Source organism: Arachis ipaensis, chromosome B6, assembly GCF_059453495.1.
Source record: "Arachis ipaensis isolate K30076 ecotype BB chromosome B6, ASM5945349v1, whole genome shotgun sequence".
Taxonomy (NCBI): domain Eukaryota; kingdom Viridiplantae; phylum Streptophyta; class Magnoliopsida; order Fabales; family Fabaceae; genus Arachis; species Arachis ipaensis.
In genome coordinates, this window is record NC_142441.1 from 151,558,377 (window position 1) to 151,702,555 (window position 144,179).

At 30.4% G+C, this 144,179-nt stretch overlaps 12 protein-coding genes across 15 annotated transcripts; 8 read left to right on the forward strand and 4 right to left on the reverse strand.

Annotated features, from left to right (window-relative positions):
* Window positions 1–8,315: 8,315 nt before the first annotated feature.
* Window positions 8,316–9,725, forward strand: LOC107605663 (heat stress transcription factor B-4). Its single transcript, XM_016307617.3, has 2 exons — window positions 8,316–8,635; window positions 8,750–9,725. The coding sequence occupies exons 1-2, from the start codon at window positions 8,384–8,386 to the stop codon at window positions 9,584–9,586; spliced, it is 1,089 nt and encodes a 362-aa protein (XP_016163103.1). The 5' UTR covers window positions 8,316–8,383; the 3' UTR covers window positions 9,587–9,725.
* Window positions 9,726–15,428: 5,703 nt separating this feature from the next.
* LOC107605664 (ABC transporter I family member 17) lies at window positions 15,429–16,846 on the forward strand. Of its 2 annotated transcripts, none has more exons than XM_016307618.3 (2): window positions 15,429–15,764; window positions 15,841–16,846. In XM_016307618.3, exons 1-2 carry the CDS (start codon window positions 15,749–15,751, stop codon window positions 16,599–16,601), a joined length of 777 nt encoding a protein of 258 aa, XP_016163104.1. In that variant the 5' UTR covers window positions 15,429–15,748; the 3' UTR covers window positions 16,602–16,846. The 2 variants fall into 2 exon arrangements, with proteins under 2 accessions (XP_016163104.1, XP_016163106.1); XM_016307620.3 differs by having other exon boundaries at window positions 15,630–15,746.
* Window positions 16,847–25,580: 8,734 nt separating this feature from the next.
* Window positions 25,581–27,429, reverse strand: LOC148563149 (uncharacterized). The gene is made up of 2 exons (XM_088489959.1): window positions 26,631–27,429; window positions 25,581–26,539 (listed from the first exon to the last, which is right to left on the reverse strand). Exons 1-2 carry the CDS (start codon window positions 27,427–27,429, stop codon window positions 25,581–25,583), a joined length of 1,758 nt encoding a protein of 585 aa, XP_088346085.1.
* An 8,831-nt stretch (window positions 27,430–36,260) lies between these two features.
* On the forward strand, window positions 36,261–44,176 carry LOC107605665 (triacylglycerol lipase OBL1-like). The gene is made up of 5 exons (XM_016307622.3): window positions 36,261–36,681; window positions 40,497–40,696; window positions 41,120–41,153; window positions 42,616–43,232; window positions 43,543–44,176. The coding sequence occupies exons 1-5, from the start codon at window positions 36,375–36,377 to the stop codon at window positions 43,819–43,821; spliced, it is 1,437 nt and encodes a 478-aa protein (XP_016163108.1). The 5' UTR covers window positions 36,261–36,374; the 3' UTR covers window positions 43,822–44,176.
* A 112-nt stretch (window positions 44,177–44,288) lies between these two features.
* On the reverse strand, window positions 44,289–49,398 carry LOC107605666 (Remorin family protein). Its single transcript, XM_016307623.3, has 8 exons — window positions 48,830–49,398; window positions 48,094–48,244; window positions 47,849–47,941; window positions 47,079–47,750; window positions 46,189–46,549; window positions 45,858–45,939; window positions 45,141–45,385; window positions 44,289–44,643 (listed from the first exon to the last, which is right to left on the reverse strand). The coding sequence occupies exons 1-7, from the start codon at window positions 49,130–49,132 to the stop codon at window positions 45,179–45,181; spliced, it is 1,869 nt and encodes a 622-aa protein (XP_016163109.1). The 5' UTR covers window positions 49,133–49,398; the 3' UTR covers window positions 44,289–44,643; window positions 45,141–45,178.
* Window positions 49,399–56,421: 7,023 nt separating this feature from the next.
* On the reverse strand, window positions 56,422–61,234 carry LOC107605667 (S-adenosyl-L-methionine-dependent methyltransferases superfamily protein). Of its 2 annotated transcripts, none has more exons than XM_088491784.1 (11): window positions 60,964–61,234; window positions 60,716–60,755; window positions 60,483–60,558; window positions 60,184–60,275; window positions 58,784–59,784; window positions 58,470–58,639; window positions 57,879–58,107; window positions 57,494–57,629; window positions 57,234–57,328; window positions 57,003–57,126; window positions 56,422–56,782 (listed from the first exon to the last, which is right to left on the reverse strand). In XM_088491784.1, exons 1-11 carry the CDS (start codon window positions 61,029–61,031, stop codon window positions 56,642–56,644), a joined length of 2,172 nt encoding a protein of 723 aa, XP_088347910.1. In that variant the 5' UTR covers window positions 61,032–61,234; the 3' UTR covers window positions 56,422–56,641. The 2 variants fall into 2 exon arrangements, with proteins under 2 accessions (XP_088347910.1, XP_088347911.1); XM_088491785.1 differs by having other exon boundaries at window positions 56,422–56,834.
* A 3,146-nt stretch (window positions 61,235–64,380) lies between these two features.
* On the reverse strand, window positions 64,381–67,582 carry LOC107605668 (purple acid phosphatase 23-like). 2 transcript variants are annotated; one of them, XM_088489338.1, is made up of 5 exons: window positions 67,096–67,560; window positions 66,165–66,224; window positions 65,883–65,943; window positions 65,725–65,809; window positions 64,381–64,950 (listed from the first exon to the last, which is right to left on the reverse strand). In XM_088489338.1, the coding sequence occupies exons 2-5, from the start codon at window positions 66,184–66,186 to the stop codon at window positions 64,858–64,860; spliced, it is 261 nt and encodes an 86-aa protein (XP_088345464.1). In that variant the 5' UTR covers window positions 66,187–66,224; window positions 67,096–67,560; the 3' UTR covers window positions 64,381–64,857. The 2 variants fall into 2 exon arrangements, 1 of the variants encoding a protein (XP_088345464.1); XR_002349549.2 differs by lacking the exon at window positions 66,165–66,224 and having other exon boundaries at window positions 67,096–67,582.
* A 1,443-nt stretch (window positions 67,583–69,025) lies between these two features.
* Window positions 69,026–72,309, forward strand: LOC107605669 (THO complex, subunit 5). Its single transcript, XM_088491552.1, has 5 exons — window positions 69,026–69,348; window positions 69,974–70,264; window positions 70,700–71,036; window positions 71,397–71,719; window positions 71,834–72,309. The coding sequence occupies exons 1-5, from the start codon at window positions 69,070–69,072 to the stop codon at window positions 72,101–72,103; spliced, it is 1,500 nt and encodes a 499-aa protein (XP_088347678.1). The 5' UTR covers window positions 69,026–69,069; the 3' UTR covers window positions 72,104–72,309.
* Window positions 72,310–72,959: 650 nt separating this feature from the next.
* LOC107647766 (glutamate receptor 2.9-like) lies at window positions 72,960–78,560 on the forward strand. The gene is made up of 5 exons (XM_016351814.3): window positions 72,960–73,420; window positions 74,021–75,327; window positions 76,032–76,329; window positions 76,461–76,858; window positions 77,981–78,560. The coding sequence occupies exons 1-5, from the start codon at window positions 73,135–73,137 to the stop codon at window positions 78,443–78,445; spliced, it is 2,754 nt and encodes a 917-aa protein (XP_016207300.1). The 5' UTR covers window positions 72,960–73,134; the 3' UTR covers window positions 78,446–78,560.
* Window positions 78,561–86,282: 7,722 nt separating this feature from the next.
* LOC107605670 (Protein kinase family protein) lies at window positions 86,283–92,103 on the forward strand. Its single transcript, XM_016307627.3, has 12 exons — window positions 86,283–86,692; window positions 87,437–87,611; window positions 87,896–87,979; window positions 88,286–88,527; window positions 88,615–88,834; window positions 89,064–89,228; window positions 89,310–89,441; window positions 89,661–89,774; window positions 90,405–90,452; window positions 90,560–90,638; window positions 90,983–91,039; window positions 91,673–92,103. Exons 1-12 carry the CDS (start codon window positions 86,487–86,489, stop codon window positions 91,723–91,725), a joined length of 1,575 nt encoding a protein of 524 aa, XP_016163113.1. The 5' UTR covers window positions 86,283–86,486; the 3' UTR covers window positions 91,726–92,103.
* A 3,087-nt stretch (window positions 92,104–95,190) lies between these two features.
* LOC107605672 (uncharacterized) lies at window positions 95,191–99,210 on the forward strand. Its single transcript, XM_016307628.3, has 5 exons — window positions 95,191–95,589; window positions 96,466–96,648; window positions 97,230–97,548; window positions 98,268–98,380; window positions 98,852–99,210. The coding sequence occupies exons 1-5, from the start codon at window positions 95,293–95,295 to the stop codon at window positions 98,912–98,914; spliced, it is 975 nt and encodes a 324-aa protein (XP_016163114.2). The 5' UTR covers window positions 95,191–95,292; the 3' UTR covers window positions 98,915–99,210.
* Window positions 99,211–132,228: 33,018 nt separating this feature from the next.
* LOC107605673 (abscisic acid 8'-hydroxylase CYP707A1) lies at window positions 132,229–138,394 on the forward strand. Its single transcript, XM_016307629.3, has 9 exons — window positions 132,229–132,638; window positions 133,055–133,391; window positions 133,947–134,096; window positions 134,630–134,878; window positions 135,377–135,466; window positions 135,597–135,675; window positions 135,898–136,004; window positions 136,467–136,585; window positions 137,811–138,394. The coding sequence occupies exons 1-9, from the start codon at window positions 132,412–132,414 to the stop codon at window positions 137,914–137,916; spliced, it is 1,464 nt and encodes a 487-aa protein (XP_016163115.1). The 5' UTR covers window positions 132,229–132,411; the 3' UTR covers window positions 137,917–138,394.
* Window positions 138,395–144,179: the final 5,785 nt, after the last annotated feature.

Below are 144,179 nucleotides of genomic sequence, written 5' to 3' on the forward strand. Positions count from 1 at the left end.
AAAAAAATAATTATTTACTTTTAATTGATGGATAATTTACATTAAAAAAGTGTATTTATAAATTGAGCTTTCTTACTTTAATTTAATTCAATTCATCTAATAAAAATAATAGTAATATTGAATAATATAGAAAAATTTTGTTTTGAGAAACTTTTTCTTATATTTAAAGAGACGTACATTCTTATTTTGTCAAAAAAAAAAAAGTGGTATTATAATTTTTTTATGGTAGAGAAAAATTATAATTTTAAAAAAGTTATTTATATAAATTTTTTATTTTTAATTTTTATATTCTACTGTATCATCTGTTTGATATCTAACAAAATTTATAATTTATTGCTTAATAATTTTTTTTATTGCTTCCACTACTTTTGTATTTGATTCGGGTTTTTTTTTCCTCAAATATTTTGTAGGAATATTTTAATTTTTTAAAAGTAAAAAAAAAAAAAAAAGACGCAAGAGAAATAGGGTGTATATATTTGTGTTGGGTGAATTTGGAGAGTTAAACTCCAAAATGGTCCATGAGATTGACGTCGTGCACTAAAATCGTTTCTGAGATTCTAATTGCATCAATTACATCTATGAGATTGAGAAAAGTGCACCATATTAATCCCTGACCCATTTTTTCTTAAATTATAATATATTTTTTTTATTATTTTTTTAATTTTTAACTTCAATAAAATTATTCAAAATAATATTTGTCAATAAAATCATCTTTATTTTAAAAAATAAGTCACATAATTTGAGCATATATACGAAATTGTAAAATAAAATAAATAAAGTTAATAACTAAAAGAAGAATAAAAACAAAAAATGAAAAAAAAAGTGTTTAAAAATTCTATAATTAATTAATTATTAATTTTATAATAGTAATAACTCTTTTATTTAATTAAAAAAAAAAATTTCGACCCGGCAGACCGGCCCGCCCCGCCAAAATCCACCAATTTGGCGGTGCAGGTTTAGCGATTTTTTTTAATTTGACGGGTTTTAAATTCTAGCCCAACCCACCTTTTTTAATGGGTTTAGCGAATCGGTCCGACGGAATCGATCCATTTTACCACCCTTAATAATTCATATTATGATGATCATTTATATAATTTTTTTTTCGACTGTTGCTAATACTTTCGACCCCCAAAACTGTAGGCGATAAATTCAGATGAATTATATTATAAAATTTACTCAAAATACTACAAATATTTAAATATATCTAAATCAGTCATTTTCTTTTGGTATTGTTATTAAGGAGTCACTAATTTAGACGCATACATTTATCACATCCTTATCAATTTATCAATATTATACTCAAATAACTTTATTATAATATTTCCTATTAATTATATTTCTCTAATTGCTGATGTATGTGAACTTCTTCATAGAAGTATATTGGATTATCATCTTACCACATTGTTATATAAAATTCTTAAATATTTCTTTTAAAATTTTAACTTTCAGTAACTATTACCACCACAATATGTCCAGTTAACCAAGCATTATTCATTTATGTTAAAGATTATTTATTCTAACCATACATTGTACTCTTCTAACATAAATTATACAACCACCTCAAAATCTTTCACGAAAAACACTTGTATTAGATCTTGCATAATCAACTCATATAATAATACAACTAGATTATTTTTAACATTATTTAACATTTATACATAAATCTCTTTTGATCCATAATTATTTTAGGAGATTCTTTATTTTTTTTTTCTAACTATCATTTATTTGTCTTTTTTTTATCTGATCATCCAATTAATATGATATTTTGCTGATCTTCTCTTCATATTCCAAACCATCTAAAATGATATACATTTAAAATTATGAAACACGGACATTTTGCTGAATTGTCATGTCTGCGTGTCAGACAATCACGGATACTCATCCGACACGATGTCTGCTGTATCCAACTATATTTAAAATAATAAATTCTTCTCCAAACACTTTTGAACACACCTAAATACCATCATGTGTTAGTATGTTCAGTTTTATTCTTAACATATATTCTTAAAATAAATTTAGATATAGTATATATTATTATTTATTAAAACAAAAAAATTTTAAATACTTGATATAATTAAAATAAGATATTAAAATTAATTAAAAAATTAATTCATATTTTAATATCAATAAAATATCAAAATATCATTACAATTTATCTAAAAATACTTTATATTTTATATATATGTGTATTCCTGTATCTTATAAAATTTTAAAATTTACATATTAGCCTATTCTATATCATATCGTATCCCATATCTGTATCAATATCCGTGCATCATAGATTCAGAATTATAAATCTTAAATTTAAAACTACATACACAAGCATAACTGAAAGTTAAAACTTCACTTAAGATGAAGAAGGTGATATAATAATGATAAATAAGAAGATTAAGCTATGAATGTGAGCGTATAGAAACAAAAGAGTAAGGAATCACGAGATTGGGAAGAGAGACACATGAAAATATATAAAAAAAAGGACTACTGTCTCCCATGTCAGCCGCTGATGAATTGGTGCAGTCTCTGCAAACAGTAAATGATGCTAATTAATAATTAATTACAAATGGTTATGAATGAAGAAGCTGACGATGAAAAAGAACTGAATCAAGAACCAACAACATCAAACAAGACCATCCTTGTTTCGAAGGTACCATGGCAGACCAACTATTATTCTGCCAATTCATTCTTCTTTCTCTAACAATACTTTTAGTATAATTTGAGAGACTTGTTTTCTTCAATTGTTTAAATAAAATATATATTATATATTAATTAGTAATTAATCTGGCCAATGAATTATAACTCAAATGACATAGTTTCTCTATATTTATTTAAGGGGTTGTGGGTTCGAATCTCTATATTTTCGGTAAAAAAAATAAAAACCTGATAAAGAAAAAAATAAACTACTCTTTTGATCTCTATAATTTTACCGAATTCATAATTAAATCTTTATAATTTAAAATTTTTTGATTAAGTCTTTATATTATATTAAATTTTATAATTAGGTCTTTATAAAATTAAAAACGTTAGAATTAACATAATATTTTAAAAATAAAAAAATTTAATTTTAATGATTTAATTTTTAAGTATGAATATCTTTAATTTTAAAAAAATATTTTATTAATTTTAATGTCTTTTATATGACAAAACTTTAATTATAAAATTTAAAATAGTATAAAGATCTAATTAAAAATTTTTATTCTATATAAAAAACTTAATTAAAGAAAATAATACAAAATTTATCTTTGTCTTGTAAGCTTAAAGTAGGTTTTGAAATATTATTCTTCTCTAAAACAACTACTTATATTCACACTGAATACATGAGGAAAACTAAGAGAATTACATATAGTATAATTATAAATTAGTTTCTGAAAAAAAAAAGGAAGAAAAAACTCTGGTGGTGGGGAAGTGTGACAGTTTAACCTTGTTTTTCCAATAATGAGAAATCATGGAATAACCAATCAACCATATATATGGTATGTAGCTGAAATAATTATTAGTCATCATTTTCAAATATATTGTTTTGCTAAGGCCCTATGCTTTCACTTTCACTTATTATTATCACACAATGAATGCTTCTCTCTTTTCTATCTGGAATCTGGATCCTCATCACTGCCCACTTATTATTATTGCTCAAATGGATTTCAAGCAATTTTTTTTTTTTACGAAAATGTTTGGTAACCAAAGAAAATCAGCCATAACTTACCTTATTTAGCATTTATTAATTATTGTGACAATTAATTAATGCTAAATAAGATAAGTTCTGACTATTTTTTTTTTGTCTACCTAATATTACCCTTTTTTTAATTTAGTCTACGTCTTAGTATTTTCTTTAAAACTAGAATTTGAAATGAACATTATTATATTACTTATATAAAATCATTTTCGTTTTATTATACGCAAAATCATTTCATTTGGAAACTTATTATTAAGCATATAATGTATGCTGTATATTAATTAGTTTGATTTCATGCATGCATGGAGAGAAGGATGTGCTACAAAATCAAGAGTGAGTGAGTGGTGTTATTACTTAAATCAATTTTATAGGTTTATATACAGGTAAACCAACAAAAATCCACCAGGATAATTTTAACGCCGATAAAAAATTTTAAATTTTGTTATTAATAAAAATATCTTTAAATAATTTAAAAATATGTAAAAAATACATAATAAAAAACCTGTTCTATCAACAAAAAATATATATTGACTCATTTATTAATGTCAGACTCACTTACTATATAAGAAATTTTATTTGCCGCATCACTCTTTTTTATTAATGTAAAATATTTCAGTTTGCAAATGATATTTTTGTCATACTTTTAAATAATTTAAAAATATTTTATTTAAGTTTAAAATATTTTTATTAACGACAAAATAATTTGAGTGTAATTTTTTATGACTTACCCTTATATATTTTTTGTGTATATTATTATTACATACTAACAAAATATTATTTGGGTGTCATCACTAAAGGTGTTTATGCTTACAGCGTATCCGATCCGCATATCCGCAATGTTTATCCGAATTTGATCCGAAAAGTGCGGATATGAATCCGATCCATAAGGTTTTCGAATTGGATCAGATCGGATCCGCATACTAATCGGATCAGATTATGGATTTTGTGTTGATATTCGTATATCCGCGTATCCACAAAAATAAAGAAATAAATAAATAAATATTCTTTTTATATTTTATTTTAACTAATAATTATCGTATATATTGTATTATTTTAATTTATTATTTAAGAAAATTATGTTTAATATTATTTTAAGAGTAAACATATTTAAAAGAATAGGAAAAAGTAAATTTTATTGATATTATTTTAATAAAAATAAATTTTTAAAAATATTTTTATATTTTACAAATATATCCAATATCTAATCCGATCCAATCTACAAATGTACGAATCAGATTGAATCGGATTCAACCTTAAAAACTGCTGATATTAAATCTGATCCAATAATTTTAATACAGATCAAATCAAAATTTTGGACATATCCAATCGGATCCTATCCGCGTTCACCCATTCATCGCTCATCATTCAAAGAGAGGTGAAAAAGGCTGGAAATTTCTTCTTCCCTGTTATTGATGCAACCTTTTGGGGTCAATAATTCAAACACCTGGACACGTCAGCATGAGGAGGCCTAGTTGTGATATGGATCCAAAGGTGGAATCTCAATGAAAAAGTAAAAGAAAGCAAAACAGTACGGCAGCATCAGCTATTATATATACAGCTCTTAGCTAGGTATATATGTACAGAGTTACATTTATTCTCAAACCTATAGTGTTTTTTTTTTTTAATTTTATAAAAGAATATTTTATATCAATTGAAATACACCTAAATATTAGTTGTGTTATCAATTTGAAAAAATTTGAGTCACCAAAAAAATTTAAAAAAATTTGGTATTTCAATGATTCTATTTTTTAGCATTTTGTTGGTTTTTTGTCGATGACAATTTTTTATTAGTAATCTTTTTGCGGTCAAAAATATTATTTATATACTAAAATCAATATAAATATATATATTTTATACTAATAACTAATTTTAATGTACATATAATATAGTTGATTTTCGGTTGATTTACGCTTGAAAAATATAGATATAATGAATTATAAGACTTCAGAAAAATTATTAGACAAAAATTAATTATTACATTTAGAATATTAATTTCTCAATGTGATATTTTTTAAATATTACTAATAACATACTTAGAGTTTACGAATTCAAGTCTCACTTCTAATTAAAAAAAAAAAGCATACTAGCACACATGAATATACTGAAGTTTGAATTATTGGCGGTTTAATTATCTATTCGAATAAGAAGAAGAAGAAAAAAGACGCAAGAAAAAGGTCGATATAGAGAAAGGTATTGGAAAGATAGAAAGCAAATATAGAAGAAGAGAAAGATGTAGAAGGAAGGAAGAAATGTCGTTACACTAACACACAAACCAAAATACACTTTAGCCTAAGCTATAATATAGCACATACTTCGATGTATCGTTTACTAGTACCTTATATTATACATATAAACTAAACTATATGATGGGGATTCGAAATTGGACTATGCTTTGGTTGGTGACAATAAAACAACAAAAGAAAAGTTACAAAAAAGAAGCAGCTCGTTTGACGTGAATTGAAACCACAACACCCTTATAAATTTTAATATTAAATTATTGATTGAAGGAAAAAAAAAATTTGTAGTCTCAAACATTATTCAATACCCAATAAAAGTGGAAAAAGAAAAAAGAACAACTGTTCTTTTGCTGGATTACCATTGAAGTTTATAAATCATTTGTTTATATCTTTGGAATTTGGGATATCCTTCATGGGTTAATTATTATTCATGACATAGGTTTACTCACTCATAGGAGATCATCCAAAGAATTATTGCAATTATTGTGTCAATACCCAAAAGCTAAAATTTTGAATCTATCAACAAATTAAAGTTCCAATGCTTAAAAATTAAAAACAAAAACTCCTATGGAAAAAAGGTTGTACTATATATAGTAGCTAGTGTAGGAAACGTTTGACCAATTATTTCTAATATAAAAGCAGCAACAACTTTATCTGTACATACATATACATTTCTATTAGAAGCCAATCAGCCACAGATCTAAGCTACTAACACTCTTTTTCACCTTAATTTGGTGGACAAATTAAAAATTCTAGCTTGCCTTTTGTTTAGAATTTAAAACATCAATTTAAATTAATTTTTCATCTAATTATAAATTTTAAAATTTAAATCCTTAATCATAATCTTAAACTCTAAATTTTCCAACAAAATAATGTTATAATAATTAAACTCAATTTATACATGAAATTTGAAAATTTTAACCAAATTTTTTAAAATTCAAATTATATAAATATATGAGATTCTTAAAACAAATCACATACGATAAATATCATACATACCCTTATATATATATATATATATATATATATATATATATATATATATATATATGAAAATTAGAATAAATTACTATTTGTACCTATAGAAAATACAAGGCTTCCGTGTGCCAAGAGTACTCAGACGTTAGTTACACAATTAGTCTGTTAGGGTATTCTTGGCATGTGAAAACTATTTTCTGTGGGTACAATTATCGTTTTATTCTTATATGGATACATTTGTCAGCGTTTATATTTTTTATGAATACAAATAATAATTTATTTAAAAAAAATTAATATAACTCATGATACTCATTATGACTGAAACTCAGACAGCTATATAGGGCAAATTAAATAACTATAGAGAAGCTTTATATTTTGGCCTTGTATTGTGTCATTAGAGGACAAATCATAGTTAATTAATAAGGAAAGAAAAAAGTTTCCAAAAAGTAAAGAACAAAGTGTAGGAAGAAGAGTTGAATTTTGTAGCATAGTAGTAAGTAGTAGTATTTATGGGGTGCAAAATGGTCAATTTGCAAAAAGATGGCAGTGTATAGCAGCATCTATGTATGTATGTATGTATCTGCAGCAAGCTTCTTCTTCTTTTTCTCTTGTGCGTGGTTTTTAGTGGGTGAAAAAAAAGAGAAAGAGAAAGAGAAAGAGTAGAGGTAATGAATGTCAGAGTCAGAAGCCTCAGAAGAACCCTATCTCTATCTCTATCTCTATCTGCATATGCACTAACACACACACACACAAGAAATGCATAGAAAAAGAAAAGGGAGAGAGGGTCACGGGTTTGTCTTGAAACAAAGGGCCTTAATTATTTTATTTTATTTTATTTATTTTTCTCTGAGTCCAAGATGACAGACAGACAGACACATATTCCCTTCTCACTTAGATAACCGAGGTGCTGTGACGGAAAACAACAAATTTCTATTTACAATACTATACTACTTTCTTTTTTAAATATATTATTGCAACGTTACTTTCATGGATTTTTTTTCTAATATAAATTATAAAAAATATTTTTTTAAAATTTATTTTTGAACTTTATTTACCAAAATGCACATCTAATTTTGGTATTTGGGCAAGTTTGCTGTACCTTCTTCAGAACTTCCCTTTAAAATTTTTAAAATACACGTTTTTAATCTATGTCATCGACCGTAAAAGAGTATATAGATCTATAAACAGTATATAAAAATATATAAAAATACACAAATAATAACCATGGTTTTTTCAAAAAAAAATTTTAATTATAAATTAAGAAAACAAGACATATTTAATAATAACAATTATTATTATCATCTCCAAAATTACACGGTTACACCGAAATAAGTCATATTGTAAATTTTTCTTTTCATAAAAGCATGTTTAGAATTGAATAAAATATTAAAATTAGAAAAATGTGGGGACTAATGAATATAGGATCCAAAAAGGAGGGGTAGTTGTTACTTATATTAGGTGTGTGATTGATTCTGATGTATCTGAGTTGAGTCATAAAATGGGAATCGTTTTGGACAGCAACTGCGAATCCATAGTGGTGTCGTTGGAGACACAGAAGGCGGTGCCGGCGCCCTTCCTCACCAAGACCTACGAGCTGGTGGACGACGCCGCCACCGATCACATTGTCTCGTGGGGAGAAGACGAAACCACCTTCGTTGTCTGGCGTCCTCCTGACTTCGCCCGCGACCTTCTTCCCAACTACTTCAAACATAATAATTTCTCCAGCTTCGTTCGCCAACTCAACACCTATGTATTTTTCTCCCTCTCTTTTTCCCTTCTCAAAATTGTAGCTATTTTCGCGTGAAGTTAATATTTAATAAATTTGACTAAATTATTATCTAATAATTTTTAATTATTTGTTTAGGGTTTCAGAAAGATTGTACCTGATAGATGGGAATTTGCAAATGACTTCTTCAAGAAAGGGGAGAAGCATTTGTTGTGTGAGATTCATAGAAGAAAAACATCACACACTCATCCTCATCATCAACAACTACCATCATCCATCAACCATAACCAAAATCATTTTAACAACAATATTCATATTCTTCCCTCTACTACTACATTTTATCATCCTTTTCACCAACACAACAACCGAGTCAGCATCTCCCCTGACTCGGACGAGTTACCTACTTGGTGTGACTCGGACATTATTAGCAACACTACTACTACTACCACTACTACTGCTTCTTCATCAACGCTTACAGCACTCTCTCAAGACAACGAAAGATTAAGGAGAAGCAACAACATCTTAATGTCCGAACTAGCACACATGAAGAAGCTCTACAACGACATAATCTACTTCGTTCAGAATCATGTTAAGCCTGTCGCACCAAGCAACACTTACTCTTCTAGTTTCATTCTTCCACAACACCAACCTTCTTCTTCTTCAGCTACAACAACTAATTGCAACGCTTTCTCAATGTTGCATAAGCAAGTGCAACAACAACAACAACAACAACACCATGACTATTTGAATTCTCCAACAAACACATCGAGGAGTTCTATAACAATGATTGAAGACCAAAGTAGTAAGAGTTGCAAGACGAAGCTATTTGGGGTGTCTCTTCAATCCAATAAGAAAAGGGTGCACCCTGACTACGGATTTAGCCACGCTTTTGCGGAAACAAATAACAAGGCTCGTTTGGTGTTGGGAAATGATAATGATGATTATTTGGGATTGAATCTCATGCCTCCTTCTTAGCTTTCTTTTTAATTTTTTGTTATATTATTCCTCCATCAAAAAGATTATGACTGTTTAAGTCATATTGGATCTGTGTGTACATAGAACTTTAGTGTATTAATTAGTCCCAAAACTGGATCATATGTTTAATTTGTGTTTATTCCCTCTTTTTTTTTCTCAGAGCAAATGAATCTTTTTAATTTATTAATATTTTTTTAATTTAAATTAAAAATAATAATAAATTTACGAAAAAGTCTAGGGAACAGTAACTTTATCAAATTCTGGTCAGCATGTAACCAACAAAAAAGAGTGAGTCATTGGATGAAATTTCACACTAATCTCAAACTATTACAAATTTTATTGATAACTATTTGATGACTATAAATCCCAAAAAGTTCGCCCGTAGCATTCCTCTAAATTTACATAGAAAAACAGTAGTTAATTAATGCACCTAAGAACTTCTGTTATTCCCCAAACACTAATATCATAAAATTATTGATGTTGCTCTCTCTGGTGCCATTGATTGCCATCTCATTCTGGAAGCCATGTCATATCTCAATTGATTTCTACGATTGTGCTAATATATTTTGGTTTTATCCTAATGTTTTATTTAATTTATGTATTTATTCTTATCTCCAAATTTGGTGCTTCAGTAACTTTGTGTGTTTTGATTGCATATAGTTACGTTGTTAGTTTATGAAAATTTTCATTTTCTTATTTATAATTTTACATACTATTTATTTTTTATTTTTTTAATGTCCGATCTAAACCCTAGAGGGAAAAAATAGATTTTCTTGAGAGGTCAGCATGAAATTTTTTAGGCTAATTTTTTTTGTTATGAAAGTAGAAGTGGTGATATACCTTAACATTATAATTTTTGGTGTTTTTTAAAACTGTGGAAGTACACAAATTGAAGGGTCCGATTTCTGTATCTTAAATTTTTTTTTTACCACAAATCGGACGGTTCGATTTGTGCACCTCTAAAAATCGGACGGTCCGATTTCTGTACCTCTAATAAATTGGACGGTCCGATTTCTGTACCTCTAATAAATCGTACTGTCCGATTTCTGCTTCTCTAATTAAACAATTTCACATTTGAGTATAACACTCCAATAATCCACATTTTAAAAAAACACCACTACCACTCCAATATTAAAAATAAAAAATTCAATTTTTTAAGAGTCCAAAATTAAGTGTAGGTGTACCCTAAACACGTAAAGTTACTCGGTGAACCAAATAACTTGATGAAAATATGAATAAAAGATTATTGTTATATTTTTAGACTAAATATATGATCTAATTCAGTACTTTGATTTTCTTTTTTTTTTTGTTTTTTTTTTTCTGATTCTTACTCTCTTCATGCTTCATTTACATTATTGATGAGATTGAGGATGAGGAAAAGAGTTTAATCATCAGTGATGAAGTAAAGAAAAAATCTTGTTTACTTTGTAAATTAAATTATTTTCTCTTTATGTTATTTATTATTTATATTTTCTTTTCTTTTTTTTTTTTAATTTAAGAATGACCATAATAAGGTAAAAGACTAAAAGGGGTTCCTTCCTTGAGAAGTGAGAAGATGTAAAAGCTGGTGTAATAGGCGATAGGTAGCTAGTTGGCACAAAAGACATTTATCTCTGAGGTTTTCTTGATGACCAAGGCCACATTCATTAATAGCATTTTCCAGTGCGAAAGGGAGTAATTAAGTAACATACACAAAATAACTGTGGAAATGACTGAGTGACGTTATTAGTAACAAATATGAACATAAATAATTAATTCGAAAATAGCAAGTTAAACATAACTGTTTTTTTTAGGATTTTTTTAATCTATTTTTATAATAATTTTAAGAAAATAAAAAGTTAGTTTTCTATAAATATTAGTTATATGGTAAAGTATACTTTTTGTCCTTGAAGTTTGGCAAAAGTTTCAAAAATACCCCTAAGTTTTATTCTGTTTCAATTTTATCCCATAAGTTTTTGATTTGCATCAAATATATCCTCGATGACTAAATTTTCAAAAAATTTAAGATCAATCTAATAATAATACATGAAAATTATGTTTGATTTACTTGTGTTGAGAGGTTATTATTATGAAATTGTTGTTGAATCGGTTTTAATTTTTTTGAAAATTTAGTCGTTAAAGGTATATTTGATGCAAATCGAAAACTTTTGGGACAAAATTGAAACAAAATAAAACTTAGGAGTATTTTTAAAACTTTTATCAAACTTCAAAGATAAAAAATATACTTTACCCTTAGTTATAATTATCAAATTAACATTTCTAAGTTCAATTATTACACGATGACAACACAAAATATAATGAAATTTTTTATTTAAATTATTTAAATACTTTATTTACTAAAATATACAGGGCTGTCAAACGGACTAGTCCGGCCCATTTAAGCTTGGCCTGTTAAATTCGTGTGTTAAATGGGTTGGACCGTTTAAGCCCGCTTTATTCGCGGGACATAATTTTTTTAACGCGAACCCTTTATGGTCAGTTCGATTAGTTAAATGGGCCAGTCCGTTTATCCTTTTATTTTATTTTTTTAAAAATATTATTTTTAAGTCAAAAATATTTTAAAAATAATATTTTTTTTAGTTGATAGATTAAATTTTTGAGTCGAATCAAAAAAATATCGACTAAAAATACTATTTTTTTGTAAAAAAAATAGTTAAACGGGCCATCTATTTAGTCTACGGACTAGCCCGTTTAATCCGTTATTTTTTTTTTGTTAATCGGATTCAACCGTTTAGTCCGAAATTTAATCGAAAGACAAATTTCATTCATTTAAATGAGTAAATGGACCGATCCAATAAATTTAGCCCATTTTAACGGCCTAAAAAATGTAACATATAGAATATTTATCATTTTCTGTAGTATATCGCATTTTGAATACTGAGATCCAAAACGAATTAAAATTTAATAGATTTTGGATCCACCTGGAATATGTAACAAATGTGTAATCGGATGGTGTGCATCCAAGATATGTGGAGGTTAAGTAGAAATAAGTTAGGTTGTGGGTCAGGACTCAGGAGTCTATAGTCTCATCTGTATTTGGCTTAGCTTAGTCTGCCTTGTAACTCCTATTTTAAAATAGATTTAAATTTAGACTATTATAAAAATTTGAATATATCAAGTTTAAATTTACTAATTAATCTTATTAATTTGTCAAATTTAAATTTGTTAAAATATAAATAAATTAAATAATTTTTTTATTGTTAATAAATTATTAGATATTTTAAAAGACAAATATGTTGATTTGATATATATTTTCCACATTTTGGTTAAATACACCATATTCTAACAATGCTACAAAATATTTTTTTTTTAATATCAAAATTAAAAAGTGTAGTAGTGTGTGTGTTTTCCTAAAGTAAAGAATATACACAGAAAGCGAAGTAAGGTAATAGGGTAATAATTAGGATATTCAAAATGGGGTTGAAGATTTTGCAAAGGAAGAGAATAATTCATTGAACTTTGTTTATATATTAAAAGTAAGTGTCCATGAATTTTAAGGAAAAGAACAAAGGAAGTGAATATAATTCGAGTATGGAAAGCGAAATGTAAAGAGAGAAACTGACCAAAAATTGTTATTTCCAATTAAAATGTTTCTATCAATTCATCTTTCTATATGCTTCTCTCTTTAGTGTGACCATAGAACCTTTGCCTTTTACCACTTTTAACCACTCTTAGGATTCCAATATTCTCTTATTCTTTTTTAACTATGGTCTTAGGCCATTTTATTTCCTTTTTTTTGTTCTGATTTTTTTTTTCAATTTCGTTAAGTATATATCTTTTGTAACATATATTATTTTAATGTTAGTATTTTCTTAATAACTAATAATATATATTTTTTATTTATTAATTTAAAAATAATTTAAATACACAGTTAATTAGCAAAAGTACATTTTTATACGAATATTAGGAGTATTTAGTATATAAATGATTTTTTTTTCTTTTTACTTTTTTTTCTTCGAAATTGTTGGTATTCCTGTGTTAAAGGAAAATTTATTCAAATTAAATAAAATAACTGGTTGAACTAAATACTACTCTGCCAATGAGTTATAGCTCAAATGACATAGACTCTCCATACTCAATTAAGAGGTCACGGGTTTAAAAAAAAAAAATACTACTCTTTAATTTGCTCTTTTGAGAGCATAGTCACTTTTTTTTAAGTGATTGTCTTATATATAATACAAGTAATAAAGTGTCCCGTAAAGTTTGACCATGTATTTTCACAAGGTTATTTCATAACTTTCCTTGACTCTTGCGTTGTTTACTTTATATTCTACTAATAGTAGTAGTAATCTAATTTAGAGTTAAGAAAAAGGATAATGTAATTTATTATTATTGGCACTTGCGTTACATGTTGTTTATAGTAGTGTTGCTGTATTCATGATTTCTCATTAATGTATATTCCTCTAAAGTATTAATGAAATAAATATAACTTGAGACATCTGGGAAATTAAAGCAAGGGAAAAAAAATATATTTTGGATCTCTAGAGAATTATTAAAGATAGATAAAGACTCAAAGTTAACATCAATAATACAATAAACTGATAATATAAATTAAAATAATGTAAAGCTGGCATGTTTGTCTTGCAATAATTAATTTCGTGACATATGACCCAAAATATTTTTTTAAATATAAAAAAGATAATTAATCTAAATAAAAATAAAAGAAAAAAAGCGTTGAATTTTGACATATTCAATATTCTAATGTAACTTTAATTTGCAATTTTGTTTGCAATTACGGTTTTAACAAAAAAACACCAATAACTATATTTTTATCTAAATATTTTTTATAGAAATAAAAATTAATTATTTAATTTATAATTATAATTAATTTTTTTTAATAAAAATACATAAAGAGTACATAAAATATAACCATCAAATTAAATTTAGTGATATTTTTTAGAATAACTAATAAAGAATTTATTTTATTTAGACCATAATTTTTTAAAGAACATGTAGATAAAGCAATGTCTAATATTTATTATTACAAAGAAAACGAATATTTTGGAGGAACTGCATGACACACCTTAATTTCAATGGAGTCGTAATTAAAATTTATATTGTTTGATTTTTTTATTTTTATAATATATTAATTATGTATATATATTTATAGTCAAACTCAATCCAAATAATTTATGAGCTATTTGTATAACACTATACAATTTTATTACTGTCTATATAATTTAGAAATATGATTTGTGGAGAGATACTTAATATTATTGCCACATAACAATTATCTTATCTTGTATTAATTAATTTATAATTTTTATCTTATTTTTTAAAAAATTTATTTTATTTTAATATTAAACACTTAATAGAAATTAGTTATTTAATTATAATTATAATTATTTTTTTTTGTAAGAGTACATAAAAAGTACATAAGATATTACCACTAAACTAAATTTAGTGATTAATTTTTTTTTGTAGAATAACTAATAAGGAGTTGTTTTTAAACCATGATTTTTTTTATTAATGTCTACTATTATTAAAAAAACAGAATATCCTAGACAATATTATCTAAATAGAAGCATTATCAAGTTTTACCGGAATTGTATGACGCACCTTTTTCAACCAATAGAGGGTATTATTATTTATCAAATAATTCACGAGTTATTTTGGTGTTTCATCAATTAATCATTAATAGTATTTTTAATGGTGTGAGATTACATCTAATAGTAGAGAGATCACTCATTTTTGTTTTGATAGTTAAGTATTGGCCAAAAAACACAAAAATTGCTGATCCCTAGACTTTTTCTTCACTTTTTATGAAAGTAGCCATCCCGCACCACCATTCTTCTACCTGGTTCTTTTTTACTGTTGTGTATGGATCGGTTCAGTTTGGATTGAACCTTGCAAGATGTAACTCTGTCCGAGTCAGCCGAACCATCCCTAAACCATTTTTTTTAAGATGGTTCGGTCACCAGAATGTGACTTGTAGTGGTGATGCTAATAACAGATAGAATATAGTGAGAATAATAGCAATCAAACATTCAAACATCATGTGGTGGACCCGCACTAAATAGAAAAAAAAATTGCATGCGGTGTTGGGTAAGGTAGGCCGTTTCTGGTACAGGTTTGTTACTTTGTTTGATATGGATAGAAATAGGTCTTGAAGCGTGGTGGTGGTGGAAGTGGGAGATGTGATCGATTCACAAAATAGCAAGTATGTCTTCTCTGATAGGTAAAGTAAGTTTGATCGACTTTCATTTGATGGATCACTTGTTCATTGATTTGATGAGTGTGTTTTTGAATTACAGATGAGTGGAAGGAGCAGCTTTTGGAGGTGGAGAATGGCGAAGGACACCCGAAAATGGAGGTACGCGATCTTCGGAGAGTGTCGGATGCAGGGGTCCCAATACTGAAGGGCATCAGTCTGGAAATCCCAAAGGGCGTCATAGTGGGAGTCATAGGCCCCAGTGGCAGCGGCAAGTCAACGCTCCTCAGGGCACTCAACCGCCTCTGGGAGCCTCCATCCGCCTCCGTCTTCCTCGACTCTCGAGACATCTGCCAGCTCGACGTGCTCTCCCTCCGGCGCAAAGTCGGCATGCTGTTCCAGCTGCCCGCCCTCTTCGAAGGCACTGTAGCCGACAACGTGAGGTACGGCCCCAGCCTCAGCGGGAAGAAGCTTTCAGATGTTGAGGTATGTAAGCTGTTGATGCTAGCGGACCTGGACGCTTCCTTCCTTCAGAAGTCGGCGGCGGAGTTGTCAGTGGGTCAAGCACAGAGGGTTGCGCTGGCCAGAACTCTTGCTAATTCCCCTGAGGTTTTGCTGCTTGATGAGCCAACGAGTGCTTTAGATCCTATTTCCACGGAGAATATAGAGGCTGCATTGTTGAAGCTCAACAAGAATAGTGGCATGACCATGATTATGGTGTCTCACAGCATCAAACAAATACAGAGGATTGCTGACGTCGTCTGCCTCCTCGTTGATGGTGAGATTGTTGAGATTCTAAACCCTAACCAACTCTCCCAAGCCAACCATCCCATGGCTCAGAGGTTTCTTCAACTCACCACTTAAAATTATGTTTAATATCAAATTTTCTATCCATTCATAATAAAGTACTCATCGGTGTTCGTCTTTCTAATTATTTTTCTGCAAGGTCCCTCTGATTCAGGCCACGTAGTTTGAATCCTATATCTAATTATCTAAATGAACTGTATTACTGAAACCACTGTCATCTGGATATTTATTATTTGCAATTTCTTATAACAATCTACAAAAACAGAGTGACCCAGTGAGGTAATTCAGGGTTGCTTTTTGGATGCTTAGGTTTTCTCCAGAAGCTTGTTTTTTTTTTTCTTTCTTTCTTTCATCCTTTTTGGATTAAAAAGAAGAAAACGAACAAGGAAAGTATTCGATCCCTTCCTGTTTCTCAGCGATCTTGTGTCTCAGCCAAGTTTGTGTATAACACTACTTAAGCACAAAGTATGGAATTCTGATATTGTTCCAATTCAATTCAATTAATTAAGTTTTTATGGTATCATATTTGCTATTTTGTGAATCGATCACATCTCCCACTTCCACCACCACCACGCTTCAAGACTTATTTCTATCCATATCAAACAAAGTAACAAACCCGTATCAGAAACGGCCTACCTTGCCCAACACCGCATGCAATTTTTTTTTTCTATTTAGTGCGGGTCCACCACATGATGTTTGAATGTTTGATTGCTATTATTCTCACTATATTCTATCTATTATTAGCATCATCACTATAAGTCACATTCTAGTTACCGAACTATTATTAGCATCACCACTATAAGTCACATTCTGGTTACCGAACCAACCTAAGAAAAATGGTTTAGGAATGGTTAGGCGGACTCGAACAGAGTTACATCTTGCAAGGTTCAATCCAAACTGAACCGGTCCACAGCAAAAAAGAACCAGGTAGAAGAATGGTGGTGCGGACGGCAGGGGGATGAACCAATTGTTATAAGGTGGCTACTTCCATAAAAAGTGAAGAAAAAGTTTAGAGGTCAGCAACTTTTGTATTTTGTGTCTAGCACTTAACAATTAAAATAAAAATGAATGATCTATCCACTATTAGATATAATTTTACACCATTAAAAATACTATTGATAACTAATTGATGGTTACAAAACACCAATAAAGAGTATTACTATTTATCAAATAATTCACGAGTTATTCGTACATTATAAAATTTTATTACTATTTATATAATTTACGAATATGATTTGTGGAGATACTACTATGTAGTAATTATCTTATCTCGTACTAATTAGTTATAATTTTCTCTTATTTTTATAAAAGATATATATATATATATATATATTTTAATATTAAACACTTAATAGAAATTAGTTATTTAATTTATCGTTATAATTCAATTTTTTTAATAAGAGTATATAAAGAGTACATCAAATATAACTACTAAATTAAATTTAATGATTATTTTTTAGAATAACTAATAAAGAGTTATTTCTTTTTAATTATCGTTATTTGAAGAACATATATAGATAAAACTATGTTTAATGTGTATTATTATAAAATTTCTTAAAAAAATCGCAAAATTTTCTCTAAAAATAATAAGCATATATTAAATTATATAGTGCCCCGTTATATCATTGTATTTATTCCATTTTCTAATTTGAATATGGAAGCTACAATGAGATTGGACTCGGATATGGAAAATACAGTTGTTTCACAGCCATGTGGTGTCAGAGTCACAGAACTCGAACCATGTGAGTTCTTTCCAAGTAAATAGACGGTCCAAGTTGCGTTAGTCAAAACGCACGGTCCGAGTTGTAAAGTCTCGAACACGTGTCGCGCGCAGACTACTTCTTGAAAGGTGCTCTGAATTCCAATATAGATCCATGCAAGACCCACACCTACTATCCGAACTATCACTTTCAAATTCATACCACTCTTCTTCTTCTTTATTTCTCCATTGTTCCTTATTGTGCATGATGAAAGGAAAATTAAAATGCCAAAAAAAACACAACGCTAAAAATGTTGATCGCCCCAACTTCATATTATGCATTATATAAACCATTTTGATTATGTAAGTATTTTTTAAATTTTTTAATATTTTATAATTATAGTTATTATTGTTAGAAACTTGATTGTTATCATGGTTGTTAGAAATTAAATTTAGGAATATAAGCAAAATGATTATTATTATTTTTCAACATTTGTAAGTTTTTTTTGAAAATTTTTTAATATTTTTAATAATAATTATTATTGTTAGGAAGTTAATTATTATTGTTGTTAGATAATAAATTTCAAAATGTAAATAGAATGATGGCTATTATTTTTTATAACCAACGTTTTTTTTTTAAATTTTTTAATATTTTTTATTATAATTATTATTGTTAGGAAGTTAATTATTATTATTGTTAGAAAATTAATTTTAAAATGTAAACAGAATGATTATCGTTATTTAAAAAAATATTTTTTTTTATTTTTTTAAAATTTTAATTATAATTATTATTGTTAGGAAGTTAAATATTGTTATTGTGGTTAGAAATTGAATTTAGGAATTAAAACAGAATTATTATTATTATTGTTTTTTAAATATACGTAAGTTTATCTTGAGATTTTTTAAATATTTTTTAATTATAATTATCATTGTTAGAAAATTAATTATTATTATTGTTGTTAAAAAATGAATTTAGGAATATAAACAGAATAATTATTATTATTTTTTAGAATTTAGGAATATATATTTTGTTACGGCCTGGCCCAAAGCTCATGCGGGTCAGCCCGACCCGAGCTCTCGCCGGCCCAATGGCGCGTCCTCCACCCGACCCGGACACGCGTCCCGTACGGTTCGCACACAGCCATAAGACAACATCTCTGAGGGTGTGGGCCAGCTCACTGCAAGGGCCCACTACTGACATATATATAAGGGGAGACTGGCTCTCCCCCCAAGGTACGTGACACACCTTTCCCTCACCGCCTGCACATATTCTGACAAGAGCGTCGGAGTGTCTTTGCAGGTGGCACCCCCCTTCTCCATTCGAAGTACTCGGGACCTCGCTCACTCGGGACCAGGGAACCACGACCAGACGAGCCCCTCCATTATTCGAAACGTTGTCCGCAGGGTTTTAACCCGAACCGTCCGGTACCCGACCTACCGAACATTGGCGCCGTCTGTGGGGAACGAACCCACGACAAACGTTCATGGATTTCGTATTGGTCCAAACGGGGACTGGTTCCGAGGTAGCGCCTCCCATACTCGGGGGAGGCGCCGTCGCGACGGAATCCCGGCAGCAGCAACGGTCGCCCACGAGGGATGCGACGCAGACTCACGAGAGACGCCCCTTCGGGGGGACGGGTGACAACCACGCCAGGATAATGCAAGAACTACGCCACAGAATGCAAGACTTAGAGCGCAGGCTAGCAGAGAGAGAGCGCGACCAACGCTCCCCAGAGCGGAGCCCCACCCGTTCCCGTTCGAGAAGCCGTTCGAGGCGCACGCCGAGCCCCCAATGCGAGTCGGAGAGCACTGAGGAATGGATACGCCCCAGAAGAAGAAGTCGCGACCCCATTATCTACGCCCGGCACGAAAGGCGGCGCGCGTCGAACAGAGGCAACGAGGAACCCCATCGCGAGAACAATGAGTTGAGAAGAACTGCCCGAGGACCTGTCATAATAGGAGCGACCCCTTTCCACCGCTCTGTACTCGAGGTCCGATTACCAAAACATTTTGACAAACCGACAGACATGAAGTACGACGGAACACAAGACCCCCTAGAACACTTGACGGCCTTCGAGGCCAGAATGAACCTAGAAGGGGTGGGAGACGAGGTCAGATGTCGCGCTTTCCCGGTCACCTTAGCGGGCCCGGCAATACGGTGGTTTAACAACCTCCCGCAAGGCTCGGTGACCCAATTTATCGACATCAGCAGCGCCTTCTTGGCTCAGTTCACAACTAGGATTGTCAAAGCCAAACACCCAATCAATTTGCTGGGGGTGACACAGAGACCCGGAGAGCCGACCAGGAAGTACCTGGACCGTTTTAATGACGAGTGCTTGGAAATTGACGGTTTGACGGACTCAGTGGCAAGTTTGTGCTTAACAAACGGGCTGTCGAATGAGGATTTCAGGAAGCACCTCACCACGAAGCCCGTCTGGACGATGCAAGAGATCCAATCCGTGGCCAAAGAATACATTAACGACGAGGAAGTCAGCCGAGTCGTGGCTGCCAATAAACGGCAGCCCGCCTACAACCAATCCCGGCACTTCAACGCCAGAGAAAGACCAAAGGAACACGCCAGGGACGGCGGTCCGAGCAAACAATCCAAACCGTTCCCCCGAGTTGGGAGGTTCACCAACTACACCCCCCTTACGGCCTCTATCACTGAAGTTTACCAACAGATAGCAGAAAAGGGGATACTGTCGAAGCCCCGACCACTGAAGGACAGGACAGGAGGAAACAAGAACCTCTACTGCGAGTACCACAAGGGTTACGGGCACAAGACCCAAGACTGCTTTGACCTAAAGGACGCCCTCGAGCAAGCTATCAGGGAAGGCAAACTCGCCGACTTCTCCCACCTTATAAGGGAACCAAGGAGACGCAACCGGGACAACGACAACGAGGACAGATCCCGACCAATAAGACGATGACAGGAGCCAGAGGGTGACGACCACGGTCTCACGGTGGTAACCGTGGTGACGGCCAGGAATACCGCCCCGAGGTCGAAATCGGCGCAGAAGAAAGATGCCAAGGTCTTAGCGATCTCCGCGCCACCTAGTAGAGGTCTTAAGGGTCTCCCACCTATCTCTTTCGGCCCGGAGGACCAATGGTTCGACGAAGCGCCGGAAAGTCCGCCCATGGTCATTACGGCTAGGGTCGGAACCGGCCTCGTCAAACGAATCCTGGTAGACACGGGGGCAGACTCAAACATCATGTTCCGAAACGTTTTCGATGCCCTGGGATTGAGAGATTCCGACCTGACGACCCACCAGCACGGTGTGGTAGGGTTAGGAGACCACTTCATAAAGCCAGATGGGATCATCACACTCCCGACCTCTGTGGGACAAGGGCAAAGACGAAGGACAATCATGGCTGACTTTGTAATATTACGAGATTCAACGGCCTATAACATCATCCTGGGGAGAAAGACCATTAACGACCTGGGGGCAGCCATCAGTACGAAACTACTGGTGATGAAGTTCATCACCGATGACGGATCCGTGGGATCCCTCCGGGGCGACTTGGAAACGGCAGTCGCTTGCGACCATGCCAGCCTTTCTCTCAGGAAAAAATCAAAGGAAGCGTCAGGAGTTTTCCTGGCCGACCTGGACGCCAGGGTAGACGACAAACCCAGACCAGAGCCAGAAGGAGACTTGGAGAAGATCAGAGTCGGCGAGGAGCACGATAAGTTCACATTCATAAACAAGAATCTCCCGCACGAAATAAAGGAGCCTTTGATGGAAATGATCAGGGCTAACGCCGACTTCTTTGCCTGGACGCCTGCCGACATGCCAGGAATAGACCCCCAGCTCATGTCACACCACCTGGCCGTAAAGGCAGGAGCCAAACCAGTGGCCCAGCGAAGAAGGAAAATGTCGCAGGAAAGGGCAGACGAGGTAGCCAAGCAAACGGCCAGCCTCTTAGAAGCGGGATTCATCCGGGAACTGGATTACTCGACTTGGTTGTCGAATGTGGTTCTGGTTAAAAAACACAACGGGAGGTGGAGAATGTGCGTAGACTACTCTGACCTCAACAAGGCTTGTCCCAAGGACTGCTACCCCCTACCTAATATTGATACGCTCGTTGACGCAGCGGCAGGGTACAGATATCTGAGTTTCATGGACGCCTATTCAGGGTATAATCAGATACCGATGCACCGACCTGATGAGGAAAAAACGGCGTTCATAACGCCAGGAGGCATCTATTGTTACAAGGTCATGCCATTTGGCCTAAAAAACGCAGGAGCCACATACCAAAGGTTGATGAATAAGATATTCAGCGAACTCCTGGGCAAAACAGTGGAAGTTTACGTAGATGACATACTCGCAAAAACCGCCCGACCTGACGATCTCCTGAGTGACCTTAACGATGTCTTCTCGTCCCTACGACAGCACGGCATGAGGCTTAATCCACTCAAATGCGCGTTCGCCATGGAGGCCGGAAAGTTCCTAGGCTTCATGATCACTCAAAGAGGAGTGGAAGCCAATCCCGAAAAATGCCAGGCTATCCTTCAGATGAAGAGTCCGGGTTGCATCAAAGACGTCCAAAGACTCGCTGGGAGATTGACAGCTTTGTCCCGTTTCCTCGGCGCATCGGCGACAAAGGCCATACCTTTCTTCAACTTAATGAGAAAGGGAATGACGTTCGAATGGACACCAGCGTGCGAAGAAGCATTCAACCATTTCAAGCAAATCTTGGCGGCACCACCAGTCCTCGGGAAACCCAGAGCCGGAGAACCACTCTACCTCTATCTATCAGTAACCGAGGAAGCGCTTGCCGCGGTCCTCGTCACAGAAGAAGCGAGGACACAACAGCCCGTCTACTTCGTGAGCAGGGCACTCCAGGGACCAGAGCTGAGGTACAACAAACTGGAAAGACTGGCGCTGGCGCTCCTAGTATCCTCCCGAAGGTTAAGACAATACTTCCAGAGTCACCGAATAGTTGTGAGGACAGATCAGGCGATTCGGCAAATACTGCAAAAACCTGACTTGGCTGGAAGGATGATGACCTGGGCCATCGAGCTCTCACAATATGACCTACAGTATGAACCTCGACATGCAATCAAGGCACAGGCAATGGCCGACTTCTTGGTGGAAGTAACGGGCGATCCTCCCGAGGAAACGGGCACACGGTGGAGGCTTCATGTGGACGGAGCCTCCAACCAAACGTCCGGAGGAGCAGGGGTCATCTTGGAAAGCCCAGCAGGGGTCATCTATGAGCAATCGACCAAGTTCGAGTTCCCAGTGTCAAACAACCAAGCTGAATATGAGGCTCTCCTAGGCGGTCTAGTTCTGGCTCAGGAAGTCGGTGCGACGAGGGTCGAAGTATGCAGCGACTCCCAAGTCGTCACCTCGCAGGTAAACGGAAGCTACCAAGCCCGGGACCCCCTCCTCCAAAAGTACTTGGAAAAGGTTAAGCAAATGATGAGCCAGTTCCAGGAGGTCATTATCCAGCACGTTCCAAGAGAAAAGAACACACGAGCAGACCTTTTGTCGAAGCTAGCGAGCACAAAGCCAGGATCGGGTAACCGGTCGCTCATCCAGGGCATGGTGAAGGAACCAACGGTCGCCCTCCACCTGACGGGGGCGAGCCCCTCATGGCTAGATCCCATTACCACCTTCTTGGAACTCGGCAAGTTACCCGAAGATGAGAAGGCGGCCAAAGCTTTAAGAAGGGAGGCGGCCAGATACGCAATCATACAAGGACAACTATTCAAAAAGGGACTCAGCCAGCCCCTATTGAAGTGTTTGCACCCCGACCAAACGGACTATGTGCTTAGAGAAGTCCACGAAGGGTGCTGCGGACATCACATCGGGGGCAAAGCCCTAGCAAGGAAGCTCGTCCGAGCAGGATACTACTGGCCAACAATGATGAAGGACTCGAAGGAATTTGTCACAAAATGCACAAAGTGTCAACAAAACGCCAACTTTCACAAAGCACCAGTCTCCGAGCTAAGCTCGCTAACGACCACACGTCCTTTTTCACAATGGGGAGTCGACCTCCTGGGACCCTTCCCGGTCGGCCCAGGACAAGTCAAATACCTCATTGTAGCTATTGACTACTACACCAAATGGGTAGAGGCTGAACCACTAGCCACCATATCGTCCTCCAACTGCCGGAAGTTCATGTGGAGGCAGGTGATAACCCGTTTCGGCATCCCAGAGGTCGTTATCTCGGACAATGGAACCCAGTTCACCGACAAAAAGTTCATGGAATTCCTCTCTGGCCTGGGAATAAAGCAAAAGTTCTCCTCAGTAGAACACCCCCAAACAAACGGGCAGGTAGAGGCCGCTAACAAAGTCATCCTTCTTGGGCTAAAGAAGCGCCTAGACAGTAAGAAGGGAAACTGGGCCGACGAACTCCCCTCAGTCTTATGGTCTTACCGGACAACCGAGCAAAGCGCCACGGGGGAAACCCCCTTTCGCCTAACCTATGGGGTCGACGCGGTAATACCGGTCGAAATCGGCGAACCAAGCCCCCGACTACTCCTCGCGGGCATGAGCGAAGCGGTTGAGAAAGACCTGATCGAAGAAACAAGGGAGATGGCTCACCTAACAGAAACGGCACTGAAACAAAGAATAGCCCTGCGTTACAACGCACGAGTCCTCAAACAAGACTTCGAAGAAGGGGACCTCGTCCTACGACGCAACGACATCGGCGTCCCGACCCCAGGAGAAGGCAAGCTGGCGGTAAATTGGGAAGGCCCCTACAGGGTAAGGGAGGTACTCGGCAAGGGCGCTTACAAACTCGAAAAACTAGACGGCAAGGAAATACCCAGAACATGGAACGCGAGCAACCTAAAGAGGTTCTACTCCTGACCCACCGGCTCAACGACCAGAGAGCCTAGCCAGAGAGTTAGTATTCGCCCCGTCCACATGTTATTTCAACTTGTTTACTTACCTTGTCAAATACTTACCCAACTGTCGAGTAATTTTTACTTGTTCAAATTTTTTTTGTTTAAACTCTCTTACTTGATATCTGTCCCTCGTGACCAAAATCTAAAACGCACCACGGGACTGATCACCCCGGGAGCCAGACGGCTCATAGGCCTCAACCAATTCAACGACTACGCGACCGAACCGGTCCGAACTGCTACCAAATACGAAAACGGCAAGACGGGCACAAGACATAAGCCCGCCCAGAATAAACGGTAACACGAAAATGACAACACGACAAAATAATGAAACAAGCAAGAAATCATAGCAATGAAACGATGATAACTTACAAAGCGTCAAAATGCGCAACGAACACGTAAAATTGTTCAAGGCAAACAAAACGACAAAGCATCAACAAGTTGTTCGACAAATACATTACAAAATATCCTAAGTTACAAGACTTCACTTCCTCGGCATATCGACAATCTTCTCGTCCTGGATAGTCTTGAAAACACCAATTGACGAGATCTCGAAATCAGGAGCAGCAATCTTCAGCTGGGCCTTCAGGGCATCTTCGGTCATCAAGATGGCATTCTTCCCTTGCTCCTTGGCCACCTTAAGCTTCTTCTTAAGATCAACGGCCTCTGCCTTAGCGGCCTTCGCCTCCGAGATGGCCTGCTCCCGCTCCTCTTCCAAAGCGACAACTCGACCCTGAGCGGCGTTCAGTTGATTTTCTAAGGTCATCTCACGCTCAAGAAGCCGAGCCACGGTCTCATCAGACGCCTTCAGCCTCTCCGCAATAAACGACGACTTCTCCTCGGCAGCATTAAGCTTTCCCCCCATCTCGGACAGCTGACCATGGAGGAGCTCAACTTGAGCCTTAAAGTCATTATTCGCCTTAACAGAAGACTCAAGCTTCCTCCGAAGCGCCTCCATCCCAGATAGCTCAAACTCAGCCTTCCGAGCTATCACGGCCCCACGAAGCAAGGTGCGATACATCCACCTCGCCTGCCCGGACAGCTCGGTTGCATGAAAATGCTCTTCCGTCCCGGGTATCAACTGGGAGTCAATGAACTTGGAGGCATCAAAATTCCTTTCCATTACGGTTAGGACCCCCTCCGGGCTGGAAGACATCTTTCGCTTTTTGGGAGTGTGGATAAGCTCCACGTCGCTATCTGGATGGGGGGAGAGGGTCGCCTTCCCGTCGGCAGGTCCCTCCTCACGGGCAGGGGAAACTTGACCCCCTAGGCCCTGCTTTCCCGACGTCTCGGCATCCTGGGCAGGGGAAGCATGGCCCTCCTTTTCCCCTGACGGACCCTCCGACCTGCCGGCCCCCTTTTCTTCGGCATTCTCATCATCACTAGCCTCAAAAAAGGTCTTCATCAGGTTCTCGAGACCGGTCACGGTGGCAGACATTTCCACTGCGAATAAAGAACAAGAACGTTAGTCGTCAAACTGGAAAGAAGAATAACAACGACAAAGAAACATAGACAAACAAAAAAGGTAACTCACGAATATAGCTCCGGCCGGCCTCCCGTTCACCCATAAGAAGATGGGGATTCACAGGATTCTTTTCAAAGATAGCGAGAAGAACGTTCGCTATATTCTTATCTACAGCCGACAACCTCTTGTACGATACTTTCACAAAAGGATTCGACCCCGCGCCAAAGCTCCAGTAAGTCTGGATAAGGCGCTCCCCCTCTAACGACAACCAGAAGGGATGGCGACCCTTGACGGGACGAACCTTAAAATACTTATCCTTAAAACCATGGTAGGAATCCTCAAAAAGGATAAAAATCTTCCTACCCTGGGCAGCACGGAAAGAAAGAAACCCTTTTCTCGCCTTCCCCTGTTTGGAGGGGTTGGTAAGGTTGAAATAAAAAAGAAAGACGTCCACCGACGCCGGCAGCTCTAAATACTCGCAGACCATCTCGAAGCAGCGGATAGAAGCCCAGCTGCTCGGATGAAGTTGAGACGGACAGACGGATATCCGATTCAGCAGCGCCATTTGAAAATCGGAAAACGGGATCCGAACACCGACTTGTGTGAACATGGATTTGTAAAACCAGATCCAATCGGGGACGCGAGGAGAATGAAAATTGAGCTCATAAATACGCTCGCGAGGAAGCGGGACAATGGACTCATAGTTGGCCTCCTCGTCAGTACCCCCACACAAGTAACCGGCTTGCCGGAACTCCGTCAACTCCTCCAAGTCCATCTGGTTGGGCGAACTCCTTATATCGTCAGTCACCCAAGCATACGGGTCATAAGCCGCAGCGGATCCGGAAGCCCGGGAGACAACGTGAGGCATACCTACAGCGGGGTACCACTCCGTTAGTCTAAGAGGTCGGGAGCCCGAAAAAACTCAGAAACCACACCTTTTCAACTCAATCATGACCAGACACGGCCAAAAACCTACGCCTACCTCACAAACCACCCAAAAAAGACTATCCTGGAATGGTACCCCTTCCCTAACCCACCTATCCCAACACTGAAAAAACCTCTCAACAAAATAAAATCAGTCATGCAATAGATGCAAATAATAAATCACACAAACAACAGAGCATAGCGCGGATATCAAAAGAAAGAAACCAGAAAATTACCTGGAACGATGAAGGAAATCTGGGCTGGGAGTTGAAGCAGGAAGGGGTTCACGCAGGAAGCTTTGGATGTTAGGGAGAGAAGAAGTTAGAAATGATAAAAGTGGGAGGTGGATAGGGAGAAAACTGTTTAAAAACCACCCCCAAAGAAGCGCGAAAAGAAGCAGGGGCAAGATAGTCTTTGCACACAGGATTTTTCGAGTCATTATGAGCATTAAATGCCCAGCGCGGAGACCGAAACGGCAAACAGATGCCACAGCAGATCAAGGGACACGCGCACAAGAGACGCGTCCCTCCCACGATCTGCCGACCCAGCGACAACGCACGAGTATAGACATCACGCGCCACCCATGGCCCCCACGGCCATCGCTGACGCGTCGGGGGCACTGTTACGGCCTGGCCCAAAGCTCATGCGGGTCAGCCCGACCCGAGCTCTCGCCGGCCCAATGGCGCGTCCTCCACCCGACCCGGACACGCGTCCCGTACGGTTCGCACACAGCCATAAGACAACATCTCTGAGGGTGTGGGCCAGCTCACTGCAAGGGCCCACTACTGACATATATATAAGGGGAGACTGGCTCTCCCCCCAAGGTACGTGACACACCTTTCCCTCACCGCCTGCACATATTCTGACAAGAGCGTCGGAGTGTCTTTGCAGGTGGCACCCCCCTTCTCCATTCGAAGTACTCGGGACCTCGCTCACTCGGGACCAGGGAACCACAACCAGACGAGCCCCTCCATTATTCGAAACGTTGTCCGCAGGGTTTTAACCCGAACCGTCCGGTACCCGACCTACCGAACATATTTAAATAATAGTAAATAAATAATTAATATTAGAAATTATAATTTTGGATATTATAAAAAATTTTTGAACCGAAAATAAATAAACAACTAATCTAAATATTGTAATATTGTTGAGAATTTTGATTAGGAATATATGTATTAGTTATTAGTATTAATAGATAGTTATAAATAATTTTAAGGATTAATAATTAATTTTAGAACTTAGAATTATTTGTTTTAGTTGAATTTAGTAAAATAATTTATGATAGTTGTGTGGTTTCAAGTAATATGTGTGTTGTTGTCATAGTTGTGCAAATTTTGTAACAATGAGAGTTAATTAATTGGTAGGTTAGTACATGGTAATTACAAAATTTTGTAATTAACAAAAAGTTTAGCATGACTTTAATATTTTAGCATTTGCCACGTCTATCACATCTGGAGCCATAATTCCGTCACCTTGATCTTCATCTCCATCCGGATCAACAATTTTGTAGTTATTTTCGAACTCTTTTTCACTGTCACTATTGTAATCTTCCTGTTCAATATTTCAGTCGGTCTCAGATTGTTCGAACTCAACGTACAACTCGATGAACGAGAATTGAGCCCGATTTTCAATATACATTGAAAACATCTCCTACATGCTCGCTTCATCCGTTACATATTTGACTTGAAATTGGACGAATTCATCAAACACCGGTATGGGATATCTGTATAGAATACATGATATTTTTTTTGACCTCTCAGAATCAATCTTCTCACATATCACACCTTTGAGCTCATCAAATGATATTGTGAAAGGAATAACATCTAATGGATTTTTACAAACAAATTTTACTCCTTCAGATGTTTGTAACAAAATCTGACCAAAATAATACACTTTTAAAAGAACTCTGTCACTCATTTATCTCAATCATTTAAACAAGAACATAAACTTGACTATCAGATCTTTTGGTTTCATACCAAGCAAAAGAGAAACCCAAAAAGAAGAAACCAGAAGAAGAAGCCGTTGAAGAAGGAGAAGAAGACGCGCATTGATCTCTTCCACCAGTTACACACTTTTATATATGCCTCTACAAGCAAATCGGACTCCTCGATTAGCTTAACTTTATTCAAAAAAAATATAAAATAATCAAATTGTACCCTTCAATTTGATGTTCCCATTCATATAAAAATTACCACCTACAAAGAACACAGAGGGTCCGATTTCCACCTTCCGAAATTCAAATTTTTCCAGCTCCAAATCGGACCATCCGATTTGTTCAGCAAAATTTTTAAATCAAACAACTTGCATGGTCTGAGTTCTTCTACTTGGCACTCACAAAAAACTGTCTCATAGATTTGTCTTATACCCCATAAATCCATATCCGAGTAGATCACACACAAGACTTCTATAACCATAAAATTGAGCCTATTTATTCCTATGCTTAAAATTTTTTATTTATGTACGATAAAATTTATATTATTAAATATTAATACAATGAAAAAAAGTTATATATAAATTTATATTATAATAATAATAATTCAATTATTTAATTATCTAAAATTTAATTTAAATTTTTAAATATAAACAAAATTATTAATAGTTAGTAATTTTTCTTAAGATTCAATTGAGATAATATTATATATTATTTATTTTTATTATTAAAATTTAATTTAATTTAATTTAGTTTTGGATTTATTTTTTTTTTCGTCAAACAAATATCTACTATAAATATAATAAAGTTTTAACTTTACAATTAAATAGCAAAAGAAGTTAAATAATTAGAAATATAGAAAAACATTATCTACATATATATAAAGAGAATTATTCGTAACTGTAAATTTAAATTTATCTTTTTTACAATTTTTTTTCTCTCTCACACATCTATAGAAACTTAAAAAAAATATCAAAGTTGATCCATTCAAATTATATTTCTAATAAATATTTTAATTATTTAGTGTAATATTATTTTAAATGGCTAGAATACTGTTTAAATTGACTTAATTAAAAAAATATTTTAAAGTGACAATATTAGTAAAATAATAAAATAATATTTTAATATTTATAAATTTATAATATTTATTATTTATGAATTTTATTATCTTTATTTAAGAGTAATTAATGATGTAAATTAATTTATTTTTTTAAATGACTAAATAATTTTAGAAGAGTCAAATCTCATTTAATTGATCCAAACAAATTTCATAACCTAATTTAGTTGGCATTTTCACTGTGTTTATGTAATGGGTCAAGTGAGTAAAGTTGGCAAGTTGCTTTGGAGTTTTTTTGGAGATATTGACAGTTTGCTAAATAGTCCAATCGGTCACAAAAGATGTTTCCACAACATTATTAAGGGCCGTTTGAGTAGTTTCGAAAGTAATTTTTTTGAGTTTTTAACTTATAAAAAGTAGTAGTATTAATATTTGGTGTAATTTTAAAAATTAAATTGTAACTTTTTAAGAAGTTATTTAGGAGCTTATAGAGAAGTTAAAAAAAAATGATTTTTCTCATAATACTACTACTTTTTATCACATTTTTATAAAATAAATACTTTTAGAACTAAAAATTCAAACACAAAATAACTTATTTATAAACTACTTTTAATATAATCATTTATTATTTAAGCTATTTTTTCAAAAATAACTTAATTAAGCTGTTTACTCAAATTAGACCTAAACCGATTACAAAAAAAAATTTTTTGGGGTAAGAAAGGGATGATTTATGGTTGTTAACAGTAAACAGTAAACAAAACAATGCATTAAGGTAGCGTTTGGTGGAGAGACAGAGACAAAAAGACTGAGACTGAGAGACAGAGACTAAGAGACAGAGATTGAAATAAATCTCAATATTCTGTTTGCTGCAAAATAGGAGACAAGAATTAAAATAAGAATGAAACTTTAATTTAATTTGCACAAAGGGTAAAATTGGAATTAATTAATTGAAATGAAAGTATTTTAGGTATAAAATGTTATTAAAGTTTTAGTCTCTATCTCTAAAAATTTCAGTCCCCTGTGTCTCTACTTTTTAGAGGTACTGAAATACAGAAATTTTGGAGACAGAAACAGAAATTTTAGTACCAGTCTCTGAACCAACAAACACAATACTGAGTCTCAGTCTCAATACCTCAAAACAAACGCTACCTAAGAGATATTTGCATTTTTTTTTGTCATATTTGCATTTGTCGCTTTAATTTCTTGCCATTTTGTGGGCATTGGGCTTCAATGACTACCTCTATCTACGTTTTCTTTGGGCCTCTTCAAAACAAACTGCAGCTACAGAATCCAAATTTCAAATGATTGACCCACTTTTCCATAGGCCCATAGTAGTATTATTATGTTGTTTGTAGGTTCAAATTAATTAAACCTTTTGTTCTTGTTTTAATATTTGATAATATTGCACAATATATTTATTATTAATACTAGTACTTTATTTTTAAAGAGGTTTTTGAAACATTTTGTAAAATATTGACCAACTTTCCAATAAAAAAGGAAAAAGACGACTTTGTTAATAAAATAGTTGAAGACAATATATTACATATTTTTTGAAAAAAAAAATAATTTGTTTATTTAACTACTTATGCTATTTTACCAAACATGCATGATCCAAATTCTAACTTTCTAGGTGTTAGATCAAAATAACCTCCGAGTGTAATCCACAATTTTATCAATCATTTCATGCTTTTTCTAATGCGTTGTTATCTTCCTTGCTTTCATTATTCAATTAATTAATTCCATTATTAATAGAGACTCGAATCTTCGACGAAAATGACTAGTGATAAAAAATAATTGAAAACAATACATAATTACATTGGTTGACTACTTCAATGGAGGACCTTTTTTTTGTTTAATTCAGTTGGATAACTATTAGCACAGTGGATGCGAGTAGGGATGACAATATTATCCGAACTCGCGGGTACCCACTCCGCCCCTATCGCTCGGAGCGGGTTCTTAGGAGCGGCGGGGCGAGGTCGGGTTTAGGTAATATCCGCCCCGCTATATATATAATATATATAATTTTAATATATAATATGTATAATATATGTAAAATAATTAGTAAATTAGTTTGGCCGACTTGGTTGCTCCACTTCTATTGTGTTGAGCTGTTTGTTTTCAAAAAAAAAATTAGTAAATGATTAATAATATTGTAACATATTTAAATTTTTAATTTAATTTATGTCATGTATGTGATGATAGTTATATAAATTTTGAAATTTAATTTTATTTATTGGATTTTAATAATTATAGGGGCGGGACGGGTACCCGCAAGGACAGGTTAGGATTCAACGTTTTACTACCGACAGGTAGAAGCGGTGCGAGCTCTATACAAGTTGTTGTACGGCGGGACGGGATCGGGTAGAACAAAAATCCGCCTCTATCCGCCCCGTTGCTACCCCTAGATGCAAGTATTCTTAGCATATATAATAATCTTCTAGGTATTCAAAATTTTTAAACTTTAGTTTCGTTTTTGACTGAATTTTTTATTTTCTAAAGAAATTAAAGATGAATATCCTTTTCCCTATCTCAAATCTATTTAGTTCTTAAGAAACTTTGTATTTGATATTATTGGGGAGTATTAACAAATTTAAATTATTAAATGAGTTTTAAAAATTTTTATTTAACAAGTGAAAGCTATAAAATTTATTAAAAACTAAAACGTTTTATTAAAAATTTCTTGAAGAACTAATTGACATATTATTTTAGAATATATGATAATGAGTTACTTATTAATTAATTTATATTTTTCATTATTAGACACGCTTTTGTAAGTTAGACGTGTGACATGGTCCCAGGTTGAAGTTTGAATCTTTATATATATATATATATATATATATATATAAACACACACACACAATTTATTAAAATAACAACAATTATTTTTTTCAAAAATAATTCCCTAAACTAAGGCCCGGTCAGAGTGTATGACTGGCGTTCAAGTTATTTACTCTAAAAATAATAATATTAAATAATCAATATATAGTTATATATATCATCATACATATCTTAGTTGCCTCTTTCGAAAAAGATCAAACTTTTAGCTTGGTTTTATTTTTGAGTGGCACTGTCCACTCGTATTTTTCGTTTTAAGAGAGGCATGTCGCCCTCAAATAGTTGCTCTAATTGTTTGAGAAAAAAAAATTATCTGTAAGCTCAATTAGTTTGGCCGTTTTTAGAAATTTTATATTATTCTTTGGATTTTAAGAATTAGTTATTGTTCTATAATAAAGAATATTTTTTTAGATTTTTTTTAGTCTACTCTTATTTTTCGGAATGTTTTTAAATAGCAACGAGTGTCTATTCTTTATATAATTAGCGGTTCATGAACTTCTCTATTAATAAGTACTTTTAAGATTAATTTGGTGATCATATTGGTTTTGCATGTGTTAGTAGAGATTGGAATAAAAATCCGCAAAGAGATTGCTTGAGAACAATTAAGAGCAATAATATTTTGCATGGAGAATTGTTTGCTATTTGGAGAGAATATCTTTTAGCATGAAGTTTCGGACAAAGAGATGTGATTTGTAAAACGGACTGTGTGGAGACTTTCAATCTTGCTAACAATTTCCAAGATAATTCGAAATTTGCATACCTTTTGGTGCTTAAAATCAGAGGTATCATAACTTGAAAATGACGTGCTGATCTTTACTTGATTTTGAGAAAGACAAACACAGTGGTGGACATCATGATAAAGATTGTGTTGAGGTCTTATTCTCAACAAGTGAAACTTCTGATGCTTTCAAAGGAGTTTAAGAATAATATTCGACAGTATTATCTTAACAATCTCTTAGAATTTTATTTTCTTTTTTTATTAGTTGTGTTTTATCCTCAATCACTAAAAAAAAATATCTTAGTTGCCAATAAAAAATGATAAAAAAAATCAAAATTAAAGAAATGTAACTTATTAAATATAATAAGTTAATTGAGTAAAGAATATTCATTTCTCCATTTTAGAATAAGACAAGGTAACCAACTCTTATACAAGATGAAAATAATATTACATCACTTTGGCAAAAAAAAATAATATATATATATATATATATATATATATATATATATATATATAAAATGTTGTTTCTCAAGAAAAATATAACTCAATCTTAAAAATCACGTAAGAACAATAAAAAAGCTTAAAGTAAGAAAAAAGCTAAAATGTATATTAATAAATAAAAATTCTATAGCTAATTTGGGTTGGTTGAGTAATTATCTCATTTGTTTGTTTAAATAAGTATTGAAGATTCGAATATCGTCTTATACATATAGCAATATATTAATTAACGACAAATTCGATCTGCCTAGATTAAAAAATATTAAAAAAATAAAAAATAAAAACCCTACTCTTCTCTTAACTTGGCAGCAGAAAGAATGAATTGTGGATTAAATTAATGAATTCCTTAGTAACAAGTTAGCATCTAGATTAGGAATATTGTATAATAATTAGAAAGCTACTGCCCCAAATTTTTGATCTCCAAGAAGCTTTGATTTTTGAAAAGGTAAAATTATGTAATGACATTGCAAGATTGCGTATGGATGCACATTACTAAAATGTGCAAATTGACCAATGACTAGCAAAGAGACAACTAGCCCCTTGTGTCATTTTCGTCATTTGGTTTCTTTTAAGGCTTCTTTGGTCTCCAACAACCAATTATTATCAAAACCTTATAATATGGAAATGAAATATTGTTAATAAGAGTAAAATACATTATTAGATTAAGCATTAATTATCTAATACAAACACAACATGATCCCTTCGCAAGCTAGATCATCAAGCATTATCTATATATTATTTTATTCAAGGTCACACATGACCCTAGCAATAATTAATGCATGATAAACAACATTATCTTAATTTATTTTTTTTAAAAAAACAATAAACTATATAATTAAGTATTTGATAGCATTAATTTTTTTGTCTGAAAATTAATAATTTGAAACTATTTTAAAAGATAGTGAATGATGAACTTATTTTTTAAATCTTGAGAAATAATTATTGCTTATTTCCTTTCTATTTCATCTCTAGTCAAAGGAATATTAAGATTAAAACTTGTTTTTTGGCTCACTTAAAATATTTAAATTTAATTATTACTCACGTAAATATGTCTTTATAAAAAAATAATAATTAAGATATAAATACGTATTATACTAAATAATTTTGTTATTAATAAAAATGCATCTAAATTTTGTTATTGACTAAAATATCCTCAAATAATTTAAAATGCAACAAAAATATTCAATATTAAATATATATTTCTTAAACAATATTTTAGAGGTTGAATTTTGATGTATTTTTTTTCAAACATGATTAAAAAATTGAGATATTTTTATTTTTAAAATTTTGTGATTTTTTGTTAACTATATATTTTTTTTGTACTTTTTTTTAAAGTATTATTAGTTGTTGACAAAAAAATCACGAAAAAATATATATTTAGCAAAAAATTACTAAATTTTAAGGATAAAACATCTAATTTTTTTAATCATGCTTGCAAAAAATCACATCAAAATTCAATCTCTAAGCATTTTTTGAGAATATACATTTAATGTTGGATATTTTTGTCGCATTTTTAAATTATTTGAGAGTATTTTTGTTGATAACAAAATTTAAGTACATTTTTGTCAACGACAAAATTATTCGAGTGCAATTTTTTTTAGTTTATCCTAATTTTTAACGATATCTTAGTCACATAAAAATATTATATTAAATTTAATTACTATGACCAAGTAACCAACATGGATTTAATCTTTTAAATGTTATATATATGGAGAGAGGATATATATATATATATATATATTTGATGAGTTAGTTGCATTATTTTCCATATACTTGTGATAGAAGGTTTTGCTTGACGCATACACATATCCTTAAAGCTATCACGAGCTTCTTGTTATTGTTGTTGAAGCTATGTCTTGCAAGGAACTATTTGGTGGCACTTACCTCTTACTGAACCCTCAAGAGGCAACTCTTCTTGATCTTCTGAGACTCCTTTTTTCTTCTAAACTCCAAAACCGGAGTTTCATCGAATGTCCGGTGGACATTAAAGCAGAGGAATTCCGGCAAAGATGGCTCCTCTTCACCTCCATTGTCGCGCAAAAGCTTCTATTCACTTCAGGGAACACCATGAAAATGGTAGGAGGCAACTTGGAGTTGTGGCTCAATACACTTTCAAGCAATGGAGGATTTTTAGGGCTCTTCAAAAACAAACTAAAAGGTTCGTTCACTGTTACTTCTTCACAACCATTTTTGCCGGTTTTGTGTTTATGTTCATCATAACCAACTTGGATGGATCTCTCACTAGTCGACTTAAGTAGGTGTGGGTATTCAAATTTCATGTGTATGTGATAATTGATTGATCAGTAACAAACTTTTAAATAGAGCTTAAATTTATGATAAATTAGTTTTTATTTTGCTGGACTAAAGAATTTCATAGAAAACAAAAAATAAAAATAAAAATTAATTAACATCATCATATTATTATCATGATATCACTTCTTTTAAGTTAATAAGAAAAAGTAATATAAATTATTATATCTCTTATATTCTTTCTTAAATAAGAACTTCTTTTAAATTTGTTTGATTTTTGCATATATATATATATATATATATATATATATATATATATATATATATATATAAAAGGTTAATAGAAAAAGACAACATGAATAATTATATTTCTAACCGCTATTGTATACCAAATTTATTACTAGCTATGTTATATTTTTTACTAATTTATGTATGAACTATGAACAATAATTAATTTGTTTGATTATTTCATAGGAAGCTAAAACTTTATTTGTATAATTAATTTTCTTCCAATGAATTGGTAAGAAAAAGAAAGAGTTTGAGTAGGTTTGATTTTTGGTAAAAATTAGGTAACATTGAGTATATATATATATATATATATATATATATATATATATATATATATATATATATATGGGAAGTTCTATGGTGGCATAGAAAGTAGTGGCTAAGAATGGCCAAGAGTTGACTAGCCTATCAAAAGAGGATAAGTGATGATACAATGGATTGAAGGTGAATCTAAAACAATCTAGCTTTCTGCAAGTCTACCATGCTCTATATGCTTCCAAATTTACCACTAGACTAAGATGCTTCTTATTAGTATATATACAAATTATAATATATATATATATATATATATAACAATATTGTATTTTATTATATTCAATTTATTTTAATTTTAAAGTCACCCATTTTAAAATTAATTATATTTTATTTAACTATAAATTTTTTTTAAATATATACAAATTAAAAAGATAAACAAAAAATTTTATTAATCACAATTTATTTTTTTCTTTTATAATTATATGATATCTATTAATATTATTTTTTTAATAAATACTTGTAGTATATAATAATAGGTAAAGACTCACATACAATTGTTTTCATATGAAATTAATAGTTGAAAAATTTTAGATGATATGTAATCAAATTTGTCAAATCATCTAACGGTTCTTAAATATCAACTTCACATGAAAACAACTGTACGTGAGTTTTCACCTATAATAATATAATAATACAATAAATATAAACTAATTAATAAAGTATTAAAATTTGAAAATGATAATTATTTTTATAAAATTAAAATAAAAGTACTTATAATAAAAAAATAATTAAATTTTATATAATTGTTTCGGTTCGACCAGTGACTCACTGATTGAACCAATGACCCAATAACCTTACACCGGTTCAGTTCTGACGTCCATTAAGCTGATGTGGATTTCTTTTGATTTTCGAAAAAAAAATTTGGTTTTCTAAAAATTTTAAGTTTGGTCATTTTCATGTTCTTGAGTTCTTTGAGTCTTTAAATTTTGTTCTTTGTGTTCTTGTAATGCAAGGTAGACTTGTAATTACGTTGCCCAAAAAATATTTTTTATGTTTGGACCTTACAAGTAAGTGGACAAACTTTAATAAATTATTATAGTTTCTATTTTTTCTTTTCCTAATACTGGTCCAATATAAATGATTATAAATTTGTGAAACAAAACTTCTTCTCCATTTACTAAAATTAGCTATCTTTTGTGGAAAAAAAAAATCTATTTAAAAAAAATTTATAATTTAATTCTAATAAATAAAAAATCATTTTTAAATTATGACTCTTCCACGAAACACAATATAATATTGGAAGGGCTCTTGGATGATCATCCTTCTCGATACAAAGTTAGTCATTCTTTTTTTTGTGTGTGTTAAAATACACAACCAATCAGGAGATTATATAGTAGAAAAATATGTTTTAGAAGATGCACTTTCAAAAGCATAAAAATTTTATTGAAATAAAAAATTCGAATTCTAATTTATAAAAAGAAAAATTAAAATTATATTATTTTAAACAATTATATTAAGTATATACTAAAATTATTTATTAATATAAAATATATATTAAAATATAAAATATAGATATCATATAATTATAAAAGAAAAAAAATGAATTGTGGTTAATAAATTTTTTTGTTTATCTTTTTAATTTGTATATATTTAATAAAATTTATAGTTAAATAAAATATAATTAATTTTAAAATGGGTGACTTTAAAATTAAAATAAGTTGAATATAAGTAAAATAAAATATTGTTTTATATATATATATATATATATATATATATATATATACACACACACTAATAAGAAGCATCTTAGTCTAGTGGTAAACTATCTTTCTTGTAACCTTAGGGTAAGGGTTCGAACCACTTAGGAGGCATTTTGGAAAATTTGGAAGCATATGGAGCATGGTAGACTTGCATAAAGCTAGACTGTTGTAGATTCACCTTCAATTCATTGTATCATCACTTGTCCTCTTTTGATAGGCTAGTCAACTCTTGGCCATTCTTAGCCACTACTTTCTATGCCACCATAGAATTTCCCTATATATATATGATAGATAGATAGATAGATAGTCGTCACATGAAAATTCTCAATTCATTTTTATGCAAAACAACGATACACTTTTTTGTATTGGTAATACTATATCGACCACAAAGGGTAAAAGCTCCAAGCATGATGTGCCTAACATACATAAGCAAATTCTGGCAACCTAATAATAACAACATAAACACAAAAAGTTAAAAACTAGAATAATAGTAGACAAATTAATAACAATACTCTTTTTAATTTCTTCCTCCCATTCTACATTGCCATCAAGAGATTGATCATTATATATGCTGAATTATTTACACCTAAAAACTCCTTATTCCTCGTAGAATCAGTATTACTCTCCTATGGAATTCATATACTCTTTCGTTGTTAAAACTTAAAACAAGATGCGATCTTTCTCTATTTCTTTTAAAAAAAACTTATGTTAAAAAAATGACATATATATTAAAAGATGAATTAAAAGTTTAAAACTCTGTAATATCGTTGTTCTCTGAATTGGGTCGCCGTTAGGTACCTAAAAAGCAAAAGTTAAAATTGATTAAATTTGCTGGAGTACAATACAATGGATTCTATATATGCTAATTAATAATTCACAAAGTTAATAAGATACTAAAATTGTGATTATCTGATTATTAGGCGAGAGGAAACAAAAAAAATGGTCAAATCTTCATATATAGGATTTCAAAAATTTTATACACGTAAAAAATTACTAGATTAACCTCTATATATATATAATTTTACATATTTTAATATTAATTTAATGTTTTTTCAGATACATCTAATACATGGTTTATATACAAATGTGATAGTTTTTGCATTTATAATATAAGACAAGACACAAAGAATAGAGATACAAAAATTAGTATTTTTATATTTTATTTATTGATAAATTAAAACAAATTATAAAATCTAATTTATTCTTATTTTTTTATTTAAAATTTTGATAAAAAAATATAATTATAAAAAATTAACAAAAATAATAAAAAAATAAAAAATAAATTATGTCTCTTATTAATATTTATATATCTTTTATGTTAGAATATATTTTGTGTCTCTAAATATAATATCTTTTATTTGTCAAATTCGTATTTGCTATGAATTTTTGTTTCTAGTATTAAAGAGAGGCTGTGGTGCAGGAAAGGTGATAACACCAGATGCATCATCAGCAACGTTCATGTCCGTGGCAGGGTTCCTTGACTACCGAGTTGACTTAGACAAAAGCATTCAAGATAAGAACGATGATGCAAAGTACAAAGCTTTGTTATCTATGATGGCTTCAAAGTTCTCCTACGAGAATGAAGAATACGTTGGAAACGCAATTAGAAATCATTGGCATGTAAGTTTCTTTAATTATTTATTGTCTTATTGTATTACAAAAGACAAATATTTTATTTTTTATTTTTTTACTTTTTATTAATCACTTTTAATATTAAAAAGCAAAAAATATACACAGATATAATGCATATAACATTTTCATTTACATTGTTACAATTTTTTTAAGTTCTTAAACAACATATCCTCTTTTTCTTATTTCTCACTCTCAACTAATGACAGAAGAGTCACTTTAGGATTAAAAGATGACAATAACTTCAAATTTATTAAGAAACTATGTAATATCAACTATTTTTTGTTGTCTATAATATATATTGGTACGAACATTTATAACAATTTTTATCAATTACTCTTTTGAAGGATAAATTTGATGTCTAATCTTCTATTTGACCTTTGTTTTTGTCTCCCTCTTATAAAATAATTGCAGATGAAGTTTTGGGGGTTATACAGTTTCTGGAACGGTAAGTGAGAATCATCTCTTGGGAATACTTTTTGCTTAGAAGATACGAGTTTTTTTTTTCTTCTTCTTATTATTATTATTTAAATAACAAACGAAAGATACGAAGTTTTGCTTCCAAGATACGAATTTTATAGCTATCATATCTAACTAATCTAATCTAGTAAGTGGCATCAATCATGTGAAAAAATGACAGCACTCAGCACGTGTATTGATGCACCTATTTTGGATATGGTTTCTTTGTAGGTGGAAACTCAGGTGCAGTTGACTTTACATGAAGTTGATATATGAGAATCGTTAAATGATTTGGCTGATTTGACTAAATCTTCATCTAACGACTCTTAGGTATCAACTTTACGTGAAGTCGACTTCACCTGAATTTTTACCTTCTTTTTAATATATATTTTTTTATTGGTTAATTACTTTAGAAGTAAGTGGGTAAGAGAATAATAAGAGACGTAAATATGATATACTAAGTTAAGAATTTATTTTATGATAGGTCTAACCTTTAGATGAAGACACTACTGAAAAAAAGGTTAACGTACTTACAAGAACAAAACTTCATAGTTTTTCAAAGAGCAATGCTAGGGGGCCAGCAACTTTTGTGATTGGTAGCCATCAAATAACCATCAATTATGATCTAATGGTGTGAGATTGGTGTGAAATTTCATCCAATGACTCACCTTTCTCTACTGGTTACATGCTGGCCAAAATTCAACAAAACTGCTGACCCCCTAGAGTTTTCCTTTTTCAAAACATTGTTTCGTGGAATCTACTCCCTCCTTGTTTTTATATTATTTTTGTTTATTTATTTGATACATGAATCTACCCGGCCTCCTTTGATTTGTCACATTATGATTAGGTCTAGCTAGCACGTTTTTGTGTTAAAGATAAAAGTTGAAATTTCTATGACCCTTTCAAGTCATATGAAAATTAAAAATATTTTTTTTCACAAAAATTAATTTCAAGTTGGATGAGCAAGGGGTTACCAAAACTGCAATGATGTCTCCCTCAAGTCAACTACCTCTGATGGTATCTTATTTTTATAGTGCCAACTAGATTATGCATAATTATGATACTTACAACCTATTTGAAAACTAGTTAAACAAATTAAGTAATAAGAATAGTAACATTATTAATCGATTCCAGATGTATAGTTCTAAGTTCTAACTTCTACACACTAACGAGCTATAGTTTACATAGTATAATTTTTTTGTACTTACTTAAAGATCGCAGATTCGAGTCTTAATCCTATCTTTGATAAAAAAAAAAAAAATCTAACTTCTACATAAGTCTGACTTTTTTTCTTTTAAAAAAAAATTATTGCAAGTACAAATGTGATGGCATGTGACAAAAGGATAAAAAATAAAATACTTTTTATTAGATATTTAATTTTATATATTCCTTTTATTGGGAGTTGGCAAACATCATTATCATTGACACTATTTCAAATACTTATGTGCTAGATTTCCAAGAACTTTGGTCAACAAAAGCCATCATATTACAAGACACTAAGACCAAACCCAACTTGATTGTGGTTGCATTTAGAGGCACCCAACCATTTAATTCTGCCCAATGGATAACAGATGTAGATCTCTCATGGTATGAGCTTCCCAATGTTGGAAAGATCCATAGTGGGTTCATGAAAGCATTGGGCCTACAAAAAAATGGTGGGTGGCCCAAAGAGATAGATCAAACAAGCAAAAGTAATCATATTTATGCTTACTATACGCTTAGGGAGGAATTGAAAACAATGTTGCATGCAAATGAGGATGCAAAGTTCATAGTGACAGGGCATAGTTTGGGAGGGGCATTGGCAATTTTGTTTGCTGCAATTCTTACTTTGCATGAGGAGGCATGGCTTTTGGACAAGTTAGAAGGGGTTTACACATTTGGGCAGCCAAGGGTAGGGGACCAAGCATTTGGGGACTTCATGAAAGAGAGTATGAGAAAATATGATGTGAAATATAGGAGGTATGTTTATTGCAATGACTTGGTGCCTAGGATCCCTTATGAAGACAAAACCCTATTCTTTAAGCACTTTGGTCCTTCCTTATACTTCAACAGCTTGTACCAAGGGCAGGTATGAAATTTGAATGGTGAATTGATTATCATTTTCAAATTAAAAGTGCTTGCATTATGTGAACTGTGAAGATGTATCATATTTCCGCATATTAAGCTCCTCTAGAGTGAAAATTTTGATAAAATATGAAAGTGAGAATATAATCACCCTTAAATCAATATAGTGAGACTAACACATAATAGAAATTACAAATTCAATGATAATGAACTCTTTACTTTTGTCACTTTATAATTTTCTTCACTTTAAAGGATCTTTTTCCCTGCAAAAGATGTTTGTGAAAATAAGTTATGTTTTTATGATTGGAATCCAGGTTCTAGAGGAGGAGCCAAACAAGAATTACTTCTCTGTATTATGGGTCATACCCAAGATCTTAAACGCAGTTTGGGAGCTTGTGAGAGGATTCTTTCTCCCATTGGTTAAAGGCAAAGAATACAAAGACACTTGGTTGATGACACTGGCTAGGTTTGTTGGATTGATAATTCCAGGAGTATCAGCACATCTTCCCCCAGATTATGTCAATGTTACTCGACTGGGATCATTGCGAGAAATTCAGGATCTTTCCGTTTCAGAAACCTCAAAAACTGATTAAAGCCATGACTTTCTTGAGCATCAAGAAATCATAGATATACATAAAGATATAGATATAAATATAGATATACATATGAATATACATAATTGTGGTGCATTACTGATTTTGACAGAAATACAAGAAATCAACTGACAGATAAAAAAGGAAGAGAATTAAGATCAGGTTTAAGATAGCAAACCACGTTGATTAGAATAATCACATCCAGCTAGCAGTATCTTTCATGTGTTCTTATTATTTGGTCAAATTGTTGTAAAAGAATTCCTTATTATCCTCTTGTAATCATCTCTGTGATACTATGTATTTAAACCAATAAACATCATTAATAAATGCAGCACTTAACTCATTACTTTGAAAACTTCTTCTACAGTAGCAGCATTTGTATATATCAAATGAAAATTTGTGATAGCAAACAAGTAACAAATTAAGGAATTAGTGATTTTGGGAAGTGATGACTAAATTGCAGAGCATTGTGGTTAATATATTGTTCTACTATAGATGGATAATAGATTACATTGGTGATTATATTGTTCTCACAAACTGTCCTGTGAGGAGAAGAAATGACCAAAAAAAACATACAAAAAGAAGCTTATTCTAAAGGATTGGACTAAGTACATACTTATAGTATTAATAACTGATTCCAAACTGACAGAGGGTAAGAGTACAAGGGGCTGAGAAATTTTCGGAACCCTTGAGAGAGGGTGATGGTATTCATGCATTACAAAACCGCCATGACACACATTTAGTGTCAGCTTCGTACGTGGCTATCTTTGTACATTTTTCACTCATTATCAAGGAGCACATTCAAATCCATTCGTAATAAACCTGTTCATGGATGTAATCAATATCCTTTTGTCAAAAGGCAAAGTAATGAACAAAGAAGAATGCTAGGAGGCAGCAATTTTGGTGTTTTGTAACCATCAATTAGCTATCAATAGTGTTTTTAATGGTGTGAGATTACATCTAATAGTGGGAGATCACTCACTTTTGTTTTGATGGTTAAGTGCTGGCCAGAAAACACAAAAGTTGTTGGCCCCCTAGACTTTTTCATGAAGAAATGTGTAACTAGAAACACATTTCCATGGCAAGTAGATAAGGGAACAATAAAAGTGAGCCTATGAAGAGCAGAAATGCATTTACTACATAAATAGCCAATGGAATCTCGTCATTCGTCCGAAAAATGAGGTACATTGACAAGTAGTCAAACTTTTTAAAATTCAAGAACATTTGTAATTTGTTTTAAAGATTCTCAACTTAATTAATCAGAGACTTTTAGAAGGATGTTATTTATGAAGCAGGGCAAGGTTTAAAGAGAAAATTACCCAGATTTACTAGAACAGATAAGAATGGCCGAGATGCTTTAGAAGGCATGGCATGTGAAACAACCACTAAGAGAACTCATCTGGCCAGTTCTACGAAATAACAGTGCCCTGTGCGAAGTTCTGACAACCTGATGGGGCTGGTTGGTTGAAACTGAACTTCTCATTTCCTGAGCTTTTTTCTGAGCTACCCTCAGTTTGTTCATGATCTTATCCATAGAGGATGCTCGCTTCTTTTCCAACTTCATCTGAAATGTCAAACAATAACGAAACAATTATATGTATTAGCTTTGATCATTTTTCCCCTCCAGGTTTCTCATCATTTATCATGCAGTAATAACTTTTGGCCCCAAATATAAAGAATCCTTAAGTTTTCCAAGGTATGAATTAGTTTCACAAAATTATGATCCTTATAATGCTCGTGTATATATTCATCTGCTTGCATTAAGACTAATCTACTATCACAATGGTACAAGCAAACACAGATAACCAAAAGAAGGTTATATTTCAGCACTATGAATTAAGACTAGGATGAAGACTTCCAAAATGAAACTTCTAATGCAAATATTTATGACGAATATTAGACTACTATTTACAGTTTTAGACCAATAAATTACTATGCGCATAATCGCTTTTTTATGATGTTATTTTCTTCTATATAGTAAATATTTTCAAGAGAAATTTGTTATTCGAATTTCTCCCAGATAGAATATACTTAACCTCTAGTTTCCGTATTGCTGCCTCAGCTTTTGCCTTTTGCAAGTTCTCCCATGCAATGATTTTGGCTTCCTCCCTTTTAGCCCTGAAACAACAAAAAAGGGGCTTCCATTTTAGAAACAATCTACACTTTGGTACCACCAGTTACTACAATTTCATTACATATGGTTAAGAGATGAGTAAAAGAAAGGGGTCAAGTTCAGTGAGAAAACAACACTAAATAGCACTCTCTCTATGTGATCCATTAATTTCAGTTAAAATTTGTCCAGAATAATCCTGTCTTATTATTTACCAATTAAATTTAACGAAAGTTGTACAACACAAAAAATCATACTTTGAAGCAGTCTTTGATCTTTCGGAACTGTCCAAAGATGAAGATTGAGAACTTGTTTCTTTCATTTTCCAGCGGTCCACATTTTCTGATCCTCTGCCAGAAAATAAAGCCCTGTGTTTCTTGGACCACCTTGTCATTGTAACGCGTTCATCTACCTGCACATCCCTGATATCCATTTTTGAGAATGAGACACTCTGCAATTCTGTTATGGGCAGGACAGGTGGAGTGGAGGCCGAGAAAGAAGTCCTCATATTAGGAGAGGAGCATGAGCTACCCTCTGGGCTCATCTGTGTTGCCATGTCTCGCCTTGAAACTTCCGGAGATACATTGGTGGCAGCATCTTTGAAACAATCGAAATTCTCTGTAAGTCAGAGCCAAAACAAGTAAACTACATGATTAGAGAAGAACATCATCTATACTTCAAAGAGATCATCATTCATCAAGAATAAAATTATCAACTACTACATAAACATGTCAATAGTGTCTCTAACAAATAAACCAACCTTCCACCCACACCTCCTTTTACAGTCAATATATAATTCATAAAATATGAGTTTTCACTGAAGATAAAGGATTTATTGACTATGCAATTCATAGGTGAAATTATTTTCAAACATAAGTTTATTTATGTATTTGTTAAAAGAAATTATTTTTCACGTGTCTCGGTCTAAAAAGATTTTCATCATTCATGGCTTCATGCAATCATGATTGCTACATAACTGTTAAATTCTTATAATTACTATCTCAAAAGTCAATCGTATAGCAGAGCATAATTGCAATACAGTATTATATTACTGATAGCATACAAAATTATGTCATGTCAAAATCATATTTATAAATAATTTCATCAAAATAGAAAAGGAGATGACGATTGAATAAAGGATATAAACCTTGGGGAGGCATTGAAGACTGACTCTGCATCTCAGAGCATCCATGGACACTAACTGAGCGAGCCATACAAGGATCCGTTCTCCCCGGAAGCACTCCAGCATGGCCACCAGAAGTGACAGCTAATCCATCAGCTGAGATGACACCAGCAGAAAACGGCGAACCTGCAATAAAATTCCCTCCATTCCTGCCTTCAAACATTGGCACAGAAGGTGAATACATCGAGTAAAATGCAATACCAGGTGGCCCAAGTGGACCACTTTTTGACTTGGGCCTCCTCTGCTGCTGTGGGAGCACTCTCCCCATGCCATCTCCTGAAACAGGACTCAGAATCCATCTCTCAGCATCTTCCCACTTGGATGGCAAAGTCCTGCCGTTGCTGAGAGGCAACAATGCCGCACCAACCTGCTTGCGCGCAGCACTAGAATGCAAAGGAACTCTCTCTGAGCACCAACCCTTTTGCATTGCAACACCACCTTGCCGATAATTCGGTGTACCGGGACTAGGGAAAGTGCCAGAACCAGACCTTCTAGACGAAACTGAACTCTTTTTCACAGCTCCAAGGCGAGGCGAAGATCCCGTGGCAATGCCATTGTTCAGATCCAATGAAGCAGGCCTTCTCCTATCATGCTTGTTGTACAATGCATCAGATCTTGATCTCCTATCCTGGCATTCTTTAATGAGAACATAAAATTCCAAAAATTACATCATATAAGAGAAAGAAAGAGAGAAAGAAATGGAATTTCAAATTTTGGGACCTGAGAATAGGTACCTCTCAGAGCTAGGGAAAAGGAGTTTCTAGCAGAATCAAATTCCAATAATTCATTTCCATCATCACTGTCAGCATCACTGTCTCCCTTTTGAACTGCGATAACAACAATACAGTACTAATTTTGAAAAAAAGTGGAAAAAAAAAAAAGAATAGAACTTTTTTTCAACTCTCCGATCTTTTCGACAAAGTACAAAATAAAAATCCAAGAGTTCACATTACGTAATAAGTGATAACATTTTTTTCACCTTTCGCTTTTTCTCCCTTTCCACAGAACACAGCTTGTAGCTTCCTGCTATGCGCCAAATCTGCAAGTTCTTTGTTCGGATCCGGATCCGGATCTGGACCGCTCCAGGTCTCGCTCTGTGGAAACTCACTCTCGTGGTTCCCTGCCAAATGCTGCAAAAACAGATCCAGCAACAAATTTGAAAACAGAACATTCTCAGATTCATCACTCTCAAAAACTCCTCTTCCACTCTCGAATACTCAGTTAAAAAAAAAATAGTTATAAATTGCAGCCACAGCTTGTGAATGTAGAAAATCTCTGCAAATGCATTGCTTTTTTGCTCAAATTCTTTTTGAAAACAGATTTCTTCCTCTCTTCCTTTTTCTACTGTGAAATGCATAGTTGCATATGCAGATTTTCTCAACTGCATTTTCTATGCATCGCCGCCACAGATTTTAATTAACTGCACCTTATCCGCTACAATTTTTCATTGTATTTTAATTTTCACTACGATCTCTCGCAGCGCTAACTTCAATAACAACTAGCTGCATTAACCGTATTGTTGTGCAATGCAGATTTTCACAATTGCAATTCAAACTAAAGATTTCTTATGTGACCACATCAGCCTCTATTCTTTCACGAATCTTCTGCTTTTAGTAAAATTGCAAATAACGGCAACCACAACCGCAACTGCAACTGCGACGGAATAAATGCAAAGCAGTAGCATGACGAATTAACGGCGATGATGATGGATTTACCAGCGAGAGCTCGGAGGCGAGGGAATCACGGTCGTGAGCATCGGAAGCGAAGGAGCAGCGTTCGACGCTGGCGGAGGCGGAGGAGAAGAAGCTGAGATTGGATTCGAGCGTGAATATAACGGAGTCAGGACTGGTACTGTCACCAGCAGCGGCGGCGGCGGCACCGCGAAGTGCAGCTGTGGATCTGGTAGAAGCAGGAGTGTGGCTGCTGCTGCTACTCCTTCTGCTTCTGCTTCTTCCTCTTGTTCTCATCCATGAGGCTGCTGATTCGTGGTGGTGATGGTGAAACCCTAGCTCCGGCATTGGTAACCGTGAAGAAGAAGAAGAAGAAGGATGAGGTTAGTTCTTAATTTCTTTTTGTTCGTTTTTGTTTGTTAGTTAGTTATTAAGCTTAGAAGAGAGCATTGAATGTATCGTATTGGCATTTGGCAGAGAGTAGAAGAATCAGAGACACACAACACGCAATGAAGTTAAGTAAATATGGCGGGTATGTATGTATATTACTGTTACTTACTACTACTCTCTTTCATGGAAGCAACTTCTCAACCTCCATTTTATCATCTTCCTTCTCATTCTTCTTCTCCTTAATATAATATAGGAAAAATTTTAAGTGTATTAGACACGGTTGTTTTAGTTATTTTAACCGTTAATTTTTTATAATTCAAAATCAACAATTAAAATATCTGGAACATTGGTGTTTCTGATACATTTAAAACTTTTTTTATAATATCAAAAAAGTCTTAAATTCAATACTTTTATTAAAATTTAGTTAGTATTTTATTATTAAAAATATTAATAATAATTAATTAATAACTATAAATCATAAAATATATTAATTTCTTAATACTACTGATAATATAATATTAATCATGCTAGGCTGTACATTTAATTTGTTATTAAAATAAAATATATATTAAAATATAAAATATATCTTAAAAATAAATCAAATAATATATATAATGACTGATTTTATTGTTAATTTTAATATACAAATAACAATTTTAATATAATAATTATGTGCTTAGTTTGTGTATTTAATTATCTACTTAAACTTTGCAAGCTGTTTCGTTTTAGTTCCTGAGATTTTAAGTCATTTTAATTGTTAGTATTTTGTACTGGTTGTTGTTCATAATTTGGCATGATATTTGACGTTGACTCGTGTAATATATCATGTTTTCAAATGGCGTAACTAAAATTAAGTTAATTTATCAATAATTTGTTAGATGTCTAATATTTTAAATAAATTTATTGTATTAATTTTTCATGGCAGACAATTGTAATTTATTCTCTAGTAACAATGTGGCATATCACTTATTAAAAGTGTGCAACCTGAGTGACATCTATACTTATGTACAAAGAGCATCTACATAGTTTGATTTGAAATTTTAGTATATATATATATATATATATATATATATATATATATATCAACATATGTTACAAGTAAAGGCAATTTAGTGGCTTCAATTATTCCATACGGCTATGACTAGGCTAAGCAACCATTTTTCAACGTTGATAATGACCTTCTGCAACGAAATAGCTTCTATTTCCATAATAACTTGAGAGAGACCTAGCCGTAGTACTAGACAAGGACTCATAATCATGTCTTACACCAATTCTAGGTGGCAATTTATTTAATTTGAATGTGACCTTATGTTTGTTCTTTTGGGGTGAATTATCATTCTTGATCGTTGTTAATCAAATGTGGCCTAATCACTAATAGGGTGTTTGTGTTTTTTTTTTTTTTCTTTTGATGCTAATTGATCTTAATTACCTTTGACTGGTACATTGGGTGGTGTGCCTTCTTTGAAGATATTGAATTGATTAATACTTTGGGTATTATTGTCTTTTCATATTGAAACTTTTATAAGTTAATCGTAACACTAATTGCATCATTAGAGGGGAAATAGCATGACAATTTGACAATAATGCTGATTATTACTAAGCATGCAGTTTGCAGTTATGGGTCTTGTGGTCCTACTTGATTGCCACTATAAACATTCTTTCCAATATTTAGTGTTAAAGTATTATTGTTTTCTGGGATAGAAAATATTAGAAAACTAATATCTGTAATAAAAAAATAAGTAAATGATTAATGTTAACTTAAATAATAAAAAAAGTTTAGTTCCTAACATTTATATTGGTAAAATTAATTAAATTATTTTTATGTGGCTTTTCTAGGATTGAATTTAAGACACTACTAGCAAATAAGGTCATAGATTAATAGAGTCCACTTGAAATTTTTTATATTATAGTATATTTTTATGGCTATATATTAATGAAATTGTTAGTAATAATAAAAGAGAATTCATAAATTATTTCCTTCAACACAAGGTAAAATTTTCAACAAAATGATAACTTATGATTTCATTTAATTTCCATAGCCTTCAAATTAAAATTTCTTACATAGGATGTAAATTCATCCTAAAATAACTTTGATTTAGAAAAATTCGAGAACTTTAATTGTTAACAAAGTGAACCTTTCACATTATTTTAAATCTAGATCATTAAACTCCAATAACACCATTTTTTTTTTAAGAAAAAGGTGAATAATATTAATATTAAACATATTATGCTTGTTTCCAAAAGAAGAGGCAGATTAAAAGATTTGATCATGAACAAAATAATATTGCTAGAATATGATGATACTGAAAATATAAGGTTGGTGGGAAGCATAATTTCGTGATCCCTAAATAGTATTTTTGTCATCTTAGTAAGAAAAAGACAAAAGAAAAATAAAAATAAAAAATAAAAAACTAAAAGGAAAAAAAAAAAAAACTGAGATGGGGTTTCTTTCTGAGTTTCTGTCTCCGTTGAAAACAGCAGTGAACAAGTGTGCGACCCATATCTTTTGGTTCCGACAAATTTGCAACACTTGAATTCGTTTTCTTCCTATGAAATCTTAAAAATATGAAATAAAATTATGTGCTTCCAATTTGTTATGCAAGAAAGCTTGCATGTGATGCACTGAAGAGATGATGCCTGACTCTGACATTTTTTTTTCAGCAGAAATTAATGCAGCTTATAATATTTTATCATTTATATAAAATATGGATAATTTTTTTATTTAAAATTGTAAGTGAATCCAAAGCCTTTTATTGTTCCATCAAGGTCAAAGAACAACAATTAGGTTCCAAGAATAGTATATGTAACTTAAACACACACATAATTATACGTTAAGTTTTATTGTCTTTTTATATATACTTTTTATGATGAAATGATATTATGTAATATATTTTTTGGTTAATATGATATTGATAGTATCATGTGTATCATAATTTAACTTGAGGGGTAAAATCGATGTAATTTTTTTTTACTATATATTATATTATAGTAACAACATCTAATTAGGTGAGAATATAAAACTCTATAAAGACACTCAAAAAAAAGAGAAAAATGAGTTAAGACCATAATTATAAAATGTTATTCTTAATTAATTAATTAATTAATTTCCCATATAAAGAAATGGAGTTCACACTCTGTTGAATCACTCTGGTATTTTTTTAAAATGTGGGATAATTTAATTTAGAGAATATAAATCGGATTATCCAATTTTTAAAAGGTACAAAATCGAACAATTTTTGTCTACTCTAAATTTTTTTAATTTTTTAAATACAAATTAAAAAATTCGATTTATGTATCTTCCATAATTTTAAAAAACACTAAAAATTATAATATTAAAATATATCATTCATCCTATTTTTATGTATAAATTTTTTAGACCTGTTGAATCTAATATACACAACTATGCACAACGTGGACCCCCTGATTTTGTCATATGCATTCTGATTCTATCGAAAAAGACTTGACCTGAAAAATGGTAATGCTCTTCTGGCAAATCTTCATTTGCAAACTTCTTCCAATCTTATTTGTATTAGGAACCCTATGTTATTCCAATTCACAATTAATTAACTAATTAAGTAGCTTCATGAGTACTACATGTAAGCAATGGTCAACGGATTTGAACGAAGACTGTGATATTGTGTATAGGAATTGGTGAAAATAATACTCTTCCTATATATATATATATTTTTTTTAAAATATATCTAATTAATCTTTTTAACCCTTGACATAATTTAGATACACTGAAAATTTTGATTACCCGTGCTTTATAATTGAAAAAATCTTTGCATACAATTATTTTTTTATATAAGTCTTTACAAGTCATTTATATTAAAGCGCTTCGAACCATTACTATACGTTTTTCATCTTTTTCCTCCTCATCTTTTACACCTTCTTCTTCTTTTTGCTGCACGTTCTTCTTCCTCTTCCTCTTCTTCTTCTTCTTTTCTTTCGTTTCTTGCCTTCTCTTTCTCCTTCTTCATTTACGTACTTTTCTCTCTGTTTTCTTTCTTCCTAATTCTCGATTTTTATTGTTTTTTGACATCAAGCTCTGAAATCGTTTTTAAAGAAGAAGAAGCAGCAGAAGATGAGGAAGAAAAAGAGAAAGAGTTCTGAATTATGCATAAGGTGTACTTCAACGAATTTTGGGTGTATTTCTTAAATCCTTTGGGTGTATTTTCGTAATCCTTTGGGTGTCTATAATCGTTTGGGTGAATTCCTGTAACCGTTTGGGTGTATTTCTGTAATCCTTTGGCTGTATTTCTGTAATCGTTTGGGTGTATTTCTGAAGTTCCATTATCTTCAAAACGATTTCAAAGCTTGATTTCAGAAACCATGAAAATCGAAAAAAAAAAAAACGAAACAAGAATACCAATGATAAACACAGGTAAAACAACGAATGAAAAGATGAAGAGAGAACCCACGTAAGAGATCGAACAAATTTGGCAAGAACCTCGTTTTCATGGAGGAAAAAAAAGAAGAGTCGTTCATAATACATGGTGAGTGTAGCGCTTTAAAAACAGGAAGCGGTTGAATAACGCATTAAAAGACCCGTATATGTAGCAACTTGTAAGATTTGTATATGTAGCACGCCTCTTTATAATTTTACGATTATTTTTTTTATTAATTGGTTTTACTTCTTGATCAAAGAATCATCATTATTATATCTAATTTGCTATATATATATATATATATATATATATATATATATATATATAATGACGGACCTAAATGACAATATCAAGTAAAAAAAAAAAATTGAAATCAAAGGTACTATAAGTATAAGCAACAATACCACCGAAACCATGCCCCCACTAGTCACTATTATCACTAAAATAAGAATTGTACCTTACAAAGTGGGCAAAACTATCTGGTAACCCAAAGATCAGAAACAAGACAATAATAATAATTGATAGAAATTAATGTGAAGAAAATTGTACCAAGAGAAATCAAAATTTGGGAAGTGATCCTAATACTATGTAGACTATAGAATATATAGACCCCAACATTTGTACTATATAACGTAAGGCATGAGATCTCAATGTTCATGGATGGGACTTTGCTTCATCAAAGAGTTCATTTAACCAAGCCAGAAAAATATTCACCAAAATATTTCTCAAAAAAGAAAGAAAGAAAATGGTATCAAATTGTATAAAATATTAAAATATTGAGTATTATCATTTATAAATTATATAAGTTTGACAGTGTACTAAAAAGTATTTGTTGTCTAGCCACATGCCTTTACTTTTTTTTTTTCATATTGATTTTTTCATTAGTTTGTTTGAGAATAGATCTTTGTATATGGAAATTCCAAGAATAGCCTTACATAGGTGGAACCAAAATATGTTTCATCCTTTTTCCTTCCAAATTCAAACACCTCCAAGCCTATGTTGGTGTGGTCCAAAATATAATGATAATAAAGATCATGAAAAGAAGCTGCATAGACTATAAGATTGTGAAAGATAGCTGCTAGCCATCTTGATTCAATAGATTATTCCTCTGTTACCTTCAATATGCAAGGTTTTATTGGGTGCAAAACAAGGCATAATTCAAACGGTTCAAATTCAGTCATTTGAAGAAAGATTCATGTCACTAATTGCTGCGTTCGTTTGATGGGACACAGACACTAATACATAGACACGGTGGTACACGTTCATCATTTGTTTACTGAGACATAGATTTTTGAAGGACACAGTGACACACAAACATACATAAAATACATGTATTTGGTGTCTTTCAAAAAAGATGAGACACAAATATTTACTCTTTTATCATTAGTAATTTACTCTTGTTCTTATTCCATTGGTGATAATATAGGGGTAAAATTGATATTTAGTTTATACTGGTGTGTCTTGTCTAATATCACCAAACACAATAAAAAATTTGTGTATCTTTGTGTATATGTCTCTTTGTGTATTTGTGTCTCTATCCATATATTTGAAAGACAATAAACAAACGCAGCTAAGGTAGCGTTTATTTTGAAATACTGAGATATGGATATTAAGAGACTGAAATTCAGTATCATGTTTGGTAATTCAGAGATCGATACTAAAATTTTAATCGCTGTCTCCAAAATTTCAGTATTTTAATACTTCTAAAAAGTGGAGACACAGGAACTGAAATTTTTTGAGACCGAAATTGAAACTTTAATAACATTTTATATAAAAAATACCCTAATTTCAATTAATTAATTCTAACTTTATTTTTTGTGCAAATTAAATTAGAGTTTCATTCTTATTTTAGTCCCTGTCTCTCACTTTACACCAAATACAATACTAAAATTTATTTTAGTTTCTGTCTCTCAGTTTCAATCTCTCCATCTCTGTCTTTTTTTCTGAACATTACCTAATAATCACAACGTTCTGTTTGTATAAGTTATATGCAACTTAATTATTGTGATCTTACAATTATATGTGATGAACAATAATGGTGGTGGGCTTCAATGCTATGTGAAAAGATTTACATGATATCCGTTTGAAAAGTGCTTCAAATGACCCAAAAAAAAAAAAATTAGAGTAACGAACTGATGTTGACTTTGGTTTAAGTTTGACACAATATTAGAATGGTGATATTATAGGTATAAGTGTTTTTATAATTAATTAAGTTGGTATAAGTTTAACAAAAAACACATGCGCATACATTATTGTTTCTCTTTTTCTACTCTTTTTCAGCACAAATTTTTATTCATAATATAAAAATTTTTACACATAGCACATAAATGGAAAATAATAAAAGAATAATTCTAAACTTATATTAACCGAAAAATAATTGATTCACTTAGTTTGGACAGGTAAAAATAAACTTCTTAAATGAACAAAGAGTAGTAAAATATCAGAGAGTTATTGAAAGATTATAAGATTTCTTTTATATTATTATTATAATAATAATAGTATTTTAAAAAGACCTCTAGAAGCCAATTTCAAGATTGAACAAAATTTAATCAAGTAATCAACAGTGTTAGATATGATTATAAGCTTGTAATAATAATTGAAAAAGACTTACACTGACCTCTAACTTTAAGTAAATATCAAATTTGACCAGTTGAGGTTACAAAGCTTTGGTTGATATTTTGACAAAATGAAATATATTTTTAAAATGAATTTTGTTCTGATATAAAATTATCCTGATGTATTTTCTACATGTTAATATTCTTGTTTGTTTCTTATATTTCTTCTAATTGACTATCGAGTCATGTGGTTTTTTATATTTTCTTGGTAATTTATGAGTTGCACATGTGCTGCTATGAATTATTGCTTGGTAATCAACCATTTTATAAACTATTGAAACTATTTTTACAAAAGAAAAAAAAAAGGTTCTCCAATATGAACAGCTATACAATGTAGCAATGCCACACAAGATGTAACACAAAAGACATTGTTACATTTTGCAGATAATGCTAAAATGGTTCACATAAATACCACAAACCAAGAATATGACCTTATATTCACCTATGACTATGAATGTTTCTTTTCATTGCAGGGATCCTGATTCTTCATCACTTGAGCTTGAGCAGAAGCGTATGTGTTTATTCACCGAGCAACCTCCAACTCTTGTGTCGCTGAAATACGCAGTGATCGCCTTCAGTTTTCCATTTAAGTGAACTTTCTCCACCTAGAATCATTGATATAACTCGAGTCTTAAGTCAACTTAAACATCATATAACCTGCATAAACTCTAGTTGATGATATTGATAGACAAAGACTTACCACATCATACAACATAATAATGATTCATGAGAATACATGTGCTACTTTTGATATTATGTTACAACCCCTTAAGCATCATGTTAATCTTTTTTTGTTTTTTCAATAGGCAAAAAGTTGAAATTTACCTCCAGTGACCATGGTGGATTGGCAGATAGAGATAACTCTGCCAATTGATTGAAATCTACATTTCTTGGAAGGAACATTACAACTTTGGAAGCAATCTCCTTCGCAAGATTGAACAGAGTAAATCTGCACAGAAGCGCATCGAGTCAAATAGGAAAGCGAAAAAAGTTACACAACAAACTAGAAGATAAGTTTAAGAGGTATATAAAGAAACATGACAAGCATCTACACACCCATCATGCGGTTTAAGCATTGTCTTCATGTCATAAGTCGCAACCTTTAAATAATCAGGTCCTCCCCAAGGTGGAGACAAGAAAACCATATCGGCCTGCAAGACAATATTGTCGTCAGCTACCAAACCTTTTGCAGACTTTTTTTAATTCAGCTACAAGTAAAAGCTAGTAAGGATAAAGAGGTAGAAAGCGATAAAAACTAATCCATTATGCGGTGAAAAACAAGAAAATGAAAGCATATAACATGGAAAGTTTAGCACCTTTAACTTAGGTGCCAAGACAAAGAAGTCACCGATTATGAAGTTAATTTGATCATCCACCCCATAAATGGCAGCATTGTGCCTAGCATAATCAATCTTCAGCGGATCAATATCAATCGCTATCACATGATTGCAACTGAAATATCAAATAATTCAATGGTAAGTACAGATTTGAATAACCACTTTCAAAAAACTGTCCGAGGAAGACCCAAGTATTGGAACAAATTATGATTTTTCTTCCTTAAAAAACTACAAGTCTTATATGAGATGGGTGATACAAATAATATGTTTAGGAAATATTATTAATGGACATCACAAAATTAAAAGTCTTTTTATTTGGTGGTGGGTGTGTGTGCCTATCAACTAGGGATTATTTAGTACTAACCTCTTCACAAATTGGATAGCATTCCCACCAACGCCAACAAAACAGTCAATTATAATGCCACTAGCACAACGCTCTGCTTGATGTCGAGCAATAGGCTCCGGAGTGACAGAAAACCATCCTTCCTCATCCATTTTTACACCATCATCAAATCTAGAGAACAAAATATATCTCTGCCACCAATATTTGCCAATTGCAGCAGGATACTCTTCAGGCATTTCTTGAAATTGAACTGCAAAATACAAAAATGGTTTATTACAAAGTACCGGCTGTCAGCTATCGGCAGCACAATGCAGCTGCTTAAGAAAATCTATGTTAATGACTGTCTCACAAGTCATAAGACAATGAAAAATCAATTTATACCAATGTAAGCACCTATATAGTACTCTAGAATTTTATACTACAATAAAGCAAAAAAAATAATCTAGGCATCTATTGATTTTATTATTGTATTTGACTCCTAGTAGAACCGAACCATACTGTCATTAAATTGGAGCCAATTAGTCAAGACGTTCAGTAGAACAGCAAGCAGATTGCAGAACCCAGATAAATGGCAGAAGCAGTTAGCAATAACTGAAGTTTTTCGTAACAAACCTTCAGTTTCACTATAGGATTTTCTTCTCTGCCTATGTCTCCTTTTCACTTTATTGCCCTCTTTTGACGTGGATGGATCAAACTCAGTATATTCAGGTGTATCAATAACCATGTTTTCTAAGTGTTTATAATTAACCTCTGATGCTGCCTGTATGTTTCCTTCATTGGAACTGTGAAGAATTTCAATTGTCAGGAAAGCAAATAAATATAAAGAAAGGTCATTGAGACAAGAATTTTCACAATATGCCTTTGCTAATTGTTCACAAACAAGAATTTATTTCATTTACACTAACTTAAAATTGAAGAACTGTTACCTAATTGTGTGCTCCATGGCATTTGATACTGAGGAGCATGAAACTCTACCGTTGCAACTACTTCTCTCAAGATACTCATCAGAATGATCCACCAATTGGTCCTCGCTATGTGTAGTGAGATCGGAAACCAACTTCCCACCAACTTCGATACTAGTTGAATACTCATCATGTTGTTTTCCTTCTGACTCCTCTGCAATCAAGGTTTCATGGGGTGCTTTAGTGTTATTTTGTGTTTTGCACTCCTCTGCTTCCTTTAAAGCCCCGCCATCGACTAATTCAATAGACTCAACAATTGCTAGATGCTCCATCCCTTGGGGTGGGTCCCATGTAGAAGTCTGTGTTGTGGTATTATAGAAGTATTTTCTCATGTAGAAAGTATCCCAAAACACCATCCAATCTCCGAGTTCGCCAAGATAATTTGACATGTTGATTTGGCCACATCCAGTCCCTTCTATACTCATGGTAACCAATTCTGATTCATTAGTTGGTGGATGCCAAGTGCCAGCATCATCATCATTGCAAATGGTCTCACTCTCGGTCGTCTCTTTGCTAACAATTGGTGAAATTTCTAAACATTCAACATCAATTAAGCTTTCATTGTGTTTTATCCCACAATAATTGGCGCTAGGACTTGTCAAGTGGCTTCCAGCAGAGACTCCGGTGGCCAAAGCTGGTGGAATTTTTAAATCAACACATGTATTGTTGATTAGAGAGTCACTATCTGGGGTTTCATTAGTTGCTGCCTCAATTATATCTTCATCATGTTTCTCTGCAGTGCAGCATGCTGAATTATCTCCTTCAACAGAGGCACATCGAGTCATATCAATCTCCACTACACTGCAGTAAGATGATTCACTTTGGCCCAGCATCGATATACAAGATACAGAACTGCTTGCCTTATCATGAAATTCAGCAGCAGATACAACCTCCTCTGCAGTATGACAAGTACGCCGAAGCTTTGAACGTGAACCCTTCTTTTTACCTTTCCCTGGTCCACTTTTCTATGACAAAACAAAAAACAAAATTAGTACCACATTTTGGAATTGATAATCTAAGAATATGAATAGAGCAGAAAATGAATGATAGCAGAGAATAAGTGATGATGCTCAAGTTGAAAACAAAAAAAAAAGATTTGCCACAAGAAAAAACAAAACAAGGTTATGTCCTTTATAGGAATCATGCAGATTGGTACTGCATCAAAAACACAATTCACTATGAAGACAAATCATTCAGCTATGTAACTTTAAGAATGCAGCTTAATCATCAGTTATAGTTACATTAAGCCTGAGCCAGGGCATTCCCATAATCTAAATACCAATTAACTATATGTGACATTGCATAAGACACGAACCATTTAGGAAAAAAATTTAATCGGATAATATAACTAGTTGCAATCATACCTCTTTGGTTGTGTGAAAGGAAAGAGGGAGACCCAATTCACTCATCTGTTTGTTAAGTTCCAAATCCTCAGGTTCGAGAAGGTCGCTCCAATCTGCAAAATACAAAGGGCAAAACAAAAGATATATAATGATTAAATAAACTCTCCTGGCACTAGAATGCAAATTAATCTACCATGATCAAGGTGTAATCATTTGTTATCTAATAACTCTCATTTTCATTAAAACAAACACGTAGTCTTCAAACTAAGAGACACTGTTTTATTTTCAAAAGAAAGATAAAAGAAAAAAGAATCACTTGCCAGGAACAAGGTTCGAGCTGTCATTTTCATTGTCATTGTCATTGTCATTGCCATTGCCATGAACTTCAGCCGATTTCTAATATCACAATGAAAATATATATATAAATATCAAGATATCAAATATCAACCATGCTAGTTACAGATAAATATTCAGATGACAGTGACAATCATAATAAAAACATAAACTTGATGTTCTTTTTTTCGTGTCAGACAAAAAAAAAAAAACAACTTACAGAGCCTTCTAGTGGGAGAGAACCCGGAGAACCATCATCCCTGCAGGTAAATAAAAAAAAAATTATAGATATCATGACCAAATTTCAAAAAAGGAGTAAACTTTACTTATTCATTTTCATAATAACAATTTCAAATCAGCAAAAGAAAAAAAAATGATACTTTTCATTGAAGTTGTTAACTTTTACGAAGTAAGCTAACAATTAGAGTGAAAAGGAAGAGAAGAGGAAAAGAGAGAGTAGAGAGTAACCATAGAAAGACTTGTGTGATTTTGAAGAGAGAACCGAGAGCTTCGATGGCGGGTCCTTCCGTAACCATATTAATGGAAAACCAACAGAGAGTGTCAGAATTGAAACTAGAACAAAGGAAGACGATGACTTCGTTCTGACTTCAGTTTGTTCTCTCTCTCTCTCTCTCTCTCTCTGATTGAGTTTTTTATTCTTCTTTTCTTTCTCCTCTCAGGCTCTGAGTTACGGGTTTCGGTTTTGGCTCTAAGAATGTAAAAAAGAAAAAATTGGTTTAATACGAAGTGAGACAAGGATATAAAATAAAGAGAAAGTATAAGAAAATAATAATAATAATAATAATTGTGAATAATATGAATAATAGATTAAAAAAAGATAAAATTAAAAATTATATTATTAATTAATTATTTAATTTTAAATTTTAAAATTTAAAAAATTAGGATTAACATTTAACATCTAATTGTATTTATATTAAGTCACAAAAAAAATGTATTTATATTATGTACGGTTATTTTTAATTTTACCATAATTTTTATTATAAACACAAAATTTGCTGTCATCATTTTTCGGTCCTCAGTTCGCGCCGCTATACGTTGGCTGTACCAACGCTGCTGCAGCCTTCTACCAAAGTCTCATCTGGCGCCGATGCAATAAGAAAAAGAAGAATGGGATGTTCATTTTCTGGTTTGAACACACTTTACGATTTTGTTAATAGAGGCGGAGATGTTTGGATCAACGAAAACCGGTTTCGTATCATCAAGCAGCTCGGTGAAGGTAGCAACGCCTATGTCTTTCTTGTCAACGATGTTTTCGACGACGGTAAAGAGGAACCCGACGGCATCGTTTCTGGTCTAGAAAAGAGCGACGCTGATGAGGGTCTTTGTTGACGAACCAACGGCGGTGAGGAGGATTCCGACAGCGACGATGGGACTAGTTGGCGACCAAGCGACAGCGGCGACGGTAGAAGATTTGGGGGAGAAATCGGTGCTTTGGTAAATTAGGATATAATAGATAGTTAAAATTTTTTAATTACTCAATAAAGTTTTTTGGTTGGATAATTTGGGTGAAGTGTTTTTTTTTTTAAATTTCATTGGGCCAAATTTTCAACCCGTTGTTCAGATTTTTCGTTGTCTACCTAGCGGAGTCGTAAAATAAAAATTAAAAACTCACGTGTAATTATTTTTAATTATTCTCAACTATTAACTTTATATTAACACAATTGCATATGGGTTTTCACCATACAAAACTTATTAACCATTATATATTTATCAAGGTTCAGAAAACCGGACCGGTCATCGACCGCTCTAGTTACTGGTTCATTAATTCATTGATTCAACCGGTTCAACCGAAAAAACCGTTTTATAATAAACACCTGATTCTATAAGAATTCAATGAATAAAGCAACTGGTTCTAAACACTCTAAACACTCTTCTACTGCATTTTTTTACTTCAAAAGGGGGTCATAAACAACTAGTTCTATGAATAAACAAACTACAATGATATGCCATGCCAAAAATAGGCCAATGATAAAATAATAAAGGGTTTCTCTCTTCAATTCTATGTTCAAGCTTGTAGCATACCAGAATCATCAGAATAATACCGTTAAAATAGTCTTTCTTCTTAATTCTTTCTTCTTAATTCTTATATACCTCAAAGAATTTCCTACAAAATGAAAATTGAACACAACACACAGCTTTAAAACAAAAACAAAACAACACTTAGAAATCAATCACCTCTTCTAAACACAGCCTTAAAACAAAACAGAACAACATTCAGAGTATGAGCATTAATCACAAAAAAATGATTTCTGAAACAACAAAAACAGCAGAACAACATTCAGAGTTTGAGCATTGATCACAAAATATTGATTTATGAAACAAAACAAAACAAAAACAGAAGAACAACATTCAGAGTTTGAGCATTGATAACAAAAAATTGATTTCTGAAACAAAACAAACACTGCAAAACCAACAGAACAGCATTTAGGTAGCGTTTGTTTGCGAGACAGAGACTAAGAGACAGAGACAGAAAGACAGAGACCAAAAGATAGAGACAAAAATAAGTATCAGTATTGTGTTTGGTGTAAAAGTGTACAAGACTGATTTATATCTCAGTATCCTGTTTGGTTTAAAATAAAAATAGAGACTAAAAATTTAAAATTACAAAAATACCCCTTAATTTTAATTAACAGCCCTAACTCCCAAATCCAATTTCATTTTTCTCAGCAAGCAACAACCTCCTTTATCATCTCCTCTACCCTTTCTCCTCTCCTTTCCTGTGAAGGAATCGTCTAGTCTTACCCACCGCCAGTAGCACCTCCAAGGGTCCGAATGACAACGGCGCGTCTCCTATTCTCCATCGGTTCACTTCGTGGCGCCAGTTGCTCCCCAAGGTTTGTGATTTTGCTGCCGTTTGCGCGCCCGTGGTTTGCGTCGTCACCGTCGCCACCGTCTCGGAGCTGTGTCTCTGGTCTCCATTCTTTCTCTCTCAACAAACTTGGTATCTTTTGTCAATTAATCTTATTTGCTTGTTAATCTTGTGAAGAAAGATTGTAACTTGGTTGATTCTAGTGGTGGAAAGTGTGGTTTGGAAAATGGTGTTTGTGATGATGATGATGATGATTGTGCAATGGTGAATGGTGAGGTTGGGGAAATTTTGGTTCATTCGGATTCTGATCTAAATTGTGGTGTTTATGGAGAAACTCAGAAGTTGTTTGCTAAGAAAGATTTTAACTTGGTTGATAGTCCTAGAAAATTTGGGCCGCAAAGTGATGGTGCATTTGTGAATGGTGAAGTTGAGAAAAGTTCCAATATTCCAAGTTTTGATACTAATTGTACTGGAAGGCCTGCTATTACTTTTAATATTGGCAATAAAGTTAGTTCTCTATCTCATTTGAAGCTAGAAGTGAATGAGATGAGCTTGTATAGTGATGTAAGGCACCAACCTAAAGCTGGTTATTTGTCCACCATTGAGAGCATTGTGCATGCATTGAAGGACTTTGGGGAGGGGAATCATGAGGATTTGGATAGACTCTTGGACACTTTTGAGGCCATGGTTGGAGATCAAAGGTGTTGTAAAGATGAGAGATTGAGCAAAACTCTTCCCTAGTTGATGAGGCCTTTTCTTCATTTGACAGAACAAGAAACTGTTTAACCCAAAATAGAAACTATGTTCAATGAATTAAGAATCATTAAATCTATGAGTTTTTAGCTCTTGTATCCCAAGTAGTGATAGAACTATTCATTTTTGTGTGACTTCTACTTTTTGTGACTCAAATTATTAACAGAGTTACACAAACATTTTACCTGTATTTTTTAGCTGCAAGCAACATGAAAATTCTACTCGATTATAATATGTAAGGATAAAATTATGCTTCATTTACTATACAATGATAGACCAATCATGCCATGCTTTAGACATAAATCAATACAAAGACTCACGTTTGCATCGGTTATATAAGCAGTTCTTAAACTTCTTATGTACACAAATCAAGATAACAAGTTCTCACAATACAAGTAACACCATCCAAGAGAACATCATCACTACACTAAAAGTTGATGATTTAATTATATTTCTCTGTCTTTTGAGCATTCAAATATACAACTATACAATCAGAACCAGTTTCAATATGCTAAATGCTTCAGTATCATCAATCTATATTCTATATAGTCCTTTCAAGCTGCTAGCAGTGTCATATATACTCTTGCTAATCCACCAAGTTAAGGGATGGCACCGGCGGATCTGAGGCTTTTACGGTGTCATAAGCATACTCCGGAGTTCATGGCTCTTGTCATCAACACATCTCGAGCTAACCAAAGAGGTTATCCAAAAATTATCAGTTTTTACTGACTCGTCATCATCATTCCTGTGCCAACTCCAGTAAGCATGAGTTGAGTTAATCATTGATGAACCTTGTTACTATTATACCATGGTACATGAAACAACACAACCAGCCAAGGTGTCCTTTTCCTATCCACCTTTGATAGATCTACCTGTAAGCGAAGACAAGATCGAAAACAATAGTGGAATAAGATTTCTCTTCCATAATTATAATCTCAGATGCCATTTACTAGTTATAAAAGTATATCCTTGATCAATTGGGAAACAAACAAACCTTTAGCCATCTGTATTGTTCTGACCACTTATCAAAAACAAGAATAAAAATTTGGAATCAAAAGACATGTAACTCTATTTACTTCTCAATTTTAATTTAGTTTCAAGTGGAAATCTAAACAGGACATACAATAGAAACACTATAAAAATGATAATATCGATTTTTCTCTCTCATTTAATATACTGAAAGTGACTTTTTCAGGTACTTTTAAGCACATTAAACTCTTCCAAAAGGCAAAAAAGAAGATTTGGTAATTATAGTCCTGAGAGCTCTGTGCAGGCATGGAACAATAACAGTCGCGGACATAAAAAAATTGGAAAAAAAAAGTATAATCCAGAATGAAATCAACAAATAGATGTAGTCAGGCTAATGAATTGAGTAATGATCCAATTAGTGGCACTTAAAAGGAAGTAGACATCATAAACTCATTAATTATAAAGCTGAAATAAATGGGTTAGTTAGGTCACGAACAAATCCACACCAGGCAAAGAATTTCTTCAACTTCAATGCTACTACTTCATACCATTAACAAAATAATGACAAACCAAGCAAACAGGTTCCAATGCTAGGTCACGAACAAATCCACAGATTAGGGAACGATGGAAAAGATGAAAGGAATCAGTAAATTAAATAACATTTGTATAGAACTAACTTGGGTCAGAGCAGTTCGGACGAGGAGTTGATGGTTGAGGTCGACAGCAACCCAGGAGAGGCGGCATCTTCGTTCTTTGATTTTTCTGTGAAGGAGAAAAATAGGAGATGAGAAGATGAGGGCTACGAATATGAACTTGCAAGCGGCAAATCACTTACCTAGCGGTGGCGAGGCCAGCGGCGACGCGGTGGCTGTTCTTGAAGAAGAATGCTTCAGCGGCTGCAGTGGCCAAGGAGAATGAGAAGAACGATGGTTGATCAAGAAGCTTGATTTACATTAAGGGTAATTTTGGAATTATAAAATTAGAAGGGGGTAATTTAGGTACAAATTATAATTAAAATTTCTGTCTCTGTCTTTATATTTTTCTGTCCCCAGTGTCCCTACTTTTTGGAGGTACTGAAATACTGAAATTTTGAAGACAGAGACATAAATTTAAGTACCAGTCTCTAGCTCAACAAACATAATACTGAGATTCTGTCTCTCAGTCTCAGTTCCAGTCTCTGCAAACAAACGCTACCTTAGAGTTTGAGCATTGATCACAAAAAATTAATTTCTGAAACAAAACAAACAATCAACAAAACAATGAAAACAGAATTTTTTTTCCTTCAGAAGAAGAAAACAATGAAAACATGAAGTATATAATAAATCAATGATCACCAATATCCAGCAAGAATCTCAAAGACAACAATAAATACACAACAACAATTTAGCAAATAAACAAGAACAAGACCTAAATAGAAAATCCAACAAATTAAATCACAGAAACCTAACAATTTAGCAAATTAAAACAACAGCAGCCCAACAATTTAGCAAATTATCAACTTAACAAGTTCAAGAACAGAAAATCACAACAAAAAATAAAATAAAATAAAAATAACAGAAGAACAACAGAACAACAACACAAGAACAATTAGCAAATTAACAAGTTCACACTAACAGTTAAAATTTACCAAAGAACACTAATGCAAGTGGAATCATCATGCTAATATGTTTTGTACAAAGATGCTATTTGTGCAGCTAAAATTTCCTAATTACTAAGATCCAATTATTCTAATTTCACATGCAATCAACTTACTAAGTTTCTAAAAGCTAGAAATGATAAAACCAACCCGAAATATGGTTAAAGCATTTCATCAAACATGTTGAATGCGGTAAACTTGAAACTAAATAAGAGAATTCAAAGCTTAGTATCAATGTGATAGAGAAGAGAACATAACTATTGTATACTTTAATTCAGTCTATGAAAAAAATCCAAACCACTGCCAAAGCAAATAGTTACTTATTGTAATAGAAATAAGAAGTTGCAGAGTTTGAAGCAGAGTATTGGTGTTGTGTGAGTGTATTGTCTGGTGGTGGGTTTAGGGAACTCACGGCGGCGACAAAAGAGAGCAGTTCGACGGCTAGGTGGAGCGCGCGGGTTGGTCCCAGAGTTTGAAGCAGGGCAACGTGGCTTCCAGACGAACGCGAACCCGAACGGTGAACGGCGAGTGAACGCGAACGGTGAACCCCGAGCAAATTTGAACGGCGAAGAACGCGAACGAAGACGACGGCTGAACGAAGACGCGAACGTTAACGGCAACCAACGGCGGCGGAAGCGCGGCTGAGCAGACAAAGACGACGGACGCCGAGCTCGAGGAAGCAGCTGCGATCGGTGACAGCGAACGGGGGTTGAAGACTTGGAGCACGAGGGAAGCTAGATACGGACGGACGGCGGCAGTATGCCACTCCTTGCGGCGGCGGTGGTGTAGGCTTACAGTGCTAGGGTTTTTTGGCTGAGTTTCTGTGAGTGAATGAAAGAAAGGGAGGGAGAAAGGGAGAAAGAAACGAAGGAGCTTCAGAACCAAGAGTGAAAGTAAGCAAATTTGGCAAAAACGACGCCGTTTCTTTTAAACCGGTCGGTTCCCTATCCGATTCAACCGGCCGAAAACAGGCCGGTTCGAGGTTCTCTTCCGGTTTTTAGAGAAACGGTTTTGGGGACAAATCGGACCGTATTTGCTTCCGGTTGACGGTAGATCGGTCGAACCGGCTGGTCCGGTCCGATTTTCAAAACATTGATATTTATATATCTATAAAAAAATTAATTACTAAATTAAAAATAAATATAAAATATAATATTAAAATTAATTAAATAATATATATTTACATAAAATGTTGATTAATTTTTTTGTGTATATATATTTTTAAATTTGTTTGACAAAATTTATAATATTTATATCAAATTAAATGTATTTTTTTTAAAAATTATTTAAGCAGTTAGATTAATATGTATAATTAATTTTGTAAATATAATTAAAATATAATTCAATATTTTGTGTAAAATATTTTTTTATCAAATTCAATCTTTATCAATTTTTGGTATTATTGGTACATGTTATATTAAAGAGAAAAAATAACAAAGATATTTTGTGACTATAAATAGTTAAATACTTATTTAAGGGAATGTACTACTTTATTTTTATTAATTTTTAAAATAAATTATACATTTTTTTTCACACAAAAATCTATTTTCTATAGAATTATCCATAGATTTGTATGCTGACTTTTTTTTGTGGATAGGCTATTGTGAATTATTTACCATTTATTTTTGCACATTCTAGGAATTGAAGTTAATATTAACCTTAATTATAAAACAAGAATAATCTTTTATTAAGGTAAAATATCGGCTAAAAACTTTTATAAATAATTTTCATTTTTCCCTTTGGATAAAGGGGACTAATGTACAGATGAAACAACAAAACTAAGTAAAAACATTTCTCCTTCCAAATTACCTCATTAAGGAAGTTACTTAATGCTGATATTTATTTATATTTTTATAATTTTAAAAAATTATTGTGAATGTATGCGAATTGCGAAATCACAATAATGATGATATTTTTTTTATAAATAATTGATTGATAGTCTATTTTCTCTTACACTAATCATATTAAAATTAAATTATTGTTTAAAAAAATATAAATTAGCTCTTACAATAATATTGAAGATACAATTATTTCCTTTCTTTTATAAAAATCACCTGTGTTTATCTTAATTTCTAATAATAAAATTATTTAAAAGTACCTTGTATTAACTTTCAAGTAAAACTAATAAAAGGCAAGAAGCAATAGCTCAAATGACATAGTCTCTCCATACTCAATTAAGAGATTGCAGGTTCGAGTCTCCATATCTTTGGTAAAAAAATAAAATAAAATAAAACTAATAAAAATTTTAATGAAAATTTTACAAAATTGACTGCTTAAAAAATATACTTTTTATTTATATTTTTTTTTTATTAACTCTACTAAGATGAAAAAGTGAAAAACACATTTCATATAATTTTCTTTAGCTTAAAAAAAAGGGAGCTTTTTTATGAACCCGCGCTCTTACACAGAGACGCTGATGAGAGCAGTTGAAGACGGTGGCGGCATGGAGGACGAGGAGATGGTGGTTCCGACGGCGGAAAGCGGCAGCAGAGGCTCCAATGCTTCTTCATCGGAGGAATGTCCGTTCCGATTGCTGCGAGACGCGAAGGCTTCGGCAGAGAGCATCGTGGCGGAGATGTTGTCTATTAAGAGAGATGGAAAACCCAAATCGCTCCTCAGAGAACTCATTTCTCAGATGCTCCTTCAATTCCTCAATCTCCGTCAGGTTCATTACGCCGTCGCACTCTTTTCCCTCTTAGGGTTTCGCAATTTCATATTTAGAAACGCATCAGCATATTAAGTTACAAGAACAAAAAGAATATATATGTAGTTTGCATAGTTAGATTGTTTTTTAGAGCAATGATAATATCCTCAGGCTGTTAGAAGTTTCCGAAGTAGTTAGTTAGTTAGTTAGTTAGGGTGTTGAATTCAGTTATGGATTCACAAACTCTACTTTTTGAGCTATTAACAAATCGAGCTGTGAATGAGAGTAATCAGCTTATGACTGTTGGAATACAAATTAGTAGCTGTGACTGTTAAGTGAGCTGAGCTGAGCTTGGCAAACTTGTGTTCAGCTCGATGATAATATCATCTGCTTATTAGAAGCTTCTGAATTAGTTAGTTAATTAGTTAGCTAGCTATTGAACAAGGTTCAATTTTGCCAGACGAATTCACCAGCATAGCTTGTTGAGCTACACTTTTGTATCCCTTTGTAGAAGAGTTGTTTCTGTGAGATTTGGTATTGACTGGGAATTGAAGTTAACCTTTTAGATCTTGTAGTGAGTCAACTACATGGATCAAATAATGTCATTGTGCGCTATCATGAATACTATCCATGTTTTATATAACAGATAAATCGTTCTATACTGGTTGAGGAAGAGCGTGTTAGAAGCGAAACTGAGAGTGCAAAGGTGCCTTTGGAGTCTACAACCCTGCAGCTTCACAATCTGATGTATGAGAAGAGTTATTATGTCAAAGCAATAAAGGCTTGCAAAGAATTAACAACAAAATATCCTGATATTGAATTGGTGTCCGAGGAAGAGTTTTTTCGTGATGCGCCTGAAGAAGTCAAGGGCTGTGTTCTGTCAAATCACAGTGCTCATGATCTGATGCTTAAAAGGCTCAATTTTGAGCTATCCCAGGTGAGAATGGAATACCCTTAAAAAGTTACTACCCACTTTGACGCTGTTTTTGTTTTTTAAATTTTGTTATGATGCTAATAAGGAAAATCATGATAGAATATTTAACGTTCATGCTTCAATATATTACTGATTTACTTAACTGCTTTAGATTTTGGCTTCTTTGCCATTTGCTTTGTTTATGAAAATCAAGAATTTGATCAGAGTTTCTTGATTAGGAGGTAATCATTGATGCATTTCGAATTTATGTTGAACATGACAAAGAGTAACTTATATATGGCATTTAAGCTGCAGATATTTAAGGCCACTCATGTAATAAGCATCTATCTGTAATATCTCAAACTTGAAAATTTCTTCTCTCATTTGCTTTCTTAGCATTTTCACTGGAGAGCAATATATGTGATTATAATTTCTTATTTCACAATTTTTTTTTATCAGCGCAAAAAGCTCTGTAAACTTCATGAAAAACTAGAACAAAAGAAGAAAACCCTTTCGGAGACAATTGCAAAGCGAAAGAAGTTTTTGTCAACACTCCCTTCAAATTTCAAGCCCCTTAAGAAAGCTTCCTTACCAGTACAAAATCAACTAGGCTTGGAGCATACTAAGAAAATAAAGAGGCATCATTCTGCGGAATTGCTTCCACAACCTCTTTATGTAATTTTCTCACAGTTGTCAGCTCAAAAGGAAGCATTTGGAGAAGCTATTGATCTGGAGATTATAGGAAGCGTGAAAGATGCTCAAGCGTTAGCACATCATCAAGCTCTTAAGGACAATGGTAAGTAAAAGTTGTATCATTTCTATTAATTATCGACTAGCATCTATGTTATCTAGTTCCCTTGCTCGCTCAATGTCATTGCACTGTTGATCCACAGGATTATAAACTTGAAACTCTTTAGAATCATATAGATTACTGAACTTCAGACCAGAATATTGCTCCTATTAAATATTTTAGGACAGTAATTGTTGAAAATCAAATGTATATACTATATAGTTTCTGTTATATTATCGAGCTTCACCAAGAGCAGGTGGTCATCGTGGGTTATGATAGGATCATAAGCATTTGAAATTTGAATGTTATAATCCTGACCATTCCTTAGATGTCCTCTTTATTATATTACATTGTTTTGTGCTTTAGGTATTTCCACAGGTTCCGAATTGGAAGATGATGAACACAATGAAGATGCTCAGAGACCGGGCAAAAGGCTGAGGAGGGTTCAAGACAGAGAGAGTCTTGACCAGGCAGGAATATTTGAAGTTCATCCACTTCAAATTGTTCTCCATGTTTATGACAATGAGGTTTCTGAACTGAAGTCTGCAAAACTCATTACTCTGAAATTCGAGTACATATTGCAGTTGAATATTATATGTGTTGGAACGGAAGAATCCAACAATGGTCCAGAGAATGACATTTTATGCAATTTATTCCCTGACGACACTGGTTGCGAGCTTCCTCACCAGGTTTGTGTGGTTTCGTATTATTTATTGATTATCTTGTTTATATCTACATGTAACCTTTCTTTTATTTTTTTAATCTTTTGTATATATATTCTTTATTGAATGATGATGATGCAGTCAGCCAAACTCTTTGTTGGGGATTCCATAATGTTCATTCGTGATAGAACTTCCCGCCCTTACAAATGGGCTCAACACCTTGCCGGAATCAATTTCTTGCCAGAGGTGTCTCCTCTGCTGCTGATGAGCCGTGAAACTCAAGAGAACAGTGATGCAGCCAAGGATGAAGATGTTATATCTGGCTTTTTGCCAAACCGCCAACACATCCGAGTACATACAATTCTGCAGAGAATTCGTTCAAGGAGAAAAACTCAGTTGGCTCTCTCCTGAGTCACTACTATACTGTGCTTATAGTTTTAGAATATGAAGGACTCTTCTGGGTATTCAGTGAAGAAATGCTTTCTAATACTTATTTATTTTTAGTCCCACCTTTACTTTGGTTCCTACTTGTCCTTGGTGTAAATTTTTGTAGTGTATCTTGTATGTGAATTGTCTAACCCAGAGGAATAAGTTTAAAAGGGTATGTTGCAGGTCCACCCACATTCTTGATAATATGCTAGTGTTGTTTTTGGTAGAACTATTCTTAATTCTTACTATTATTTTGTTTTAGAATCTACTTAAGTTGTAAAATAATGGTGTCCAGGCTTATAGGTTATAGCGAAAGAAATATTTAATATCAAGAAGGAGCAAGAGAAAGGAAAGTTCATGACCAATTCTTAGTCTCAGAACTCAGAAGTCAGAAGTCATATCCTTAAGCAGATAATCGAAGTGATCAAGTATTTTCTTTCTTTTTTTTTCTCTCTCGTTGACTATGATCATCCAAAATTTTTACTCTAATTAATGGATGTTGTGTTTGTTCAGCTATTTTATCAGATAATCATTTTTCTTTTAATTAAAAGAAATCAATATTTTTATACACGTGGAAGCCTTCGCAAATTAGATTTTTAAAAGTATGATCTCAGCTCTTTTCCAGGAAAGTGTTAAAAAGCACTATAACTACATTGCTGATTCATAGCTTTGTCTTTTTGTTTTACTTTACTTTGCTGAATTTGTACACTATAACAACAATGACATCTCCAATAATCATGGTTATTTTATTAAATAATATTTTAGGAGAGAAAAGGATTATACACCAAATTCTTCGCAACTCTCTTAATAAAATTTTTTATACTTAGTAGATACACATAAGACCTGACTAACAATATGTTAATAATTATTCTTAGTCAGAATTCAGATGTCAACTCCTCCACAATAATTTTTCTTCGATTATTAACTAATCATACATATAACCATAAAGAAGAACATAGGTGGAACCAAAATATGGTTCATCTTTTCTCCTTCCAATTTCAAAGAGTTGCATAATGTCTCGTTGGTTATCAATGTTGTCTTTGGCACTACTGTTGCCTCTGATTGTGTGGTCCAAAGCTAATGATAGTAAAGATCATGAAAGAGAAGGAAGAAGAAGCTGCATAGACTACAAGATTTTGAACATTGGAGCAATCATAGACTTCCATTCACTAATTGGAATGGAGCAGAAGATAGCTATGGAAGTTGCTATCAAAGATGTTAATAGCATATTGAGTTGTTACAAGCTTGTTTTGAACTTCAATGATTCTCATCGGAATCCATCTAGTATGGTGGCAGCTGGTAATTAACGTTCAACCTTATATATATATTACTCATTTTGTTTTATACGTTAAGTTCATACATATTTTTCAACTAATAGATAGGATGCGTGACACGTCTAATATAGATATTACTTCTCATTCAATATTACTAAATGTATCTTAATTTAGTATTTAGTAAATGAGACAAAAATAAACATAGTTAAACAAGGCATTCATATTTCATATTCTTCCTAATAATAATAATAATAATTATTTTAGAAGCTGCGTGATGTTTTACCTACCTAAGTATAATTAATTTTAGTTGTTGTTATTTGTTAATGTATATTGATGTAAGCATGTAGAAACACATAATTATGTATTTGCAAATATTAATTTTGAAGTTGTGGTCCTATTTGCCATTTGACCGCCACAACTTATTTTATTTAAATTATAATAGTCATAGCATAATTGAATGAATATAAGAGATAAAGTTGATATCTCAACATTTTTGCACCCCATGTATTTGCATTAATTCTTGAATGAATGTGTTTATTTGACATTTAAAATTCTTGGTTTACTAATCTTTTAAGCCTTTGATTAATTCATATGCTATTTTCCTTTTTTCTTCATGTAAGTGTAGATCTTGCAAACAGCAAAAAGGTGCAAGCTATCATAGGAACAAAACTTGATGGAGCAACATTGGTCAATGAGATTCCTCAAAGCTCAAAGGAAATTCCCATCATATCCCTAACATCAAGTTCAGAAATAAGACAAATTCCATTGCCAAACTTCATACAAATAGGTAATGACATTACCTTAAACTTACAGTGCATTGCAGCCATCATATGTGAATTCAATTGGAGAAAAGTGACAGCAATTTATGAACATGACAATGGATTCACCTCTTATGATTCAGATATATTAACAAAACTCTCATATTCTCTTAGCCATGTTAATTCTGAGGTTGAAAACTATGTAGCTTTTCCTTCAATGGACACCCTTTTAGACCCCAAAACAGCTATAGAACATGAACTTAAGAAGCTAAAGAACAAGAGCTATAACAGGGTTTTCTTGATTCTACAATCATCATTAGAGTTTGCAACTATTCTATTCGAGAAAGCGAATCAGATGGGGTTGATGGAAAAAGGGTCAGTGTGGATCATCACAGATGACATAGCTAGCCATCTTGATTCAATGGATTATTCATCTGTTACCTTCAATATGCAAGGTGTTATTGGGTGCAAAACAAGCTTCGTCGAGTTGAGCCAGACATTCAAACGGTTCAATTTCGCATTCCGGCGTGAATTTGGGTTAGAATATCCTGAAGAAGAAATAGAAAACCCCTATCCAAGTCTCTCTGCTCTTAGAGCTTATGATGCCATTTGGATCATTGCACATGCTCTAAGAAAATCACAATCACAAGGAAACTTTTCCATGGAAGAGTTATCAAAGAATATTGTAGCTACAAATCATGAGGGTCTAAGTGGTAAAATAAGCTTCAAAGATGGAAAATTGTTGGAACCAGCAACATTTAAGATTGTCAATGTTATTGGAAAAAGTTACAATGAGTTAGCATATTGGTCACCAGAATCCGGTTTCTCAGAGAACCTTGTCAACCAAATTAGTCCTTCTTCTGCTTCTGCTTCTGCCTCTGGTAGAGTACTTTTAAGTAATGCGAATTGGCCGGGTGGATCGAAATCAGTGCCAAAAGGTTGGGTTTATAATAATGGAGGAAGGAGGAGTTTGAAGATTGGTGTCCCTGCTGGGGATCCATGTCCTCAGTTTGTGAATGTGAGTTATAATCAGAGGTTGAATCAAACACATATCACTGGTTTCTCAATACATGTCTTTGAAGCAGTTGTCAAGCATTTACCTTATCAGCTTCCTTATCATTTGGTTCCATTTTATGGATCCTATGATGACATAGTTGTGCAAGTGAACAATAAGGTAAAATCTTCACTAGTTCACTCCATAATAATGTAGGAAGAAAATTTTTATAGAATGAAAAATTTTGTCTAATTTGTTTATCCAATTGTTGAGTTGTTTCTAGGTAGATATGGAATGAGCCACCAATGTAATTATCAAGTTAGGCTAGCTAGATTGCATCCTTAAGTATAGCTCTTTTCCGAACTTTTGGTTAACGCGAAGTGTTTGTATGCCGAGTTGCCTTTTTTTTTTTTGTTGATCTCTATAGTTTTATCAAATTTTTAGTTAGGTTCCTATATTTTTTTATCTTTTTAATTGGGTCTTTATACGGCTTTTAATTTTGTAATTAAATTTTTTTCATGTCAAAAATGTTAAAATTAACAAAATATTTCTCCTAAAACATATGCGGTCAAAAATCTAATTAGGTTTTTAATTATGAATACTTTTAGTTTGCGAAAAAATATTCAGTTAACTCTAACATTTTTACACTAAAAAGAATTTAATTATAAAATTAAAAACAGTATAGAGACCCAATTGAAAAAAAAATTAAGACCTAAATATAAATTTGATAAAATTATAGGATTAACAGAATAATTAAACCGAAAAAAATCTAAGAAGATTTAGAAGTAACCGTTAAAAGCAATCTATTTATTAAATAGTTTTAACACATATATTATGATACAACCACTTTAATTTGGCATTGTTTATGTATGTTGGTGATGTAGGTTTTTGATGCTGCTGTTGGTGATATTCAAGTAATGGACCAAAGATATGCATATGCTGAATTCTCTCATCCATATATTCCATCTGGTATTGCCATGGTGGCAAAAGTAAAGCCAGATAGATCAAAAGAAACATGGATGTTCATGGAAGCTTTCACAAAAGAAATGTGGTTGTTAATGGCAGCAATGCACATGTTTGTATCATTTGTTATATGGTTGATTGAACGTGAACACAATTCAGAGATTAAAGGGTTTGGAACCATGCTATGGTTTTCTGTCACCACATTATTCTTTGTACATAGTAAGTATTTCATTTCATGCCATTATTAGATTATAAACTCTTATCATATGTTTGCTTAAAACTTGTCAAGTTCCCATGCATGTTCCTCTATGAAACTCTTATATCAAATCAAATAATTATTGTATTTTTAGGAGAACCCGTGAAAACCAACTTGGCCAGAGCAGTGCTAGCACCATGGTTGTTTGCAATTCTGATAGTGACAGCATGCTTCACAGCAAGCCTCTCATCAATGATGACAGTGTCTCAACTTGAACCATCTGTGCCTGATATACAAACATTGCTAAGGACCAATGCAGTAGTAGGTTGCAATAAGAACACATTTTTGGTTCATTACTTGGTTAATGAACTGAAATTCAAGCCTGAGAATGTTAAGGGCTTTGAATCAATTAGTGATTTTCCAAGGGCTTTTGAGAAAAAAGAAATTGTAGCAGCTTTTACTATTGCACCTCATGCTGAAGTCTTTCTTGCTACACATTGTAAGGGATATATCAAAGCAGGACCTACCTTAAAGCTTGGTGGATTAGGCTTTGTGAGTTTTCTTCTCTCATCTTCCTATCTCTTTTTAGTTGAAACTTGAAAAGGATAATTGTGCAAATTTTTCTTTTTTAATAGAAGATATATGTTTAATAATTTATGAGAAATGCTTTGGGCATTAGAATTTTTTATTTTTGGTCATCACTTAATCATAAAGTCAATTCCTTTAGTCTAGTAACCCAATAACATAATTTATCTTATACTTTTGAATATTGATGACTAATTGATTACAAAAAATAATAAATTCTGATAGTCCACTAACATTCTTCATAACTTATTTTTAAAATTTTTCTTATTAGAAGAAGGTTTTAACTATTATGTGTTTTAAGAGCACGAATTAAAATTATTACCAATAGAAGATTTCAAACTTTTATTTTAAAAATGCACAACAAATATATTGAAAACTCAACTGTACATCTTTTTCTATAAAAAAAATTTTTAGTTGAATTTTTTTTAGTTGTTTACAGTATTTTTTAACACGATAGACAAAGAATTAGTTTATCGTAGATTAGGATTTCACGTAAAAAAAATTTTTGGTTGATAATTTTAAATTGTATTCTTATGATACATGTTAGTTAAATCTTAAAAAAAATGATAATTAGATCCTGAATTTGTATCACAAAAATAATTAGGTCTTTTATTAAATTTAATTTAAATAAGTCTCTCATCTATATAAATGAGAAGTCACATTTGTAATTATTTGTATTTAAGTTTGATGAATTTCTTAATTGTCTTTTGTAATAAAAAAAAGTCAAAGCTCAAGATTTATCTTTTTCTGTTATTAATAACTATGATTAGTTGAACTCTCTAAAATATTTTTTTTTCTCTTAAAAACAGCCAAACTGTAATAAATAAAGAATCGGATATATATATATATATAATTGAGTTATAATTAAGTTGTGTTATATATACTATATAGTTCCCAAGTGTTGTTTAATTTATACTAACAGAAAAATTTCAAATGTTTCTAAAATACTGGTCTTCCAATTATAAAAAATATATTATATATATTAATTAAAATCAACCGTTAAAATTACTAAAATATTATTATTTCAAAAACATTTGAGTTTTTTTTTTTTATATATTATACAGTTATAACCTTATCAAATGTATGCAGGCATTTCCCAAGGGTTCAGCCCTATCAATTGACATATCAAGAGCAACATTGAAAGCAATAGAAAGTGGAGAAGTACAAAAACTAGAAGAAGAAATGTTATCTAAAACCACTTGTGGATCTCCAAATAGCAACATTATTCAAAATGTTGAACTTGGTCCCCAACCATTCTTTGGTCTATTTGGAATTTGTGGAGGCATTGCTGTCTTTGGTTTTTTAGTCTCAATGGCTCCTCTAATTGGAAAGAAGGGAAAGGGATTTATCAACTATTTAGAAGGGACATCATCATTGTTACAAATAGGATTAGGCATAATAAAATCTTGTGTTTCAAAGAATCTAATAAGCAAGTACATAGCTAGTAGTGCTCCAATCCAAGATGAAAATAAGAACTTAGAGGATGTCTCAAATAAAATGGAGCAAAATGTAGTGAATATTGAGTTGCCAATAACAACACACCACCACTTATGATTCACAAAATGTATTAGCTCTAGGATCTTCAATGATTTAGATTTAGTTAATTACATTTATGCTAATATTGTGTATAGCATAACGTTTAACAAATTCAAAATAACCAATGTTTTTATCCGATTTCTCATTATTTCTTTTTGTGTTTTTTTTTTACTTTGATTAATTTTATCTATCTTATATTATAAGAACATAAGATTATAAATTAATTTTTTTATTAAAAATATAAAAAAATTTAAGTTTTTAATATATTTATTTTTTATTTATTAAAAAATTTAAATTTTTTACTAATAATAAATTTATCATGTGTCTTAAAGATAGATATTAGTTAAATCCTTGTTTTTTCATATTTTTTTTATCTTTGGATGTCTTTATTATTATTTTATGTGGGTCGACTTTTGATTATGCTTTGCAATGGCCACTGCCTCAACTATTTATCTTATTTTTTAAATAATTAAGTACACACTAATAAAAAGTAATGCCATGATCATTATTTATTTCATTTTTATTTATCATTTTAAAATGTTGGTATAATTATAATTCAATGTATTTGAATATGAATCATGCATATATAAACATATTGACTCACCCCCATCCAATAATATTGCTAGTTTTCGACAAATTAATACATTAAAAAATTAAAATTTTAAAATGATGGATAAAATATTGAAGATATAAATAAATACATTAAAATAAAAGTTCTAAAGTACTACTAGTATTAAATTTTCAAGTGTTATAGTGTAATGGAAAAGCATGTGTTGAAGACTTCAAGTGCCAACTGCCAACTGTGAATTAACATAAGTTGGTGAACCTGAACCACCGCTGGCCCATTAAATGAGTAATTAACATTTGGACATTTGGTATCATTTTGTGCATTCATGGTCTTAATTAATACTAACAGGTTCTTTGAGCTCATTTATGTTTGTATTCATGTAATCTTCCATCTACAAAAGACAACAACCATAACCAAACAGTAAAATCATAAAGTTTTATACATGAAATTGAAATTAAGTTAACAATTGATTGGCTTAAAAATGATAGGCGTCTGACTTTTTGTTTCGCAAACATTTAAATTCTTAAAAATTAGAAAATATATATACGTTCTCGATCTTTTTAAAATTAGTACATTTAAATATTTTTATTATATTAAATTTTTGAGACCTAATGAAGATGTCTGATGTGGATTCCGTCCTGCTGATGTGACTATTACGGTGTGCTATGTGAAGGTTTGAAATAGTTTAATCATTTCAAACCTCCACATGGCACATCGTAGCGCCCATGTCAGTCAGCAGAATGAAGTTTACGTCATTAGGTCTCAAAAGTTCAATGTAATGGAGGAATCTAAATGTCCTGATTTTGAGAAGGTCAAAAACATATATATATTTTTCAATTGCTTAAGTATTTACGAGATAAAAAGTCAAAGACCTATTTGTTTTTTTGACTAAAAATTTACTTTTTTTGTATTATTAGGAGTGATATAATGCTGACTCTTTTGGTCGCTTTTGATTTTTTATATGGAGAAGAGAATGTAGCAATACAACAATGTGGAGAAGAGAGATGTTTTATATATATGGTGTTAGCAGAAAACGGACCCTTCGTTTTGAGTTTGAAAAAAAAATAAAAAAAGTTAAAAATCCTAATCGGATGATCCGTTTTGATTTAAAAAAGGAAAAAAAAAAGAAAACAAAACTAATCGGACCATCCGATTTTCATTTTAACAAATTAAAAAAAAAATATATATCGGACCCTCCGATTTGGTGTTTATTTTCTTCTTCAAGCAAATCGGACCTTCCGATTTGTAGTTTATTTTTTTTATCAAATAAATCGGACCGTCCGATTTGAATAAAACACCATATAAAAAAAAACACCTAATTTTCCAATAACAATGTATTACACATATATTTAACTAATATAAAAAAAAATTAGTCTCTTTTGGTTGTTGATTATAATATTAAAGATAATTATTAGTTATTTGTAAGCTAGTTTTATTATTTTCATAGATTTTATTTTATTTTATTTTTTTTGGTGTTTGTGTTTGTTTTTGTTGCTCCATGTTGATTTATTTTTTTAAAAAATACAAAATCATTAAAAGTTTATTCGGAACAATATTATTAAAAACTGGTAAATTACCTTGATCTTACCTGAAGTTTAATTTATGGTGGGTTTGGCTTTTGGAATATGACCAAATACAGTTTTTTTAGGCGGATTTTAAATTATATTTTTTGTTGACCTGCCTTGAATCAAAGTCAAACAGTTTTCTAAAAATTATATTATTATAAAATAATTGGTGATACATTACAAGCTTTCATAGTTTGATTACTATATGTTAGTTACATACTTTTAGTGTTATTTTTTCAAATGTATATTCAACTTTGTTTTTTTTCCTACTTATAAAATATGTTAATTTTATTATATATAATGTCTAATTTACTATATGATAGTTAAAAAATCAAACTAACTCAATTTATTGATCACTGATGAAACTAATTGGTTTCAGGTCAATCTAAGGCTCTGATTAATAGAGAAAAGTTCATTTTCCTTAATTAAGTATTGGTGACTTGATTCTTATATTGGAGATTAAATAAACGTTAAAATTATTGGTTAATATCACATAATCAAAGTATTAATTTATATATACTTTTGATTGCATAATTAGTCACAAGAATGTTAAATATACTCTAATAGCTAGAATATTGAACTTATAATAAATAAATAATAATTTTTTAGATTTAGCTAAGAACACATGATAAGTTTATTATTAATAAAAAAATTTAAATATTTTTATAAATACAAAATAAATATATCAAAAACTTAATTTTTTTATATTTTTGATAAAAAAAATTTTAATTTATAAATTTAATATATGTCTTTAAAATATAAAATAGATAAATTTTTTTTTCTACTTATGTAATATTATGTAGTTAAATACACATATATAATTATAAAAAAATAAATAAATCTCTAATTTTATAATTTAAAGATACATAAATTCATGATTAATTGAAACTACAAAAATATTATTTATTTTTTAAGATGCAAAATATTTAAATTTTTCTGTTTAAAATATATAAAGAAAAATAAATTTTTCAAAAAAACTTAAATGCCTTACATTTAAAAAATTAAAAGATATTTTTGTATTTTTAGTTAGTCGAGACTCGAAAACTTAATTATTTGTTTTCGAATAAAAAGATAAAAATCTATTTATTATTTTTTTAAAAAAAATATTTTATGAAGAGTATTAGATGATTAGCATATTTTGTAATATTATCAATATTTTTAATAGTATAAAATTATATTTAATAGTAAAAAATTATTATTTTTTTACGAATTAAATATTAGCCAAAATTTAATAAAAATATTGATAGTAAACTTTCTCTTATTTTATACTAATACTGGATCAAAATGAAATGTTTATTTTTATATATTAAAGATGATTGATAAAATAAAGTTGAGTGATGAGTGATAAGAATTGAGATCCCTGATATGGCAGAGAGACAGGGAGGTGACAGGTCTCGTGCGTATGTTTGAAAGCGTGATATTCACGCACATCAACGTGGCATCTCGTACCCATTAAGTACTACAGCTATACACTCTCTTCTCTTCTTTTCTTTTCTTTTTCTTCCTTCAATCTCCGCCGACAATGCCGTCACTCTCTTCTTCTTTCTTAATTATTTTGGATTAGTCTCACTCACATATCATACATGCTTAAATACCTCCAAAGATTCCGAGTCACCAAAAAAAAAAAATACCTCCAAAGATTCCATCCATGATCCATGTGACCAATCCCATCTCATTTCTCCCACCATTTCCCATCCCTCCTTCACCTCCTCCAAAAATTATTATTCCCAATATATCATTCAAAACTAATTAGTAGTCACACGTTTAAATTCAATTTAAAAATATTATTGGTTTATAAACTAAGATGTATAACGTGATATTCAAATTTAAGTGAATTAATGAATTAATAATCAGATCAACTCAAATTAATTTTTAATAATATTATATTGTAAAATTAAAATATATTATATACATAAAAATTAATTATTACATATTTATATATAAATATATATTATTTATATTTAAATATATATTCTACATATATAACTAATTTGATTATTATTATTATATATATATATATATATATATATATATATATATATATATATATATATATATAAAAGATAATTATATAGGATTAATTAATTTTATACACTCATTGTAGAAGATTTTTTACATAATTATCTAACTATATTTGTTTGTTTATATTACTTTGTCTTGGTTAAGGTAAAAAATAATTATTGTTATTGATATGATAATACATAATTAAATATAAAAAATGTTAAAATTAAATCTTTATATTTATACAATATATAATGACAGTATGAAAAATTTAGTGTATAATTTATTTCTTTTAAAATAGCATTAGTTATATATAATTGATAATATATTTTATAATATCTAAAATTTAAATCCATAAATTTTTTTATTTGAATATGAAATATTTATCATTTTAGCTAACATTACATTTATTATTACTGTACACATTTAGTTAATAAAAAATGGATTAGTAGAGACACACTAGTTATATATAAAAGGATTGTAAAGTTTTCTACTTAGATCAAAGCACGATTTGAATCTAATTTAGAAAATTATTTATGTTTAATAGTCAAAGATATTTTAAATTTTCTGTATACATAAAATAAGATAAGGTATGATTATAAAAAATAAAAAATTTAAAAAATATATTAAAAAATTATAAAAAACAATTTAAATATATCAATATATTAATATTTTAATAATTTTTAATTAATTATAAAGCTTTTCAATATATTTACACTAATATTATTTTTTGCTAAGAATTATATTAATTAAGGAGAAAGTAAAAGAGGAAAGTACTATTGAGCCATTGACCCTACTATAAATCTAGAAGATCAAAAAGACAAAACTGGAATTTTCTCATGACTGAAACTCAAAGCATGTGTTTCTCTCTCTTATTATGTACAACTCATATATACAGATAAGACAGCCTTGCTACAGCTTTCACAAACATAGCATTGTGTGTGTGCACAATTTCCCACTCACATCATTCACCAACACACACTTTAGGAAATTTTGTACACATGTCAAGAAATGGGTAAAAACAATTTGTTTTCTTTAATAAATCTTTTCTTTAATATTTATTTTTTTAAATATCATATTGTTTTAATAAATATTTGGGTAAAGTATATTTTTTATCTTTAAAATTTGACAAATATTTCAAAAATACCTCTAAGTTTTATTTTGTTTTAATTTTGTCTTAAAAGTTTTCGATTTATATCAAATATATTTTTTATGGCTAATTTTTCAAATAATTTGAGATCGATTCAACAACAATTTCATAAAAATAACCCCTCAACACAAGCAAATCAAGCATAATTTTCATGCATTATTACTAGATTGATCTTAAATTTTTTGAAAATTTAGTCATCGAAAGTATATTTGATGCAAATCGAAAATTTTTGGGACAAAATTAAAACAAAATAAAATTTAAGAATATTTTTAAAACTTTTGTAAAACTTTAAGGACAAAAAATTTATTAAGTTCAACTAAATTCTAAAAATTTATTTATTGTTTAAATAAAAAATATATAAATTTTGTTAAATACAGAAGTTTTATATAATGAGCACATAAATTTTGAAAACACGATTTTTTTTTTAAAAAAACGCATAACTTTTGTAAAATTAATATAATATTAGTTAGAAGAAAAAGAAAAAAAAAAGGTGTTAAGAGAAAAAAAAACAACACAGAAAAAGATTAAGAGAACAAAAAAATAAACACGAAAAAAAAGCTACAAGCGCAGAGCATAAGAAGAAAAAGAAGGAAAGGAAAAAAAAATAACAAAAGAAACGAAAAAAACAAACACAGAAGAATGCAGATTAGGGGGAAAATAATAAAAATACTAAAGTTTCACGTCATTTCAATTGGGGCTCATTTTTTTGGTTATGTAAATTATCCGTGTGTTGTGCATGGTTATAAAAGTGGGTGGTGTTAAATATGAATGTGGAGAGTAAAAAATTCGATTTTTCTGTTAAAAAAATTAAGAACACAAATCAGATGATCTGAATTGTGTGGGAGAGAAAATTGGAGGGTCTGATTTGTACTTTAATTTTTTTATTTTAAAAATAAAAATTGGATGGTCCGATTTAATATTAAAATCTTTTTAATTGTCTAAAACATAAATAGAACAGTCCGATGTAAATTTTTTTAATTTTTTAAACACAAATCGAAAAGTTCGATTTGCTCTTGACATCACAACTGTATAAAGTACTCATACACTCTATAACTGTGTCCTACACTATTTTTCTTTCCATTTCTAAATTAAAAAGTGATAAAAGGAATTTAATGTTATTTTATAATTAAATTTGATATAAATAATTAATATATTAAAAAATTAATAATATTTAATTTTATTATTAAGTAAAATTAATTTATTAATAATTATAATTTTTTTAATTATAAAATATTGATGATTGATTATTAGGTATTAGTTTTTTTTACAAAAAAAATCTAAAAAACATGTTAAAAAAATTTGTTTATAATTTTTAACACACGTATAATAATATTGTTAATATTTACGTTACCTGATTATTTTTGTCAAATTTAATAATAAAATAATATTAAATTTATTTAAAATTTTTAAAATAAAAAAATATTTAAAATATTAAAAACTAAATTAAAATTTAATCTAAACATTGAGAATTAAAATAGTACTTTATTCATTATTTTTTTTCTTTTAAAATATTTGATTGAAAACTTACTTGGATAAAAACTTATACGTCCGGTGAATAAGTTTTTTGTTTTAATTATGTCCCAACCAAGTGCCTAAAATGTTATTAGTTTATTTTTAACAATAAAACATATAACTGGTATGAAAAAAAGACATAAGTTTTAGATACCAGAATCTTAAGAAAAAAAAAAAAAGGAAAAAAACGTGTTGAGAGGAAGAAGAGATTGGCATGGAGAGAAAATTAAAAAAAAAATTTATTTTTTTAGGTGTATTTGATTTGATTTAATGGTGTTTAAGAACTTGAGGGAATAATGATTTATTTATCTATCATTACTCAATTTTTTAAGCATCTAAATTCTAAACTTTAAGCAGCTCATTTTAATATACATTTGTATTTATATATTAATCTAAAAATTAAAAAAAAAAATAACAAAAACAAAAACAAATCCAATAAAAAAATTAATACTTTTAATTGTAAAGGAAAAAACCACATAACCAAATATAACCAATACAAGCTTTTATCTGAATTTATAATTTTCTAGTTTTTTTTTTTTTATCAAAGATAGGAGACTCGAACCTGCAACCTCTTAATTGAGTATGAGAGACTATACCATTTAAACTATAACTCATTGGCTTATAATTTTCTAGTTAGATAATAATAGTTGAATCTATTTTATTTTAAAATTTATAAGCTAAGGAAAATATACATGTCAATAGTGTTATCTAGTCTCATCTTATTTTACTAATAATAAAAAGTTCTGAACAATAAAAAAAATCAATCCTATATACTCAATAAATATTATTATTTTTTTATTAATGTTAATTTATATTTATATTTATAAAAATTTTATTTTTTCATAAAAAAATATAATTTATATTTTTTTAATTTACACATAAAAATTAATAAAATTTATTTATTAAAAAGTAATTTAATATTTATATAAATTAAATAATAATTAAAATTACTAAAAATAGTTAATGTCCAAATATTTCTCAAGAAAAAAAAATCTTTATTTTCTACCATTCTGCTAGCTGTCCTTTAAGATTTAAGTAGTTATATAAATTGATGAATTCAACTCTCCACAGTGACAGGCTCACAGCACAGAATATATTAGAAAGAAATTATAAATAAATAGAAGTAATTGCTTAACGTCTTGCTTTCAGAAATAACAAACACAAGTGTACGCTAGCAACCTTACTCTCTCTCAGATCTCCTCGTCGTCGTCATCGTCGTCATCACCACCGACCGTTGGTTTCTCATCGATCCGTTCAACAGGAATGGACGGCTACGATGGAACCGTTAGGCTCGGAGCCATAAACCTCAAGCAGCATGATCTTCGAGCCGGCGCCGCCGGCGAATTTGACTCCGGACCGGACGTTTCAGTTTCGTCGCCGGTCACCAGGCAGAAAGCCGCCGCCGCTAAACAGTTCATCGAGAATCACTACAAGAATTATCTCCAAGGATTGCAGGATCGCAAAGACAGGTGTGTATATATCTATACATACATAATTGTCGTTCCTTTCTACTATTTCTAATTCTCGTTTTCAATATATGGTTTCGAATTGCGGTTTGGAACTGAATTCTAGCTGAATCAGATGTAGTTTCTGTTTTTTTTTTTTTTTTTTTTTTTCTATCTGCGTCGGTTGTAACTGTTGGTTCTGCAATTGTCGTAGCGCGAGTGCAGCAATGATCGCAATTGTTTTGCATTTGATTTGGTGCTTAGCTTAATGTAATCTCAATTCTCAAATGTGGATTCACGAATGTTATTTTGATTATCATATGCGATGTTTTAGACAGAAATAAATAAATAAATAAATAAAAAGTGCTGTTTCGCTTTAATTAGCATTTTGTGATGATGACGCCTGTAAACTCAAACTGTATTTATTCTATTAATTAATCAATTTATTGAGTTTAGTCTTACGAGAAAAGAAAAGCTGTTAGAAATTTAGAATAGAATAAATTTGATGCTGCACTAGTTTTTTCCTTTTTTTCTTAAACATATTTATTTGTGAATTAAAAATCTTGATGTCATCTATTTAATTGCTCCTTTTAAAAACATTTGCTTCATTTGTATATAGAAAGAGTTACTTGGAAGTGGTTGATTGGTGCAGTGACTTTAGTGAATTTTACTTCATAGGACAGAATTCTCGTCACTAATTGCCTAAACTGAAGAAGGAGGGAAAAAAGAAGTATTGATCTTAATTGCTTATTATTGGTGTGTTTTCAGACGTAGAGAGCTACAGAGGAAAGTGCAGGAAGCTCAAATATCGGTTGAAGAGCGGGAGGAGATGATGAGGAATTTGGAGAGGAGAGAAACAGAGTATATGAGGCTTCAGAGACGTAAAGTTGGAATTGATGATTTTGAGCAATTAACAGTAATTGGTAAAGGGGCTTTTGGTGAGGTACATAATAAATATTTTAGATCATGTTATATTATAAACTTTAGATTCCTTCATATATAGTATCTAATAATTTGTTAGGATGACTTAATTTTGTTTTGTTACCAGTTAAAGATTTTTGCAGTCATCCAATCATGCTTTACAATTTAATAGAAGTGTTTGACTCTAATAATAATTGTCTCAAAAGGAGATTGAATAATGAATATGATTTGTCGACAGTACAAATGCATCAAATTTAATCTCTTGTTCCTTTATGTTATGTTCTTAACTTTCTTTGAAAAATGTAGGTGAGGCTATGTCGTGCTAAAGGTACAGGAGAGGTTTTTGCCATGAAGAAGTTAAAGAAGTCAGAAATGCTTAGCCGCGGACAGGTATTGCAGTAATGAAGTAAAATTCATAAATCATCAATTCTTTTTTCATGATTTCCTCTGGCAGAGTTTTAGAGGCCATACCAATAATGCTACATAAATCCAAATCCAAATTTATATAAGATATCAGTGTTGGTACTTGGAATTTATTATTCATTTGAGGTTGTGCTGTGTGTTGGATGTCCTTTTTTTTAGAAAAATAAAAAATCAGTGCAAGTAGATAAAATATTGTCATTACTTGTTAAAGTTCATTGGACCTTTGGAATCAATTTATACGCTTCGTTTCTCACAATTTCCATTCAAATTTAGGTTGAACATGTTCGATCAGAGAGGAACTTGCTGGCAGAGGTTGACAGTAGATGCATAGTAAAACTCCATTATTCGTTCCAAGATGCAGATTTCTTATATCTCATCATGGAATATTTACCTGGTGGTGACATTATGACATTGTTGATGAGAGAAGATATTCTTTCTGAGGATGTTGCTCGTTTCTACATTGCTGAAAGCATTCTTGCTATTCACTCAATACATCAGTACAACTATGTCCACAGGTATGGCTATTGTCAAACTGTCCAAGTTTAGGATAATATGTTTTTGGAAACAAAATTTGTGCTTAGTCTAATGTATTCTTCTTGTAGGGATATAAAACCAGATAACCTGATACTGGATAAAAATGGCCATTTGAAGCTTTCGGACTTTGGATTATGTAAGCCTCTTGATGATAAGTATTCAAGTATATTGGAAAATGAAGATTTTACCAGTCAAGAATCAACTAGTGAAACTGATGGATACTCTGTGTCCCCTTGGTTGATGCCTAAGGAACAATTACAGCAGTGGAAACGTAATCGGCGAACATTGGTAGGCCTTCCCCACCCAAAACACACACACATTTTAAGTTATCTAGTTTGTATTGTTGGTTTAACAAGCAAATAATCCAAGTATAAGAACTATGAATCAATGACTAAATTGTTTTCAATATTTATTATGCTACCACTGTACAAGTCAAAGCGATTTATATATTGTTTTTTTAATTTTTATATATACATATATAGCCTGTCAACCATTAGCAACTTTTACACTTTCTTAGGCATATTCAACGGTTGGAACTCTTGATTATATGGCACCTGAAGTTTTGCTCAAGAAGGGATATGGAATGGAATGTGATTGGTGGTCTCTTGGGGCAATCATGTATGAGATGCTTATTGGGTATCCTCCCTTCTGTTCTGATGATCCAAGGATGGCCTGCCGAAAGGTATTATGGTTCATTTAATTTGTTACACTATTCATATCTTGTATCTATTCATAACAACCTGGAGTTTTTGTATTGTGGCAGATTGTTAACTGGAGAACATGCCTGAAATTCCCTGAAGAACCCAAGATATCAGCTGAAGCTAAGGATCTCATATGTCGCTTACTATGTGATGTTGACACTAGACTAGGAACCAGAGGAATAGAAGAAATAAAGGTAAATATTCTTTTAACTATATCCCTATCAGTATAATATTTTGTTAGTACGCTTCTTAAACTATATTCCTTATTTTGATTTCTTAGTTTCTAACCACTTATTTGGGGCATGATGATTACTAAGTGAAACATTTAGAAAGTTGCTTGTTATGCACCCAGAAATTTCGAGATATTATTAATTTGCTCACGCCCCCTGCTTACATAATGATGAATATTTTAGGCTCATCCATGGTTCAAGAGTGTTCAGTGGGATCTGCTTTATGAATCAGAGGCTGCATTTAAACCTACAGTTACTGGAGACTTGGATACGCAAAATTTTGAGAAGTTTCCTGATGTAAGTGATAAAAATTTATGCATAGGAAATTATTTAAATTGTTGTATAATATAATTCGTTGCTGGCTCTAAAATCATTTTCTTTTTACCGAACATTTCAACAAAGTATATGAAATGTTGATAGGCAGTGTTAAGATAATATTCTAATGGTAGAGACCATGTAAAGGATTAGCTTTCCTCACAATTTAAGTGATTTGGTAGAAGTTCATATTCATAAATGGTTTTATATTTAACAATCACATTTGCCTAATTTTCTGTTTCATCTATAATGATTTAGATTCTTTAGATATTGATATAAATGGGTAGGGACAAATTATAAACAAATTATTTGAAGTTGTGCTGTGAGCATTTTGCAAATGTTCAAAGAGACAAGTTTAAATGCTAGCTAAAATGATTATTCATTTATTTTCTTAGGGTAACACTTTTTCCTCACTCTTTTAGGTGTGGATTTTTTATCTTTCCAGATGTATTACCCTTTCAAATTTGTTATTATTTGCAGACATGGAATCAGTGACAATATTTCTAAAACTCTCATTTATTAATAGTTTCAAGTACAGAATTTGATTTGCTCCTTCGGTTTTCTTACTTCAGAAGAACATCTAAACCGATGTTTATTTTTTTCCATTGGCAGATAGAAGGTCCACCATCTGTAACTGCAACTGTAGGACCTTGGCGAAAGGTAACCACTTCTGCTGTGGCTTATACTTTATTGAAATCCTCAGTAAGATCCTTTTGGTTTTATCATTTCTTACAGATATTTTACTTATGTTTTTGACATACTTGCAGATGTTGACATCCAAAGACACCAATTTCATAGGATATACTTTTAAGAAATCAGACATTCTTAAATCACTTGAAAATTCAGGTATACAAATTATTATGCTTGATACCTTTGCATTGTAAGATTATAATATGGACTTATGCTGTTCTATTTGGTGGTTTCCTAGGTTTAAGTTTACATGAATTAAGAAAGTTGGTGTAGTTCATGCAGATACCTTCTGATGATATTATATTATTTTACTACCAAAACTTAAGAGATAACAGAGTGGCACATAAAGTTATGATAAAGTTACTTTGATAAGTACACATAAGTTAGTTTGGTCTAAATATTTTAACATTCCACCTCTAATTTTTAGCCATAAATGAAGATATTTTCATTGAACTAGTGTCATTTTAAACTAACAAAATAAATTAAATTAATGGTTTCAGGTGCAGACGTTAAAGTAAATGGATCATCAAATGCCCCATCATTGATATCCTTATTAGGTATGCTCAGTTATATCTACTGCCTAGCTAGATGCACTCTAAAGACGTATGCACAGTCTTTCTTCTGGTTCTCATATGGAAGGAGCAAATTAACTTACACGTTTACGACCTTTTTGAGAAGAAATACTTCGAAAAAATAAATATTGCACAAGAGCACTTATTTGCATAGCTTGATCTGCACCTTAACCATGTTGTATACGATCGATGTGTTCCTAACTAATAGCATAGGCTTACGGGAGAAATATAGTACATAACATGGTCTTGATATTATAACTTTTATGGCTAAAATGTCTACATTTGATTCTTGCCACCTCTAATTCTCCAAAAGAAAAATTAAATTTCAACGCAAGATTAGGTACACTTGTATTGTCTGTTTCAAGCTCAGAAAAGATTTTTAAAAAATGCATGAGGGTTAGAAACCATGCATGTGCCTACCTGATAATTAAAGTTTTGGGGAACATGGTTCATGAAAATTGTTTGATTCTCATAATTGGGTTAGAGATGTTATTTAATATGTAAAAATTGATACTCTATATTTAGGAACACTCGTTAAATTGTACACATATATGCAAAGAATATTTAATCTGGTGAAGAAGGTTCAACCAGGCTCTATAACACACTATGGTTGTGCAGGTAGGATTGATTTGCAAGATACCGTCATCCCAGAAACTGAGCAGAAGCCATAAACTTGAATGAAAACCCTTGCATGTTTAATGTACTGGATTTGATCCTGTATGCTATTCTTTATGCTTGTCAATTTGAAGATTATAGAGTGATTGAATGTTAGCAAGCATGCATGTTCATAACTCATTACAGCCAAATACTGCAGTCGGTAAATACGGTAAGATCATGGGATTGGATTCATCACTCATTCATGGTGGACTTTAGTACCTTGCGGCTCACTTCACTACTACTGCTTTCTGCACTGTCAAAAACCCAAAAAGATGATTCCATATATTGTGACACCAAGTCAAAGCTGTGCTGTTCGTATATATAATCCTATATACATATTCAGTTTCACTTATGCTGTTCAGTGTTCAGTGATGAAAAAATTTTGGCTCCCATTCTTTTTGTTGTACACAAATTTCCTGACCCAATTTCTCAAAGCAATTTTTATTTTTTTAACTAGTATCTTAAATCACAGGCTACTACTGTTATGATCATGGTTTTTGGGGAATTCTAGTATTACTTTTTTTGAAAGAAATAAAGCAAATTTGTTCTTTTTCCTTGGGTTATATATAGGTACAAACATAATTAATAGTCACATGGAATGGAATGAATGAATGGCATGGGAGTTTAAATGAGTATCTTCGTAGTTGTGTGTACAATGTCAGATTAAATCATATATGATCACATGTCTGTGGGGTCGAGGTTTTAATTAACTTATGATGATGATGCATATTATTACTAAATAAGATGAAAGTATGACAATATATTTTTTACTTTATTCAAATGATAAAAATAGTTTTTATGTAAAGATAATAATTGATACGTGGATACATGTTATAGTCAAATTGATCATCTCTAACGTGAAAACTCAGGTGAAGTCGACTTCACGTGAAGTTGATATCTAAGAACCGTTAGATGATTTGACTGATTTGACTAAATTTTCATCCAATGACTTTCAGGTATCAACTTCATGTGAAGTCGACTTCACTTGAGTTTCCACCATCATCTAACGACTTCACCTGAGTTTTTACCTTATTAAAAACAGTGTTAGATTATGAAAAGGAAATTTTTTTTTGAAAAATAACATTATCTTTAAATTTTCTGTTTTGGCCTTGAATTTATTTATATATAAACCATTTAACTATTGGATTATCCTCCACATTATTGGAGGAGTACTTTCGGCTAGTTCTTTGCACACACATCCAAATCATGAAAGATGAAATATCACCATCTTTGCCATCACGAATGTATTCACACACGCAATAATTTCTCAAATGAATTCAAGGACCTTGGTCGGTCGGTAGCATGCCTTGAGTGCAGTGCTGCATCAAAGAGCACCGAATGCGTTGCACTTGATCATCTATCACCTTTCTATTTCATACTGTACTTTCTGATAATTATTATAACCTAAAAAAAAACAAAAAATGTTAAAGTAAACCAAAATAGATGAAGCAGCATCAGGGTCCACAGATGGTAGAAGAATGGATAAAGAGCATGATATGTCGTGTATTTGATCATGATTTTTTTTTTTTTTTAGTTTTGATTTGTTATTCAATTTAATCTCGCGTTTGATCAAATTAATCTGTTAGTATATTTTTCTATTTCCGCCATCACACCAGTGCCGACAATTATCAATTTATCATGCAAATCTAGACTCAAAAGAAATGACACCTTTATCTGTTCAATTCCGTTACCAACAGGCATTTCTGCCAATTCTTATTTATAATTATGTTTAATGGAAATATCTTTGTAGATGTGTCTAAAAAAAATATTTTTTTTATGACTATGTTCAATAAAAATATATCTGTATAGAGATATTTTCTGGATGTATCTCTTTATATATGTGTTTAAAATATAATAATTAATTATTATTAATAATAAATTAACAGATAATATGTTAGTACCCTATATTTTTCCTTATCTATTTTAACAGTCAATGAAGTCAGAAATTACATTATTTGACAAAATTCGATGTCTTTTTTATACCTTATTCTTTGTCAAACAATGTCATTTAATTTCTAATTTCATACACATAAATTATTATGTATTCATATATAAAATTGTTTAATATATATATTTCGTGTATTTTAGTATATATATACACTAATAATTGATTTATAAATTGGTTTTGTATGTACACATAATATAGTTAAAAAACATTTACCTATAAGTCTAATAATAAAATAATTTCACATTAGCAATTGGACTAGTCGGTTCTTATCTACCATAGCTACTATCTTTGTCACATTTTCCTTTTATTTTCTAGCCATGTATCAATTAACAAAGGAGAAGTATACGTAGACAATAAAAATATTAAACAATGTGAATAATAGATATATAAAATATTTATTTCACTAGATGTACAGATAGTTATTTTAATATTAAAATTTAAATGATTAATTTAAAAATATAGTGTATTTTTATTTGATTAGTGGTTGTTCATATTATTCAAAATGGTCATTGTCTAGCACTCCCCATTAACAAATTAATGGGTTGACTTAAGTGGAAAATTAATCAGACTGTTGTGATCCACTCTCAATGCCGTTAAAAACGTTATCATCACATCCATGAACCAATGGCCATGATATTTAGCTAGTTATTTTATTACTTTCTATACATATCATTCACATGATCTGAATTCGTATCTGAAAATATATTAAATAAAATAAAACAGAATCACTTTTTGCAACGTGAATATATTCTTCAACTTTGGCAAAATAATGGAAAGAAATTGGAAAAAAAAGAAAGCCCTCAAAAAATGAAAAAAAATAAAAGTTTCCAAGTGTATTTAAAATTAAGTTATGTTACGTCTACATTGAAATCAGCCACCAAAATCAATCATTAATATAAAATATATATTAAAATATAAATATACATTAAAAATAAATTAAATTACATATATTTATGCACAAATACATTGCTGACTGATTTTGGTATACAAATTTAAAATTAAAAGAGAATCACTTGCCATTCCCAAAGAATGAAGTTTCTAGAAATAAACTGTAAAAGGTGAACCAATAAAATATCTAGAGCATGTTCTGAAGACAGGAATACGGCTGACAGATTTTAAAAGTGCAGTTCTTCAGATATTTTGTAGGAGATTTTACTTTTGATTAAAACTTTACAATAAAATTTTTGACCAACATAAATTAAGAATATATATATACTGCTATTTTTTTTAATGTAAAATTTTTTAAAATGAACTCTCTCTCAAATACTACTAAAAATTAAATCTTAGAGGATAATTTATAAAAAAAAAATATAATAATTCTTAATAATCTAGGATAGAACAAAGACCTAATTTGTGACCAGTTGAATTTTGACGAATTTTTTATATATATAAAAAATGTTTAGAAAACCACTTGTAGCATTGCAATTTGCAAAAGTTGATAAATATCTAGCATGATATTAAATTAAAATATTATTAAGGTGAATTAAATTATAAGATAAGGTTTATATAATAAGGGGATGAGGATAACATAGAGAAAGAGAGAGAGATATTTTGGATGGTGGGAATGAAAAATATCTGTCCTATGAGTCTTGGCAACGAAGCAAGGACGGTGACGTGGCCATGACATGGTCCCATGACACGTGTAAAAGTGCTGACAACTGTGCTTTCTTTTCTCTTTTCCTTTTCTTTTCTATTCTCTCACCAACACCGCCTCTTTTCTTCTCCTTCTTACTTTCTTTCTCTTTTTTTTCTTCTTTATATTCATATTCATGTTATTTTTCATTCCCTTCTTTTCTTCACACCCCATGATTTCAGTTTCCATCGTCAGATGAACAATAATAATCATTTCAACGCAAGAGGAGAAGATCTTCTAACTCGGGCGAGTTCACCCACCGAGTCATCACGCCACCACCACCCTATGCATATGCAGGTATACTCATATTTAAATTTAATTTCTCTCTTCACCGTTCTTTCTATTCCTAACGCTTATTAATTTAGTTTGCTTAAATATCATCATATTATTTTATTTCATATAATTAACTATTGCCATATAAATAATATTATAAAAACTCGCACATAATTATCTCTATAATTAAATAATAATTTAGTTAAATAATTTTTAGCTGTTAATTTTATATTAAAATAACTGGATACGAATTTTTAACAAATAATATATTTTTATTTGCTATGGATTGGGAAAATTTTTATGCTGTAAATATATTATTATTATTATATAAAAAATTTTTATGGTAGTGACGGTAACGGTTGGTTGCTGATAATTGATATTTATTTTTTTTTACTAAAGATATGAAGACTCGAACCCGCAGCCTCGAGTACGAGGAGATTATGTCATTTGAGCTATTACTCATTGACGCTGATAATTGATATTAACTGTTGGTAGATATTTTAATTGAACTGAATTGAATCATCCATGTTTCGTTTGATCTAAGCTAGCTAGGATAAAGAATATTCTATTTATGCCATTACTTTTTTTTTCCCGGTCAGAGAATATAATAAACATTGAAATCTCTGAGAAGATTGTCTGGACTTCATGTGGTGGCTAGCCATGTTCTTAAATATTTTATTACTAATGTATGGTTTTTTTGGGGGGAGAGATTTTTAATATATTAATTCTGTTATTTAAGTTTTGTTGCTAAAATTTAAAATCTATCTCTCTTGGCATTGGGCTAAAATTTAATATATTAATACATGTTATCTAACATGTAACAAGGTTTTTCTTTTTTATGTTCTACATATCCTATGAATCTGATTTTATGTCTTTTGTTTTTGGATTTTGATTATGTAGGAAGGTGTTAGGGCAACAGAAACAATGAAGACAACAGAGTGGACAGATGAGAAACACAGCATGTATCTGAAATCAATAGAAGCATCTTTTGTTAATCAGTTATATGATTCTAAGCACATTAATATACCTTCCTTACCAAGAAAACCACCTTCTAACCATAATCCTCCTTCCACTTCTGGCCAGGTTATCCCTTTTTCTTCAATTTCTCTCTAAAGAAAATAAATATTAATTTTGCTTCATTGTAAATATATACGAACAATGTTACATGGTCAGTAAATATTATTATTTTTAACCAACATTTGGTCAACAATAATTTGCACTTATATTTACAGACGTTTTTTACACAAAAAATATATAATTTGCACCTATATTTATCAGAATTTTGCATACATGAATCAATACTGTTTATACCCATGTTTTTTAGAATTTGCATGCATTAATTAGTAAAATTTTTTTGTTAATGATAATTTAGTATTTGTGTTGGTCAAAAATATTACCCCAAAAAGTTTCTCTATATATATTTTCTTATATAGTTTGTACATATGTAAGGATCATTTTTGATACAATATGTCATTTTTAACCAAGTTTTAGAGTTATAGAGAGAATAATTATCAAAACAAAATTTATCCATGATTGAATTTGTTAAAGAAAGGATAAAAAAAGTTTTCATAGGTAAATATAATTAATCAATTGATTAAGCTCTAAGTAACCATTGATTTTTCTTAAATTGTGTGTAACAAATTTCTGTTTGAATATACCCACAGTTCAAGGTTCTTCAACGTGGATGCTGGCAAAAGATAAATTTTGAGAGGGAGAATCCACATTTGATTAGGAATAACAACAATAATAATCATCATCAATGCCATGATTTAACATCAAATCCATGGATTCAGCACTACAGATGTCAAAGCAAACAGAGAGGTGCAGTTCCATCCCTTCAAGAAAGTGTTACTTCAACAAACAAAGTTGTTGATTTAATCCATCAAAGGAAGAATCATGGAGATTCCTCTGTTATACCAAGGCAGCACCACCTTCATTTGTCTCATCATATCTGCCATGAAGACATGCTTTCTAGTGATACAGGTAACACTAAATTCTTTTACTATTGGAAGATTTTCAAGTGTACCGTCATACTGGTGTTTCAGTGATTTTTAACCGTTGATCTTAATTAAAAATCACTGATACACCGATATGACGGCACACTTGAAAATTTTCCTTTACTATTATCCACTAATCTAGCTCGAGGACCTGCGACGGCCTCGATTTTGAAATCACTCGGAAGGAGATGAGTTTTCCCATAACTCGACCAATCCAATGTTGGTTTCGAATGTGATCTTTTAGTGTTGGCTTTAGAAGGAGACGAATTTGGTTACACATTCACTTGTTTTTTAAGGCTACAAGTTTTATTTAGTGTACTAAATATTAGATATTAGATTTGTATAGATGGAAAAGAATTAATAAAAACATTGACTTTGTTAGAAAGGTAAGAGTAAAGAGTAGAGAAAATGTTTGTGTATATTCTAATTGTATGGAATGATACAATATAGCAGGGTATTTATAGGTGCTAAAAGAATCGAAATAATAAAGACGTAATATCTTATAATAAATATTCAGATATAGTAAATAATGCTAATTGATCATAATTATACTCTAACAGACTTAATATATATACACATACTAGATAGAATTCAAATATAGCATAGAATTCAGAAGATTTTGGTAATTCAGATATTATATACTGAAGATTTTATGTCCATGTAGCAAAACTATGTATTATAATTTGGATTATGTGATTCTTGCAGAGGTGTCAGATCAGAACTTTGTTGATGAAGAAGTGGAAGAGGAAAAGGAAAGCAAAAGAAACAAAGTCAAGAGGCAGAGAGCTTCAACAATTGATGAAAAAGGCAATGATCAGGTAAATATTTTTATTTATTTTATTTTATTTTACAATCAATGCTAAACAATGAAAAATAAGGATAGTCATTAGAGATAATGAAATTCTATTACTAGTTTCCTCATCTGAAGTTCAATAATTTTGTTACAAGTTAATAGATTCTAGTCAAAATTCTGGTTATATAATCTTTTTCTAGTTAAATTGACTATAATTACGTGAAATTACATTCAATACCCTTCTCAAATATTTGATCTTTTATAAAAATATATTTTATTTTTTTGTGTAAATGTAGCATGGTTAATAATAATAATAATACCAGATAACTAATTAATTGCTAATGAATTATAGTTCAAATAGCATAGTCTCCTCGTACTCACCTAAGAGGTCGTGGGTTCGAGTCTTCTTATTTTTTGTAAAAAAAAATATATATATATACCAGAAAATTTTGTGGATAGAGTTTATTGATGGAGACATTATACATTGTTTTTTCAGATGGTTCCAAACAAATCTTCTTCTACAGGTGGTGGTGCCAAGAATTGGTTTCATGCTACTTAGAACATGAAGAATTTTTTATCTCAGAAACTATGAGAGTATTTATTTTGTAAGAGGCTGTAACAAAATTTCTAATGGCAATGCATGATCTTATTCTTAAGAAGCAGAGAAACAGAGGTAATAGGAGAAAATTTGAGGTCTTTGTAACTATAATTTCGAAGATAAATGTTTCATATGTATGTATATGTGTATGCATGCTTTGGTTTTGGAGGAGATGTTTTTGTTAGCTTTTGTAAATAGAGCCTTTAATTATTTCTGTATTTTTTTTTTGTGTTTATTAATATTTATGATTGTGGTTAGGGTTGAGTCATTTTACATTATATGTAGTTTCTTATTCTTGTATTTGTTTAGAGGATATATAGTTTTAGTAAGAATTTATTTATTTATTTTTTGTTTCTTCCCAAGAAAATAAGAGTGTGATAATGGATGATTTAATGGTGGATTAGTATTATTTTCAGTTCAGGAAATATATGTATGCTTTACACACTAACTTTATTTCGAAATAAATGGTCATTTTTTGTTTTTTGTTTTTTGTTTTTTTGTTTTGTTTTGTTTTTTTTTTTTTGCATTACATTTTTTTCTAAATTGGTTAATTTTACTCTCTTTTAAAGGAAGTTGTAAAACGACCAATAAGGAGTTATATATATGGAGAGATTTTGAATTTTGATTCAAAAAAGAGAGAAAGAAAGAAAATAGCCAAGTAGCATATTCAGATATTCTTTTTCCTTTTTTTTTATCAAATGCTTGGTGAGATTGGGCCAGAGAGAATGTAGTAATATAAAGCCCAATTTTGTTATGGGTGAAACAAAGCCCAATTTTAAAGGCCTGTATTCTAATTTCTAAATGATTAAATATTTCAAGTCCATAATACCAAAATAAAATATCTTTTAAGTAAAAAAAAAAAACAATTAAATATTTAGAATTAGATCCTTCACACAACCAAAAAAATTAAGCCCTGCATTGCGTAATCAGGTAAATAGTGATCACCAGGACCAACACAGTTTCAAATGTAAAGGAATTAGAGTTCTGGGGGTGGGGTGTTCAAGACCCGTCCTGGCCTGAAATTCAGTCTAGATGCGAGACATATTTTGTCAGGTTTAGATTTTCACTTTTTTATCTGGTGTTATTTTCGGGTCGACTTTAGATTGAGATTGAAATTTTGGGAGTTTTGGAGATTTTTAAAATAATAAAACATAAAATTATGGAATTAATTCAAATTGATAATAAAATAGTAATATTAATTAAATTAATAATTTTGTTATTAATTATATTTAGATAATATCAATTTTATTTTTGGCTGATAAATGTAGTAATTATATTAGTATATTAACTTGGTCAAATTTGGCACTGTGCTTTAATTTTATAGAAGCAAGGAAAGTATTAGTTTATAGTATAAAATTTAAAATTAGAAAAACATAAGAGAATAACGTTTTTTTTTTAACAACGTAAATAATAGATTAAAAAAATTAATTTTAATTGTAAAATTTAAATTTTGAATTAATTAGATATAACCTTTGTTTTGAATGGTTTGTAAACCTGAAATACGACTCGTTATTCACAGTATTTATATCTTTTATTGTTCACCTAGCAACATTGTTTAAATTAACGAATGAAGCTAAGACCATTTAGGTTTGGAGTGTAGCTGTTTCTTTTGGATTAATGAAGTGGTAAAGCAGAAACATGCATGCCTCTTATTTTGTTATTATTGGGGGGAATTAAAGAGTAGCCGCTAAAACCCTTGAAAGAAGATAAGATAGTGTATGAGAGTGGGATCAAACTAATTAAAAAGATTAACATGCTACTGTATATGAGATTGAAGACTTATCATCTTCAATTCTTCTTTCACTTTCATATCATAATTACTCAAACATGAACCGTCCAAAGTTCAATTTATTTTCTACAACATTTCGTCATCCATGACACATTCCATTTCTAGTTATATATCCTCTAAATACATGTCTAGATTATTAATGGGACCTGGGAAGGGAATTTAATGAAGTGAAGTGAAGTGACATTTTCTTTTTAACCCAATAAAACTACTTAACTCATATCTCAAAATTGAACATAATTTTAGGGGCCTTAAATAATAATTACGGGTAAAGTATACTTTTTGTCTCTGAAGTTTGACAAAAGTTTTAAAAATATCCTTAAATTTTATTTTGTTTCAATTTTGTTCCAAAAGTTTTCGATTTGCATCAAATATATCCCTGACAGCTAATTTTTCAAAAAATTTAAGATCAATTCAACAACAATATCATAAGAACAACCCTCAACACAAGCAAATCAAGCATAATTTTCATGTATTATTGTTAGAGTAGCCTTAAATTTTTTGAAAATTTAGCCGTTTAGGGTATATTTGATGCAAATCGAAAACTTTTGAGACAAAATTAAAACAAAATAAAACTTAGGGGTATTTTTGAAATTTTTGCCAAACTTCAGGGACAAAAAATATACTTTACCCTAATAATTACACACAGATTTTTTTACATTTCAAATCATATGAAATCGTATTTTCTCTTATCTAATTTTTTTTTTTAAATGCCAATGAGCTATAACTCAAATGGCATAATCTCTCCATACTCACTTAGAGGTTACGAGTTTGAATCTCCCTATCTTTGGTAAAAAAAAATTAAAATAAAAAATGTTACTATACACCACGCTCTTTATATTTATTGATTATTAAAAAAATATTGCCGTCAAAATAATATATATTATAAAAAATGTACACGTAATAGAATTGTTCTTAATAAAAAGTGTACATTTTTTAAATTAATACCTTAAAATTTTGGAATGGATGTAGCATTCTTTAATTTTATATTTATCTAACAACTTATGTTATTAAATAAAAACATATGGATAAATAGATAATTATATGTTTAACATTATTTATGGATTTTTATTAAAGAAGGACAATAATATCCAACTAGATGCAAAATTGATAGCCAATGAGTAATAGCTCAAATGGCATAGACTCTTCATATTCAATTAAGAGGTTACGGGTTTGAGTCTCCTATCTTTCTAAATTTTTAGCCAATGAGTAATAACTCAAATGACATAGTCTTCCCATACTCAATTAAGAGGTTGCGGGTTCGAATCTTCTATCTTTGGTAAAAAAAAAATTACAAAATTGATAATCAAGAAAATGAAAACCGTGTTGATTGGATTGAAATTGCACTAAGCTATGTGCAACCTCATGACCGACACGATAGTATAGATAATAATAATTAAAAAAAAAAGTGATAATAAAGAGGCCCATTTAATTTGGACTAGTACCACAACCATGCAATATTATCTCATACCTCATTGCATGATCATCATTTAAAACACCATTACAAAATGTCTCTCTATCTATCAATTTAACTCAACTATTGGTGGCAGCCATTGTTTGTGTTGTTACTTTTTATTTATTTCATTGAAATGTTATTATGGGATTAAGGCCAATAATTCATGAACTTTATCACTAGAACCCTCCCTCCAGCTGGAAAATAAAAAATGTTGATGTTTGATAAATGATATGCACAAATTTTTTTATGTGATGTGGTGCCTAATAGCATATAAGTATTTGGGTCCCTTTAATCATCTTTCTTTTTGGATTTGGAGAAAACTATAGGGTCTATTCTTAATTTCTTAGCCACAATTTTTATTTACAATCATTAAGTGTATCTTTATGATTCTACTAATTGGTAGAAACAATATGATGGTGCTCTTTAAAAAAAAAAAAAAAAAGAAAGAAAGAAAATTCCAAGCTCATCATCATAGAAATTGGTAGCTTCAATAATATTTTTCTTTTTTATTTTTGCAAACCAATCAAGTAGGGCATCACATTTTCAATCAGATATTGCTTTTCATTATTTGGATTTTTTGAAATATTGTGTTTAGATATGTTTGTAAAATGTAGGTGATTGAATGACCCATTTTATTAATCATGCTACTATTTTTTTAGACAAGTTAATCTAATTTGTTAGGGAAGCAATAAGTGTGAAAGGGTGATAATTAATAAACTAGCTTTGATGTGTGATATTTTTTTTAGGGGTGAGCACGGGTAGCGGGTACCCGATTACTCATCCGAATTCGAATTGAACCAATTAAATTGGTTCTGAAACCAACGGGTAATCGGGTTTAATCCGAACCAAACCGATGACTTTTGTTAGTGATTGGTTCGGGTATCGGTTTTGGGAGTGCGGAACCTGAACCAACCTACAAACCCGATCATATATTAATTAATAAAAAAATAAAAATATATATATGGCTTTTTCATTAGACAATGATTATTCATTATTAATATGTTTGGATTTTAATAAGTTTAGTTTTTAATGTATTTGGTGTTTAACATGTTTAGATTATTTCTATTGATATTACATGTTTATTGTACTTGTTGAATTTTTAAGATAAAAATTTGATTTTTTTTTTTATGAATTTCAAAGTCATCGGGTATCCAATTATCCGAACCGAACCAATCTATTCTTAATCAGTTTGATTTGGTTCGAGTACATGTACAAAAAAATGTAAATTCAAACCAAACCGAACTAATTACATTTTGATCGGTTCGATTTTAATTTTATCATAAACCCGAACCAAACTGACCCGTGCTCACGGCTCACCCCTAATTTTTTTTTTCTTTTGGATTTTGGGATTTGGGGTTTTATCAACAACTTTGATGGAAAAGAAACCAAAAATGTTGTTGATAGGATAGAACATGAGGAAGTAGATTTTCCTTTTCATAGCAAAAATTCAAAGTAAATTGTTTGACTTAATTAGGTGATTTTTTTTTTCAAGATGTTTAATAAAACTATATGTTCCTAAGAATAATCACTTCAAAATAATATATTTCAGTATTTGTTTTAAATGGTTTAAAAATTTATTCTATTCATCGATCAAACATTATTAGTTATTCCCAATAATTAATTTTCATAATTTAGTGGATGTTTTTTAAGACAGTTTAATGTAGTATTCCTAAGAACTGTCTCATAGCTAGTGGCTATTAGTTAAAATCATCATAATTTAGCAGGTGACTGTTAATTATGTGTGCCTATTAATTTTACTTTAAAAAATTATTTTAAACATTACTTATTTTCAAACTATATGTGCCTATATATTTTGATACTCTATTAAATAGATTTTTTGTTTTTGGAAATTTTTTTATTTCTATACTACTGATAATCTACGGAAATTATTTTTAATATGGAGACAACATGTATTCAACGTATATTCTGCGCCAGAATGATAACACGTGTCTAACTGCAGGATGCATATTGAGTGTTGATTTTCTACCTACAAAATTTTCCTACATGTAATTACACTAAATAATTTTATTTTTAATAAAAATACCAATATTTTTTCTATATATAAAAAATTAGCCGATAATCTATCTTTATGTTTCCTCTTATTTTTTTAAAATAATTTATAAAATCATTATGTTTTTTAGAAAAAAAAAATTATGTGTATCTACTGGTTTATCCTTTTATTAATTAAATGTGCATAATTTTAACACTTTTAAATTTTGCCAAAATGATAAGTAACTTATTTTCTTACTTAATAGTTTTGAATTCAAATTTTACAATACATAAATAAATAAGGATATTTAAGAAAAAAATTTGTGTACCCAAACTCTTTTTCATTTCTATTATATATTTGTAGCGATAATTATTTTCTAGCTTAATTATTATTCCATCATGTAAAATTCAAACTCTGCAATTATTTTCATCCATTAGTATACGTGTTTGTTTGTGTGTCATTAAATTAATAATTTTTTTTAATAAAAAATGTATTTTTTATTTTTTAATTTATTTGATAATTTTTAATAATAAAAATAAAAATATTAAAAAAATTAAAAATATTTTTTTTGAAAATTTATAATTTATATCTTTTATTTTACTTAATAAATAAATAAAAAATACTTTTATACTATTATACTTAAATATAATTGATAAATAAAAAAATTGAATAAAATATCAATCCAAATATAAAATATTTTTTAATTTTTTTTATAAAATTTAAAAAAAAATAATTCAAAATTTTTTTTTAATAACTCAGCCAAAGAAACATGCATGTATCAATAACTGGAAAACTCCCAGAACTTACATCTGGAAAACTCCCAATCCCACACATGTACGTGCAAATTTCAGCACATGAATAATGAAACAATATACTCTACTTTTATTTTATTCACTATGAGAAAAAGGAACAAGAAAATCAAACATGTGATTGCTGAAACTCTTATGATTAATTTTTTGTACAGACGTGTACTAAATATATAGTGGATCGTCCTTCTATTCATGTGATATTATATATATAAGACATAACCATATTACAAGTGGCAATGCTCTCTTCTGCCAACAATCAACACTAAATCTTATGTCTTCAAACTTTCAAAGATTGCAATCCATTCACCTTCTCTGTTCCTACACTAAATCTATTCAGAGTAACTATTTATAATCTACATTAGATCATTAGATTTTAGATTCCCTACACTATATATATAAGAGGAGTTATTCTCTCTAAATTCCTATCTAAAAATTTTATCAACTAAATTAATTTTTTAAATATTATAAATTAATCATTTTTATTTTTTTGTTACTTAATTAATAGTTTTTTAATTGATTAATGTTATAAAATATTAATTGATACTATACATGATATCTATCGTATCTAATTAAACGCTAAATAAATATATTTATTTATTAATTTAGTCTATTTTTTTAATTATATAAATTATAATCCTAATATAATCTAACAACACTAAATTAATAAATTTTTATAAATATATTTAATTAGTCAATATTTAATTAGATATTCTAGATATTATGTATAATGTGAGTTAATATTTCATGTCATCAATCATTAATAAAAATTATTAATTAAGTAATAGAAAGATGAAATAATTAATTTATAATCTTTAAAAAATTAATTTAATTGGTAAAATATTTTAAGAATAAATTTAAAAAATAAAATATCTTTTAAAAATTAATTTAACCATCATTAACTCATGTATATATATTGTAAGGTGATTTCTTTCATACCCAATTAATCTGAGGGTATTACATATCCTTCTTACATGTTTCAATTAAATGGTGACAAGTGTATTCATTAATTCCAATCAGTAATTGAATTTTTAATTTTTAAAAATTAAAAATAATGAATTTAATACATGTATTAAATATTTTATATATACATAACTTAATACACTGTATATATGTTTGAACTCTGGTTAAATCAAATCACCATACGTGGTAAATCTTAAATAAATTATTTAAAAGAAAAAAAAATTAAAATTAGGCCATTAGAAAGAGGGAAGAACATAGAACCCTAATTCTTTTCATCTAATTTCGTCTTCTTCTCTTTTCTATATTCACAGAATGAGAGATTTTGGCGGTAGGATTTTTATCTCCTTCCCCAATTCTGTTTTTCTTCTAGTCTTCTGCTTCGTTGCTCTCTTCTCTTCTCTCGCTACTCTCGCCAGAACTCTGCCCTGAAGTCTCGCGCAATATGCTCTGGCCGTCATTTTTGCAGGTAGCATTTGTCTTTCGATGCTCACGGGCCATAGCCTCACTTTCTTGTTCTTACTGCTATTTATTCATTGTTCCAAGAGCAGAACTATTTTAAATATTTTTGCTTAAATTATTTGTGCTATATAGATGCCACTATTATTATTATTATTATTATTATTATTATTATTATTATTATTATTATTATTATTATTATTATTAGATGAAAAGGATTAGGGTTCTATATTCTTCTCTTTTTCTAGCGGCTCAATTCTAATTCTTTTTCTTTTTTTTTTCTTTTAAATAATTTATTTAAAGTTTATCACGTATGGTGATTTGATTTAACCAGAGTTAAAATGTATGTACAATGTATTAAATTATGTATATATAAAATATTTAATACATGTATTAAATTCATTATTTTTAATTTTTAAAAATTAAAAATTTATTTACTGATTGAAATTAATGAATACACTTGTCACCATTTAATTGGAACATATAAAAAAGATATGTAATACCCTCAAATTAGTTGGCGAAAAAATCGCCATATTGTAATTATTGAACATAAAATTATAGATAAGTCATCAAAACAATAAACCAAGGATGTGAATTTTAGCTTGATTTATAAAAGAAAATTATACATAAGTTGTATTATTATATATTGTACTTTAAATAGAAATTATATATATATATATATATATATATATATATATATATTAAACCAAAACACCTTATGCATCCTATTTTTTCTTTTTCCTTTTTTATTTGAGAAAAATGCCACACCGATTTGTATATATTAGTCAAGTCTATTGTGAATCTGTCATATTACTTGTTACATAAACATGAAACCTTTTTCAGAATTATGAATGTGTATACATTTAATTTTATTTAAAAAAAATCTTAAATTTAAAGAAACATAAAATATAAAAATTTAAATAAATTATTAAATCCTCTTATTTTTTTAATTTAGATAAAGTAATTGCATTGCTTTATTTGGTTGGAAAAAAAAAGAAAAAAAAATTCGTTATTGTTTTGGGGACGAGCATTATTATTATTGGGAAAAAGTATAGATAGACAATGAGAATACTAAACAATGTAAATAATGGATATGTCGGATGTTCAATTTAATAGGTATGCAGATGATTATGTTCATTATTTTTAATTGGATGGTTATTTCTTTTAATTCGACTGAATAAGTAGTTGAAATTTTAAATAAACTCTTCTAGTATAGTTAGAAAAATATATCATTAAAATATTTAAATTTCAAAAGTCATTTTATATTAGTATCTCAAATAATAATAATAATAATAATAAAGTTCTCTTTAGAAAAATATTGCTATTTTTTAAATAATTCAGACTGACTTGAATACCAGAAAGAACCAAAATGATACATTATGTCATTATTAATAGCCCAAAACACTAATTTTAGACAAATTAGTCTTTGAGATAAATCTAAAAAACAAACGTTAGAAAAACGTTCAAATATCCCAAAATAAAAAATAAAATTAGAAAAACTTCCAAAACTTAAGAAAACAATCCACTCCACATCCAACAGTCTCACTTTAAGATTATATGACTTAATATTATTTGTTGCACTCTCCACCAACAATTCATCTCATAGTGATATTATAATAAAGAAATGTCAGAATCAATATTTTGAATTAAACTTAATTTTTATACTATTAAAATTTAAAATTTAGAATTCAAAATTTAAAATCTAGTATTTAATTTTTAGAATATTAACTAAATATTGACTAAAAGTAATAAATTTTATTAGTCATTTAACATTAATTTTTTAATAATAAATGTTATGTCAATACATTAGGAGTCAAGTTATGCGCGTAAAAAATTAGATTTTTTAAAGAGAAAGTAAAGAAAATTAATTTTTAGTTAATTAATATTAGTTAATTTTTTATTTTAACATTTTTTTAAAAAATTTATAATTTAAAATTTATGATTTAGAGTTCATAATTTAAAATCTAAAATTTAAGATAAATATAATAATTTTAAAAATGAACTAATATTAACCGAAAAAAATTAACTCTCTAACCTTACTTCTTTCTAAAATGTAACTACTATTTTTTGTGGCAGAGCCAAATTAAAGGACATGAATTATTTTTTTTCCCTTTGTATTCATCATAATAATGATCAAAGTCTTCACTCTTTAGCCAAGGATATACAAAAAAATATTATGCATATTATAGTTGTATCCTACTACATATTTTACTTGGGCAACACTATATAGTTAACACTACTATTCAAATTAAAGATTGCCAAAAGTATAATTATATATTACTAAAAATTATAAAAAAAAAAAAGTGTTGTTAAAACCTCTATCTTATGTGTTAGTAATGACTATAAACACAATATATATTTTTTAGATGTTAGTTATTATTACTAATTTTTTTAATTTGGGTATAAAAGACATGCACCCACATGTATGTAAGGAAATCCAAAAATCTAATGAGTTGTCAACTCCGATAATGCTGGCAAGGGCTCCATTTTTAGTTGAACTCTAAGCAAGGGCTTCCATTTTTAGTGGAACCCTAGTCAAGTTTCAATCAAATGAGAAAATGAGAAATACCATACATTAAAAAGAATTGTCAAAACTTTTTTACAAAACGTTTCCTTGGTCTCAGTGCACAAACTGAAGTTGTATGTTTTATAATAATGTAAGAATCATTCAACAAAAATAAACTTGCGTGCGTCAAAGTTAAGTGAATATTAGAAATTCGAATTCTGTCTTATGTATTTAATAATTTATTGGTTAGTGAAAATTTTTTAGATAAAACTAGGGGTGTTATCGGTTTGGTTTGGTTTAGTTTTGGACCAAAAACTAATCGAATCGATATATTCGGTTCTTACAGATAAACAACCGTTCGGTTTGTTACTTTTACAACAATCGAACCGAACCGAACCGAATCGAACCAACAGCGGTTTGGTTCGATCGATTTTTTCGGTTTTTAATTTATAATGAGAAGAATATGAATCACAATAATTAGAAGTTTAAAATAGTCAATAAATTAAAATAATAAGAGTAAAACATTGAAATGGTTAGGGGTTGAGGATTTTTGTTGTTAGATTAAAGGTTAAAATTGTTAAAATATTGAAATGTATGCATATCTTCGGTTCGGTTTGGTTTTTATCGATCCAACCGAAAACCAAACTGAACCGATCGGTTTTGTCAGAAAAAAACCAATTTTTTCGGTTTTCAAATCAGTTGTTGTAATTTTTTGTTCGGTTTTGCGGTAATTTTCGGTCCGGTTCGATAACTTACACCCCTAAATAAAACTCAGATTCGTAATGAATTAGTCTGTTAAAAAATATCTAAAAAAAATCATTCAACAAACAAATTTATTATTTGGCAACAAGTATTTTGTCTCTATCAATATATATGTTTTTATTCGAATATTCTCCCAATGTTGATGAATTTGGTTTTTCATAATCGGTAGTAGGCTTTTGTGTGTATGGTCTATCAGAGTACTAAGAGGCCCATGGACAGCAAATTATTACAAGAAAAAAAAAAAAGAAAATTGTACTAATTCTGTGAGTGAGACTTCACAATAATAGAAGAAAATTGTTATCTTCCAATCATAAACTCTTGAGGAAACTTATGACCAATAAAAAAACAGAAACACTAAAACTGTTGTGGTAACTTTATTTTCCCCCAACATGCACATGCACATGCACATGTCTCTGTCACAGACGTAAAATCACTTATCTCAATAAACTAATAAGTAAAAAATTTAAAATTTAATTTTTATTACTTAAAAAATATATAAATAATTATATAACATTTTTTATCTATTTTTATTAATAACTTAACTTTTTTTAAAATAAATTATTTATATAAATCCTAAATCCTAAACCCTAAACTCTAAACTCTTTTTTTAAAATAAATTATTTAGGATTTAGGATTTAGGGTTTAGGATTTATCGTAATATATAAATAATTATATATTTAACATTTTTTATCTATTTTTATTAATAACTTAACTTTTTTAAAATAAATTATTTTAAGATATAATATATATATTAAGGGAAATGTTAGGGGACAATGATTTTGTTGAACAATATGAACAACCACCAATCAAATAAAAACACACTACACATCCAAATTAACCCTCTAAATTTTAATATTAAAATAACCATCCGTACACTAGTAAAATGAACATCCGATATATTTATTGTTTACATTGTTTAATATTTTTATTGTTTACCTATATTTTTTCTAATTTTTATAACTAAAAAATTTAAAATTTAATTTTTATTACTTAAAAAATATAATTTCATATGACCCCACCGGAATTCCTCAGGATGGATTTTTAACCGTCTTCGACTGTAATTGTATGTTCCCTACAAAGAAATATCTAGTGGCCATAATTGTATAATTATTTAAGGCACATATGTCCTATTAACCCTAAATAAATGAGTAAAGTGGTGGAATGATAAGAGAAATGATATGAGTGTGGAGCAACATAGCTGAGAAATGATGAGAGGGCCTATCTATGAAAATTTTCCAAATTAAATGACGTGAATAATAAGTATATAATAGCTTTTTACCAATTTTGGACATGTCATATTTGATGAAACCATATACAAGAAAAAGCACTTAGTAGCCCCATAGCCACTTTGTTATCATAAAAAAAAATGTACGTACCATGAGCCAAATAGTGCTGCACAATAATTCCTTATAGATACAATTTCAAGGGTATATATATATATATATTTTACAATCATGTTATATGTATTAAAAATCTGCTACTTATATAAAATACATATTAAAATATAAATATAATTATTTTAAGTAATTAATTATGGTATCAGTCAACTAAAATAACTATTATTTTAAAATTTACTTTCGGTCTCTTTTTCACAGTAAAAAAATAATAAATAACTGAAATTTTTATTCTTTTTTTTCTCTTTTATGATTTCTTTTTTAACAGTAATATTTTTTCGCACGACTGCTTTTGCTATTGCACTACAATCAATCTTCCACCATTGTCGTTTGTTGTCTTGACGAAAGTTTGCACTATTTACCACGACTCGTCTGCGTTAAATGCTACATCGCGTCGAGAGAATATTGTTGCAATGATCTCTGTCAAAGCATTACTATAGTAATCGTTTTCTTATTGTTATGTTTGTGAATGGTCTTTTTGTTATGTCTTTGATGTTTCTTTTTGTTAGACTTTAGATTTTTTTCTTTAGATTTTGAATGTTTCTTTTTCTTATATTTTTTTATGTTTTATTTGAAATGGTTTTGAATGTTCTTTTTATTTAGGTTTTAATGTTTTTTTTGCAATAATTTTGGATATTTCTTTTTGTTAAATTTTAAATATTTTTTTTCATTAGGTTTTAGATGTTTCTTTTTTGTTAAATTTTAAATTTTTCTTCCTTTCCTCGTCCAGTGTCATCGTTCATCGCCAGAACAATGCGCTGCGACAATGCAAGAAACACCCATCGCCGTCGAATATGTTGTTCTCGCCTCCAGCTGCAGCTTCTCGCAAATCTAGATGTTTTTTTTCAATGGTTTTAAATATTTATTTTTGTTAGATTTTAGATGTTTTTTTAATTATTTTAGATGTTTCTTTTTTTTATTTTAAATATTTTTTTTGTTATAAAGTTGGCTGACTTGCTAAAAAGTTGGCCAAAAAGAGTGTTGGTTACTTAGATTTTTTATATAAATAATATTAAAAATGAGTTAAATAACATACGTATTATACACAAATACATATAATTAATTTAGTAGTTAATTTTTAGCATGTATATATATTTTTTTATATTTTTAGGCACAACTACAATAAAAGGTGTCGTATTTATTAATAAATAAATATTTTTTAGATAAAATATATAGACTCGTTATATGTTGATTTAATTATATTACACTTGTGTTTATGTAAAAATATCTGGAATTATATATAGTAGAGTTGGCGTAAATTATAGGAGGTTGTGAGGAGGAGACAACTGCCCCCTTGTAATTGATAACACAAATCATGGTCTTGATTGCATTGTCACATTGAAAACCTTGTTTTGCCACTCAAATGTCAACACGTTTTGTTGAGTACTCTCATATAAATTATAAAGTATGTTCGTACATAATGCATGCATGATTGCTCACGTTGAAGCTTCGAAGGGATAAGCTTACAATAATGTACCATTTTGTGAAAAAGACTAAACTATAAGTACGCATATTTTATGATTATGACTTCGAAATAGGGTTTAGTTTTAATACATTTTTCACAAACTATAGTTTAAAAACTATATAATATATATATGAAGGATTTAATATACATATACTTGGTGTCTCACATATTCATATATAAAGTGAAATTTAAACTCCTAATATAAACGAATAAATCGACTACTCGAACAATCTAAATTGATTACTGCTATCACTTGTTCATGACATTGTTGTGTTTGAAATTTTAAAATAATAATATTCATCCATTCATTTTACATCTGATAACAATGACACATATTAAGATAGAATAACTAAATCATTTTAATTAAAAACATTAAGAGAAGTATTAGTCTCATCATGATTTTCTTTTTTTTTTCATTTTAATTTATTGCACGATACTTTTTTATTCTTTTGTCTTATTATCAATGTAATAAATTAAGGATGCCCATATATAATAGGGTATAAGCTAAGATATTTCTTTTATACATATGCCTATATAGCCATAAGTGGTTTTGTTTGAATTGAGCTTACGAATGACTAGTAGGGTTATTGACTGGTTTTTAAGTTTTTCTTTTTCCTTGGGAAGATTTGAAACCCTTATAATCCTCCATCACTACAACAAGAGCAGCAGATGGTGGCAGTTAAAAGTTCGGATAGCGGCAGTTTTTTAACCGCCGCTAAACATACAGCAACAGGTAACTGACCACTGAAACTAAAGGTGTCGGCAAATTTTTAGTGGCGATTTTTTTTTACCGCCAGAATAACCACTGCCAAATCTATACGTTTTGTGGCGGTTAAAAACCGCTGGTGCTTTCCAAGATTGGGTTGAGAAACTTTTTTCGACGGTTAGTTAACCGTCACTATTTAATTTAGTTTAAAAATTCAATTTTGTAGCATTCAACAGTAACCACCGCTAAAAGTAATTTTTTTTCAAACAAATACTTTATTTAAAATTTGTGTTCATATGACAATCAACATTCATAAAATATTTTAGAAGATGAATTTTGACCCTAATAAAACTAATATTTCTTTTCAATATCTAAAGTTTTCATAGTATATCATATTATTATATGTACATATATTAATACTACCCATCTAGGTTATAATAATAAGTTTAGCTTTATGCATCATGGTAATTTTTTAGCTTAAAAAGAAAAAAAATTCTTGAATTTCTCTTGAGATCATATTTTACAAGTCATAACTGTATCATATATTATTAAAAAAATTACTTTTAGCATTTATTTATTTTATTTTTAGTGATAATAAAAATAATTTTTAATATATTTATTGATAATTAGATATTAATTGTCTTAATTATATTGTCACTAAAAAATTTTAACACAATAATTATATAATTATTAATAAAATTTTTTTAATGACTATAAAAAATATATAATTATCATTGTAATAATAATAATAATAATAAAAATATAATTTAAATAAAATTTATAATAACTATTATATTATTATCACTAAAAATTTGTAACTAAGTAATTTTTATCATAGTGATATGTGATATCCTCACTTGCATATTGGAGATGTCAATGTAGAATTTTGTTATACATCGAAGTGGGTCATGATTAGTTTCACCAAAATTTAGGAGAAATTAGAACAATTTTCTCATTTAAAATTTTAAAATACCAATAATATATAACTTAGTGGTCATCACATTTATATGGTAATTGAGATACGACATAAATACAAAACATCAACAACAAAGCCTTATTCCACTAAATGGGATCAGCTACATGAATCAAATGATGTTATTGAGCTCTATTATGTATCATGTCTATAGAGAGATCGTTTACATATAGATCTCGTTTGACCACCTCATGGATGGTCTTCTCTTAGGTCTTCCTCTACCTTTCACCCATTCTCCATCTTCTATCTCATCCACCCTCCTAACTGGGTATTATGTCAGTCTTCTTATCACATGTCCAAATCACATCAGATGCGATTCTACCATCTTTTCCACAATGGGTGCTACTCCAACTCTCTCCCTTATATCTTCGTTCCTTATTTTATCCAATCGCGTATGACCACTCATATCCATCTCAACATTTTCATCTCTGTCACACTTAGCTTATGTTCGTGCTCCCCTTTGACCGCCCAACACTCCGTACCATAAAGCATAGCCGGTCTTATAGTAGTGCGATAGAATTTACCTTTAAGTTTTAAAGGCACTTTTTTGTCACATATAAAACCAGATGCACTCTGTCATTTTGACCAACCTACTTGGATCCTATGATTTACATCCTGTTCAATCTCTCCATTATTCTGTATGATGTACCCAAGATACTTAAAACTTTTAACTTTTCGTAAAGTGTTTTCTCCAATCTTCACTTCTATATTAGGGTTTTCTCTTCTCAGACCGAACCTACATTCCATATATTCCGTCTTGTTACGGCTTATGCGCAGAACATACACTTCTAGAGCTTCTCTCCATAATTCCAACTTCTTATTTATGTCTTCCCTTGACTCTCCCATAAGGACGATATCATCGGTAAAAAGTACGCACCATGGGCACAGGCTCTTGGATGTGCTCTGTGAGTACTTCCAAGACTAATGTGAAAAAGTATGGGCTTAAGGATGATCCTTGGTGTAATCCTATACCAATAGGAAAATCCTCTGTCACACCACCTTGAGTCTTCACACTAGTCGTGGCCCCATCATACATGTCTTTAATTGCACGAATATATGCGATCCTTACTCTCTTTTTTTTCTAGAACCTTTCATAAGACCTCTCTTGGCACCTTATCGTACACTTTTTCCAAAACAATAAACACTATATGTAGATCCCTTTTATTACTACGATACCTCTCCATCATCCTTCTTAACAGATATATCGCTTCGGTAGTGGATCTGCATGGTATAAATCCAAATTGGTTCTCTATTACTTGTGTCTCTTTTCTCAACCTCTGCTCTATTACTCTTTCCCATAACTTTATGGTATGACTCATAAGCTTGATCCCTTTATAGTTTTCACAACTTTGTATATCCCCCTTATTCTTCACCTTTCCTATATACTAAAGTTTGAAACCGGAAGTATCCAACTCCCTAGCTTTCGCACCATCCCATTTTGTTTCTTGTAGGCACATAATGTTAATCTTCCTTCTTGTCATGGTGTCTGCCACCTCCATGGATTTTTCTATTAGAGTGCCTATATTCCATGTCCCAAAACTCAACATTCTGTCGCTCCGACCTTTACCTTTTACTTTGTGAGCTAGCTTATTTATCATCGTCCGTTCACAAAAACGCGGGAACCCTTGCTCATTTAACACTACATCCGGGCATCGATGCAGTGGCTCTTACTCATTTGACACTGTACTCGAGCCATACAATGCGTTGTTTCCGGGTAACGACCTAGTTTTAGCACAATAACGTCTTTGATTCATGTCATGAAAATTCGACTAAATTTTTATGTTGGTTGTCGAAAACCTAATACAACCCTCTCCTTTATCCCGACTTAAGACTGGTTATGTATCACAAATATAACATAGGCGAAGTTAAATATGACATAAATATACAAATAAAAAAATATAGTCCCTTTATCTTCACTTTTTAGTTTAGAAGGAAATAAAAGTATAAGAAATTTAAACATTTTATATTTCTACTTTGTATATTTATCTCTAAATGGATGCAAGGATATTTTTGTGTCTCTTAATCTTTATATTTTTTTTTTATCATCAATGATATCTCTTAGATATAAAATAATATAATTTCTATATTTTTTATCTAATAGTGTAAATTTTTAGGAGAAAGAGTTTATAACATGATATTAAAATTATTATAATCAAAATGTTTAGAGTGTGATATTTATTATTTTTATTTCTTTAAATAAATATAGAGCTTGAATATTATTAGGATATTATAATTATATGTTATGAAATTATTTTTTATGAATAGTTATATCTCTAACACATTCTTTTATATAAGTGTCTTTTTTAAATTTACTTAAATCTTACATAGATCTTTTTTTTATTTGTCTTATATTAATTATTTTTTCTTTTTTGTAAGAAATAACAAGGATCAAACTTTAGACTTTTTAACCATAAAGATTCCGATACTTTGTCACGAAATTATTTCGTTCAAAAAACTAAGTTAATAGTAAAAAATACATAAATAGTTATATCTCAACTGTTATATATAAAACTATTTATATAACTAATAATATTTTAAACTTAAAAAAAAAAGAGTTTCTATTCATGATGTCAAACTCAAAACTGCTATGATCATAATATCCAGGGTTTGCTTGGAGGGATATTCAGAGAATCCAAGTGAGTATAGTGGAAACACATCTTTCAATCCAAAGAGCTAATGGTTCTATAGGGACCCTTCTTTGATGATCTTAAAAATCAACACGTTGCCAATGGTAGGGTTTGGTTTATGCAACATGATTGCCAAAGTACACACATCCTTCCAATATTGCTTTCTTATTTGACACAACCCTATATCATTCTTTCTAAAAGCTTTGTCTACTAAATCAAGAAATGCTACGTGATATTCTAATCAAATTGGTTTAATTATTTTAGGTAAGTTAACATTAGGTTTAAAATTGGCAAAATTAATTGATAACCTTTTGGTAACATTTTCATTGTTTCATAGAATCTAAGAGTAATCTTTTTTGTATTCCATGCACTAATTGCTATATGATCATTAATAGTTTTCAAAAGCTTAAGGTTTATTGTGATTTCTTGAGACTCTTTGCTAATTGACTTATCTTTCTCTCTAACAAGGTTGCTATTAATTCTAATGAGGAGTAGCTTTATAGTTAGGGAAAATTATTTTCAAGGGCTATTAAGAATATTTGATTATTAAAAAGACTCTTTTATAGTAAAATTTTAAAAAATATTTTAAAAGACCGTTAGAGAGATTTAATTATTAAAAATAATTTTTAGTACCAAAATTATTAAGAAAGATTAATTTTTAAAGAGAAATTAAAAGCCATATTTTTTTATAAATAAACAAAGAAAAATTTTTGGGGTTAGCAATTTTTAGTATTTTTTGTCACTATTTAATCAGTATAAACACTAAATTATCTTTAACAAATAAATTTTATTAATTTGTGTATAAATTCTAAAAAAATATGAGTACAAATTAAATTATATTGATTTATGTGTGCTAAATTCTAATAAATATAATTATATATTTTTTGTGTACAAAATTTTTATTAATATAGATACAAATTATTACTAAAAAAATAATAATATTTACTGATCATACAACATTACTCGTAAAAAAATCGTTGAAGACGTTCAAACACAAAATTAATATAACCTCTCATGTCACCACCGTCCAGTTGTCTACCATCTTATAGCTATATGTTAATTAATGAAGGACATAATTAATAAGGATTAATAAGGATTTGAATTTAATAAGCAATTAGAAAGATAATATGTTTATAAAAAAATAAATAAAAACGACGAGAGTTATCTTAATAATCCTTCTTCTCTTTGCGCTATTATTACAATAATAAATAACTTTATTACATATATGCTAGTACACACTCTCATGCTTAGAGTTTTTTTTACATATGTGTGTGTGTGTGATGATGAACTATTTTTCCTAAAATATTCAATAAAAATGAATTTAAGTAATTTTATTGAATATATATATATATTTCACTTGTCTAGGAGTTTCACACATTTTTACAGTTAAATTGTGTTTTACTCTCTCTTCAGATCAGAAAAGCTAAGCAACCATAACACCCTTGAAAGCTAAATAATACAACACTCATAAGTATAGGGTTTGTTTAATTTGTATTTCTATTTGAGACATAATTATTTATATATTTTTATCTATTTATTTAATTTTAGAATAAATAATTTTATATTATGATATTAGAATTTTTATAACAAAAATATTAGAATTCGATGTTTATTAATCTTTAAAAAAAATAACATAAGATTAAAAAAAATTATGCAAAAATTTATGAGAAAAAAAAAACTCTACTTGTCTAAAATCTGAATAGCTAGTTTGTTAAATATATAATGATTTAATTTCTAGACTTTGACTTAATAAACACCTACTTGCATTGACACCAAACTTCTGACAAGAAATCCTATCAAGTCCCTCAATATATATATAAGAATAAAGAAAGAGATAACTTGAACTAATAGGGCTATAGGGCTATATATATATATATATATATATATATATATCAAAGCTAAATAGGTCAAGTTAAAATAATGGAAACAAAAATTCACATGACTAATTAGAAGATATAAAAAATATGTTTGATAATAAATTATTTTAAGAAAATAATCTATCTTCATAATGAAAAAGAATTTATACCATTAATAATGATCATCAACTATAGTGATTTTTGTTGTACACCTCTAGAACAGAAATAAAAAGAGTTAAAACCAACTTAATTAGTTAGTTCCAAAAAGAAAAAAAAAGTTTCAAATTTTGAAAAACATAAAATAAAATAAAACAAGATACACCAAATATCATGATGTTGTGTCTAGAAAAATTTTGAAAACAACACTTCTTCAAATTGTGTAAGACAGTGCTTGAAAAATAACGATATGTTAGAACTTAATTAGAATTTAGTAGTCTTTTAATAATGTATGGTTACTGTATTTAAGAAAATAAACACTTTGAAGACACACATTATTAGTGAAGTGTACCTCTTAGAACCTTTTTCAAATTGAAAAGTAGTTATGCGAGTTCTTTTTCAATTAGTTAAACTCTCGACCAACTTGTATTATCACACCATTTATACATCACTTAATTTTTGTTTATATATATCAGCATTGTAATCTTTTACTTTATTTTTTTTAATCACGATAATTTTACACATTCTATTAACAATGCAGAATTGTTTTTCTTTCTTCTTCTCCACTTTTCTATCTGTTCTCTCTATTCACTTGCTTGCTTTCACTGCAATTTGATATTCTTTCTTCATTGAGTTGCTGATACCTCACATGGTATTAGAGCTCTCGGTTCAGATCCATAGAACACTCAGTCCCTTCCACTTCGCAAAATCAAGAAAATAAAGCTCTACAGCTGCAATCAACAGATAGCAACTTTTTCAGCAACAATTAAATTGGATGAAGACAACTTTAAGGCTTGGAAGCGACAAGCGCTTGCATGCGTCAAGGCCAACAAACTTCAGAGACAGATCACTGCTCTATCAATTCCAAGAAGGTTCAGCTCATATCAAGACAGAATTGTTGAAAAAATGTCACCTGAGTTTGAAAAGTGGGAACAACGCGATGAATGTTTGGTAGCTTGGATGCTTTCTGCCATGAACAAAGCTTTTGTCAACAAGGTTGTAGAGTATGAATATGCACACGAACTCTGGGAAGCGCTGGATGAGTACTTTGCGGCTAGACTCAAATCAAAGATACGAAAACTAAATACTCAACTAAAGATGATCCAGAAACAAGGTGCCTCTACAATTGAATACATTTCCAAGATCAATAAGGTAGTAGACTCCTTATCTGCTCTTGGAGCTCCACTGACAAATGAGGAGCACATTGAAACTGCTTTACAAGGTTTGGATAAAGACTTCAGTGCCTTTATCACCATGGTGAACTAAAAAATAGATCACGTGACTGTCAGTGAATTTGAGTCCCAACTCCTTTCGTAAGAAGAAGTAAATGAGAGGTTCAGAAATACTGATCTAACATTAGTCCATTAAAATCTGGCTCACAAGGAACCAGATGCAAGTAAAACTGGAAGTGAATCTTCATCAGAGGAGTCCTATCAAAACTACAAAAATTGTGGCTGAGGGCAACCTGGCAGAAGAAGTAGAGGAAGAGGCTTCCGAGGAAGTAGGTCATAGTGGCAAGAGAATAGACCTTAGTTTCAATTATGTGGTAGAATTGGTCATACTGTTTGGGAGTGCTTTCATAGGTTCGACCAAAACTACCAAAATCTCCAGCTGTAAAACTTCAACAATGGTCTTCTTCCACCCAATCCTGGCTTCCACCTGCAAGCTCAGCACTCTCAACCTTCATTCCAACCAGCTCAGCACTCAAGCAACAACAACTAGGGCCCTCCTCAAGCTTTACTTCTCACCAACACCTGTGCTGACCAGGGGTGGTATCCATACTCGGGAGCATCCCACCACATTACCTTCGATAAAATGAACTTGGTCAACAGTTCAGAATATGCAGGTCCTGAGCAAGTGTTTGGAGGTAATGACAAAGGTATGAGTATTGCTAATATTGGGAGGTTTGTCATACATGCATCTATGACTAAAACCTTTTTTGAACTTCAGAATTTGCTTTATGTACCCACTATCTCCAAGAATTTAATCCGTGTCTCAAAGTTTGCATTAGACAACAAAGTGTTTTTTGAATTCTGGCCTCATTTATGTGCTGTAAAATATCAGGAATCCAAGAAGATTCTACTCCAAGGTAGGCTTAACAATGGTCTATATAAGTTTGATGATTTACAGATATCAAGACCATTGTGAAACTCTAATAAAGCTCAAGTATTGATGCTAAGCAAAAAAAAAAAAAAAAAGCATATACAAACATTGCAAGAACAGAAAACAAAGCATAAAATAGAAGAGTTATAGGCAATCAAAATAAAGAAAATAAAAATAGCAATAGGAGCAATAGTATATGTAGATCTATTGATGAAACTGCAACTGCTGACTCTACAGTTAGTGATAATGATATTGATTCTGCAATTAGTAATTTTTGTGTAATTTTGCATGCCAAAACTAATAGCAATAAGTGCAATGTAATTGATAATTCCTGTGTAAGGTTGCAGCCTAAAGTTGCTACCAATAAGTGTTGTATTATTAGTGATTCATGTATAAATTTGCAAGCCAAAAATGACAACAGCAAATGCAGTATAATTGGTGACTCTTATGTAAATCTGCACTCTAATTTTGTGCATTCTAACCCTTCTCCTACTAATTTGGTTGCACCTTCTGATCTTGCCACTCAAAACATATTTCTTGCTTTTCTTACAAGTACCACAGCTGATACTACCACCAATATTGACACTAGCTCCAACATAAACTACTCCCACACCAGTCCACCAACTATACCAAGAACCCCCAAAACCAGCAGCATTTTACCAAATGTCTCAGTCCCTAAAACCAACCTCGCTCATAGTGCCTCTTGACATTTGGCACAAGAGACTTGGCCACTCTTCTCATCACATCACCAACATCAATAGTCCCTGTGATCCTTGTCTCACCAGCAAACTTCACCAACTGTCCTTTTCTTCCTCTCAAACTAAATACACACAGCCTTTAGAATTGGTATTCTCAGATCTCTGGGGTCTTTCTCCCCAACCTAGTAAATCAGGCTTTAGGTACTATGCATGCTTCATTGATGCATGCAGCAGGTACACCTGCACCTACCTACTAAAGACAAAAAATCATACCTTTTTTCAACCTTTCTTTAATAAAAGCCATGATAGAAAATATAACTGGCCTCAAAATGAAAGCTCTTCAAACAGACAATGGGGGAGAATATCTCTCTAACACCTTCAAACAGTACCTCAGACTAAAAAAATCACTCATAGACTCATTTGTCCATACACACATTAGCGAAACGGATGTGTTGAAAGAAAACACAGGCACCTAATAGAAAAAACTTCTCTCACCCTTCTCTCCCAAGCCTACCTACCTTTCTCCTTTTGGATGAAGCAGTTTTAACCTTAACTTACCTGATTAACTGACTCCCTACACTAGTCCTAAACCTCAAAACCCCACTAGAGGTCATCTTCTACATCACACCCAACTATGCTACATTGAAACCTTTCGGCTGCTTGTGCTATCCTTGGTTCAGACCTTACAATAAGCACAAATTTAACCACCATTTCACAAAATACATCTTCTTAGGCTATTCCCCTAAGTACAAGGGCTACAAATGCATGTCTCCTTCAGACAAAGTATACATCACAAGAAATGTTGTCTTTTGTGAACAAAAATTTTTCTATCCAACACTCTTTAATAACCAAACCCAACCCAACCAATCACTGTCCCTCCAACTACCTACATCTTTCACCTTTGTTGCATAGATATTCATGATGCACTTCCTACTATTATCAATACTGTATCTAAATCATTACCTTCTACACCTATTGTTGCTGAAACAGAAACTTACACTATTGAACATGCAGATTTTCTTGAAACTGTTTCCTTTGCAGGTTGTAATTGGGCCAAATATCCAACCTTCTAGTGCTGTTACACCTGATGCTGCACACTAGCTCTTACCTTCAAAACCGGCATCCCATGCAGACTAGAAGCAAAAGCTACATATTCAAGCCAAAAGCCTTCACTGTTGAAGTGAACCTTGGATCTAGTTCTATTTGTAGTACACCAAAATTCATTGCTGAGGCTCTTGCAACTCCTCATTGGAAAGAGGCTATGGAGGAGGAATACTCAGTCTTAATAAAAAATTGCACTTGGCAGCTGGTTGACCCCCTCTGCACTCTAATCCTATAGGCTACAGATGAGTTTGAGAGTAAAGAAGAACCCTGATGGCACAGTCTAGAAGTACAAGGCATGCCTTGTAGCCAAGGACTTTCACCAAAAATAAGGGATTGAATATGATCAGATTTTCAGTCCTGTGGTCAGGCCAGCATCAGTTCAAGTTATGCTCGGTGTGGCTCTCACAAAAGGTTGGAAGATCCATCAATTCGACTTTAATAATGCATTCCTTAGTGGGGATCTTCATGAAACTGTATACATGCAACAGCCGAAAGATTTCACATCTTCAAACTCTCATAAGGTATGCAAACTTTAAAGGTCCCTCTATGGTCTCAAGCAAGCTCCTCGAGCCTAGTTCATAAAGCTCAACTCTGCCCTTCAAAAGTTTGGTTTCACAAGCACTCAATCCGATATTTTCTTATTCACAAGATTTACCTCCTCTTCATCCATTTACATTCTGGTGTACGTAGACGATATTCTTGTCACTGGTGATTCAAAAAATGAAATCAAGGAACTCATGACTCAACTTCACAGCACCTTCTCCTTGAAAGAACTAGGTGAGATGCACTACTTTCTTGGCTTGAAGTAGTTAAAACCCCAAATGGATCAATCACTCTCAAGCAGACAAAGTACATCAAAGATCTTCTTAAAAGAGTTAAAATGAGCAACGCAAAGCCTGTGCCCACCCTATGACTTTCTCACTGAAACTGTCTGCCTTTGGAGATGGTTCATTTAGCAATCCATCCCTTTACAGGTCCATCTTAGGTGGTCTACAATATGCCACAATCATAAAGCCTGAAATCTCCTTTTCTGTGAATAAGGTGACACAATTTCTTCACAACCCTCTTGAATCCTATTGGAAGGTAGTCAAAAGAATTTTTCGGTACTTAGCAGGAACTGTACAATATGGTCTGAGGTTCAGCAAGTTTACAAGCTTCAGGATCTATGCTTTTTGTGACTCTGATTGGGCCAGTGACATTGATGATCGAAAATCAACCAATGGTTATGGTATCTATCTTGGATCAAATTTAGTTTCCTAGGCCAGTGGGAAGCAAACAGCAGTATCCAAGAGCAGTACTGAGGCCGAATTTAAAGGAATAGCAGATGCTATTATAAAAATTTGTCTGGCTGCAAAATCTACTCATTAAAATCAGAGTTTCTTGCTCCACCAAGTCTGTGGTGTACTGTGACAACTAGAGCGCAGTTCTCCTCTCTGCCAACCCAATCCTTCACAACAAGTCAAAATATTTTGCCCTCACCCAGTTATTTTTTCGGGATTATGTTACAAGAAAGAAAATTTTTGTTCAGCACATCCTAGCTCATAATCAGTTAGCTGACACCTTAACTAAACCCCTCTCAATTGCAATCTTTCTTAAGTTTAGGAGCTTGCTAAGAGTCTTTGATGCAGAATCCTAGAAGGCCCTTGTCTTAAGGAGGCATGTTAGTGAAGTATACCTCCTAGAAGTCCCTTGTCTTGAGGGGGCATGTTAGTGAAATGTACCTCCTAGAACCTTCTCCAAACTGAAAAGTGGTTATGCAAACTAAAAAATAGTTACACTAGCTCACCCTCAGTTAGTTAAACTCTCAACCAACTTGTATCATCACACCCTTCACACATCACTCAACTTCCGTTTATATATATCAACATTGTAATCTTTCACTTTACTTTTTTCAATCACTGTAATTTTGCACATTCCATCAATAAAGCAGAGCTGTTTTTCTTTCTTCTTCTCCACTTTTCTCTCTGTTCTCTCTATTCACTTGCTTGCTTTCACTTCAATTTAATCTTCTTTCTTCATTGAGATGTGGATATCTCACACACATACAAAAAAAAAAAGAAAAAGTATAGGGAGAAAACAACATAAACAGTCCACCCTCGTCACATCTTCATTTTGCCCGTCGCTTCATGCAACCCAGCCTCGTTGCGTTTCCATCCTGCCCGTCACTGCAGGCAGCCCAATCTCGTTGCACCTCCATTGTGCTGCTGCAAACAGCCCAACTTCATCTTCCATCGCGCTGTGGGGGATTGCCTCTGCCCCCTCGCGTCGTCGTCCTCCATCACGTCCCTTCCCCTCTGTCGGTCTTCTTCTTTTTCTCTTTCCGCGACGCGGAGCGCTCTCCACCCTCTATCAATCACGTCGCACAACCTCATGGATGTTTCTTTTTATTATACATGGATGTTTCGTTTTTATTGTATATGAATGTTTCTTTTAAATTCAATAAATATTATTTTTTTATTGTACATGAATTTTTTTTATTGCGACGCTGAGATCTGGTGTTATCGGCGATGTAGACGGCGTGACAGGAGAGTGGGGGTCGGATTAGAATAGCTTCGGTGAAAATAGGATAATGAAAAAGGTATAACTGGAGATAAGCATGGATAATTATATTGAAAAATTTTTTTTATGTTTAGTAAATCTAAAATGTAGTTCGTTATTTATGTTGTTCGCATCTAGGAAAAAAAAAAAAAAAGAAAAAGAAAAAGGTTACTTTATTGTTTAAAAGAGAAGCTTTCGTATTGATGTTGCTACCGCGTTTGGTTAATTCACATAACAATTAAGGAATTGGCAAAATGGCAGCACTAGAATATTATTACAAGCAGAAAATATAATCAACTCTAATATATTTTCCTCAACGTAGCACACACATATGCCCCCCGCATGAATTTGTTAACTACCTGAGAATAGATTATGAATTTATGAGAACTTTCTGGCAATATTGTGATGGGTATTAGTGTTTTAGATTTGCATCCAACTTTTTTTTTTTGTTTATTAGTTGTTAACTTTTAAACTTTTAAATTATAAGTTAAGTTAATGATAAATTAGTTTTTAAATTTGCAAAAAGGTACATTTTACTTTCCACTTGTCGTCAAAACCACCAAAACATAAATTTATCTCTTTTAAGAAATATTCGAAACTAGTTTATTATTTTTTATTTTACTGAAAAATATATTCACAATAAAAATTATTAGAGATTAATTTAAAATATCATCTTAATAAAAAGATTAATAAACCCAGCCCCAGGTACTCATTTTAGCATGTTGAAATTATTTCACTTAATTAATTTTTTTTGTCTTTAAACATTTCTTATAAAAAAAAGGAGTATTGTATTTTTATTAATTAAATAAATTTAATAATTTATTTATTATATTTTATATTAATAATTCATATTTAAAATTTAATATTTATAATTTAAATTTTTTATTTTTAATAATAAATTTTAAAAAATATTGCATTCTTTTTTTTTTTAACGCATTAGAATTTGTCATAATTATTTTTGCTCTGATTGATTGATGTATTTGATGAACATATCGATAACATAATAATACTTGACATCATCACCATTTTCATGAGTTGGTGCCAACTAATCTAAAGCTCAAAATTTTGGATTAATTACAAGTGTTTCTCATTACAAAAATTAAATTGATCAATTACAAAATAAATAAACAAAATATATATTAAAACTGATATGGTAAAAGTATTTTTCTGTGAAACAAAAAAGCTATTCCTTTAAATTAGAGAGTGATTGATTTCGTAACCAGAAAAAATAAATAATAAATAGTGAATCCAATTTCACTCCATAAGTTTTATAAGGTGCAGAGAGGAGGAACCCAATTGGAGGGATGTGGAAGAAGCGTGGCGATAAAGAAGTCTCTGGAAATTAAAATCTAAAATCTTCCAACTTCTTTCATTTCTCCCATTTTTTTGTTTTATTTACGCCAAATAAATAAAAATCAATCCAGCTAGCTTTTGATGCTGACTTGGGTCAGCACCAGCATATTCCATATCGGCTAATTTTTTAAAAATGGAAAAAAATGTGTAATTTAATATTATGGTTAATTGGTATTTTTTTTATATGAATTTAATTTTTTTATTTTATTTAAAATAATAAATTATACTTTTAGATTTAAAAAATTAAAAGGTCAAATTTTTATACTGCACAAATAAAAAAATCTAATTTATAATGAGATGAATTTTTTTCGCTTTTAAATAAATCGAAAGATCTTATTTGTAGGTTTAAATTTTTGTTTAATACTAAAATATAAATTTGACCTTTAGATTTATATTTAAAAAAAATAAAAATCACAAATTTAACCCTTAAATTTATGGTATAAAAAAATTAAAAATTAAAAATTTGACTTTTAAATTTGTGAATCTAAAAAAAAAAAACTACACTCCACATTATTAAAAAATACCTTTAAAATCTCAATAATAAAACGAAACTTCTCAATTCTTTCATAAAAGTTAAGCACTTCTCATCTAAATCAAAGATAAACATTCATACATGATTTTAAATTTATTTTTAACATTTAATTTTATTTTTATCTCTAATATTTTTATTATATATTTAGACATTCATTTACGTGTCAATTCTAGATCGACGTGTTTATAGTCTTATCAATATCTTTTTCAGAATTTTCTAAAATTTTTAAAAAATTTTCATAAAAAAAATATATTTTTATCTTATATAATAATATAATATCTATGAATTCCATATTTACTTTATTAAGTTCAATACAAAAGTATATATGTTAATCAAATACCGAATCAAGCTAATTTGTCCCATTTTTTTGAATTTGCTCAAAATCATATATGAATATTAAAAATATCCCATATAAATAAGATCAGACTTGAATTTAGCTAAATCTAATCATACTCAAACTATATACACATTACGTTCAACTACATATTCTATCTTTAAAATTTGTTAATTTGTTTATTTATCTTTTAGGTTATTAACCGAAAAGTTTTTTTATAAAATATAAAATTTTAAAATTTAATATATTTATGATTAATTTATTAAAAACATTATTAATTAAACTATTATATTTAATATTGGCTAAGAAAAAAGGGAAAGCTTTGAATTAAATTACTCAAGTTGACCTTTTTTTTCCATTTTGTTTTACCGTAAGAGGAGAGTAATTTTTTTTAGGACCGAAGCCCCACTAATAACTAAGATTGCTCGGGGTTGGATAATCTATCAAATGTTGATTAAGTGTGGAGGATATCGGTTGTTTAAGAAGAGAGAATCGTTGGTTCCTCATTTTTCTTTTTCCTATCGTGAGAATTCTGCTCCCCCAACAAGAGGAAAGACTAACTTAATCCTTATTCTTTTGACCTTTAGCTTTGTGTAATTGAGCTTGACTTAGTTGGTTTCAAAGGGGCCTCAAGGGGGGAATCCACTTGCCTCCTTCTCCGAGTTTGAATTGGGGAATTCTGTTTCTTACAGGCACAGGATACTAAGAAGACAAGTACTCCGATTAACAGCGGAGGAAGAGTGGAAGGGATCTCTGTTGATGGCCCGAACTACTACGCCTTAGCGCAAGGGTTGTCGTATAGAAGGGAAGAAGCGAGCCTTGGAGCATTCTCTGATCTGATCCTCATGGAATCCATTCCATTCATCCCCTTGGAATGGGGCGGAGATATGGATTTCGAAAATAGACGCGAGAAAGAAGCCATCTTTGGAAGAGTTTGCGAGAGATCTGTCTCATAGAGAGATAAACATATAATCGGAAGCCTGACACAGCGGACAAGAAGCTTGACCCCATCGAAAAGGGCAAAGTCATAGGGATCAATTTCCAGTCGCATAGCCTCAGTGGAAGGGCTCCGTCTTATAAAATTCCATCATCCCTTGAACTCGGATGGACGTGAAGTGATTGATATTATACCTCCAGGACCAGAACTTCTTGTTTCGGAGGGTGAATCTATCAAACTTGATCAACCATTAACGAGTAATCCTAATGTGGGTGGATTTGGATGTCACAGTGGAAAGCTCAACCGCGTGGCACAAAACAGTTGTCCAAAGTATTTTTTATTCTCACATGTTTAAGATTGATTCTCTGTAGATCTGAATTTTATTTAAGAATTTGTACTCACCAATAAATTTATCTATGTATAAAGCAAAATTTAAAATTCTCAATATTTGATTAAGTGGATGAGTAAACTAATCACTTTACCAACTTAAATTAATTTTAAAAAAATTAATTTTTTTTTGTCAGATAAATTAAACCGTCTTTTTTTTTTGGATTTCCTACGATATCCCCTAACCTGACAAGTCAAAGATTAATTCGCTGCAGTACTGAGCTCCATTTTAGGGTTTGCGGTTGCATCTTTAATTTTAAGTATTAAGAGGAGTTGTTTTTTTTTTATTGCCCACGGTATTCCCCAATCTGATAGGTTAAGGACTAATTCGTCGCGGATTTGAGCTCTATTTAAGGGTCTGTCGCTGGCTAATGAGCTGCTGCATGTATAAGGTGGAATTCGAACCCCCGACATTTGTTTAAGCGAACGAGTGAGTTGATCACTCGACTAACCCAAGTTAGTTAATTGGAGTTGTTTTGTTTGTGAGATTTGAGTGGAAAACGAAGTTGGGCCCAGGAAGATCAAAGGTGGGCCCATAAGAGAGGCCATAGGATGTTGCAAAGTGGCGCATCGGAGATCTTAAGAATTCCGATATCCGGCAGCGTTAGCCAGCCAGCTAGCTGGATGTCACAACAAAAGATTCCACTCACACCAATACTTCCTATTTTCTTTTATTTCTATTATCCATTTTCCAAATTTTAATAAACCTTAATTGCATTTTAAGGATAATTATCTTCAGCTTTACACTCTATTTTGATCTCCAACTCACGTCAACTTTAACTCTTAATATAAATTTTTAATTTGGATACCAAATTTATATATAGATTTTCTTTCTCTTTTAATATGTTTATGGTAATTTTTTTTTTTTTTAATTTAACAAAGATTCAATTTTAGATTTTTTAGTTATAAAAATTTTAATATCATGTCATGATATTATTTTTATCAAAAACTTAAATTGATAGGCATATAAACTGTACAATAAAGTGGATATGTCATATGTGAATTTTATTAATTCTAGTACATGTACATTACTAATCAATTATCACTAAAAGTACATATTAATATAAAAAAAATTGTTTAAAATTTGTGTACTTAATAATACGTTTAAATATGCATAATTACGCGAATATGTGATAACTTATTTGATAATTTATTTTTAATATTTATAGAATATTTTTGTTTTCTTATATATATATTTTAGTCAAAATTATAAAGGTGAACTTTGGGTTAATTCTTAGAAAATTATTATTTTTTAATTTATTTAATATATATATATATATATATATATATATATATATATATATATATATATATATATTAATTATTTGGGGTTAAGGAGTTTTAAAAATTTCCAACTTAATTACTATAAGATCTAGAATTGACCTAAAAAGTAATTAAGTGTTACTTTTTTATTTTTATCATTAAAAATTTAGCTAAATTATTAGATGTTGGATTTGTTATAAAAATATTTGTAAGCTTTTAACGATTTCATTCTAAAGCTAGATATTGTTGTTCAACAAATCAAATCTCTTTTTTTTTTCAATCAATACGTCAACTATTGGTTTAACTTTATCATTTGGTACAATCATTTCATACTATTAGTGTCTACTCAGTGGGGGTAGTATTAGCGAGGTTGGTAGTGTATGTTTATAAGAAAACAATGCCTCAATTTCTTTAATACATACATAATTAATAGATTTTTGTCAAAGTCAATAAACATTTCCAGCAGTTCTATGTAATTATAATTAATTAATTATTGCATATTAGATATGTTTAAAAAAAGTGTATAATAAATTTTAGATTTTTCAAAAATAAAATTTTAGAAAAAAATTTATAAATATGAAAAATTCTTCACTTTATAAATTAGTTTTTAGAATTGAATTAAATTCAATTTCAATAATATACAGTTAAGAAGATTCATAATCAGATATAAGAATGTTACTTTTATGTAAATTGATATATTGATATAGATATCTCATATCTATATCTACATATACTACAAAATTCATGAAGCCTCTAGCACTTTGAAAAATCATAATCATAAATCACCTGATTTTGTTCTTCCCAAATTAATGTTTTGGAAATATGCCGAATCACAAGATCTTATGTTCTTTTTCTGGGATACATAAGCTGAATCACCAGATTTATGTTGCCTACGTGCATTATTGCATAGGAAAACTTTTAAGTATACTGATACACTGATATTTTAGTAAATTTTAATTGTTAATTTTAATTATATATATTATATGTATTTTTTATAATTAAAATTAAGGATTAAAAATTATTAAAATATTAATATACTAATACATTTAAATTTTTTTTATTGCATATGTCACTTGGCACATATATAGGAATTTTCACAAATTATTTTACCAAAATGACTTCATAAATTATTCATTGTCATCAATACACTTTTTGCAATTTCAGATGACTAGTTTTAAAATTTAATTTTCAAATCACAATATAATATAAACTTATTTCAGGTATCACTGTTCTGACTAAACATACTCATCTTAATTAGGTACATTACATTTCTTGGTCAACTATACAGAGAAATGTTGTTTTTTGTATTTAATTTTTGGTGTGAGAATCAAATCACAATAATTTCTATATAAATATTAAAAAATCAAATGAAAATGAATTAATATATGAATATATACACATATATAATTAAAAGAATAATGCCAAGAAGAACTAGAAAAATAATTCTCAATTTAATTAAACTAATAAACTTTTTAATAAGAATATGCTATCTAATTACACACTATATAAAAAGTATCGTCCTATAATAGCTTTTTATAATAGAAAAGTATTGGGTACCAACATATTATCTGTCAATTTATTATCAATAATAATTAATTATTATATTTTAAACACATATATAAAGAGACACATCCAGAAAATATATCTATAAAGACATTTCTATTAAATACAATCATAAAAAAGATATTTTTATTAGACACATCTACGAAGACACTTCTATTAAATACAGTTATAAATAATAGTTGGCAGAAGTTGGCAGAAATACTATTGATAACGTAGCGAGATTGTTTTATAATTATGTAGACAAACTTTTCAGTTATACTTAATTGTATATGAGAATCACCATGAGTCCTTATTGACAAGGATGTATATAATTGGGTCCAAATATCACCAATCAATAAATATATACACGGCCATAATATGAACAATTTTTTTTTTTGTCTTTATCAATCATTTCCCACCATTCTAGCTACATATATATATATATATATATATATATATATATATATATATATATTTCTAATTTTTCTTTAAATGAAAAAAATATATATGACTCAATGAGCTCAGCAAAAGCCTAGGCCACAACCTTGTGATGCCTTCTATATAAGGTTGTCTCTCCCCCCATATAACTTCAATCACTCTAAATAAAGGAGCAGAGAGTTTATATTATTTGAGCATTATTATTATTATTATTATTTCTCCACATTTCATTAATTTTTCTTTAATATTTGCTAACCCTCTAACATTTTTTCCCTCCTCTTCAATACTCCTAAACAAAAAAAAAAGAGTTTTGGTTATTCCAAAAACATGGATGTAATATTTGTTTGCTCTACTCTCATTCTCCTTACCCTATTTTCATCAATCATGTTATTATTATTCTCTCCAAAAAGAATTAGAAGAAGAAGAAGATCTGAAATCCATCATGCTATTATTCCAAAGCTTCCACCAGGTTCAATGGGGTGGCCTTACATAGGGGAAACCCTCCAACTCTATTCTCAAGACCCCAATCTTTTCTTCTTCACCAAACAAAAAAGGTTCCATAACTTTTCCTACTTTATGATACCTTAGTTCTTTTGGGTGGCATGCATTTCTAAATTGTTTTACAATTAAAAAAAAATAGTGGTTATTACTTCAGTAAAAATATCTTCATCTGAAGACGATATTGTAAATCGTTAGATAATTCGGTATGTTTGACTAAACTATCTAACACTTCACAATATATATCATCTTTACATGAAGATGTCTTTTTAGAAGTAACAATTAAAAAAAAAATTGTGGTTATTTCAGTAAAAATATCTTCATGTAAAGACAATATTATAAATCGTTAGATAATTCGATATGTTTGGCTAAACTATCTAACAGTTCACAATATATATCATCTTTATATGAAGATGTCTTTAATGAAATTGTTAATGTAGTAATAATGAAAGATTATGGTTATGATTGTTAGGTATGGTGAGATATTCAAGAGCAACATACTAGGTTGTCCATGTGTGATGCTTACAAGCCCTGAGGCAGCAAGGTTTGTGTTAGTGACTCATTCACACTTGTTCAAGCCAACATACCCAAAAAGCAAGGAACGTTTGATTGGTCCTTCTGCCTTGTTCTTTCATCAAGCTGAATATCACATGCGCCTTAGAAAGCTTGTTCAGAGGTCCCTCTCTCTTGATTCACTCAAGATTTTGGTGCCAAAAATTGAAGCCTTAGCTCTCTCTTCCATCCAAAATTGGGCTCATCATCATAATAACAATGGCCATGTTGTTAACACATTCAAGGAAATGAAAAGGGTAGGTTTAATTTCTATTTTTAGTTTTTTACAAAATTTAATGAATTTACACTACACCACCTTCGACAATTAATAGCGGTTATGGAGCTAATAGTAGCGGTTTTTAACCGCTGCAGAATAGATAGCAGCGGTTGTCGACCCGCTAGAAGATAGTGTGCGGCTAAACATTTAACAGCGGTTAATATCTAGATAATATTATTAAATTTAGAATATACTAAATTTGTAGGATGACTACGTTATAATAATTATGATATTTTAAAAAGTATTTGTTAAAAATTAAAGTAATATTTTTTATTATTTAATAATATTTAAAAATTAAAGTATGTCCGTACTGAATTCACCTGTTAATTATAGAACAAAAAGAATAACATTTTATGTTAATATTTTATATGATGAACACATGAGTTTCACATTCATTCCTTGGCTTTGTCTTATGTGTATATGTGCATATATTAATTATTAGCTATAAAGTGTGATATATATTTAATTATTGTGTATGTGTAATACGGGGTCAATAATTTAATGTGGTCCAAACTATTGAATGCTTTTTGTGCAGTTCTCCTTTGATGTTGGAATCCTTACAATTTTTGGGTATCTAGAGCCACATTTGAAGGAGGAATTAAAGAAGAACTACTGGATTGTGGACAAAGGCTATAATTCTTTTCCATCTACCATTCCAGGAACACAATATCAAAAAGCTCTCTTGGTATTTTCCTTTTCTTTTCATTATTATTTTTTTAAAAAAATATAAACTCCCTTCGTCCAATAATAATAATAACAGTTGGAGTGAAAAAATTGGTTCGTTGAAAACTTAAACTATATATATAATCATATTAGGTGGAAACTCAGGTGCAGTCGACTTCACGTAAAGTTGATACCTGAAAACTGTTAGATGATTTGACTAATTTGACTAAATTTTCATCTAACGACTCTTAGATATCAACTTCACGTGAAGTCGACTTCACCTGAGTTTTTACCATCATATAATGGTACGTTTAGTTTACAATTCTATTTTCTGTTTTTATTTTTAATATTTATATATAAAAAATTTAAAAATTATTTTTTTGTTTCCACTAACTTTTTTTTATTTTAAAAACAGAAAATACGAATAACGAAAATAAAAAATATATATTTACTTTGGTAATTATTATTGGATGGAAGGAAGGAGTATTTAATAAGTGCATTGATTTGAATGTTTGTGTTTATTTTTATGTATTTGGTTAAATGAATAATGTGTAGGCAAGAAAGAAACTTGGGAAGATTCTATGTGAGATAATTTGTGAGAGAAAGGAGAAGAAATTGGTTGATAGAGATCTATTGAGTTGTCTACTAAATTGGAAAGGTGAAGGAGGAGAAACTTTGAATGATGATCAAATTGCAGATAACATTATTGGAGTGCTTTTTGCTGCTCAAGACACCACAGCTAGTGTCATGACATGGATAGTCAAGTATTTGCATGATCAACCCAAGCTTCTCCAAACTGTAAAGGTATCTATATATATACAACTTTGAAATAATTTCGCAATATCTTTTTCAAATTAAAATAATTAAGAGAGTTATGCGTAGTTATTTTCGTAATGTTTAAATTATCTGTCACGTAATTTAGCGACGGTTTTAAACAGAAAATTGTGGTTATTTGTCGAATTCGGTATAGTGTTAATATAATTAGGTTTAAATTAACGAATGAATTAATATATAATATATGTTTGAGAAAATTAAAACTTATGCGTAGTTGTTTTCGTAATGTTTTAATTTAGCGACGGTTTCAAACAGAAAATTGTTGCTATTTGTCGAATTTGGTATGGTGTTAGTATAATTAGGTTTAAATTAATGAATCAATTAATAATATATGTTTGAGAAATTTTTTACTTATACACTTATATGTAGTGTTATGATTTTAAGTTAAAATATGATTTATGATACATTTTTTTTTTTATATATATATGTCAATAATGCTAAATATATGTGGTATTGATTGGATTGCAGGCAGAACAAAAGGCTATTCAAAAGTCAAATGAAGTAGATAACCTTCCATTGAGTTGGAACCAAACTAGAAACATGCCAATCACTTATAAGGTATAATATATAATGCAAGTCACACCTAATATATTATCCTATTTATTTATTTATTTTTGAAAGTGCATTACGTTTTTCAATTTATTATTAATTAATTAAGCATGTGTGAAATGTAAATGTTAATTATTAGGTTGTGTTAGAGAGCTTGAGAATGTCAAGCATAATATCATTCCCTTTCAGAGAAGCAGTTGCTGATGTTGAGTACAAGGGTAAGACTACTCTAATTAATATAAGATCAATAATATTTTTCTATATGTATCTTAATTAATTATTAAAAATATCATTTTTTGGAGAATAGGTTTTTCTTAATTTTATCCAAAAATGCACCATGCAAATAAAGTGACAAATGCAAATGCCCAATGTGAAAATTACTCTTATCTACCAAAGTTAAATAATATATAGTAGTGATTTACATAATAATTTTGAAACAGGGTTCCTTATACCAAAAGGGTGGAAAGCAATGCCATTGTTCAGAAATATTCATCACAATCCAGAATTTTTCTCTGAGCCTCAGAAATTCAACCCTTCAAGGTTTGAGGTAAGCATGAGTTATGATCCTAAATAGTTAGAAAAAAGAAAAAAAAAAGGAATATAATTATAATATGTACTGATAGAATTTGGATCCTCTAAATTTTATATTTTCACTTTAGAGGATAAAGTGAGATCTTTTATCATTAAATGTTTTCTCTCTCATATTTTCTCTTGGTCTCACCTCTGAAATAAATGGTAATAGATTATACTTTACTCTCTAAAATAAAATTCAAACTTTAGAAAATTCAAATTCGTACCGATAACGCTAGTGTGTATGGTTGAAAAAAAAATTATTTAATTTGTTGATATTTAATTTATCATGCTATTGTAATTTGGTGTTGATTTTTATTTTCTATTTTTCTTAACACACAAACTTTTTTTATTTATATTTAGATTTTAATATTGTTAAACAGAAACTTATTATTTTTATGATAAGGTTATTTTTTTAATTTTTTTTTTTAAATTATAGGTTGCACCAAAACCCAATACATTCATGCCATTTGGCAGTGGAGTACACGCCTGCCCCGGTAATGAGCTAGCAAAGCTTGAGACAATGATTATGGTCCATCATTTGGTCACCAAGTTTAGGTACATACATTTAACTAATTAAGAATTAATTTGCAAGAAAATAATATAATAATGATTATGTAAATCAATTAATTTTCCTATCTAGAATCAATTTATTTATACACCATAACCGATATTTCTTCACAAATTAAATAATGAATTATTATTATTATTATTATTATTATTATTATTATTATTATTATTGGCATTGCATATTTAGTATTTACATCACATCATGTTTGTAAGATTTTGGTGCAAGATTACTAAAAAATATGTGTGTCTGTGAGAGAGAGAGTATTAGCAAAACAAGAATAATTAAAAGTACCTAAAGTGAGATATGTTAATTTAGTGATTAGAAAGAAAAATAATGATTATATATGACAAATGACCCCAAGGAGCCAGCCTAAAAGCATCTAAAACTTCGACAATACCGTTTACCAAAAAAAAAGTTTTTTTATAAAATAGATATTAAAATATAAAATATACATAATATTAATAATTAATTTAATAATTAATTTTTTACGTACATATACTAATATTTTAATTTAATACGAAATTAGAGAAGTTAGATCATATATAAATGTGAGAGGAGAAAGGATTTTGATGATGTAGTTAAAGACATGAAGTAATACATGTCATGTTATATATACTAATATATTAATAGGCATTAATGTGTCTATTAATTCATTTTTTATTTGTTATACATAAGATTAATTAAAGTCAAATTAATTGGGATGTCAAGTGACTTATAACTTAATTAAGAGGTTCAGAATTTAAGTATTGATAATAACAAAAAATTATTTTTTTATAAATTATATATAACTAAAAATATTTTTAGACACCAATAATCTTTTTTATATTTCCATCATATAAGCTATATTTTTTAGAGGAAAAATAATTTTAAGTGCTTCATTTTCAGAAATTATGAGAAAAATGCCTTGCATAATTTTATAATATATGTCTTTATTGAACAAAGATTTTTACAACTATTCAAATATTATATATACCTTTGTGCAACATTCACTGTTAAGGCCAATGAGTAATAGCTCAAATGGCATAGTCTCTCTTTGCGGGTTCCAGTCTCCTATCTTCGGTAAAAAAAAAAAAAAAAATTCACTGTTATGGTTCTAAAACTTTGGTATATATGGTAATTCCATTTTAATAACTAATTAAACTTTTTGTTTCCTTATACCATTGTTTATTTTTTGTAATAATGTCTCATAATTATTAATTTTTAAATGTTCAGGTGGGAATTGGTAGGATCAGAATGTGGGATTCAATATGGGCCATTTCCATTGCCATTGAATGGACTTCCAACCAAATTTCGGAGAGAATCTACCACCTACAATTGAAATAAAGAAGATGCATGCTATCATATCTAGTCACAAAATCTTTTTTTTTTAATATATATTTAATATTAATTAGAGTTAATCACCAAAACGGGCATTGAAAGATTCTAGTGTCAACAAATTAAAATGGATCCAAAAGGAAGAAACGATTTAAAAAAAATACCGAAAAAATATATAATAAGACATTTATAAAAATGGTTTAATCATGAATAAATTTATTCATAATTAGACTATTTTTTAGAATCTTATAGAGTCCGTTTTGGTAGTTAATTTTTAATTACCATGTATTTTTTTTTCATGGTGGGCATAGTGGGCACCTCAAAATTTTTCTCCCACTATCCTTAATCTTCCCCACAATTGAAAGAAAGAAAAAGAAAGGAAAAAAGCTTGTAAAGGGGATGTTGTATTATTATTTTAATTTTTTTGTCCTCCTTCTCTTAAGCTAAGCATGATGAATTTGATTCTACACCTTCATTCTCTCTTCCTTGTCTATGATTAATAATAATGGTGCATTAAGTTCGCAACTGTTTTAAAATAACTACCTCCTAAAATTGGCTTCTTAGAAATGAATGTCATATAAAAGCACTCCATCTTAATTGAGTTTGAATCCTAAGATGATAGAAAAAAAAAATGAAAGAAAGAGAAGTAATCACAAATTGGTCAAATATTAAAATCAAATTATTAGATAAAGTTTATAATAATAATAATATAATAGAGTTTAAACACGTTTACTTTGGGTTGTTGGGCTAGCCATTCTTCTTGATCCTTCTTTCCATGGATCATAAATGGAATATCCTAAAATAAATAAAAAAATGCTTAAAGTAATAAAGTGAGGAATAATCTCTTTTAAATTAATTAGGTAAAATTAACTCATAATAGAATATATTGATAACCCAAGCTTGAATAAAGAAAATTATTATATTATTGGATGTGCTCATAAAGAGTGGTAACTAAAATTTTATTTAGCTATATATATATATATATATATATATATATATATATATATTAACTGAAACACAATATGTAGTCTTTTCATATTTTATAATATTAAATATTGTTTTTGTATTATTAACTAATTTAATGTAAAAAGAAATAAAAAAATTTAATTTTTCAATCATTTATCATATATATATAACGGATAAAGTTATTCTAGCACCCAAAAAGTTATTTATATACTTATATAAGCAATAACAACCTTAATTTTGAAAAAATATAGGTAGACAATGAAAATATTAAACAATGTGAATAATGAATATATCAGATGTTCAATTCACTAAGTATACAGATGATTATTCTGATATTAAGATTTAGATGAGTAATTTAAAGTATAGTGTATTTTACTTGAATTAAACCAATTTTATTATTTTAAAATTCATTGTTCATGTTATTCAAAAAAATCATTAATTTCCTAACATAACCCCTTAATTTTTTACATAAGCAAACATAACATTAATTAATAATTGTCTGATTTCCAAACAAATCTTCAGGCACCTGGCAGATGTTGTATTTGTGGACTATTCTTTGCCTAAGGGGACCTACCCGCATTTAGCTACAATAGAAGCTTGGTAGCCTTAAATCCATGCGTGCACACCAAAATAAATAAATAATTAAACAAAATTTCAAAAAAAAAAAAATGAGCATACATGTCACTGTAAAAAAATACTAGAGAACTATCCAAATTTATTATTTTTAGTCATCACTTTTAACCATCAACCTAATTCCTTTAATTTAGTAATCTAACAAGATATTTTAATTTTTTAAATATTAATAACTAATTAATTACTAAAATATTAAATTTTGATAATTTTCTAACATTTCTTTATTATTGTCTTTTGTGTGAGGTGCTTTGATATTTTATTTCTCCTTATGAATGAGGACCACAGTAGTGCCTAGTCCCTACTACTAAATTTTGTGATGAATTTGGACCACTGCGCCCCCAAAATGATGGAAGGGACCTCAACACAGCATTCAATATCTTTGCTTGTTTCTTTCAGCCAGGCTATGTTATTTTTATTTGGTGCTATGCAACATCAACTTCGATATTGATGAGTGGTGAAAATTATTTATATTTTTTCCCTCTTATTTTAGTTTTGAGCCTTGATAATGGGAGAATTTAAATTGTTATTGTACTGGAGACTTCCGGTACGGGTTGAGAGGTGGATCGAGAACCTGCGGATCGAGGCGGATACCGGATTATTTGACTGGAGCAATGAGTGGTGGTACCTGCAAAGACACTCCGACGCTCAAGTCAGAATGAATCTAAGAGGTAGAAATGTGAGGAATGAATGAATACCTGGAGGGACCTGAGTCCTTTATTTATAAGTGATGGTGAGTATCATATTTTATCTTGTTTAGCTAAGATAAGGGAGACATTTGAATTTAAAAGTTGGTTAGGAGTTCTTATCGGGTCGGTTTCGGGCCCTTCGAGTGGCGGAGCGGGTTTGAACCCGAGCGACCGGGTTCGGGGTTCGTTCCGGGTGCAGGATCCGTAGGCTGGATCAGTAACAGTTACCTATATCATTTTTATTATTACTTGCCTAGTTGGTAGAATTCGTCATAATAATGTAAGAATAAATTTAATATTTAAATATTATTGTGTTGTATGCATGTACAATGAGAAGTGTTTATTTATAGACAAAAAATAATGCAATCTAATTATAATAACAAAATCAATCTAATACTAATGACGTCTAACACCTTGATAGTCTTATCAAACATGTGTGAATTACTGAATTTATGATCCTAAATTTTAAAGAAATCCAACTAATTTAATTATTTTCTTCCATATTCAAATTAAAGTTTCATTTTAGCTTTTGAAACAACAAAATTTTAAAGATTAACAACTTTCAAGGTTCTAAAGTCTTTGTAATTTTTTTATTAGAAATTCAGCTAATTTAACTTAATAACTATGACTATTTATCTGTGTACAAGTGTTGTTATCTCAAGAACTCAAACTTGAGACAATTAAATAAGAAACAAACTTATTTCCCAGTGAACTAACATGGTCTATGTTGACGATAAGTTTCTTAAACTCTCTTGTTTTTGGTCATATCTTGTAGACCAATTTGACTAATAAATAGTAGTATGCAATTTGCATCCAAAAACAAAAAAAGGAGTATGCAATAACATGAGATAAAGGATCTTTGCGTAAATTAGGTTGATAACGGGCTTGGGCTTTGTCCACACCTATAAGCACAAGCTTAAAAAGAAGCCCAATAAGATCATTGGGCCTCCTTGTTTTTTTAGAGAAACAAATGAGACAAAAAAACCCAAGTCCAAATAAAACAAAAGGATAGCTCAAGACCAAAAACCTATTTTCAGATCGAAAAAAAATTGTCCATATTGTTTTATTGATGTGAAACCCACAAAAAATGTTTTGACTCGGAAAAATATAATTATTTGTTGCATTGTTGATAATGGATTAATATACTGAAAATTAAGCCCAAAAAAAAAAAAAAATAATTTGTACTAGATAGGACTTGAACCCTTGACCTCTTAAATGAGTATGGGAAGATTATGCCATTTGAACTATAATTCATTGGCTTATACTAATTAAGTTTATTAAATCTCAATATTTTTTTCTCATAAAGTTTATGGAAAAATATTAATAATTTAATTATATTCGGACAGGCTTTCAAATTTGAATTCTTAATGTTATAACCAAAATTTTTTAGCACTTACTTTTACTCGAATAAGTTACTTCTAAGTCTTGTAATCAAACTACTTATTTTTCCTTTTGTTTATTGACCATTACCATGAAAAATAAAAGAAAGAAGAAGAAAAAAAAGGGGGCTACTTGAAAGAGATATTTAACTGCCATTTTAATAAATTTATGCACTTAGTTTATTGAGTAGAAGAAAGAAGAAGATATCAGCATCATAGCATGAATGAGTTAGAAAACAATGGCTTAACCCATGCTCATCGAATTGTGTGCAATGAATGGATTACATTTAGATTCAGATAAGGTTCTTTCTCATCTCATACCAAGAATAGTTATATGTATGTAGGGGATGGCAAAGTGGGCCGGTTTACCCCAACTCGCTCCGCTCCGCCAAGGCCTGTCTTATAAATGGGGTATGTCGGCTTGTCTCGCCAATTAAAATGAATTTAAAATGCTAATCCATCCTATTTTATGGTAGATTAGCGGGTCGGCGGGCTAGCCGTTTGACTTTTTTTTTTAAATAAAAGTAATTAAAATTAACTAAAAATAATAATTAAAAATTAAATATCAATAAAAAATAATAAAATTATAATATAATTTTTTTACTATCTTTTTTTTAATTTTTAACTTTAATAAAATTGTTCAAAATATTTGTTAATAAAACCATCTTTATTTTAAAAAATAAGTCACATCATTTGAATTTATATAAAAAATTGTAAAATAAAATAAATAAAATTAATAACTAAAAAAAGAATAAAAACAAAAAATAAAAAAAGTGTTTGAAAATTCTATAATTATTAATTTTAATATAGTAATCACTCTTTTATTTAATAAAAAAATTAAAAATTTTCGGTCCAGTAGACCGGTCTGTCCCGCCAAAACCTACTAATTTGGTGGTGTGGGTTTGGCGAATTTTTTTAATTTGACAGGCTCTAAATCCTAGCGGATCGGACAAACAAATTCTAGCGGATCGGACAAACAAATTCGACCCGTTTTGTCACCTCTATGCGTATGAAAGACACAGTTGTTTTAATTATTATTTTAGTATTGTTACCATTATTAAAAAATTGTGGTAAGTTTAACAAGTGTATAAAACACTAAAACTCTTAATAACCATTTTAAGTTTTTAACTGAACCTATTGGTCTCTACTCTATCACAATTATGAGACAACCAACTCTCATAAATACTTGGTTGGTTTCTACATTTGATTCCTAGCTACCTACAATATCTCAATCTCATAAATGAAAATTGTTTTGTCTATTTCGATTATCTTAGCCTTATAGTACTCTAATAGGATTAGCCTTGGCGCAATAGAGTTAGGTCACCTAATTCGCTGAGAAATAATTAAGAGAAAAATATAAGGAATCCATTTCTAATTTAGAAATACTAAATTCGCATTAAATTGGAATTTGAATGAATTTAATTTTATAAAATTGATTTTGGATAGAGGTAATAAATATTATTTGAATAATGTTAGTTAAAATTATTTTTAGATAAATAATTAATAAAAAAGATATGATACTAAATTATAATATTATTTCTTAAATTTGTTTTATTTTTTTTATAATTTTTAGTATATTTTTTATATAGTATTTTTTTAATATACTATAATTTTTTACTATTATTATTGTTATTTAAGTTTTTTCTTCTTAATAATGTATATGTGTAGGTGATTTTTATTATGCTATTAAATTACTTGATTAGATTTAGTTATCAAAATAATTTAGTGTATAATAACACCATCCTTTTTAATTAATCATTATTAGTTAATTTTAGAATTTAAATTTAAAATTTAAAATTAATAATTTATAATTTAAGATTAAAATTTAAAATAAATGAAATAATTTTAAAAAAATTAATTAATATTAAGTTATTAACTGAAAAAAAATAAAATTTATTTTTTCTGATCATGAAAATAGAGTTTATCTTTTGGGTAGTTTGTTTAGGATTTAGTTTTAGATCACTCTTAATATGTCTTTATTGGACACGTTAAAGTTATAATTAAAAAAAATATATAAAATTTAAAATTTTAATATTTTTTTTTACCAAAAATACAAGACTCGAATCCGCAACCTCTTAATTGAGTATGGAGAGACTATGCCATTTGAGTTATAACTCATTGGCAAATTTAAAATTTTAATATAATTACTCAATTTGTTACAAATTTATTAAAAACAAAATTTATAACTCATTGGCAAATTTAAAATTTTAATATAATTACTCAATTTGTTACAAATTTATTAAAAACAAAATTTAAAATTTTTATTAATAATAATTTTAACATTTATCTTAAAAATATTAAAATATATGTTAACTAATTTTTTTAATTTAGTGTTTAAAATTTTTATACTTTGATTACATTTTATTAGAGTTCTCGTTTTAGAAAAAAATATTAAAATACATAATTAAATATATGTAAAATTCGTTTTTTTTTTTTTTTTTTACCAAAGATAGGATACTCGAACCCGCAACCTCTTAATTGAGTATGGGGAGACTATGCCATTTGAGCTATTACTCATTGGCAAAATTTGGAAAGATAGGAAACTCGAACCCGCAACCTCTTAATTGAGTATGGGGAGTCTATGCCATTTGAGTTATTACTCA

Bases quoted from the DNA above. Each gene is read 5' to 3' on its own strand.
- LOC107605663 (XM_016307617.3), top strand. From the start codon at position 8,384: ATGGGAATCGTTTTGGACAGCAACTGCGAATCCATAGTGGTGTCGTTG. The intron at 8,636-8,749 runs GTATTTTTCTCC...TTATTTGTTTAG, and splicing joins TTCGCCAACTCAACACCTAT to GGTTTCAGAAAGATTGTACC.
- LOC148563149 (XM_088489959.1), bottom strand. From the start codon at position 27,429: ATGCCTCACGTTGTCTCCCGGGCTTCCGGATCCGCTGCGGCTTATGAC. The intron at 26,540-26,630 runs GTGAGTTACCTT...CTTTATTCGCAG, and splicing joins GGCCGGCCGGAGCTATATTC to TGGAAATGTCTGCCACCGTG.
- LOC107605665 (XM_016307622.3), top strand. From the start codon at position 36,375: ATGTCTTGCAAGGAACTATTTGGTGGCACTTACCTCTTACTGAACCCT. The intron at 36,682-40,496 runs GTTCGTTCACTG...GCTGTGGTGCAG, and splicing joins CTTCAAAAACAAACTAAAAG to GAAAGGTGATAACACCAGAT. The intron at 41,154-42,615 runs GTAAGTGAGAAT...CTTATGTGCTAG, and splicing joins GTTATACAGTTTCTGGAACG to ATTTCCAAGAACTTTGGTCA.
- LOC107605666 (XM_016307623.3), bottom strand. From the start codon at position 49,132: ATGCCGGAGCTAGGGTTTCACCATCACCACCACGAATCAGCAGCCTCA. The intron at 48,245-48,829 runs GTAAATCCATCA...CTGTTTTTGCAG, and splicing joins TCGCCTCCGAGCTCTCGCTG to CATTTGGCAGGGAACCACGA. The intron at 45,386-45,857 runs GTTAAGTATATT...TTGACATTTCAG, and splicing joins CAGCAATACGGAAACTAGAG to ATGAAGTTGGAAAAGAAGCG.
- LOC107605667 (XM_088491784.1), bottom strand. From the start codon at position 61,031: ATGGTTACGGAAGGACCCGCCATCGAAGCTCTCGGTTCTCTCTTCAAA. The intron at 60,559-60,715 runs GTAAGTTGTTTT...TTGTGATATTAG, and splicing joins CTCTCCCACTAGAAGGCTCT to AAATCGGCTGAAGTTCATGG. The intron at 58,108-58,469 runs GTTTGTTACGAA...TGTATTTTGCAG, and splicing joins ATCCTATAGTGAAACTGAAG to TTCAATTTCAAGAAATGCCT.
- LOC107605668 (XM_088489338.1), bottom strand. From the start codon at position 66,186: ATGTTTGTTGAGCTAGAGACTG. The intron at 65,810-65,882 runs GTAAGTGATTTG...TCTCCTTCACAG, and splicing joins GCTGGCCTCGCCACCGCTAG to AAAAATCAAAGAACGAAGAT. The intron at 64,951-65,724 runs GTTAGTTCTATA...CTTCGCTTACAG, and splicing joins TCCGAACTGCTCTGACCCAA to GTAGATCTATCAAAGGTGGA.
- LOC107605669 (XM_088491552.1), top strand. From the start codon at position 69,070: ATGAACCCGCGCTCTTACACAGAGACGCTGATGAGAGCAGTTGAAGAC. The intron at 70,265-70,699 runs GTGAGAATGGAA...TTTTTTTATCAG, and splicing joins TCAATTTTGAGCTATCCCAG to CGCAAAAAGCTCTGTAAACT. The intron at 71,720-71,833 runs GTTTGTGTGGTT...ATGATGATGCAG, and splicing joins GTTGCGAGCTTCCTCACCAG to TCAGCCAAACTCTTTGTTGG.
- LOC107647766 (XM_016351814.3), top strand. From the start codon at position 73,135: ATGTCTCGTTGGTTATCAATGTTGTCTTTGGCACTACTGTTGCCTCTG. The intron at 75,328-76,031 runs GTAAAATCTTCA...TTGGTGATGTAG, and splicing joins TTGTGCAAGTGAACAATAAG to GTTTTTGATGCTGCTGTTGG. The intron at 76,859-77,980 runs GTGAGTTTTCTT...AAATGTATGCAG, and splicing joins AGCTTGGTGGATTAGGCTTT to GCATTTCCCAAGGGTTCAGC.
- LOC107605670 (XM_016307627.3), top strand. From the start codon at position 86,487: ATGGACGGCTACGATGGAACCGTTAGGCTCGGAGCCATAAACCTCAAG. The intron at 88,835-89,063 runs GTAGGCCTTCCC...ACACTTTCTTAG, and splicing joins AACGTAATCGGCGAACATTG to GCATATTCAACGGTTGGAAC. The intron at 90,639-90,982 runs GTATACAAATTA...TAATGGTTTCAG, and splicing joins TAAATCACTTGAAAATTCAG to GTGCAGACGTTAAAGTAAAT.
- LOC107605672 (XM_016307628.3), top strand. From the start codon at position 95,293: ATGACACGTGTAAAAGTGCTGACAACTGTGCTTTCTTTTCTCTTTTCC. The intron at 95,590-96,465 runs GTATACTCATAT...TTGATTATGTAG, and splicing joins ACCACCCTATGCATATGCAG to GAAGGTGTTAGGGCAACAGA. The intron at 98,381-98,851 runs GTAAATATTTTT...TTGTTTTTTCAG, and splicing joins ATGAAAAAGGCAATGATCAG to ATGGTTCCAAACAAATCTTC.
- LOC107605673 (XM_016307629.3), top strand. From the start codon at position 132,412: ATGGATGTAATATTTGTTTGCTCTACTCTCATTCTCCTTACCCTATTT. The intron at 134,879-135,376 runs GTATCTATATAT...ATTGGATTGCAG, and splicing joins AGCTTCTCCAAACTGTAAAG to GCAGAACAAAAGGCTATTCA. The intron at 136,005-136,466 runs GTAAGCATGAGT...TTTAAATTATAG, and splicing joins TCAACCCTTCAAGGTTTGAG to GTTGCACCAAAACCCAATAC.